The following is a 144,179-nucleotide window of genomic DNA, read 5'->3' on the forward strand; positions in this document are numbered from 1 at the left end:
GAGAACCAGCACTGCCCCTCGACACAACCCTCCCTGTTCACGCAGCACCAACCAGTGAATATGCACTTGACGCCATCGCCCGCTGTGCCCACGCAAGGGAAATTGCCCGTGACCGCCTTCTGAAATCCCAAGAGAGTCAAAGGCGTTTGTACGACCGGTGACACCGAGACGTGCACTTCCCGTTTGGTTCTTTGGTGGCTCTATGTTCTCCGAGGCGTCAGGTCGGCCTATCAGAAAAACTGCTGTCTCGTTACACAGGCCCATACCGAGTGATTCGTGCCGTGACTCCCGTCACCTAGGAGATCGCCCCAGTCTTCGCAGTCCAGTGATATCGTGCACGTTACACGACTGAAGCATTATCACCCTCCCAGTGATAACATTTAGACGCTCCGGGACGTCGCTTCTGCCGCCGGGGGATTGTGCTACATGCGTGTGGTATTTGATTGTTTAAAAGAGGCGCCTGGCCGCCATCACTCGACAAAAGAGGAGGAAGAATGAACTGGGCTCGCGCTGTGAATCTAACCGGTCAGCGCTGCAACCGCTGTTGCAAATATAACCTGTAAATAGTTGCTCGTCTTAGTGACTCGTCCTTCGCGTAACAATATATTTACGAATGACTTGAGCTCAATAACTTCTAAGTGTTTAATATTTTAGTACGTGGACGACACTGTCTTGCTCACAAGACATATGAACTACGAGACAGAAGTTAATGTGTTGCAGGAAAACAAATGTAATGAAATGGTTCGCTGAGAGCGGAGTTTCAGTGAACACACAGAAAACCAAAATAATGTTTCAGAAATACTTTAGACCGCCCTTATAGACACACAAGTATTTTTACATGATCGTGATTCACTCTCCGGTCGTTGCTAACCCGTTGAATACGTAAGTTCATTCAAATATCTCGGTGTTCTTTTCGATAGCACTTTATCATGGCATGCCCACTTGGCTTACGTTCATGCCAGGCTACGGAAGGTTTTATGGTTACTCTTTAACAATATCAGCTCTTCGGCTCCAATGTCCGTGAAGAAAACTGCAATTTGTGCACTTGCGTAAAGTGTTAGATATGGAATCACCTTATTTACGTCATGTCCTTCTCGTTGCCATTGCAGAATTGATAGCATCTTTAAAAACAACACGTTAAAGAGCATTACGTATAATTGTCGCATGCCATCCGGGGCGGATATTTTCCGGTTCTTACGTCTTCCCTCATTCCATTTTCTGTTCATACAAACTGTTTTTCATCGCCGCCTTTGGAATTCACTTTTTAGTTAAATATAATGCTAATCGGAAGTTGCGAGAAACCTTTCGATGTTATGTACCGCGGAGCTTAACAAGGTACGGAAAGTCAAGACGGTGTGCTTATGTGCCTGTCATTTTTAATGGGTTACCAGAAGAACTTTTTGCTGTAACCTAAAGATGCAGTTGAGAATATTGTGTTAATTGTTGCATTCTTTTATAGTTGTGTTTAAAAGTATGAGATTACATATTTTGACTTGTGTTTCCTTAGAGTTAGCATTGATGTACTTGGTCCTGGTTTTGTAATTGCTTTGTTTTTGTACTTCTTCGGCTGCAGCTATTGTTCATTGCAGTCAGCGTTCTGTTTGTTGTTGCCATTTTGTTACCGCTGCCGTAACTGCCGGGCCCAGTCCCTCAAGCCTCCTGTTGGCTTTGACGGGCCTGAACCTCTCTATATACTCTACAAAGTAGCAATAAATCTGATTGTCATTATTATTGCAGGACACAGATAACGAATACATCTTTTGACTGTGGAGTGATTTATTCTTATTCTTTTATGAAGTAGTGACGTGTGCAAGCACTGCCGCATGGCAGACGGGGATTCCGCAATATTTACAGCTTCACTGTGAACTACGTAATTGTGAAGAATAGATGAAACTCGGCGTAATGTTAGTCATTTCAGCGGCTAATAGTCGTATAACTTCTTTCGGGATAGTTTCCATAAAACAAGAGTTAGAACCGTTTCCTGTAACCATACTCCCTCCGTAGACGGCCATGTATTGACAGCAGACAGGAATTCGGTAACATTTACAACTTCACTGTGAACTAATTATGACAAGTAAATGAAACTATGCGTAATGATAGAGTCGTCTTAGCGGCCAATTTCAGTACAATTTTTTTCCAAGATATTTATGCGTTAGAATGAGAGCTGCAGAGTATTCCCGAGAAACTGGATACGCAATTTTTTTCGTGTCGTCGCGACGCTCAGACGGACGGGCATCGACCACAGCCGGAGGGCAGCTACATGTACACAGCTTCGATGTTAAATTATTACGTTGTCTGTTCTTGTAAGACCGCTTCCTGGCGAGTCCACCAGCAATCTACAAAATGCGGCTTCGAGGCCTTTCATGTTAAAATTGGAACACCAAGCACTTTTGATATGTTCCCACATAAAAAAGCGCACATTGCAGAGATGTCTGTATAACCGAATTATTCCTCTTTTTAACGGTCTGTTGGGCGTGCATGTCAGTGGCGTGCTTGTTTTCATGCAGTCATGGCACTTGTCAAATAATCCGTGCACGAATTCAAAGGTGCAGTTCTCCGTAGCCCGCACCGCTTTTCCTATTATGGATCGGTGGCGTCGGCTGGGACAGCATAACCACTTCGGCATACTAATGGCAAAAGAGAGTGAAAATGCAAATTCAACGAGCAAATAAGAAGGCAAAATAAATTTCTTATCGCCCTAACAACGTAACGGTGTATGAATCAATTTAATAAAATAAGTAATATTATTTTCATGGTCGAGATTCGGTACCGTGCACAGAATCTATTAATCTTTGGAGAGCAGGAAAAGTTTGGACAGTATATATAAAAGCGACTCATCTCAGTTTTGCTGACCCCCCCCCCCCCCCCGCCCACCCCCGAACTTTCTTTCCATATTGACTTTTATAAGCACACATAATTTCCAAATAAAGGCCCCATATGCTTGATGGATCACTTTCTGGGATATGACTTTCATTGTGCTTTGCATGGCTAAGCATCAAAAGTAAAGAAGATTGGCGCATCTACCTTGAACGTTATTTTGAGGTCGCATAGTTGGGGAGTGTATTGAGGTATAGTGCCCGTCGCTCGAGTCATGCTGAATATGACGTCATTCAAAAGTGAAAGTATCGCCCAAAGTGATCGATCTAGAATGCGGCCCCAGTCAACTTAACGTTCCCGGTGTTCAAATAGTGGGGCTTCTGGCCACCGGAATACATTACTAAGCTTGGCAAATATATATTACAAACACAGTTGACATAATAAAGCTCCTTAGCTTGCCCTAATATAAAGATTTTATGTAAAAAAAGACACCTTTGCATGAGAAGTGTGCAGGAATGTTCTTGCGCACCCGAAACTACCACATCCTCCTTACTACGGACATGAATTTCAGTTACGGACGCTTGTGAGTGGCCCGAAAATATTCCGTGTAAAGTATCCCAAAAGGGGCGGAAATTACGTTTGAAAGTCCCGCAATTTGGACTACATATAATATGTGCTTGTTGAACCACTTAGCGAAACAGTAGGCTTAGATTAACAAATCCGCGTCTATATAAACGTTGTGTTATAATTTATATTCGCAGAAAGTGGCCTTGCAAGGAATAGTGAATTTTAAACATGAAGTGGCCTTGAAATAGCTATCATTTTTCGGTAGTTGTTTGAATGAAATTAATGGCTATTATCAATTGCTTGGCTGAACGAAGAAACAGAAGTACAATAAAATACTTACTGGATAGCTGGAACCACAGTGGTGTACTTCAGTGAAGTATAGTTAGTTGGGACCGAGCTAAATGCTTGCTATATCGGGAGCTTTACAGCACAGTCAGTTCAATACTTCACTTGACCCTACCGGTCTGTTGCCCTTACTGTAAGAGAACATTAGTCCATTAGTCCATCAACAAACGGCATTTTATGTAAAAAAAAAAAAATACGATGGCGCTTCAGAGGAGGCGGGTTATATGTTTGCCTACGATCTTTATGTATTTCCTCGGGATGTTTTCTAGGCATGTTACGGTACTACATTGTTATTGACTATCATCCAACGAGTTTAATAGTCTACTACTCGTATACAAAAATTTAGTTATTGATGTGGGAGGCGGCGCGGACAGGTAGCCGCTGTGGCCAGGGTTTATTTAGGCCAGCCAGCCATGGTGCATTGTGCCACAGGATCCCGGCAGCTACCGCAGCCGCTCAGGTCAAGCGCGCTAGCGCGTTCTGTTCTCGCGCTACCTCAACGTGAGCCGTCTTCTTCTTCACCGGCTCTGGAGGCGATAGTCGCACCGCTACAATTTACTTATTACCCACATCGCCGGTGGGCAAATTTCCGGCTATAGAAAGGACGTTTCAAGCACCACTGTGTTCTTTTTCTTTCAGAATGTGCCGCTTCCTCACACATTTCCACAGAACACCTATACATTTCCTGTTCGGTCAGCTCCTCCAAAGAAGTGGCGGCTTCGTCCTGGCTTTATCAACTCATCAAAACACGGTGTCTTTGCTAGACCGTTGCTGCCTCCTGCTACGCACCGAGAGAGCTGCGCCACCGACGCTTGCTAATGCACTCGGCACTTCCACTGGGTAAGGTAGCATGAAAATCCGAAATGCTAATAAACAGCCATAGCTACTGAAATTAAAACATTTCGAAAGGACCACCGCGGCGCTTTTCGATTAGTCGGCCTTTCAGGCTTAGATATCAACTTGGAAGAAGCCTCGTGCAGCTGTGTGCCAGCCACGTGCTCGCATCACCGAGGTCAATGGTGTTTAATATGGTAAGTATATTAGGAACGTACGTTGCATACGTCGTTCCTTCGAGATTACTTTCTTTTTTTTTTTTCATAAGAAACCCAGATAATTTACCTTTGCTTATCCGAGGCTACTGTCTCGAGGTTCTGCTGAAACATCTATCCAGCGCCGCTAAGCAACAAGCGCGCCGTGAGATATATTTGATTAGCTCCGGAAGGAAATAGTGCATTTACCACCACCAGAGGCATATGTAAACTACGTCATCCGTCTTAAAATGCAGCGCAAATGGAGCTACAGTCTAACCTCGACGTAACGAAGTTGTAATTGCAGCGAAAACCTTCGTGAATCGCAAATTTCATTAATTCGAGGTTTTGAAGTTTCAACATTAGAAACAACTTCACAACTTCCCAGAGCATTCCTTGTGGACAGTGTCTTGTTAGTAAGCAGTTATAAACAAACTGGAATAATGTCCGGCCATAACAGCACGGTTATGAGCGTCAGCCCGTGCGACGCTGATCGCGCCGAGAGCAATACATCGACGTGGCTCGCGGCGCCCGAGATTTGTATGTTGCATCGCGCGGCGCCGTGAATTCCGGACGCCATAGCTAACAGCGCTTAGTGCCCCGCAGCCGGCAACCCCAAATGAAAACGGTGTAAAAACATAGGGATATTTGTGTTGAGAAAAAAAATAAGGAACCTCAGGCAAGTCACAGTTCTGCCAGAAAGGCAGAGCATCATGGCGATAGCGAAGAGATAACCGCACGAAGTATGGTTCGTAGTTTTACTGGTGCCACGTGCACTCAGGCAAATATTAACAGACCTCACTGGATGACCACGAACTCGCAGTCACAACGCGAGTGAGCGTTCCGCACCGTGTCTTGGAAACTTGAGATTACGCGTCCGTCAACACCAGACGCGCGGGAACAGCACAATCCACAGGAAGGCACCAACAATTTCGGCTAGGGCTTTGCACTTGCCCCGGAGAGATTACCTCCAAAATACGGCGCGTGTCCAGGGCACAGACGCGCGCGAGGAGGAGAAGGCAGATAGGCGCGTGTTTGAGGACTCGACTCCCTCTCATCCCCCCCCCCTCCCGTAATCGCGTGCTTGATCACGTTATTGCGCGCTCACTCCCTTGCCATGTCTTTGCGCAAAAGGAGTCGTCAGCTCGTGTGTTTCTCCGAGCGCTGCGAGCTGCGGCGCGCCCCGCGGCCTCCGCAAGTTGTTCACCAACGGGACAAATGGCGCAGCGGGGTCCCCTTCCTACCACATCCCAGCGCGCGCGCTTAGACGGCGGTTTTGCTGCTCAAACTTTGCGCTTGAAGTAACCGTTGCCTCGGTGGCAATTTCTAGTTTTCTTTTTCTAGATTTTAATAGCCATACAGGCTCCAAGTACATGCGTCAATTAGCCTAAAGCTTTGTTAAATCAGAACCGTGTCACGCAATTGCTTCGTTAAATCTCGAAAAGAAATAGATGGTCTTGAATGCAACTGAGATCGGGAAATCAATATAGTTTGTGACATCGCCAATTTTATTAAATCGAGGTTCGTTATATCCAGTGGCGTAGCTAGGTCGTCTGACACCCGGGGCCCATAGGTCTTCTGTCACCCCCCCCCCCCGGGTGTAGCCGGCGGAAAGGGTGTCTTCAGACGTATATGACACCCCCCCCCCCCCTCCACAGGCCCCTTGCACCCGGGGCCCACGGCCCCCCGGCCCCCCCTGTTGCTACGCCACTGGTTATATCGAGGTTTGACTATTGCGAAAGCAGAGAATTCTATACAAACTTTCCTTTTATTTTTTTGGTAGCTTTCTTTACGATCACAGAAGTTTGACTTGGCGGATCACATTTACGTGACTTGTGCTCATGAGGGCTATATCGAAGGTCACGATAACCTTCTAAGCAACATTCCACTGCTTCAACCATGCAAATTATTGAGAAAAACGTACTCACCCAGGCATTTGCGCCCGTATAAACTGAAGCTATGTTTTTGCAGTTGCCTGCAAAATCTCATATACTTCGCGGTTAATTCTGGAATATGTTATAATATTGCGTCAATAATGTCTACGGATTTTCATCTCTTAACATTTGCTCAAATTGCTATTATTGTTTTTATTTGTTTGTAGTTCGTCGAAATTCATGAACAACGTTATTTCTTATTTTAGGATTAAGAAACTTTTACAGCACCTATATTTGTGAGAATAGAAACAGTTGAGCAAAATAGAGCTTGCCAAAAAATGAAAATGGTATTGTTGACAAATATACGCTAATAGCAGCGAGCAAAATGTCCTGTCTTTCGTGCGCACAGCGTGTCTATCGCACATGGCCTACATCATAGGCGTCGAAAAAGCTGCATCGTTTTGCTTCAGCTTTTAAATGAAATTAGTAATGCCACCTCGTAACCCAAGAAATTAATTACATGCCGCGCCCTATGCTTCGTCCAAGCAGGCTCATAGACCGTGGACATCGGCCATCGCCAGCCGCCCTCGTTTCCGACGTCTCGAGCAGTAGAAACCCATAGAGTGTGCCTCCTGCACAGAGCACTTGGCGTCTTCCTTGCTTGTCCATGCGAGAGGGTGCCACCGGACCTGAAACGCCGAGCCCCTGGAATGCCGGCGGCTGCATGCCGTGGAGTGCGTGTGGCGCTTGTAGACCAGCTTGTGCGCCGAGCGCCACCGAGCCCCGCGTCGCAGCGCTGCGCGCAGTCACACACGAAGGCCACTGGGGTTGGGGGTTTACTCCCGTTTGTCCGTTTATTAGAATTCGCAGCTAGGAACATATTCTGGATGAGTAATTTAAGATTGTTTCTTCGCTCCAGAGCCCGTTAGCAAATAATATCAGCTGATGTGGTTAAGCATGAAATACTTGGCAATGATTTCTACGTTCGCCTCTGAGTCGCGAGTTGGCAGTCCGAACGGCTGGTGCGGAAGCCGAGCGCTTCCCGCTGGGTCCCAACGGGTGCTCGCCAGGGCGGGATCTCGCCGTGCAGGAACGCTTCTCGCCGGCCCTGTGGGACCCGCCACCGCGCCACGCGGCATCGGCCCGGGAGGCTGCCCTCGGGCCGGAAGACCTGCAACACCAAGAGACCGAGAACGTCTGCATGGGGCACTCGCCGCACGGGGCGTACGCAGTGCGCATGCGATCGTTCTATGCCTAAGCGTTCACGCTGTGCTCATTTTTCCAACATTGCTTCGACAAATTGCAAGCTATTGGGTGCGGCTGGCGTGAAATGTTTACGGGCCGCGGAATCTGAGAAAAACTTTAATTCTTCCACAGCCTGGGCACGCAGCCTGGCATTCGGATTTCTGCCTTGTGCTAGTATATTCCGATAACATAGGCTTGCGTAGTTTTACAAGGTTTGGGCATAAACAGCTGGAAAAGTCACCTTTTTTCCGACTGTACATTTCAACGTCCATCAAGGACGCATAACGATGCCCTCTCAGCCGTCTACAGTCGGCAGAACAATGATCAATAAGCTTGCCCAGCCGAAAGCGTTCTTGCGCGCCGGGCGCACCGAGGAAGCTGCACCGTCGCCGCGTGCCCGCATGCGACGAGGTTCGGCGGGAGCAGTCGAGCGAGAAACGGCACCTGCCATGGCTATCGCTGGTCACACATCGCCGCGCAGCACACGTCGGCAGAAGGAAAGCGCCGTAAAAACGAACAGAATTTATTTCCTACGCAAAAAATTTCATTTCTTCGAGGATGCATGACTTCAAGTTCACTTCTTTTCCTCGGCCCTATATATATATATATATATATATATATATATATATATATATATATATATATATATATATATATATATATATATATATATATATATATATATATATTGTGGATTCACATGACTCGCGTGTGGCATAGGCAATTTGATTGATCGCTCAACTACAACACGTATACAGTTAGATGAAATACAGTCGAACGCCTCTACAACGAAGACCACGGGCTATATAACGCAAAACTATTCCAATGTGTTTTTATTCTAATCTCCTGACGTCAAACTTACGTAACCGCCGACGCAAGCATCGGGTGGTGACCCGCAGCGTTGTCTGAACAGCCCAATCAAACGCTCTCCTCGTTTATAGGAGGTCACTTCTGTGTGCTTTCGAAACGAATAACATTGCCTACATTGAACGGTTTTTCTCATCTAATTGACTGCTTATTGCAACGCATCAGCGCATGTGACGGCTGACAAATACGTTGCTGATAAGGACTACTTGATGATGTAGTCTCAACTGACGACCGGTGGCGTTTTCAAAGCTATTTAAGGAGGAAAAGACGCAAATTTCAATGAAGGCAACCGTGATCAAGATTCTGTAAACGAACAAGTATTTTGACGGCAAGGGAGGCGACTGAGGCTTTCGACGATCTGCAGCTTAACTCCCGCAGCATAGCTCCCGCGTTTCGCTACATGCTGCAAACCTCCGTGCAATAAGGCTGCCTACAGTCGCACATCCTTCCACAGTGTGGATGCAAATAAATTAGCAAATTATTTCACTAAGTTTCTTTTGAATTCATGTTAAATAAAGGCCTTCTTTTGCTGGACGTGCTTAGCCTCTCTATTGTGAGCGATACGGTCCGTGACCTTTACAACCAAGTCGCCTGTATAACGAAGGATTTCGGAGGTCCCTCGCGCTGCGTTGTAAGGGCGTTTTACTATAGTTGCTACCACTTGTATTAATTTCATGTTTCACAAGTTTGGCAGTAGTAAGAGCAGAAACTTAAAGTTGTGTGGTAATGTGAACTGTTCGAAGCGGTATCATTTTGTGATTTCATAGCCACGCTTTCGTTAGTATGTTGTTGCCTTGAGGTACTGCAAAGGCAGTATTCAAACGTTTTTCGCGACTCGATGCTCTTGCGAAGTAAGTAGCCAAACGCTCCAACCGCTAAACCAGCGTGGCTGACGTCTACGGTTCTTGCGTGAAGCAAAGCGTGCACGACGCAGCTCGAAATACCAGGCACCTGCACTGAAGGCAACAGCTATCAACAAGCATATACGTTGACAGTTGGCGTTTGCAGCATATTGTCGGACTTGAAACAGAAGTACATTATTGGAACAAATGCTGCCTGCCGAGACCTCGGTCAAGCCAGGAGCAAAAAAAAAAAAAAGGAAGAAGAAAAAAAGAAGCCGAGTATAGCGGCCACGTAACTCTCGTCGATATCAACCTTAAATGAAAATAATTTGAGTCGCGTGACCAGCAATAACCATGTGTGCGTGCGCGCGTGCATGCGCACGGGTGTGTGTGTGTGCGCGCAGCTGATAAAGTGGTAAGAATAGCGTAGCCCGCCCCCCCCCAAAAAAAAAAACAGAAGACAATAACACGCATAAAACACCGTTACTTATATTAGTAACATATAAGACATATAGGCGTCGTTTAGATGTATAATATAGTAAACTGTTTGTTTAAAAGCTATTATTGTGGTCGTAAACACTGTGTCATGATTAAAGGTCAGCCGCAGCGAGCTGGGTAGGCCACGTAATGCGTAGCATAGATAACCGGTGGACCATTAGAGTTACAGAATGGGTGCCAAGAGAAGGGAAGTGCAGTCGAGGACGGCTGAAGACTAGGTGGAGTGATAAAATTAGGAAATTCGCAGGCGAAAGTTGGGATCAGTTGGCGCAGAGCAGGGGTAATTGGAGAGCGCAGGGAGAGGCCTTCGTCCTTCAGCGGACATAAACTATAGGCTGATGGTGATGGTGATAGTAGACTGTTTGTTTAAAGGCTATGATTGTGGTCGTAAACACTGTGCCATGATTCAAGGCCAACCGCAACGAAATTTTGAACCGCGTAGAAAGCCTAGTTTAACATAGCGTACCTATAGAGGAGCTTCCATAAAAACCTTGACATTTGAAATACGAGCGTAGGAGTCATGAAGAGCTGGCGAAAATAGGTTTTCGTAAGGAAATTGAAGAAAAGAAATCTTCACCGACGGTCACGGTACTCCTTAGTGCGAATTTTGAGCGCAGCTGTTGTTTTAAATTCGCGATATATTGTGGCGAAGAATTTGCTTCTGAACGACAGGGTGCTCTCGGCGGCGGTGCTGAGCTCGGGCAGACGAAGCATTTCCACCGTTTGCATCGCTCATTGTTCAGAAAGAACGCGTGAACACGGGAACGCGCGGCTCCCGCGGAGCACATTGTCTTGCGGCGGCGGCGCCGCAGGCGAAGTAGCGCATGCGCAGTGGGCCCGAAGCCCACGGCAGCGCTGTTCCCGCGCTCGCCGCATGCCTGGTCGCTGCCAGCTTTCCTCCTCACCATTTCGCCATATATCCTAATCCACTTTCATCCTCACGCCTCTTCCCTCTCGCCGTTCTTTTTTTGTCCTCGCTCCTCCTCCTCTCTTCTCGCGTTCGTGCCCATCTTTCGCTGTGCTCGTTCGCTCAGTTACGCCGACGCTCGCCGCAGAAACGGGCGCCAAAGAGCTGGGATCCAAAACAACCTCAAACCATGACAATCGAAGCAAGCGCGAACGAGACCGACCCAAACAAGCGAAAGTGAGAGCTGATGCGAGCAGAGGATAGTACCAAACGAGCGGTCCGGCTGAGGTCAGATCTTTCCAGCTACGTAGAATTTGGATATTTTTAAATCTTGGTGCGTGATGGTTGGGACACTCTGTAGATCCTGTGATTCGTGGCTCACCAGTGCTTTTACTGGCCAGACCTTACTGCTATATGAAAACTTCTACACGGCGCTGCCCCTGCATATATGGTTAAGAAGCCACCCTCTCCCGCAATGAAAGAGAGAAGGAAAGAAAGAAAGTAACGTTCTCGTCTGTATTCAATGATGACCAAGTGCGATGTGAATGGGTCAGTTCTGTGTCAGGTGATAAGTGCATGTTTAGAATACCCTCGTCGAATGCAAAGAAGACAAGAAAAAGTGAAAAAACGTGCTCATCGCAATGTGTTTTCCTTGATACTTTAGTGGCAGTGTGTTACATACGGTGTCGCGCAAGCGCAGGCGTTATTATGCGAAAGCGAAGATGCACTTGAGTCCGCTGTTAAAATTAGGCTCACCGAGGCACGAAATATATGAGGACCATCGCGGAGAGGTGACTGCAATGAACTCGTGTGAGTTCGAAGCGATGCGCCAGTCAACAAGCGCTGTCAGGGAGCAAGCAGTGACTCAAATGGGGGCCAATGGCGAGGTTGACCAGCCCGATGCTGAGTGCCAGCAGTGATACGCTGCTGGTGCGACAAATAAAAACAATACTAATAAAAAAAATTGTCCGAGGTATCGACATTGCAGAAGTCGCATGAGAGTGGAAAAAAATAAACGCAACGGGCAGCAGAGTCAGTTGCTTAGAGTAAGCAAAGTAGGACGCGATGAGCCTGGTTGCGTCGAACCGCACAGCCACTGGGATACAGGCATTCATCGAGAACGGTCATGAAGACGAATACGCTCTCAGAATCAGTGTGAAGCGCTCCGAGTTCCTGCCACTGCAGCAAGGAGTCAGTTCGAAAGGAGTCAGCAGTGCCGTGCAAGTTTCCGAATGGCTCATATTATTTTGCCTTGCAAAGTTCGGGTTTATTGTCGTGGTTATGTTGCTCTTAATATGGCTGGAGATTGAAAGACGGGAAAGTTGGTGCGGATTCGGTAGCTGTACTTGCGCAGCGCGTCTGAACACACACACACAGAGAGAGAGAGAGAGAGAGAGAGAGAGAGAGAGAGAGAGAGAGAGAGAGAGAGGAAGAAAAGGGAGAGACGAAGACAGTGCACATGCTGCCTATTTTCGTCGTCTAATTTTTTCCTTTCTTTTTTCTTATTCGTCTGTGCTTCGTCGCGATGCCCAGATATGACTCTGGGCAGTGTCAACCTTGCAGTGCCCCCGCCGGCATTTGCTCAGCCTGCGTTTCAATGACCAGCATGGCCCAACCCACGGCGCTAGGAAACACAGCACTGCGAAACAAAAAGGACTTGAAAACACACACTGAACTGATACTCCATAATGTACACTGCCGCGCCCATCATGAAGTGCGGTTCAATGAACTCCATGTCACAGACACAATATATGGATGGCTGTGAGTTTTTTTGACGAAACGATATGGGTCGCCACTTTCTTGTAACAGCACGTGCATTTGGGTAAACGACCAAATTACTCGTGATCTAACAAACTAATTCAAACTGAAAATATTCGTGGATGAGCCAAATATTGCCGACCAGATAAGATTGGAATATCCTTTGAGCATACGCGTGACCTAATCGGCTCATAAAATGGTTCCTCCAAAGTTTCAACGTAACCTGCGTCTTTCAAAAAGAGCGAAAGCGCTTAAGTCAGCTTCTCTCAGCCGATACAGAAAGTGCGAGTTTAGATGTAGAGCTGATCACATCACAGGCATCGCCAACTTGCGGAAGTACGCTGTGTTTAGATAAACCAATAAAAGGGATATACAGTGTACGTTTATTTGGGCCTTCTGAGGAAGTGGGAAAAGTGTAGTACACTAGCGCCACGCCAAGTGGTCGGAAAAAGGAACGACGACGAATATCGCAGTTAATAGCGCGCTTCGACTGCACGTCATTCTCTTGAATGCCATTATCGCATTTCCTACAGTGCAGGGGCGCTATAACGTAAAGCTATTCCAATTTGTTTGTATTCCATTTCCGCCATTAGTCCACTGCAATTGAGCGGAATTTTTCGGGCCACGCCTACTTCGTTTGTCCGTCACTCAACGTCAAGAAAACCGCGAGAACTCGCCTTCTCAAAATGACGTGTAGACAATGATTATGCATGATTAGGCCGAACAAAAAGAAAGTTTCTTTCCCCGTTGTACGCCTTTGTCACAATTAGCCCTCCGCTGTTGGTCGAAATTTTTAGCGCCGCAACCACGTCGCCTGTTTGTCACGCAACGCCACAAATCTACGAAAACTCCCCACGTCAAAGTAACGTATACGCAGTAAGGATTTTGCGTCCCGCGTCGTACGTCGCATCGGCAAAAAAAAAAAAAAAATCGAACCAGTTATACCCAGGCCTTCCATATGATGCAAGAAATTGACTGAATTAATTGAATTTATCAAGCTAAAATACTTATAAAAATCGTAAACAACAACTTGCACACAAACTGCAGACATGATTGCTCTCGCATTGTAATTCGACTATACGAGAAAACATAATTTTGTTACGCAAAAACTCAAAGAAACCCCTTCACACACACAAAACGGCCGTGGCGCCCGCCATTTTGCGCGCGCCGGCGCGATGGGTGTATTGGGGCGGTACCTTGCATTAACTCCAGCTGGCGCTCACCTTCGTACATAGGGCTCGCGGCAAGCGCTTCCAGGTGAAGATTATGGTTACATACGCTCCAGTTTCCGGGAAGCGTGAGAAGCAGTCAGGGATCTCTGAATGCTATCGCATTGTACTCTTAAAGGCGAAGCTTAAACGCCCTCCAAATGTTTATGGCGAGCAAAATCGCTTTTTTTCATTTAGGTAGCGGAGAGTGCTCCGCTCCGAATTGATTAAAAGATGGCTACCCGCCGATTGCTCTTGTGGTGGCTGCTCGGAGTCACCAGTGATAACATATTTCTTCGTGTGTAACATGAATAAAGTTCGAAACGGAACATCCAGCGATAATTAGAGGATATTCTGAGTGATACACCCCGAACTTATTTACCCAGTGCCAGCGCGCGACGGAGTTGCGTAAAACGGAGTCAGCTCACCTTGTCCTACTCTTTCATGGCTTCACCCGCCGTCGTTTCTTAGTGGCTATGGCGTTGGGCTGCTAAGCACTTAGATTTAGGTGCACGTTAAAAAACCCCAAGTGGTCCAAGTTTCCGCAGTGCCCCCATTACGGCGTGCCTCATATTTAGATCATGGTTTTGGCACGTAAAACCCCAAATTAATTTTCTTTAGTGTTTCCAGCTTTACTGCAGCAAATACTATACTTCTCAATTGAAAGTGCACCGTTCGGTAGCTGAGACCTCAATTGATCTGGCAGCGCTATAGGCAAAAGTAAAAGAACCCACCAGCTGTTTCCACAGCGGGTGCAATAATGTCGGCGCTGTCGCTACGGCTTTGCAAATCGAAGTACTTGCGTTTGTTTTGCTGTGTATTCGAATTGCTTTTGCATTGAAAGATTATAAAACAATTATGATTTCAGTGGCACGCAACTATTTATTAAGCGTTTCTGTCCAAAATGACTTTATGATACGGCTGCTCTAAGAAAAAGAAATCAAGCAGAAACCGTCGAAGATTATTATTCAACCAAAAAGCTTTGTCATTCCACCGCGAGGATTTCCGTTGCATTTCCGTGGATCATTGAAAAACGGACGTACAAACAGGATTCTGAAGGCATCCTGCTTGAGGACTTAATGATGGTTCATTATACATGCATTTATTTGTGGTGTAATGTTTGTACGAGTAAAGGCAAAGGGTTTGGTGGCGCAATCAATGATGTCAGTTTATGTCAGTTTATTTTTGATTAGCTTATGACAGCCGGTCGCGCATATCGCCCAGAAAGAGCCACTAAGATATGCTTCTAGAAGTAATTGTTAGCGCAGCAGTCCATAATGAATGCTGACGTTCCGCTTCCCAGCGCTGAGCGCTTAACTCCATTCGTTGCTGCCATTCTGAACCCCTCTTTCCAGGATAACGTTGTGGAGCCTTTTAGGCTCGTAGACGACGCCGCTCTGTCAATTCTTCGCCAAATATTCGTTTTGGCAGCATTTTTAGCTCACTGTTCCACGCCGCTGCGATCGTAGAGGCGCAAGATAAGCAAGGGGACGCGGACCAATCGGAGACGCCGGCACAATTTTCCTAATCCCGGCCTCTCCTACGTGACGCCGTCGCAACCCTCTTTCCGCCGTTACCTACTTCGCTTCGCTGGCTAGGCCCCACCGAAACCCTCTCCACCTCTTTGCGCTCCTCGCCTCTGTTCAGCCAGTTTGATAAGGAAAACCAGCCACTGCAGGCGATGTTATTAGCTTTAAAACCAAACAAAAGGAACTCCTGCAAAAAAAGCAGACCGTTTAAATAGACTGTTCAAACAAAGTTGCAGCTACCCGCCCACGCTTGCGTCGGTGGTTACTTAAAATTGACGTCATGAGAATCCAATAAAGTCAGGGTGGAATAGCTTTACGTTATAGCGCCACAGAATCACCTAAAAAACTTACAGTGGCCAAGTTAGTGCATGACCTGAGAAAGAGGAACGAAGAGAGAAAGGTAGCGAGGTTAACCAAGGACGTGCCCGGTTGGTTACCCTACACTTGGGGAGGGTGAATGGGGAAGAATAGATAAGAAGAAAAGAAAAATAATAAAGTGTCAGACATTCGCCGAGTCAGTCGCAGAGGAATGTCCTTTGTCACAAGCGTTCGTAAGTTTAGTAGCCTTCAAGAAGTGCAGAAGGGCATTTGTGCCCCTTTGCATGCAAGAGTGCATAGGCCATGGCCCCAGGATCATTTCCTCCGAGAGCGCTCTATTATCCAACAGGCTGTGGTTAGCTTGTAGAGTACGTTTTTGAGCGTCATAGGATAGGCAGTGACGCAGAAGGTATTCTACAGTCTCATCGCACCCTCACAAATTGCACACCGCACTAATGGCCATTCCTATTCGGAATGAATAGGCCTTTGTAAATGCGACGCCCAACCTGATGCGACATATAGTAGTTTCGCGACGGGAGAGACCAGGTGGCAGGCGAAGTCGCAAGTTAGGGTCGAGAAAGTGCAAGCGTGAGTTGGTGAAACCCAGTGAATTCCATCGTAGAAGTGTGATGTGGCGAGCAAGTGATTGAAGTTGCCGCAAAGCATCCGTTCTTGAGAGTGGTATAGGCACCCGTTGATGTTTGTAGCATTGCGCTAACGTAGCTATGAGCAATACATATAATTGCTTTATAAAAATATTTATTGAAACTCAATTACCTTGAGCACCATGTACCTGATTACCACTTTCTCTAGTGCCACAGTTGACGTTAACGAAGTGAAAGCTATGATGGGTCGTGCTATGCAACGTGACGCACGCGCCAGCACGTGGTCTCAAAGAGCCAGTTGGCGTTGACCTATCATCGTGGCCTATTAGGTAAAGCATCTCGCTGCTATGCGGGTATATAGAGCTTCGGTCCCACCATCGAACATAACTTTTTTTTTTTTATTGAGGAGGCCCGAAACGATGCGAGGCACGAACCTACCTATATACTTACCGCTAAGTGCCAGGTAGCAGGTAAGGAATGCTTTGTATATTGGGGGACTCCTCACGTTACAGTACAAATGACGTTGCATGAATGGATTTAGGCCGCTCTTTACCTTGATGATGCTATCCTTATGTCGTTCTTCCTGCCGACACTGTCAATCATGGCCGACCCACATTCAGCGTCTCTACCTGCGTCGGCTATACCGTTGCATCGCTCGGCGTCCACGACGAGCCAGACACCAAGACGAAACTCTGAGAGCTGGACAAGTAAGTCTCGTTGTCGTCTGTAGAACATGCCAGGTATTGGCCTGGTGATAATAACTTCCATATCCGGATTTCGGCGTTTTGGCTAGTAGCCTCACTCCGCATCGACGTTGAGGGACGCAAAGCCAGCCGACACCGGTAAAAATGCTGAATGTGTGCCGGCCTTTTTTTCCGCATCTTCATACCGAAGCGAGGCACTATCTTCATCTGTAGTGCTCTGTTTGCGTCAACATTTCGCCGCCTTAACTACTACCAAACGCACAGCCTGTTGCTATAACTTTACCTACCATCGCTCATTGTGCATTAAGCCGTACCTGGTTCCGTGCGCCCGCGCTGCCCAGTTTCAGCTCCGACGGAGCGCGGGTAACGTCATCCATCGCACTGTAGTGTTCAGCCGTAAGCATTACCGCAACATTTCCAAAACCCGTTGTGTCGGCGCTTTCGGGTATTGCAATGAGTTGCGTCGTTCGCCGCGGGTTTTCCCGCACAGAGCTCATTTTATTCGAAATGAATGACAAAATCTAGTAACCCATGCTTTCCCTAGGATATTTTAATACATGACATTGTCATAGAGGGCAATGCACTTAAGGACAAAGGTGGTGCGTAAAATTAAAATAGGAAGACCACGCGCGTCGCATTAATGAACTGAACGTGTGTCAGCACGTGAAAAAGTGGTTGTACCATAAGTTCACACTCCTGCATGGGTACCGTAGCTGGCTAATTCAACACATTGCGCGCGGCGCTAGATTTCACAAGAAGCGTCCGCGTCGCCGCTAAGGTTCCGTAGTAAATTTGGGAGAATTATTGCAGTGGCTGACGGGCGCGTCTATTATGGGCAGGCGTAATTATGAAAATCTGGGTTGATTGTGAGTGTCAAAAAAAGTTTTCAAAGTGAAATAACGCTGATCGGTACTTCCGCAAAATCCTTCAAAATAAAAAAGAACAGTGGGGAATTCCTTTTTTCCTTTTTGTAAGTCTAGGGCTTCTGTCTTCAGAAATTTGTTAAAAAAGTCGCAGCTTCGGCCGAAAGGCGAAGCATCGATTGCGATAGCAAATTAGCAGGCAGCCATACGAAGTAAGGATAGCACTTTTATCGGCCGTATGAACTTGTAAACATTCGCTTGCTAACTCAATTAACAAGCATGATGTCAGCGTGCACTTCAAACATGAACACATCACACTCGATGACCAAGGACACTCTCTGTTAAAATGCTGGCGTGAGGAGGGTGGCGGGGTGAGGTGACGGGGTGACGAGGTGAGGTGAGCGTGCCTCTCCTCTTCTAGCTCGGCCGTGGCTACGCATGGCTGTTCGCGCGGCTGGGCGCATCCGTGGCTCGGGCGCCGTATCTCGGAGGTAATATGCGGCGGGTGCAAACGCTAAGGGCGAACTTAGATGGCTGGCCGCTTTATGCACTCTGTCCAGCGCATCTACTGTTAAAGGTTACGTAATCTCGAGTTCCTGAGGCGCGGTGAAGCCAGAAGCAGCACGAAGCGTTTAGCCCCGCTGCCGGCGCCTTTCATCACGCCAGCATTGTGACATCAAGTGTTCGTGGTCATCGACTAAGATATGTTCAGTATATGCTTGCCTGTGCGTGCGTGACACCATGTTTGTTAATTTAATGAGCAAGCTAATTTTCACGGCGATTTATACGGGCGATAGAACCATGAACCTTACTTCGTGTAGTTGCCGCCTTTGTTATCGCTATATCAGTGCTTCACTTTTCGGGTGAAACTGCGATTTCTTAACAATTGGTGTTAGTGATGCCAAATGTAATAGGCGTCGATGTTAACAACATAAGAATTGACGGCTTCACACTGCAGCAGCGATGACATAACCCGAGAAAGCGCGTCTGTTCTACAAATTAAGATGACCACTGCCTTCGATAATTTTTTTTAATTGGCATGACTACAAAATGAGATGTTGGAACCAAGAAAGGCGGCGGCTGGGCCTTGTCACATGTGAAAAGTGGACATGCGAAATGTTTCAAAACAGAAAGTTAAAAACACCAGACAAGGCGCGGGACATCACAAGAAAAAAGAGAGAGAAAACACATCATGAAACCTCCCAAAAACAAGATGCCACAAGAAAAGAAGTGATATTGCCGAAGCGATATAAAAAAAAATAAAAAGAAAACAGCAGCATACACTATCACCCTGGCTGCATAGAACGTTACATTCATTGTGCACAGGCTATTGTCAGCACAACGCCTCTAAAATTTCTTTCATAGCAATAAGTGAGTATTTTTTAGATGCATTTGTTCACCACAGATCCAACGGCTTCTTTATGCTCGTAGGTCTCATAAAGTCTCATTAGCTATGACGCTGTCAGTGCCTTGGCTCATCGTATTTACGGCATTAGAAAAGATGCTCGACATGCTTATATGCGTTGATCAGAGAGGGTTTGCAGTAGGGGTCCAGCGCAATGTGAAAACTGTATCGTGTAAGGCAGCAGCCAGTCGCAAACAGTGAATAAATGTTTCCAGACATGTGTACAGTTCAACTAACATGTGAAAGCCAGCCTAATGAAGATGCGGAACTTATAATATTTATCAAACCGTGTTCATCTGCTTTTAGGGGCGGATCGGTATCTCCGATGACTGAACGTATTTTACATCGCCTTTCGGGACACCAGTCGTTGTGATTTTATGACGTACCTTAGCGCTGCTGCATCAGCTGCACAATTTTACTGTTTGATTCATAGGCTTTAACGGCCTAAGATAACACTGGGGCTATGAGAGACGCCGTAGTGGAAGGCTACAGATTAATTTTGACAACTTAGAATTCCTTGAAGTGCACCTGAATTTAAGTACACTGGTTTTCATGCGTTTCGCCCCATCGCAATGCGGCCGCAGCGGCCGGAAATTGAAACCGTGATCGCATCATCTGCAGCAGAATATCACAGCCACTGAGCCACCATGCACAATTTCCGGTTCATTGATTCCATATTCTGGTACCTATTGAAAGGCTACGGTATGCTGCACTTAATTGGATTTACTTTGATTTATCCTGCGTCTCACCTCTTTCGCATGGGCCAAGGTACGTTAAGCCTTAAACTCATTGTTTCGTGCCTGTGCATTGATTGTGTAAAGAAGGCGTACGTGCTAAGCAGTTCCTAGGAAGTAGGAGGTTCTATATTATGGTGTTTTGAACCTACATTCCGAAACTAAGCACACCTAAGTCATCTAAGCATACGCACATCTAAGCTTCTTTGTTTGTGTGAGTGGATGGGGGGGGGGGGGCTGTATGAGTTTGAGTGGGGCAAAAGAGCAGCTCGGCGAGGTGGCGCTACGGTTGCGGCCTTTGAAAGAGAATAGAAACGCGTTATCATGTTCGCGCGTGGCCACGTGTTGACATTAGGAACGGTAAAGCAGCGCGAACCTAACATAATTTTACATAATCGACACACACACATCAACTGCGTGTTTGTTAAGTGTTCTTTTCGCTCATGTCCTTCGCGCTAGATTGCTACTCCTAATGTCGGACCAACTGTAGCCGTAGCTTCCCTACTGCTCATCGTGTCGAAGGTACGCGTTAGCGTGCCTGAGCTTCGATCATGGCGCCTTCCTTCGTATCCACGGACTTACTGCAAGTTATACATCGCCTACTGTGCTGTTCTAAGAATACTTAAGATAATTAGGGACATTTCAAGACTGAAAGATTGCAAAATGTTGAATTGCTACTCCGCCGTAATTAAGACGTTTAGAAAGTCTTGGATGAAGCTCCTGTGCATGCGAAAATAAAATCTCTCCCATATGTCGGCAGATCGTCGGCGACGTGAATGTCGATGCAAGTGTATGAATATATGAATAAGCTTGTGTGATATGGCATAGTAAACGCATCTTCGCCGCGGAATTTCAGTTTGCCTTGTTTTGATCTTTTGAGTTGTTGAGTGATGGGCCCGAGTATTTCTGCGTTTCAACGAGGATTGATCGCTTCTACTGTGCGTGGGGTCGCGCGATTTCAGTTTGTTTGCGTGCTTAAGATTCAGGACTTGCGTTTATGATGGGTGTGCGTCGCGGCTACTCAGTTTCATGTTTGAAGGAGCAGTCGTCCAGCTCAGCGCTCCCGCTATGTAGTTTCGGAATGTAGTCGCGGCAAGTTTTTGTGATTTGTTTAGTTACTCCAAACATACTGATGTCTGCGCTGACAACAACGGAGCTATCCGGGCTGCAGTAGCTGTGTGGCTGCGCCTAAATTAGCAAGATGACACTTTGTAAACCATCACTTCGTATCGACGTGAATAACTTACTGCCACTCCGCATCAATATATGATGCCTGGAAAAAGGATATTTTCATTGGTGCGTGTTGCCCCTTCGTGCCTGTATATTATTTCACTTACCGCGAAAATAATGTAAATAAGCACTCATGAACGTGAATTAGCGCGCAAATTTCTAGTCGATTTAAAGTCGCCACGTCGCCGCGAGTCACTTGCCCATCGCACGAGGAAGCGTGCGATGATAAAGTGGATCTGCGCTGGATCGATGGAGACCTTCTTGACGACATGGCAGCTTAAGCGAGCTCGAACTTGACTATAAGGAAATGAACAGAAGCCAGAGCCGTTTATATGAATGCAGCGGTGCTCTGCGTCTCAGAACTGGAGTTTGCACAACGTTGTTTAGTATCTCGAAACGTATTCACAACACGCTTCTTACACTAAAGTTGTTCCTGAACGCAGATGCCGTGTAAGCCAATAGTGATGTTGGACATATTATTAGCAAAGGCCGCTGACCAATAGCAACGCGTAGTTTCGAACAAGAAACTTTGTGAATTCAGCCCCTGCTTCTAGTGTTATATATACCTGTCTCGCAGTGCATATAAACCAGGCACCAGTGCGCTTCGCCTTTGCAAATATGTCTAGCATAAGGATTCGTTACAATTTGCTCTTACGAATAATTCTAACTTAACAGTTTTCCTGCGAATACGGGCCCAGAATCTTTTACTCTCGCACACGCGTTTAGAGGAAGCGCACCTAACCTCGACCCCCGTCGCCATGTATAGGCACGGCCCGCAGCCCGCGTACTGGCACTGCGGGTTTGTGATGGGGCAGGCGACGGCAAACACACGACGAGCGAGCACTAGCAGCAAGCATGCGGTAAGAACATGCTGAGCGCAATCGGGCCGCTCGTTCGGCCAGTTCCCGCAGCCCTCTGCAAGTGATGTCTGCCGCCTACCAGCGCTGCTGATTCTGGGCCCGTATTCACAAAAAGTTCTTACGCTAAAATACTTCGCAAGAGAAAATTTCAGCTAATCCTCGAGCTGAACATATCTTTAGCGAACGCGACCGCCGAAATTAAAAGAACACGCGTGGACAAAGAGCTTTGTGAGTTCGGCCGCTGGTCTATACGTTGATGTTCTTTTCTTTCTCAGCCATTCGTGTTTACTAAGCGGTTGTGGCAGTTGACGGCTCCACAGTACTGTGTGTCTTATTTATTCAATGACAGAGGAATTGCAGCCATCGCGAATAAACGTCTTTGTCCGCGCGATATTAACTTGCCCTGTCAAAATTTCCTCTGCCCTTCCATCCCAGATTGTCACCACCGAGAGGGGAGGTCGTACCCGTTAATTATAAGTAAAACATATTCAACAACACTTGGAGCATGTTTGAAGTGCACGAATTGGGGAAGCAATCTCGGCAAGCAGCCAAGGCTGCCGGTCATCTCCACCAGTGCAGGGAAGCGGCGCTACGCCGCCAAACTTCGCCACCGACTTCTGCGCGCTTCCAACGTGCGTTTTGCGTAGTATGTGTTTGGTATGAGCAGCAGGATGGGTGCGTCCAGACTGTGATGCGACGGTGTACGACGATTATTGTGGTGTATGGCTTTTTTCAATTGGCCAGATCTGCGCAATTCAACAAATAAACATGATAGATCAATAACAGCTACTAGTGCCGCTTACTTCCTCTCACATCACTGTTCTTTTACGTCTTCCTAATGCCCCGAGGTTGTTGTTGTTATTGTCGTAGTCGCTGTTGTTGCGGCCCTGAGTGTTCGTGGCGCATAACCCCAGTGGGGTATTGACCATGAATAGGATGGTTTTAAGAAACGGATAAGGACGAAGGCAATTGACAGCTTGGAAGTTGAAGTATAAATACAATGAACACAAATAATTTGCTGTACTGCACTTTAACTTCAGTAAAGAAGTCGAGGCGCAAGTGGCGAGGAGCTTCGCGACACTCACAGAAAACGGGAGTGCAACAAAAACAGCTCTTCGCTGTAAAAAATACTGTTCCAAGCCCTTCAGAAGGTTTCTATTGACTCCAAGCAGTGTTTCGAAAATATTTAAATCTCGCACGCATGTTGCGTCTGTGACGCCTAAGTGACTACCCAAATCGAGAACACTGAGGAAGTTCATGTCAGTGAACGCGACCCTTTAGAGTCAGCCTGTGAGTCCAAGTTCCTAATCCGACCGGCCGCAATGGATCCATGGTGGTATTCTACTGCTTGTTAGTTTTTTTTTTATTTGCTCACACATGAAACTAAAGCTCTTATCCGTACTTGCTTAACCTGGAGCAACCTTACTGTGTCCATTTGCGAATAAGCGTTCCTTTTACGGACGCTTATTCATGTTTAGTTGGAATGACAGTACCATGTGTGACACATGTGGGCACATTGGAAACCATATAGACCATCTGTTGTTTGGCTGCCTTGCACACGATGATCACACGGCTTGTCATTCGCGCCGCTTTCAGGCAATTAGACTACAAGTGTTTCACAGCGATGCACAGGGCCACAAAGGGGCTGCTGCGCTTCTCATGACCCTCCAGTCTATGTGACCGCTTGTGACTGACTGAACGATGAACCCTTCAGCGTGTGTGCAAGTGCTATGAACTTTTTTTCTCATTTCTATGTCCCCCTTCCCTATCCGAAGGGCAGGGTAGCCAACCGAGCTCAGCTGTGTATTTACCTTATCACCTCTCTTTATCCAAGGTGGCCGCATTCCAATAGGACCGAGTGAGATGTTGCTAGTGCTCGGTGCACAACCTTAGATGGCCTAACTCCATCCCGAGCCCTCCACTACAAAGCACCTCGCAGCCCGTGCGCAAGTTTGGGACATGTGACTGTCGGCGGGTGTTACTTGTTAATTGATCTAGTTTAATGATTACAACCACAAACGGTGCAACCAGTCCTCAGACTAGAAAGCAGCTTTCTTATTTGAAGTGTTTTGCAAAATTTTAGTGAAACTTTCTGCAAGATTCCGCACCTCACTTGCACTTCTTGTCACAGCTGATTTACTTTGTAAGAGGGGATTATTTAGCGTGTCCGCCTCCCTTTAGAGAGCCCAACATCTCAATTATAAATAACTTCCTCAAGCACTTGTAGCATAGTTTTTGAATGTTCGAAAATACGCCCTACTCGTTCATTTTGCGGGACAGACAGAGCCTTGAAAAGATTTCCGTACGCCGCCGCCACCTGTAGGCAACTCGGCGCATTCGAGTGCGCCGCTCGCTGAGGTTGCGTCTTAAATAATGCCATTGGTGCTGGAATGGCGTTAACCGTGGGGCGCATGACACGCAGTATAACCTCCGCTATGACCTGGCTGACCGATGAACAATTCGTTGCCTCATGTCCATATTTTAATGCTCGAGATTGAAGGACGCAAGCGCAATTTGTATAGTCCCTGTCGTAGCCCTGCTAGCTTCAATATTTCTGGAGCTGCAAAAATACAGTATACTGCTACGACGCGTTCTAGGGCATATTTCAGTACGCATCGGACACAGTTGATCGTTGCAATGCTGTACACTGGCTCTAAGAGAGGATATATAGTAGAGCGCCGGATTTACGTCTACCACCTGGAGTTTTTAAACGTGTACCCAAAACATGGCCCACGAGCGCGTCTGCGTTACGTCCCTAGGAATGCGGCTACCGGGGCCGTGAACCAAACTCCCAACGTCGAGCTGAGCAGCATAACGCCAGAGCCACTGACGCACTGTGCCGGGCAGAAGACAAATCAATTGTTGAGCAACCGAAACAAGTTATTGCGAGTGAGTTCAAGTAGGCGATATGTGTCTCATTTTGCCGGCTTATGTAGAAGCTCGTGCGTCCCGGCTTCGAATTGGAACTTTTGGGATACTGCTACGGGCTGCTCGAATTAGAGTTATCATCGGTCGACGAGTGTGGATGGCGCAAACGGACCAATGGCGAAGAGCACTTACGAACGAAAAGCTTTGTGAATTCGGCCGGCCCGAATTCACAATGCTTTTCGCTTGTAAGTACTGTTTTGCTACTTGCAGGCCGCATTCGCTAATAATATGTCCAACATCGTGATTGGCCCGCATCTGCTCTTGCGAAAAGTTCTAGCGCAATAATTTCTTCTGTGAATACAGGCCTTGAAGTTCAGCAACCCGCAATCCTATAAGCGACCTCCGGGGGGACCTTTGACGAGTGCGTTTGAGGAACAATATGTAAAATATGGAATTTAAGTTCAGTTCTAAGTATCATATTCTGGTTAGCACGGGAGTTAGGCCGCTGCATTCTGTTCATTCACATTCGACTCATGCAGCTTGTAACGTGTTTGGATAGAAACCGCAGCAGTCAAAAGGGCGCTGTTAAGATTATCCTACTATACTTGAAAAGAAGGGGAGGAATTGAAAACTAAATGGCGGTGCGCAAGTGTTCCTATCTAGTGCTATGCCCTAAACAGGCACAAACGACCCTACTTCTGAAATTAGCATCTACACGTTGCATTATACCGTTCTGTCGCTCGTTATTTCGTTAAGACGTCCTTAGTTCAGTGCTAGGTTTTTGTGAAATATGCTCTGACCAAGCCGCAACCAAAAACATCTCTGGTACGAAAATAGAAAAGCAATGACGTCACCAGGGGACGTATTAACAAGTCTTTCGTTCGTAAGAACTCTTTGCGAACAGTTCTATAGCGTAAGAACTCTTTTGTCTATTCAGCTCCAGTTGGTATTCAGAAAAAAAAAGCTCTTAGGCTAGAATTATCCCTGAAGGAAAATTCTAGCCGATACTGATGCTGGGCATATTATTACCGAAGGCGGCCAGCCAATGGCAAAACGCATTTAAGAAAGAAAAGCATTGTGAATCATTATTGCAAAAGTGAAGCTCAACAGGACTATACCACACACCGTGCGATACATATGAGAAGAGAACGAGAAACTCGGTGTTCGACTGCAGAGTACACTATGAAATACTGCGACGGCCATCTGTGTCTTCTACAGCAAACTTATTTATTGGAGACGCCAAAAACTGAAAGTGAGGCGGGCATGCAATGACTTTGTTTACGTCGAGTTCGCACCACTGCCTTGCGACGTCAGGCCCCAGAAGCGCTGCTCTGAGAAGACGAGCTAAGTGTTTGTCTGTTTGTTTAGTGCAACGCGTCTTCTTTACTCTAACAGCAGCAGACTTCGTCTTCGGAATCGCTCGATTCACCGCCGAATTCAGCTTTTCTTCTTCCCGAAGAAGCGAACGAAGCTCGTGCCGGCGGCGGCGCTATTTTTAAAAAAAACCAGTTGGCAGAATGTTTGACTTCCTCCGCCAGAATAAACTCGCTGCTGCTTGCGCTGCCCCACCGGATTGTGTGCTGCCATTTACCAGAAGCACGGCAAAGCAGTGAGGCGAAGCCTCCTCGCCCGCGGTATTGCTAAAAAATGAAAAGTACTGTCTACGAGCATAGCTCGTCATTGGCCGTTTTTAATCAAAAACGCGTGAACGGACCCAGCTCGTCGAAGACACGGAAGGAGTACATAACTGCGATCAATACGTACTCTTTCTTCATCATATATACCACATATTCGGTGACTGGCCGCATCAGTACCAGGAATAAGAGGATAAATAGTATTTGCCGAGCGTTTACAGTTATCTTCACTTTTGGTCGACCGCCTATATTACATGTGTGCTTCCAGTCTGCATAAAGAGCGAATACCGCCCACCTGCGCAATGAAACATGCCGTCTGCCTTGCACAAGACATGATTAAACGAGGCACGAGAATTCGGGTAGCCCTAACAAACATTTTGATGCGAAAGCATCGTATCGCAAGGTTGTAAAGAGAGGATAACGATGAGAAAAGACTGAAAACTACTGGCAGAGGGAAAGAAATTTCTGCGTACAGGCAGATATATGCTAGACTTAGACTCATACAAGTGTAGAAAGACAGTGATCGTGCTTGAGACAATTTAATCAATGCCGTATATATGCTGACACGCGTGATATGCGACACTAACTACCTCTGCGCTATCACCGTATCTAGATGCGTGGCTTACGTCTATAGTTTTACACTCATGAGGGGCTAAAAGAACAGAATTGAAGACAGCAAGTTGGGCTAGTTGAAATTAAGACAAAGGCATACCATTATTTTCAAAAGATTAATACAGTTGAAGAGCAGCGTTCTACCAGTCCATTCGTACTTCTTTCTCTGAGCTCTTTTCCGTCCTTTTCCTTATGCGCTGGAAGACGTTCTTCGCTAAAAGAAGCCTCGCGAGGAGAGCTTGCCAGCGCACATAATTATCAATGTTCAATATCGATCGCGCCAACAAGGCGTGCACCCAGTGCACTTCATTTGCCAGGGAACACTTAACTGCGTGGTTTTGTTTGATATGTGTTTCTAGTTTATTTGACACATATGCCTAGAACACCACGCCAATGTGTTTGGATTTGGAAAGGTAAATCTTATGTCACCAATTTCTTCGCCCTTTATTAAGTCCGGTTCTCTGCATGCCCACCTGGAATTGTACACTGCGCAATGCAGCGCGCTGGCCACATTCACTGCTTACAGCCACAGGAAGCACGTAGGTTTAAGTCGCACTTCGTGACTTAGTACTGCATTCAACATTCATATGCAACAAATTCAACAAAACGTGACGCAGACGAAGCTAGCGCAGAGCGCACGAAATGAGGACGCTGCAAAGTGTTTCTCCATCACCGCGGTCTATATATTCGAAACTGCTGCTCCCACGTCAGGTCAGACTTGACGTGGCTACAGCGAACGTAGTACACGGACGTCAACTAACGTGAACAAGGAATACAGTGGTGCGAAGCTTCGTAAACTCGATAAAGTCAACGGTCGCGTGCAACACTGTCAACTGTCATGCGCAACGCGAGATGCAAGCAATTGTGGCACTCGGCGTCAACGACTGGTGACACGCCGTGCTTGTTCACAGCGGACATATGCTCGGCACTGCCCGGAGCCGTTGCAGCCGAGGAACCAAAGCGCAGCGTCCGCAACGGTCAGACAGGTCGCGAGCGCTGCGCAGAGAGTGTGCGGTGTTCACCTCGTGTGGTCCTGGCCGTCGTCGTCGTCCGGGTTGGAAGGCTCTGCCTGCGGCGGGGAGACAAGGCGTGGAGTGCTTGCCGCCGGCGCGGCAGACGCGAACCTCACCTGCGCGCAGGCTGCCCGGAGAGCGGCGGTCCTCGTGCGGCGGCGGCGGTCCTCGCACCGCCGGCGGGAAGCGGCCCCTGGCGAGCTACTAGTCGGGGCGGCCCCCTCGTAAGAGAGAGGCGCCCCCAGGCGGTACCAAGGGGTCTGGCTGCCATTGGGGCCAGCGGCCGCAGCAGGGCCCGGGGCGATAGAGATACACGGTGCCACGCGCGAGGCGGTGTGGAAGCCGCCTCGCCGGGCTTGCATAGCGAGGGCGGCCCTCTCTGGGATACATGTGTGTGCTCTAGGCGAGCCTAGCGGCCGCTAGGGCCGGCTACGGTAACTGGCTAGGTCCCTGCTGCGCGCTCACTTGCCCCAGTAGCCCCCGGGCCGCCTGGCACCGAACTGGTGGGCGCAGGGGGCGGCCGCGCCGCCGTGGCAGGGCGCGCCGTGGCACGGGTGCATGGCGCCGGACTGTTGGGCGGCCACCGAGGGCGGCATGGGGCCCAGCTCCACGTCGGAGCCGTCGTCCTGCGCCTTCATCTGGTTGGCGTAGAAGTCGTAAAGGCGGCCCAGGATGACGGTGGCCATGGCGCTGCCATGGTTGTTCTCGATGAGGCGCAGCACGAACACGCCGTCCCAGCCCAGGTAGTTGACGGCGATCTTGCGCGACACGCGCGACAGCTCGCCCAGGCTCACCATGCGGGTCCTCCAGAGGCAGAGCCGCACGAAGGCGAACCGGTTGCAGCGGAAGCAGCGCCACAGCCAGAGCAGCAGGCTGGCCAGGTTCAGCGGCAGCAGGAGCGCCAGGTAGAACCAGACGACGGAGAAGATCTTCTCGTTGAACACGTTGATGGGCAGTACGCAGCGACAGAGGTAGGTGCGCAGGCCGCCCTGGAGCGCGGCTCGCACCTGGCACAGCGTCTGCAGCGGGAACCGCGGCGAGTTCCACCAGTCGCCGTCGGCGGCCAGTCGTCGTGCCAGCTCGAGGCCGTGGCGCAGGAAGCCGCGGCCCAGGAAGGCCGTGAGCATCAGGAACTGGAGGCCCACGTTGAGCACGTAGAGCGACTTGACCAGCAGGTAGAGTAGGCAGAGGTAGCGCGTGGGGCCGCCCACACAGCGGCAGGCGAGCGGGAGGCCGCAGGCCGGGTCCGTGCAGCAGCCCGCGCTGCCGGCCACCAGCGTGTGGAACTGGTCCACGAACTCGGACAGGAGGGCCTCGCGCTGCTGGCAGCCCGGCGGCAGGCTGGCGATGTCCGAGGCCCGCTTGAGCAGCCGGCGCAGCTTGACGCCCGCGCTGTGCGCGCACGCGCCCCATAGCACGAAGGGCAGGTGAAAGCAGCAGCCCTGCACTAGCAGGATCAGCGGCGCCCACTGGTAGTACGAGACGTGCACGCGCCGCAGTCGCTCGACGCCGCCCGCCGGCGGGGTCTCAAAGCCCGCGTAGTCCAGCTCCTCAGGCTGCACACGCGGGTCCGGCGGCTCGCGCGGCGGAGCTTCGGCCGCCTCGTCGCCCTCGGCGTCGCTCACCAGGTAGTAGGTGGAGGCTGTCCAGCAGTAGCTGTTGACGAAGCGCGCCTGGGCGTCCGTGAAGTAGGTCGGCGTGAAGCACTCGATCGGGTCGCCGATATACTGGCGCGTAAAGATGGGCAGCGCCAGGAACAGGAACACCACCAGGGTGTACTTGCGGTTCAGCTTGTCCACGCCGTCGTCGATGGGCACATGGATGCCTCCGATCAGGTCGTGGAAGCGGAACAGGAAGGACATGCTCTTGCCTTCGCCAGCCGGCTGATGGTCGTGCGGCGCCTGCGCGTGATCCGTGGTGACGCTTCGGGGCGCTGCGCGAACGCCGCGGTGCCTGCTGGCCGCTCTGGGTCGCCCGGGCCCCCGCCGCCGGTGCCGCAACCGCCGGTGCCGCAACCGCCGCCGCCGCCGCCGCTCTCACGCTGCTGCTGCTGCTGCCGGGACCGCTGCGCTGGCGCATGGCAGCCCGGGCTAGCATGCCACCTGCAGCAGCCAGGCCGCCTGAGCGGCGCTGCGCTGCCCGGCCGCCATGGCCCCACTCACCTGCAACCGCGCGTGCGCACCGCGGCACACTGTTAGCCTGCGCCGAGCCTGACCGCGTGGGGCTCACAACCAACCGGTCAACACTGTGGTGAGACATATACTGTTCGTGAAGATTTCGCTAGTTTGGATCGCACTTTAAGTTAAACCTGGTAGCATATCAAAGGGTTACAGCAGATAAGTGATCATACTGTTCAGGTTCTGAAACATGCACAGTAATTTTTTGTTCAAGTTGTTTAGTTTCTTTTCTCGAATATTCAAGAGGAGGAGCGATCAGAAGCCTTTAAATGCCTGTCATGGCCCCATCCCCATGGCGGTGAGTGTCATCTAAAATTAGTATAAAGCTTTAGTTAACTAAAATAACAATTCATCTGTCATTATAAGTGTAGCAGCAATTTCGAACTTGACTATATGAGCAAATCGATATTCTTCACGCAGGAGACTACATGCAGTAAGCAACACTATGGGCGTTATCGAGTGTTTTCAAATCCGCATATGTATGCTTTGCAGGGAATGGTGGCTGCTACGTAAAATCGCGCGGTACTGCAGTCATACTTGTCACACGACGTAAATGCACAATTATTTTTCCCTGATCAAGTTTAGGCACCGTGACCTACACTTGATGAGTGAGAAAGTAATTGGGTATTTGTGTCGTGTGACAAGTTGGACTGCAGTGCTGCGTCATAGTCTGTCTATAGGAGTAAACGGGATGTCGAGAGTTGTTTGGACGCGAACAAAGAAAAAAAGAAAAGAAACTGCGCCTGTCCTTGCGTGCTCTCTCTTTCTGTGGTCGTTTGTTTGCGCAGTTATAAAGCTGTCTGCGTCACTGGAATTTTAAACGCACTGTACTCGCTGGTGGTGCATTTTCGGAGCACATATTAATGACCTTCAGTATATTACAACGCATAGCTGGCAATGCGGCGAGTGGCGCCCGAGTTATCCCGTTCGTCTTCACCAGATATACCATCAGCATTACAGACTCGCCCGTTGACTTATTTTTGCCGCCCCTAACCCGTCGGCTCCACAACTTGCCTTCGTCGACGTATACGTGCTGCGACTGGTCGCGGCCAGTGCGATACGAGAAAGTCGAGTTTTCTGCACTCCACTGGATGGCGGTGGCGTCAGCGCGGTCGCCAAAACGTTATGAGTCCACGACAAGTATGAGGTTAAAGGCGTGCGGAAAGGAGTCATACTTCGTTGACTTACGTTTGGAAATTCCGTGCGTGTTAAATCATAAGTGCAATTGGGACTAGATATTATATAAATGGCTGTGGAAAGACTAGCCTTTAACTGCCCGCAGGAAAACTACAAACGAAGTAGAACATGCAGGTAGAGATTAGCTAGATTAGCTAGGCGTCTTCTGAAGCGAGCGAGGCTCAGGGCCAAGTATGTTTTGAAAACCGACTGAGCAATATAAAATAGATGGATGGCGAAACGTTAATATAGATCTACGTAGATTGGAGGCTGTAGTAACTGCGGCCCTTATTTACGAAGCAGTTCGTACGCTAGAGTGGTTCGTAAAGAAAAGTGCACCAATAGTGCCAGCGAACATATAATATAAGCGAAAGTGGCCGATCCGTGACAAACGGTTCTTGGGATCATTAAAGTTCTTTTGAATATGTTCCCAGGGTGCTAACTAGTAAGCACTAGGCTAACGGGCGTAGATAACGACAGGGAAATGAGCGTTCAATGCATAAACAGAGATTCAGGAACAGCATAGTGGATGGGCGCAACGGAGAGGAAGCAGACCAAGGAAGCAATCTAACAGCAGAGAAATAACTCAAAAGAGAAAATATTTATGATAATTCATAAGGTAGTGCATTACTGTTCAAAGCCTAATGAGGGTGTAAGGAGGAGGAGGAGACAAAGGAGAGGAAAGACAGGGAGGTTAGCCAGTGTAAGTACCGGCTGGCTACCCTGTGCTGGGGAAAGGGGTAAAGGGAGTAAAAGGAGAAAGAAGAAGAGGAAAAAAATGGAAACCAGAAAATTCAGACAGTAACGCGAAACTAAGCGCTACAACATTCAAAGGCGGTCGCACAATTCGCATGTCCTTAAAAACTTAAGCAAAGCCCTTAAGGCCTTGAGTGCCGAAGCCCGTCTGGATCAGTGTCCTAGAGCTTTTTCCTCTGTAAAGGGGCGATTGTCCAGTTTTTCGAGAGCGGTCACGAGCACTTTTCTTGGCACTTTGTAACGGGGACAGTCACAAAGGAGGTGCTCAATCGTCTCCTCGCAGCCGCAGGTGTCACAAGTAGGGCTGTCGGCCATCCCAATACGGAATGAGTAGGAGTTCGTGAATGCCACGCCGAGCCGCAGGCGGCACAGAAGTGTTGCTTCCGCTCATGGCAACCCTGGTGGTAGGTGGAGTTGCAGACGTGGATCCAATCTGTGGAGACGTGCGTTCGTGAATTCACTGGTGTTCCACAGATTCTGTGTAAGCTCGCGGGCGAGCGATCGAAGACTTGTGGCTGCATCTGTTCTTGACAGCAGTATGGGTATAATCTGGGCACCATCATGAGCCGACAGCGCAGCGTCAACGGCACTGTCATTTCCTAAAATTCCGCAGTGATCCGGTATCCACTGGTAGATGATGATGATGTCCCTTGTTGATTGCGTGATGGTGGAGTAGTCGGATGTCTGCGACTAGTTGCACATTTGGTCCGTGGTCGAAAGGGGACATCAGACACTGAAGAGCTGCCTTTGAGTCACATAAGATGGACCATGAAGGTGATGATTTGTGAACAATAAACTCCACAACAGCACGGATAGCTGCGAGTTCTGCAGCCGTCGATGATGTAATGTGAGATGTCTTGAACTTGAGGGTGACACACTCTGCGGGAATCACCACTGCTCCAGCTGAACTATTAGAGGAGACAGAACCGTCCGTGTAAACGTGGATGCGTCCTCTGTGCTTGTCATGTAGCACTGAAAGCACGGTTTTTTGAGGGCGAAAGTTGACATCTCCGTTTTCTTTTTGATACCGGGAATATGAAGGAGAGCCTGGAGTGGATGGAGGCACCACGGCGGTTGAGATGGTCGTGCTGCAGGCGTGAAGTTTGACGGTAATGTTCCATGGTTGGCGGCAATAACTTTGCTAAACGCTGAAAGAGGTCGAGCGGCAGTAAGGGAGGCAAGATGATGCGATGGAAGTCGGGCGAAGTGCCTGATATGCATCCTTAAAGTGTCGACTTGAAGATACGTGTTGATGGGGTGGTCATGCGCGATGGCTATTGTTGCTGCCGTGGACGCACATATGGGAAGACCAAGGCAAATTCGCAGAGCTTGAGCTTGTATAGACTGGAGGGCACGGAGGTTGGTCTTACCGGTCCCACCCAGTACAGGTAGGCTGTAGCGCAGGAGACCGAGGAATAGTGCGTTATAGAGTTGGAGCATCGCACTCACAGACGCACCCCATGACTTTCCCGCAAGAAATATGAGCACGTGGGTTATCATGACTAATTTCCTCTTTAGGCAGGAAATATGAGGACTCCAGGAAAGGTCTCGATCTATTATCACTCCTAGAACGCGGTGCGTCTTCTCGTAGGCAATTGGCTGTCCATTAATTCTGATAACGTATGGTTTCATTGCTTTACGCGTGAAAGCGACTATAGAGCACTTCTCGCAGGACAGCTCCAGACCTCGCGCTCGAAGATAACCTGATGTTAGTGTGGCCGCTTTTTGAAGTCTGGCGCGCACCTGGGGACGCGTCGCTCCTCATGATCAAATGCATATATCTTCTGCATAGATCGACACATGGACGCATTCCGGAAGGGTATGAACCAGGTCGATGGGCACCAGGTTAAACAGAGTGGGGCTCAAGACTCCGCCTTGTGGTACGCCTCGGTAGGTGTTGCGTTGTGATGACGCACCATCCTCTGTTTGCACAAAGAATGACCTGTCCTTCAAGAAGCTGGATATCTACCGAAAAACAAGGCCGCCTAGGCCGACATCGCCCAAGACGTCCTGGATGGCTTGATGGGTTGCGTTGTCATATGCGCCTTTAACATCCAGGAACATCGCCGCTGATAGTCTCCTGAGGCTTTTTTCGTGCTGAACAGACGAGACAAGATCTATGACGTTATCTACTGAAGAGCGTCCGCGTCGAAAGCCTGCCATAGCGTCAGGGTATAACTTGTAATGTTCTAAATACCACTCTAGACGCGTCAGCACCATCCTCTCCATCACCTTTACTAGACAACTGGCCAGAGCAATCGGACGATAAGACGCCACGTCTAGGGGTGATTTACCTGGCTTGAGCAAAGGCACAAGGCGGCTGGACTTCCATGCAGCAGGAACTTCTCCTTCACGCCATGAATTATTGTACACGTCTAGAAGTGCATGCCGGGCTGTTTGACCGAGGTTTCCAAGAGCTGCGTATGTCACCCCGTCAGGCCCAGGCGATGAGGAACGTCTGCACGCTGCCAACGCCGCCTGCAACTCCTCGATGGGAAACAGATTGTCCATACGAGAATACCGCGAGATTGGAACATTACGGGGATCACGTGTAGCGAACGATGGCGGTAGACCAGCAACTTTGAAACAGAAGTCCTCCGCTACGTCGATCTCTCTGCGACCTTGGTAGAGAGCCAGGCATTTGAAGGGGTGGCGTTGTTCCGGTGATGTTCGAAGACCACGCACTGTTCTCCATATATGTGATAGGGGTTTATGCGGATCAAGGGAATCACAGAAGGTTTTCCATCTTAGAGACTGCAGGGAGTTGATCCGACGCTGGATCTTCTGTATTCGTCTCGCCTCCCTTAGGTCGTAGATGGACTTGGTGCGCTGTACCTTCTTTCCGCGCGACGGTGGATTGCTCGAAGCCTCTCCAATTCTGCTTCGAATTCAGAAAATTTAGGAATAGGCCTAAAAGATCTTGTGGCTTCTTGAGCAGCGGCGTTAATTAGCTTGTTGATGTTGCCAGGCCGACAGTCCTGGATCTCTTGGCAATTCTTCTCCATGAGCAACGTGTATTTAGGCCAGTCGATGTGATGAAGAACTGTAGTAGATTGTGACTTGCGTATGCCGTCGATTTTAACATATGTTGGAACGTGGTCACTACCATGCGTTTCGTTGTCTGTGAACCATTTCACACTGGCACTGAGGCATCTTGAAACAAAAGTTAAGTCCAGGCAGCTGCTGTATGTCAATCCCCGCAGAAAAGTGGGACTGCCATCATTTAGGCAGCAGAGCTCATGGTCCGACGCCGATGATAGTACACGTCTTCCTCGACAGTCCATCTTTAAGCTTCCCCGTAGCGGATGATGCGCATTGAAGTCGCCGGTAATAAACCATGGTCCAGGTGTCGATGTTAAAATTCCACCTAGTCTTGCGTTGTCAAATCGACTCGAAGGTGAAATGTAGGCACCTACGAGCGTGAGTGCGACGTTCTTGCATTTTATAGTCAAACATACGTACTGATTGTCGTCATCAGGTGCCACTGGGTGTAAAACATATCTGATATAAACGATGACTTTGCTGCGGTCGCTACAGGTGGCAGACATGAAAGCTTCATATCATGATAGGCGGATGGCGCTCTCAACGTTTGGTTCTCAAATGACGATTATGGGAAATTTGTTCTTAAAAACAAACGGACGAAACTCTGAAATGCGCGATTTAATGCCTCTGACATTCCATTGGAAGATAGACGCTTCCTTGACCTCTTTAAGGAACGAATTTAGAGGAGCAGCCATGGTGCTTCTCAAGACTGGACAGTACCGGATTCAGGGCATCCAGTATTTGAAGTGCGCCTCGAGCCGCTGGAGTGTGTATGGCGGTCAGTAGTACTCGTAGCGTGTTCATAAGGGCCCTTATCATGGTGACAACTTGTTTGTCGTCGTCTTGGTTGCTGCCAGAAGGTGAAGCATGATTCGGCGAGCGTGCTACATCTTGTCGCTCCGCTGGTGGATCTAGCCGTGGCAATGGCGGCCACTCCTCGCATGAGGCAATGATATTGAAGACTTTCTGCTGAGGAATCTCATTGCTGCTATTGCTAGTTGTATGCGGAAGTTTGTGGACTGTCAGTGGACGCGGTGCATCCTTAGCAATAGCAGTGGGTTTCCTAGATCTCCGGCGACGTGAACGTCGACGTCGCACCTTAGCGGCAGCCTCCCTATGCGAGGAACCATCCCTGACCATTTTCCTCAAGACTTTCGCCTCATTTTTCACATGTGGGCAATTCTTCGAAGTTGCATCGTGAGATCCCTGACAATTGGCGCACTTTTGGTTTTCTGCACGACAGGCGTCGGAGCTGTGCGACCCAGAGCACCATGAGCACACGGCAGCATTTGTGCAAACCGCACTAACGTGCCCTATCCTTTGACACTTCCTGCACTGAAGCGGCTTTGGCACAAAAGGCCGTACAATGCGTCGGAAGTGACCGACCTTGACGTGTGACGGTAGGCTGTCTCCCTTGAAAGTTAACTTGACACACTGCGAGTTTCTCAGGCGACGGGCTTGCAATATGGCAATTCCCTCTGTCGCCGGCTTGATGGGTATATGCAGGTCAGCATCGCTTATGGAATTATCTACGTCATACACAACGCCGGCCGTAGAGTCTTGTTTGGTCTTGTTTTTAGCAGCGTACGCTAATGCTATCCAGCACCTTAACGTTGCTCAGAATGTCTAGCGCGCTGCGGTTTGTGACATCTATAGCGAGGATGTTCTTACGGGCGTTGATCCTTACATCTTTGATGTGACCCGGAACGAGTGCCTCGAGCGATACAGATGTGGCTTGTCGGTTGATCCGGTTTAGATTGTCGCTAGCAGCCACAGGCACAAATAAAATTGTGAGGTCTGATGGCTTTCGCGTCGTGATCACAGTTGCCTTACTTGTGGAAGGAGATGTCCTGACGAGTCTTCTCTTTGCTTTATGCTTTGCTAAGGGCACGAAGTCGCTGTCATCCGAGGTTTCATCACTGGTCCCTGAGTAGATCACAGTGTCCTCGCTGTCGGTGTCACTCGGGCGACTAGACCGCTTTCTCGGTGCGGCTGTTGTTGACGTAGAAGGACCAGGAACCTCTCCAGGCGACTCCACGTCCATCGCCGTAGTTAAGGGAGTGGCGTCTCCCACAAAGTAGCTTCAAATTCTCAGAGACAAAAAGGCAGCGTTCCACACAGGACACTTCGTCGTAGTCCAAGGGTGTAAATATAGCACAGAAACTATTGAGTACGTTTAGTTAGCATGCCGCGGTAACCAAACAGAGACAAATGAGGACATAGTTACCGCGCCCGTATACTTGGGTGTTAAAGACAGAACAGAGAAGATGAATGCGCATGGCCGTGAAAAGTTGGACAATATGTGACGTAAAAGTTGGGAACATGTAGAACTAAAAAAAGGATAAACTTTACTTTTTATGTCGATAAAATACTTTGACACTCGATGGTTTGTTTACGCGAAATGAACCTTAGGGTGCGATAATATGAAGGCTCCAGAAAAGTAAATATAACGAGCTTGACGACACTAGGCACCAAACCATTTAAAAGGATGTCCTCATTCGTCGGAGAAATATGGCCAGCAGCTGTCAAAGCCGGTAGTTTAGTCTGCTATTGCTGCCAGAGTTCGCTGCTCTCAATAAAAAAATAAAAAAAAACATTATTACGTCCTCATGACCACGATAAAACAATACATAAAGGTTCGAACAAAAGAACGTACCGCAACCAATGACTACAAAAATTGACGCTCCCGCGAACTGCGTCAAGACAACGTCGACGAAGCACAACTAAATGCAGCAAAGGCTCGCGGGACACCCATTGTGTTTCGTTCCCGAGTGCACAAAGGCGCTAAGCGTCAACTGGGTGCTAGAACGGAAGCGACGGTGCCGTGTAGTCTCGGCGGCGGATGAAGAAGTGCAGTGAAGCGTCGGTCTGGGAAACTGCTCCTGCAGCATGTCTGGATAGTATAGGCCAGACTTTCGATGTTCTCGACTGCAAATGTCTCGATATACGAGTGTAATAACTATGCGTCGTAAGTGGGGCCTACCGCGTAACAGCTATTCGCTATCTGAGACGTGTAGCTTATGAAAGTTGCGCAGATCTCCCAGACATTTTTTTTTTACTCAAATGTTTCCTAAATTCCTGCGGTTGTATTTGCGCGAGATCGACAACCAACACAGAAGCGACTAGCTCGCGCAGTGCATGCCATTTGTCTGCACCAATGGCATATCGCTGAGTCGGCATCTACGGGTGCGCGCGTTTGAATAGAAGCTTTCTTCGCTTAATTAACTTCTGTAATTCAGATATGCCGCTCGCACATGTGTTCGCGGCTATTTTCTCGGAGTTTGAAAGGATAAGCGTATACTAAAAAGGAGGCAATGAGCATATTTGCCTCCGAGGTAATTCTCAGCAGACTTTCAGAGAACCGACTGAGGCACACATAACAGTGTTAATCTCAACGTTGGTCTTGTACGCCGTTTTCACATCCTGGTCAAGTAATTGGAGTGCCTAAATATAACTGCCTAACCTTGAAATAGTGCGCTTCTATGTAAATGTTGACCGTACGTTTATTAAAATTAATTAATGGACTGACTTCCACCACACTGAGGTGCGTTCTCCCAACAGTGCAAAACTTACGCAGCGGCCACCATTTTCTTATTGGAAATTCGTACTGGCAAGAACACCATTAGTATACCAAATCCTCGAAATACCACCGGCATGCTACACACAGCCCTTACTATAATTCAAAAACATTTAGCAAGCGTCTCTGCGCTATCGGCTTTAATATCACGGAATGTGAGACCTCGTCTGAACGAAGCACAATTCTTCAAGCCGAACATCTTCGTTGCCATGAAGTGAACGTTCCTTTCATTAAGTGGACAGCAGCTGACCACAGTCTCAGAACCTCTTCTTCAGCATAGTGGAAATATGGTACTTCAGAAGAAAAAAAAAATAGGCCAAAGGAACGCTCGTTACGGAACATACAGCATGTTTTAGCGACGACTGTCTGTGATTGTCAAGAACAGGGGATTCTAGGTAAAATAATTTTTGCTGACCAGACTTTGTAAAAATGGTGAACCTCACAATTTGCGCATAATATTTCACAGAATTTTACTAAATAACTATTTGATTAAGTACTTTATAGGACACGTTCTATAACTACTGAATTGAAGTCAGCCAGTACTCCCTGCAGGAAATTTTGCGCCTAGTAGCAACTAAAACAAAAAACGGACTCGAAATATGCCGCGAACTGTATTGCCGTATCAGTGAAAAATTGACCGTACCGCATTTTTTTCCGAGTTCGTAAGCATTAACTAGATCAGCAATGCATTTCGCTGCAGATGTTGAGTACCAATTGTTTCTTTTTTTTTTACTGTAGCAATGCAGAAAGTTTGAAAGGTAATGGTATCAGTAGTGGCTGACTGATTGTTTGATTAATCGATCGATCGATCGATTGATTGATTGATTGATTGATTGCAACGAGTCCCTAAAGTCATCAAGTAAAAAGTTAATTATTGAACTTTGATTACTTAAAAATCTTGGCGATTACCACGCTAGTTCCGATGCCCAGCGCTGTCATGAAGCCGCGCCAGTAAAGATAGTCACTTTGTCCCTAATCCCTTATTTTTTCTTAATAATCTTAGGCAGTCTTTCGCAGGAACGCGCAGTAATATAACCACTCGGGCACAGCGTTTTCCAGTGTGACAAATAAATAAAAATCACGCCCAGGAGCTGCAAAAACTGCAAATTCCCGTGACAAACATACCAAGAGGCTCGTGATAACCAGAGATGTTATATTTCGGAATAGATACGAGCTTGCGACAAAAATTAACTTACGCCTCTTTTATGGTGAATTCGATTTTGTGTCCCTGGTCACACTGCTCACCGTTACCGAGACAAAACTTCAAGACCCGGCAAGCAAACTACCACTACAGAGCCAGGAAAGTAGCATGCGAGAGAATAGAGAGGATTGAAAAATATCGTGCGAGAGAATAGAGACGAGTCAAAAAGCACCATGCGAGAGCGCGGAAACGAGCAAGTGCAACATGCCGGAGAACAGGGACATCGAAGGTTCAGGGGAAAATTGGGGAGCAAGCAGTTGGCGGAAGGGAAACCCCCGCGGCATTCTGGAAAGTGTGTGTATATATATATATATATATATATATATATATATATATATATATATATATATATATATATATATATATATATATGGACGGCTTAGTTGTCTTTTATTTGTTTTGTATCCCTAGACCTCTTTTGCATTGCCTTTACGAAAGCCAGGAATGCAAGAGTGGTGTTACCATCGGCGACACCGATCGGTGAACGGCAGTCCGCTCTTGAAACCTTCGGTTTAAAGCCGCCGGCGACAAAAAGGGAAAGCGCCCCGTCGGCGACAAATGAGACGAACGAGGCAAGTCGTTCTATAGCGCAGATTCTGGGAAGTTTATGACGCAGAAGGAAGAAGCGCGTCTTCTGCGTATATATGTACGCAGCTCGTTGGCGCTAGCTACTGACCTTACTTTATCCTTTCTTGTAGTCTAACGCTTGATAGTAACGAGGTCGGTGGGAAGAGGTCAGGGCAGAGAGGACAGGAGGGTAAAGCAAAAGGGGAAGCCCCCGCACGGCTCGTTTGCCTCTCCATGTGTTTCATATCCATACGAGGAGTCTGCGAGAAAGTCGGCTATTCCAACATTGGTCATGAAGCATTTCGTTACAACTTACTTAAATAAATAGAAAAATAACATGACTAAATCTACAGCAGAGTTAATTCATGCCCCCCCTCCCCCTCCTCAACTGGCGCTTCCCACAGCTAAAGTGGCGAATGCTTTATCCCTCTCGGAAACCAACCACGGGTGACCGAAGCCAATTTTCCAAGGAGGTTTAAGAAGGCGGATGCGCGTTGCTCTACGTTGCCTGGAAATCGTATCGTGTTCTATTCTGACGTTCCAGATATATGTACCCACATCTATTGTGACTGAAATTTGACGACAAATAGCACCGCGTGCAACATTCCAGCATACCACGTTCTCACAAAGTGCTGTCACATTAAAGGAACGTATCTCTGCGGTGGGGAAAAAAGCTGTAACAGCTGAGCAATTGACAAGACCTAAAGTATACGCAGGGATACCTCCATCCAAATTCGGCGGTGGTGGTAATAATAATAATAATAATAATAATAATAATAATAATAATAATAATAATAATAATAATAATAATAATAATAATAATAATCGCTATGAAAATCAGAATTTCCTGGAGCCTCGACCGGGATAAAGGATACTTTTCGCCCATAAGATTTCACGAAGTTATATATATATATATATATATATATATATATATATAAAAGCTGCTCTATTAATGCATATTTCGGAGCACTTAGCGCTTTCCCAATAGCTGCCAAGAATCAGGGCGCTGATATATTACATCAGGTCGTGGAGTATAGACCTTCCGTTAGTCGGCAGTGTAAACACAGTTCTCCACAGCCCGTACCAAGTATACGTTGCAATCTTTTATTCCGTTTGTACGCTGATCAATCGTGTGTATTGACATCAGATAATCGCTATAGTCTGCGTACTTCCTCACGCAAGCGTCCCTTGGCCTGCTTCATCCATATGCAGCGCAGTGAAAACACGGCGCACGTGGCGAAGTACGGGCTGTTCTCGCACCGGTCCGGCCAAATGCAGCCGCATTTCGTTGGACAAAGAGCGCGGACGCACGCCAGCGCTAATTCATGCGCACGCTTAGGAAGTACAAATGCTTCGGACTTCCGTTACGTATGTCGCTTCAAGTGTAGCCTCTTCTTATAACCTCCCTAATTGCATTCGGACGAAAAGTAGCACATATTCTATCGCCGCTAATGGGCCTCGTTCTTTCTCACCTGGATTTTCCCATAACTGATTGGTACTTGCATGCTGTCTTACACGAAGTTTATTCGGGCCTGTCACGCCTTTACGTTCCCTAAAGTCTTCGCAGTTTCCGTGCGATGATCACGCAAGGAAAAGAAGGGGGGGGGGGGGATGACCAAAACGTTTCAAGCGGTACTCCGGGCGAACGGCTCGCGGCAACGCCCTCGCAGATTTTTCATGCAGTCCTCGGGAGCGCCTCTCTCTCTCTCTCGAGAGAGAGAGCCGCTGGCAGCTCGCCGTGGTCGTATGTCAGTGTCACGGCGAGGCGTGCGTGCGCACAACTCAGAGGGACGAGCGTTGCGGCAGCCGCGCGTTCTGAGCGGCCACTTGTGAGCTCAACGGCTCCGGAGCTCTGCACCATCTGCATTATCGCCTGGCGACAGGCTGCAAGTGTGAAGCACGTTTTGTCGCTACGCGTGCTTTGGTCGCGTCCAATCTCCAGCGATTCGCTCGCCGAGTTGAATTAGCGTGATGACCACGTAGGCCCGGGCGTGCCCAACTGCTCTCGCTTCCAGTGCCGTGCCACCGAGTGAGCGCCTTCCGGTATAGGTGTTGGCGAAAAGATTCTTTCTCGATAGCGTGGCATCTGTTTACGGAACCTGAGTAAAACTGTAGTCTATGTAAATATGAGCTCAGCACTGGGTCCATGCCGATTCGTCCTTTAAGTCTGCTCTAACGTTCTACGCCTTCAGTAAAAAACGCGTGATGAACGCAAGCCCAAATTCGAGTCGAATTATTTTGCGAACGAGCACAGCCGCAATAACTACACTGCAGCCGATTGGCTTAGCCAGTTGAATAAAGAAGAAATAGCGCAACAGACGCGGTAAGGATTAGAATATGCCGTCTTGTGCGCTGTTTGTTCCTGATTCAGTGATGCACCAACCGGAACTTAGGAAGCTGTGAACGTCAAGGCGCAGGCCATGACATGCGAGCGCGTCGTGGGCCAATCCCTCCGTCTGTGCAACTCATGCATGACCCACCAAGTCCAGATTTATATGATGCGCTTGCATCAATCTTTGCCACAAGTTTTAATGAGTGCGTGTAGAGTGAATACAAAAACTTGTTTCGAAATTTTTCTTATTGTCTCTCGTTTATAGATACCACTGTAAACCGTGAGTTTAGCAGGTTAATCAGTTGACCTATACCTATTAAAGGTGCAGCGGGCCGGAAGAGTTTGGACATTTTGCTGTTTCTGCTTGTCTTTTAAACAGCACAGAGGTTCACAGGAGGATGGAGACGATGTAGTTAAGAGTGGCTGGACAAGGCAAGCCTCTGTTTGGAGTCAACGTATCGGCAAGGAGACTTGTTTTCGTCAAGGTGAAGACAAGCATCGTTTCTTCGTAACACAAGTTGCTTGCTTCTCCTTTAGTTCAATAGGGTCCTACGTGGCACACTATGGTACCGAAATTTTGGTCAAGTAAGACTCCTATATTTCAAATACAATAAACCAGTAAGGCTGGCTTTGGATTTGTGTCTCAAGAACCTGAGCTGACATGAAGCGGATGCGCATGGTGCAGATGCGTTTAGGCCACGAAAGTGCCATTCGTAATCGTCACTACCAAATATTTATATTCGCACACTTCGTTTACCACCGCGCCATCGATAGGGTAATAGTCGCTGAGTAACTATCCTCCTTTGTGCTTTCTCTTCTTAAATTGCACTCTGGCTTCTTTTCTCACCTTCATTTACATGCCAGCTTTCGCAGTACGTCGAGTGTGCTAAGCAATCTCACAATTTTAAAAGCAGGTGCGATAGACGCGGATACAAGGGAGACTAAAAGAACAACACAAGCACCGAATGCCGCGAGAGATGTCGCACTGTGGCAGAAAGAAAAAGAAAGCAAGCCCATGACTCTTTACGCGTGCCCCAGCTATAACAACGTCCATCCATCGACCATATATGCACAGATGTTCACTCTCGAAGGAACCTAACGGTGGTAGCATGACAACTCTTCGCTCAGTAAGGTGTAGCTTTGTTCGTTCTGCGTTATTACGATCAGCGCGTAACGCGAGACCAAACACAATTTCTCCTCTTGTGTGTTTCGTCTCCCGTTACGCGTGCTCTCTTCATTGCCGAGAATAGGAGGCGGACTTATTACGGACGTGACGCCGAAATTACTGACATATGACGCACTTACGCCATAACTCGTGGAAATCATTGTCAACGAAATATCTGAAATGTCCCCACTACGACAACTGAACTCTCCCAGCCGGCAGTGCGCGCAACAAGCTGTCACACGGAAGAGTAAATTTCTGTTTCTTTCACTGTATATACTTCCTGGCTGCTAGCTTTCTGCGATTGTGTGTGCACTGAGAACTATAAGGAGAATATGTGTATAGGGCCTGTGGGCGTGGCGCTCGCAGAAACACTTAGCAAACGCCATGCTGGTGCTGTAGATATGTTTGTTTGAAAACGCCACCTCACAAGTCGTTTGCAACACTTCCGATGGTATGATCGTCCTCTGAGTGAACAGACAATATTAGAGCACTGTCCCGACCGATCATCGGCTCAGACGGCAGTGAAGGCACTTTTGTGTTTTCTAAAAACTTCTGGTTTGCTCGAGCGACTTTAACTCAAATGCTGTCCGTACACGTATCTACATCTTCTCTATCCCTTCTTTCTCTTCCCCTTCTCCCATCCCACAGTGTAGGGTAGCCAACCAGACTGTTGACTGGTTAACATCCCTGCCTTCCTGTATTATTCTCTCTCTCCCTCCCCACCTCTCTCTCTCTCTCTCTCTCTCTCTCTCTCTCTCTCTCTCTCTCTCTCTCTCTCTCTCTTTCTCTTCGATGGTATACGAGGCGTATCCTTGAGCCGCGGAGTATCCTGAGCGTAATATCCTTGCGCAGCGGGATAAAGTTCAGGGCGTAACTGTCTGGTTATGGGCCGGATTAGAGAGTTTTATTTTTGCTTGGTAAATGATACCCTACATTGATACGGGACATGTTAGGACCTTTGCGCATGCACGCCGTATACGGCGAATTAGTGTAGCGGTGAGCAGACGACGCGGTGCAGATGAAGCCACCTCGAGGGTTAATCGGCCTTCCTATTGGCTGAGGAGCCCTGCAGCTTCCACAGTGCTGCGAACGACTTGTAGCCGCCGCCGAGTGCCATTGAGGTCTGCGTACGGGCCAAACTTTGCGCAGTCAGCGAGTTCGTCCACCGAAGAACGACGACCGCCTTGTCGTGTGAAGGTGGGAGCGCCCATCAACATTGGGGTATCTCTTACATACACCTGTATAAGTGTGTCAGTCAGTGCCAAACTAGGTATATGACTTGCGATGGCGGGCAGAGGTCAGTGACGATGCATGCCTCTATTTAGGACGTCCTCGTAGAAATTTTACTAGGCACAGGCCAGCGTGGATAGCAAGGCGACGCACGAGAGTCTGTCTCTGTAATTTCTCTGGTATTGACGTAATCACGCTCTCTTCTTCATCGGGCCGCCCTACGTAAAGATAAATGTACCCTCTTCATGGGCGAAAAAAAGAAAACTAAACGTACAACCAAAGTTAAATTTTTACTATGGTCAGATAAAGAATAATATTAAATCACGTTCCAGAATTGTGTTGAAAGAAAGAAAAAGACAGGAAGTAAAAACAGAATAAGGCCCACAAAAATCGAGCAGAACATGGTTTGAGCGCGCGTAATGTAAAAGCAAAATGAACACGTGTTCAATTCCATTATACCCTTTGCCGCTGCGAAAAGAAAGGGCGAGGGAATCGTAGCGTTACGGCAACTTGACATCTATCTTCGATAACGGTCGTCTGGGCACGGTTGCGCGATGCCAAGCGGATCCAATTGCGCACTACACGCCAGACGACGTTCCGCGGGGCGAAGGAACGGTGACGCAATGCGTCGAGACCGTCCTTATCACTGTTTCGCGCACTTTTCTCGGAATAGCTCTGCTTGCTATTTCACATACAGAATGCGGTGGTTTCACGCATGCTATTGATGTGCTGCCTGTGGGTTACGCCATGCCCAGCGCGAGTTTTCCTGACAGTAATACAGCTTACATAAACGCTTCTAGAAACACTTCAGCAAACAAATTGCTTATCGTTCGTAAGTGCTGTTTGCCATTGGCCGGTCACCTTACATAGCCAATAACACGTCCAGCATCCGGACTGGCTGAAATTTTCTCTTACGAAACATTCTAGCGTATTAGCCTTTTCTGTGAATACAGGCCTTGGTTCGTCGCCTTCATTACACTGTTAGCTCCTGAAGGAGAGCAAGGTTTTCATTGTGTCGTATAGGAAGACGCGCGAAATTCAGTTAATCTACAGCTGACGACAAAAGAGCTACTATCGGCGTCGCCGTGCCAGTATATACAGATGACGCAGATGAACCCCTACAAGTGCTCACAGCACTTATATCGGCACTTGTATAAAGAATTAATTTATGTGATTGTAGTTCCCAAAGCTATATACTGATGCACGCCGTGTTGGAAACTTTCGTTTCGACTAAGGCCACCTGGGGTTCTCTAAGGTGCACCGAATTCTAAATACATAGGCGGGTTCCATTCCCCCTCTTGTCCCTTTTCATTTGCCTTTAAATCTAACCCCGTTGTGGCCACCGCGGCCGAGAAATAATACGCGACCTCAAGTTGAGCAGCCGAACGCCATGCAAGCTGAGGCGGTGGATGAACTCACTTGTCTCTCCTATATAGTACAGGCGAAAGTCACAGGAGCTCTTCTTTTTTTTTTAATGCACCGTGTGCGTTTGAATGTTTGAATGTTTGACGTGGGCCTCTGCATGTGGTGCCGCCTATATAGACCGGCGGGAGACTTGGCAAAAGTACGTTTGCGGCAGCTCGAGGCGATCGTGTTCGGTCATTAGAAAGCAACGTAGTACTTGTGCGGTCATGCTTTTTTTAAACTGTACATGCACATCTTTATTGCTACGAGTCGTATTCGCAGCGCTGCTCGTTCTGTAATAAACTGCCGAAGTATACAAATGCCCTCTAATTATCTCAAAAAGGGCGGGCTGTTTGGGCACCTTTAAAGGCGATTTCTTTTAAATTTGTTTGATGGAGGATGTCCTCGCCTTTGTCGGCAATGCACGGCTTTGCCGTGTTATGAACTCTGTATTATTAATCTTGAGTAATGATGCACAAATGTTAGAAAGTTCCAATCAGATATACCTGACGTTGCTACTTCTAGGGATAACCGGCCGCCTTTCGCTAACGGCACCCCCCCCCCCCCAAAAGAAAGATTCTTTCTAGATAAATTTTATGTTACTTTATTTGTTCGTTCTTGATTTCGCTTAAAGCATTTATTCGAGAGTCAGTACCTGTGGTGTTCTGCTGTCAAGCGCGAGGATTACCAGCCGGGGCGACAACATTGTGATGAAGTCGGAACTAAAAGTTGTATCTGCTGAAGTGCTCCAAACATAAAATTTATATGTTTCGAGCTGCTCGTAATGAACTGCTCTATAAATGATTCACGTTAGAATGTGCCAGAAAAAGAAAACGAAGACGGATAAACCTCTTCAATAGCCAGACGGCGATCGATGACGGCGCACCCCTAATGAAAGCGGTGTTCGTCTAGTTCAGACTAGGCGAGCTGCCGTATAACCCGGAAAAGACGCTCGCCATATCTCCGGACGCACGAGCTCTCACCGGAAGCAGTTCGTCATTCGGTCGCGTGACTGCCATCTGAGCCCCAAAATGATGGAGGACACGAACACCGCTCGACTTGGGCAACTGCAAGTATAAGAGGAAACAACTTGATCGATGGGAGCGCCGGGGACACGCGCTGCGAAGCAAGCCGACATGCACTGAGCCCACTTCGCGATTTATCGACACGACGAAGAGCGTCAAACACCGGCACGCGCGAGCAGCAAACGTTTAACGGCAAACGCCTCCAGTGCACGCTAGTCTGAAAAGTCGCACAGCTGGCTGAAGGCTTATCGCACGAAAGGAAAGCGTGGCAAACACTTCAACCGCTTCAACTCTTCGCGTTGCAGTCAATTGTTCCTTGCAGCGGACGCACGCTCAACCGGCTCAGCCAAGACTCGATTTGCTACGGACTTGGCGATACTTCGTGCTTCCCGATTCCTCACCAGGGTACAGCAGCAGGAAGCTTCCCGGTTAGTATAAGTGGCCGGTTTGGCGACTAATTTGTCTTCACAAGAGTCTTCCCGATGCTCACTCTACTGAGGACAAGGTATATCCTTAAAGATAGCTTGTCAGCCTTCGGTCACGCCGCTTCTAATAAGCGCAGGCGCGTCAAGCAAGACTGGCCCAACGGTATCTCCATAGCCAACGAAATGGAGACTCACAGGACAGATGGGAATACGGGATACGATAAAAAGAATGGAGGCGTAATGTACATGGCCGCATTATAGCTGGCCAGCACGCGCTTTTTCAGCCACAAGCGCTGATTCAGAAAAATCCGAGGACACCTAAGCATTTCTTATCAGTTGTGAATGAATGAGTTATGAAGTTCAATTTGAACGCCGCTGAGTGATCTTTCGAGTTACGAACTCCTTGCGGGCAAGACGCATAGCACAAGGCCGGTGCACTTCGATCCGTGACGTCTAGGTATCTTGCCCGATTGCCATAGAATCTACGGGGACGCTCCCGAATAAATCGCGGTGATTTTGGTCACGGCTTTCGTCACGCCGGGCTTGGCAATAGAAACTTCGCTTCAATTAGCATGATTTCATAAAGCAGAGTGCACGGGTATGTTACCCATGGAAGACGCTGGTTTAGCCCAGTTGGTAAGTCACTAAGCTTCTGAGCGCGGGGTCGTAGGTTCGAAACTCACTACCGCCAACGTTCTTCCGTTCGAATTTATTCTGCTTTTTATACAGTAATTCTTTCATTGCGGTTACCAAGGCGAAGTTAGAACGCAGGCGAGAGCTTGGGCTGACAAGGTGCGCGCGATAACACAGGCTTGCGAGAGCGAAGCTGACGTGGCGTCGCGGCGATGCCCTCTTCCCTTACGCACCACCTGGCACACCAGCGCGGCAGTACGTGTACCCTTTCGCCCGCCCTGCTCCGTCGATGCGGGCACGTGACGTGGCGTCGCAGCCAATACGAATTTAGGTGCCGTTTCGCTGCTGCAGACGCCGGCTTTTTCGCTCAATCCCAGGTAGCACACAAAGTCTTGAAAACGTCGTATTAAGGGATTCAACGTCTGAAACGGATTTTTGACCAAAATCGACGCATCAAAGACGTTCCAAACAAGATAGCTTAAAAACGAGGGGTGAATACGTTTTGATAACAGTGGAAGCCAGACAGCTTAAAAACGAGGGGTGAATACGTTTTGCAAACGACTCAAAACGCCACCGCCACGCCACGGCACGTCAGCCTCTTTAGCGGCTTCTACAATATTCAACAACCCATCAACGCGATCCAACCTTGCGCAAGGTGGCGATACCGTCGTCAAATCATGTGACCAAGGTGGCCACGTGATTCGTGATGCCGGGCAGCCGGGCGAGCCGGGGCATAGCCGCGTCGTCATGGCGTCGTCGCGTCACCGCACTCGCATTGCGCTGTGGTGTGTTTGCGGCTGTTCTGAACGTGCTGCCGCTGCCCTTTGCTATGTAAGTGTTGCAGTGTTTTGCTGTCAAGAAAACGATATTCTGTGATCAGTTTGGGTTGTGCGATATGTTTGTGTGGTTTTAATTTGGAAATCAGTAGTGTTTTCAATTGTTATGTGATCAAGGCGGCCACGTTATTCGTGAAGCCGGGCATAGTTACGTTATCGCACTCGCATGGCACTATGGTCTGTTTGCGACTGTTCTGAATGTGCTGCCGCTGCCCTTTGTCATGTAAGTGTTGCAGTGCTTTGCTGTCAAGAAAACGACGTTCTGTGATTAGTTTGGGTTGTGCGATCTGTTTGTGTAGTTTAATTTGGAAATCAGTAGTGTTTTCAATTGGAGGGCGCGGAGTGGAGGGCACTAATCAGCTCTTCAAGTTCATTGTCATGTTATGTGAGGCGCCTTTTCACTGACGCTGTAATTAAGGCGTTAAGGGCAGTATAAGGACGAAAGTTAGAGGGACGAAATCGTGCCTGTGTGTCCCTAGCGTCGGGGTCGGCCGCTATGCGTGATCCTAACAAGAAAGCATTTTGCAGAATGCGAAGAAAGGCGGCAAAATTTCTGTCTGTTCGCACCTTGCCGATCTCCGCAATAGAGCCATCATCGTGGTATTTTAGTCTCCCGTTTAGCAAGAGTGTTGCAGACAAGGGAACTGGTTCAAACAGGCTTTTTTTTAATGATTCACTACTAGTGCGGTATCCCAGAAGGTGAGGTCAAGTGCTCGCCCTATTTTCTTCCCTCGCGCTACAGCGCACTGACAGAATTTTGCGTGCACCATACCGTGCTTTTATCGTTTGCGCTTCAGGTTCTCGATTGTGTTTTCGCCCCCTTTACCCACGTGATGGGTATTTCATGGTCTTACCGGGTACCACATGTGTCCATATATTCTGTCCAATATATGAAACGGCCAAATTCGATTTTATTTGACGCCTCAAATGGTAGTAATGTATTGAGTCCCTTGTAGCTTTGTGCTTGTTATCAATTTTACTATTTGGCGAATGGATACAGCATGTACGCTGCATAACTAGCTTGTGCATACTGCATACGTGAGTCGAGTATGCCCTTGGTATAAAATAACTTGTATGCTTTAGGTAGTACGATTGTTTGCAGTTTGGGACATGTGTCGGAATGTACGCTGTGCGCCCTTCGCGCTTTACGGCGGCCTGCCGAGTTCGTGCGGGTGCCATGTGTGCGCATGGAGTTCGCGAAGCGCTCTCGCAGTTTTTTTTTAATATATATATACATGTGTTCTGTTCGCGCGCTTCGCACAACAGGGCATGTCGCAGTTCTTTGTCCTTGTGCAACACATTTTCCTAGCGTACGTCTGTGCATTATTTGATACCGGTTTCACACGGGGCTCTTTTAGCCGCTATCCAGTCCGTTACAAATCGAATTTCTCAGTCGTGATGGCTCCTCTGCGCAAGCTACGAGAGTGAGCCAGTCGCATCGATAATTTCGATCCGGATCGGGCTTGATCGCGATCGAGAGTGGTCGTGTGACACCGGTTTTACACATGGCTCCCACATAGGGAACACCTTAAGTTCAATGCTACTGAGTGAAGAGCAAGTGCATATATATGCCAGTGGTGGTATGTGGGCAAGTCTCTCTGGTGAAGCCAATACTTGTGCATTCAAAACATTTCAATTACCAGCGTAGTGCATCAATGTGTCTACTTCGACAAAATAGAGCACCAGTGCAGATATCTGGACATACCTGTCCAGGGCAGCAAGTGTGTCTAGATTGAAACCACTACCAGCATGTGCGGCAGTTCTATTTCCAGCAGCGGGACTGCACAATAATCAGTAGGGTGCTCTCAAGCTGTTTATCTATGAAGCTCTGCCTGGACTGTGTGCCAAATATTTTTGGACGTGAAAGTGGGGGTGAATTGGTAAACATCAGTGGAACTGTGCCTGGACTTTGTGGCAAATGTTTTTGGATGTGAAAGTGTGAGTGAACTGGCAAAGAATTTGCTCTGGGCTACATGTGTTAAACGTTTTTCTCATTCAGAGTGCTTTTTTTTTTACTTTAGGAGACTGGAGATGTGCGCAAAGTGTGACATGTCAGTGTGCTAATTAATGTATTTGCTGGCTTGCAAATTATTCGTTGCAACCTTATTTTTGCCAGAGAGGTACAACTTTGCCTCTTGTAAAGGGCTTTTTAGATAAAACACTTACTATTTATTATGACCATTGCTTCCTTTGTTACACAAATGCAGCTTCCAGTGCATTCCATTTTATTTCCATGTTTATGTAAGTTTCTTATGAGGCTTGCATATTCATTTCTCACGTTCTGGAGTGGCATGATGCAGCATTACTGTCTCATCGTTCGCTGTACTACAGTAGTGTTCACTTGTTACACTGAATCCCCCGTTTAAGTATTCTGTACTAATTTCACTTTATTGCTTTTTTGTTGTATGGTTATTTTTCTCGCCATTACCTTCTTTGATATATCCTAAAGGCAATATTTCCAATTTTGCATTGTTCCCATTTTTTTTATTTCTGTCACAGGATTGTTTTATGATGGTATGCGGTGGTATTTCTTTTTGTGCTCTTTTCAAGCTTCTAGATGATTGGTAACATTGCTTGGAGGCAGTTACCATCCAATTCATAGTCTTGCATTTTTCAGTCTACTTCTTCCATTCGCTCCGATGTCACTTCTGCATAACTCTAGTCCATCTAATAGCACGCGCACTTTACTATGATAAATTAGACACTTTAGTACACTCCAGGTTTTTCTGTTCATTTTTGTATGTGTACTTGGAATTTTGTTTATGTGCTAGTGAATGTTCACTTTCGAGTTCATTACGAATCCTTTCTGCGACTTTTGTCATTGTTGATGTACTTTTATTTCTATTTGCATTTCTCACACAGTTTGTTCGAACCTTGCATAAGCATTACATTTTAATAAAGTGTTCTTGCTTTGTCACAATGTTCTCATTTCATGCGCTCTTGGCATGAAGGGCTTGGTCTGGCCACCTGCCAAGACGTGGCCATTTGTTCTTTGCAGGATGTCATTCCCATTGTGGTTGTAAGCATCGTAGCTTACTAAAGGCGGTATTAAGGATTTATTATTCCTAACAGGCTCATTTTCGTGCGACTTGGTAGACGATGCGCCGGCCATGCGTGGAACAGTGCTTGGCACTGCGCCATGGCTCTTACAGTCAACACCGACGCTTCTACTCATCTGGGGCGCGATTGGAGATCGTTGTTCGAAACGCCCGATCAGTTTCACCTCACGCGATCGGCCTAGGCCGTGCCAACGGGTGCGGCTGACGACGTCTGCGCGGCATAGGCCAGTCGCGTGAGGCGAAACTAAACGCGTGTTTTGAACAACGATGTCTGATCGCGCCCGTCACCCGCGAAAATTAGCTTCAGATGATCGTAAACCTTTCAAGACCGCTTCTAGACCGGCTTTTTGATAACGTCCTAAAGACGTTTAGAAATTGGTTACGAATAGTTTTGGCAAAGGGATTACTTGTGTCTTTCCCAATCCTATTTCTAGACCAGCTTTTCGAATATGTCTTGCAGGCCTGTTCTAGATCGTCTCAAGAAAGTAATTAAGCCGGACATTAGCAGAAATATCCGACGTTTTCCCGCCGAAGTTCTCTCATTCGTGTCTTCTTTAACCCGTTTTTATCGTCTTGGATAAACGCTACGAAAACGTTACGTATCTCTTTTGTGCTACCTGGGATAGGCCATTTGATGTTTTCGCATCGAAAATGACACATATATTTCGCTTATCGTAAGTGGACGTGAGTCATGCTTTTGCTCCCCGCAGTAGCTCAGTGTCCATGGCGTTTTGCTGCGGATCACGAGGTCGCAGTTTCGATTCCCGGTAGCGGCGGTCGCATTTCGATGGCGGCGAAATGGAAAAATCGCGTAAACAACAGGCAGTCAAAATTAATTCCAAGCCCACCACTACGGCGCACCTCGTAACCTATTGTCTCTCCGCGGGACGTCAAATCCCACAAGTTTATTTTAAGCCGTGATATTGCTTTGTCCTTGAGTGGGCCATTTGATGTTTCCACATCCAAAGCCCTATTGCGCTTCTTGAAGGCGAGTTGACTGTACGAACGCTTTTTACTGGTAGCGAGCGTACGAGTGTATTCACACTGACTTATCTACTCAAGCAGCGTCCAGACCAGCGCATCGCAATTGGAACGTTCCCGTCCCGGGTTAGCGGTCGAGGCTTGCCTCGTCGTGCTAGAGCGCAAGTGCTGAAGCTGTGGGTTGGCTGTGTGAACGTGTTTGAACGTTTATACAGACAAGGACGTGTGGCGAGTCCATCGTGTACGTCTTGCGGTCGCTGCGAGACACTTCAGCACCCGATATTAGAGTGTCCCGCTTTCAGTGTGCAGCTCATGTCGCTAGTGAGGGACTATCATCTCCTTGGCCTGCGGTGTACGACACTCGACGAATGTTTGTATCCGAGTTGTTGTGCGTCTCGACGCGTTCAGGCTCATCGCGCTCTTATTACTTTTCTAGAACAACCTAACTTAGATTCACGTTTGTAGCTCAGGCACTATTTCTTCTATTTAACATTCTGTAGTAGCGTGACCTCCAGTGACCGACCCTACTGTGTGTGATCTGTACTGTGTGTTCTAATTGACTCTTTTAGATTTGTCCTGATGCTCACTCTTTCCTCTTGCCTCTCTTCCATTTCTGTGTTTCTGTCACATTCTTTCTGAAGAATAGGCAGGCCTTGTGCCCCTTCCGGTGGCAGTTGTCAGCCTGCTTCTCGCTTTCCCTTTCGTGTCAAATGTATACATGTTTTCAAAACAAAAAATAATATTATTATTTATTACTTTTCTGAGCGTTTCATTTTCTCATCTATCTTTTCCTATTTCCCCTTCCCCGAGTGTAGGGTAGCCGATCAGGCGCGTCCTTGGTTAACCTCCAAGCATTAAAAGTAATAGCATCGGAAAAGACATTGCTAAAAAATCGCGGTCCTGGATCCTATTCCTTCTCTCACTTTTCGCGCTTTGTCAGTTGCCAGAGCGATGCTCCGCCCGCCTCATCAATTGGATCAGTCGGGCGTGAACGGTGGATGATAAGAATGGCATAGAATTAGCAGAAGGCATCGCCAGAAAATCGCCGCCCATTCTATTGATAAGGCGGGCGGAGCGTCGCTCTGACTATTGTCAAAGCGCAAAAAGGAATAGCATCGGAAAAGCCATCGCTACAAAATTGCGGCCCAAGTGAACATCGTGCACAGAAGTGTTATACTATATGAATCATTCCCTAGCGCATTTCAAACGCAACCGTATTATCGGCGCCTTCCTGCCATTTTGTCAGCTTTTGCAGCCGCTATATATAGCTGATCCGCGCAGCACACGTATCTGGCAAGTGCTACGCGGATCAGCTAGCGCACATGCAGCTAGGATGGAAACAATGTTCGGCTATGCCGAAGCGCAGTGTACTAACGCTTTCCATAGTCCCGAAGTGTTGAAACGCCGGCAGCTCTTCACGTTCAGGCGCCGCCGCCTCAGTACGCGCGGTACGCACTGAATGTGCCCAACTCGCATGGCAGGTGGCGCGATGTGTGCGATATAGCGGCAGCGCTCCCGTGCCAGCTCGCGAGGCCTGTAAGGAATGTCTATCATAATGTGTTCTGCTCGTTGGCATGTCGAGAATCACGAAAGTTCCCTCGAGCCCGAACGACCCGGCAGGCAATTTTTTCCGTGCCCCTCGGCTGTTGTGTGCAGCCAGATTTGCCGCGATGGTCGGCATCAATCAGTCAAGCGATAACTCAGCAGTGTAGTGAGAAAGGCTCGCGGTGGGTCCATCTGACAGCAGTTAGGAGCGCTGGACCGCGGATGATATGTTGCACTGAATCTTCCTTTGTTTAGTACATGCGAAGCCGAGCTAAATTAGATATAGGGAAAAGGTGCTGATTACTCATGCGCGTATGTTATATAAACGCACGTAAAAGGCGTTCGTATGTGTAAGAGCAGATATTGGCTTATACGAACACAACAGTATGCTGGGCTTCTAGAGCTTCAAGTAATCAGCAGTTCACTCTATGGTTAGGCTTCTGTTTCCGAATTCACTACAGCGAGGTGCATTCTGAAGAAATGGCTTCGCTGTGAAATAAAATTATAGCAGTAGTGTTTATTTGTTTCAGTACGAGGTTAGATATATCTGAATTGAATGATCAGTTAACAGTTCCAAAAAAAGTTATGACCAGACTGAGATTACCGAGTCATCACGTATTTTCTGTTTATGAGAAAATTAGGTGGTGTCTGTGGGGCAGTTAAATATGATATTAGCTGGTAAACACACCTGAACCTATGCAACACGAGCGCTGAAACCCAGACACGATGATTACTTTTACTTTAAAAGCTCTTTTGCTAAACTGTTTCGCGAGGTGATGGCACTTGGCTTACGTATAGCCCGATGCAACTGCAAGTGAGAGAGAAAGAGGGGGGGGGGGAGAAAAACACGGGTAGTGCAAGCGCGGGAAAGGGCGCCAATCCGCTAAATGATGGCGCTGCAATTTCATCTGTCGCCAGGACACGAACGATGCTGATCTGCTAAGTGAAATCTGATCAGGAAAAACTCGTCGAAGGTATAGGCGATGCTTTGGTAGTCAGCCGGTCTTTCCCTGCGTGAGCCAGAGGCCCGAGAACTCGTTTCAACGCGAACGCGCCAAAATTCGAGACGCGACTACTATTTCCTTGAATCAATTTTCAGCGAGAAAGCATCGGGCAACGCGGGAGCTCGTCGCTCCTAAACGTGTCAAAGGAAGCGCACGATGGCTCCCGGCGAACACTCGGTCGCTGTCTGACAGGGTGAAGTGGAGTGAAAAGTTTTGTGACAGTTGCACGCACGCGCAAGTTTTAGTACCGGAGTGTGTGAAGTTTCTAAAGGGGCCGAGTGATCTCAATTTCACGGCATGCGCAAGTTACGTAATTTGAGCGCCCTGCTACGCGACCATCTCTCGTCTTGTCATCACATTTCTTCTGGAGGGCCCTTTGTCGAACCTTTTCCGTTTACGTGCCAACGCATTCATGTTTTTCTCCGACTTACAACATCAGCGCACCCATTCACTTGCGCCGCCTCCAATGTCGGGGAAGCACCGTGCCACATGATTACATATTTATAACGAGTTTTCCCGACTTGTGCCCGTGAACAGAGGGAGAGCGAGCAAAAGCAGGCCCGTCATCGCTGCCTTGGCTAAAAGGTTGGCCCATTACTAAATCTGTTGGCGGGCATCATTTCTCCGGCGCTCGTATCCCCGCAGTCAAAACAGAGAAGTGGGGGCCTGTGCCGATGAATAGAGCAACTAGAGCGCAATCTCCGGAGGCCAGGATCAATAGAGCCCCTCTGACGTTGCTCTCTTCTCATAAACGTCCATCACGGGGCCTTTTCCTCGTTCTGCCCGCCGACGGCGTTTGCCCGCACCTTTTGACGGGCTTGCCCACCGTCCCGCCAGATCCCGTTGCGAGATGGCCTGGGCGCGTGCCTTAAATCCTTGATGGATGCAGGTAAGCGGCGCGAGTGGCTCGGCCCGAGATGAGTGGTAAATTGCGTCCCCCTGGGGCGGCCGGCCGCGTGCGCTGGGCGCTGACCCAGATGCGGCCGCCTCTGGCATTCCCGGAGAGCTATTTTTAGCCGGCGCTCCTCCCCCTCCTCTTTCCTCCGGAGAGAAACGACCGTGGCGGAGGCGGCACGTGGTGACCATGGCGGACGGGCCATCGATTGGCATCCCGGCCGACGCCAGCGCCCTCGACGACGGCGCGAGCGCTCCCTCTTCCGGGATGTCCGCGGGAGGAGGCGCGGGACACGCATCCACCCTTCCTGCTCCCGCGTTCGACTCCCGACCAGCTGGAGGAAGAAAGTCGTGGCGCGCGGGATTAACTATCAGAGCCCCCCGCTAAACCGCTGCTCGCAGAAGCGGAGAGACAGAGAGAGCGATGGAGTGACGGAGCGGCTGTCGGAAGCAATTGGAAAGCCTTTCTTCGAAATCTAACCAAAGATAAAGAACGAGATTAGATCCGTCTTCGTCGAGGAAGCGATCGACGACCAAAGAGGAAACAATGTCGTCGCAAAGGAACGTTTCATTCATCGAGAGATGGTTGCAGCGTAGATATTTTTTTTTCGGCCACTACTGCTTCCTGACAAAAAAAAAAAAGCGACTGCGAGTCAAGTGCGGCTCCGCGCCAAGCTTTAGGAGCTGAAGACGTATTACGCGCGCACGTGGTTTAGAGAAGGCCAGGCGGTCGTCAACGGTAGGGGAAGCGAAAATACTTTTCCGCCGTAGGAGTTCGAGATACGGAATCGTAAATCTCGAAGCGGGGAGGGTCGGCGTCCGCAGCTCGGAGCTGCTCCGATGCCGTTCAGCTGTGAGCGAGCGGTCGTTTCCGGCCCGCGCTGCCTTCGCGCCGCGCTCGCCAGGGCGGGGCCGCCCGAAGCGGGAGTATCGCCCTCGTCGTCGTGCGTGGCGAGCAACGATGGCCAATAACAGTAAAACGCTTTCGTAAAGCAGCAGAGAAAATTGGGCGAATATGGCGCTCCCCCGCTTGGCCCTTCCACAGAATAAACTAGGCTGTGCTTTTATCAACGGGGCATGTCAGGTCGGGGGTCGCGCTCGATCGTTCGTGCTACCTCCCTTTCCTTCTTTCTTGCCATCTCTCTCCGTCTCCCACCTCTCCCTCTCTCACTTTTCCCTTTTTCAGTGCCGCAAGGACAGGTGTAGTCAAGACACCAACGAAAACGGTCCTGCCTGCAGTTTCATCACCACTCGCGTGGGGGACCCCCCGTCGCTATTTACACCCTCGATTAACATTGACAGGTACACAATACTGGACATTTAACAGACTTATTCGTCGCTAAAGGGGTCATTAAATGGCGAACGCGTGCGCACAGGTCTCATGCTTGCTGTCACGGATATCAGTCGCATCCACGCCCCCCCCCCCCCCCCACCCCGCTTCACCCCCTGTCCTTAGAAGCTAGAGAATGAAGAAAAACAACAGCCGGCGCCACGCCTCGCACATATTCATTTTTTAGAAGCCATATACTGCGTACTGCAATTTACACCAACTTGGTCCGAGTTTATCGGTGATCTAATAAAAATCAAAGGAGCCACAAGTGGAAACGTGGGAGATCTCGCAGAAGACCAACTTTATTGCTACCTACCCGTTCCTGATGTAGACGATAGAAAAACGTGGGTAACCAAACGCATCAGTTTTGTGGCAATGGTTCACCGCGTAGGAGGCGAACCATCCACTTGAAATGTGAGATAAAAGGTTCTCTTTATATACCATGACGACCTAAATAAAAGGAGGGGAATGTTCTAATGCTAGCAGTGAAGTTCCTGGAAAGGACTCAGAGGCACTCTGCGTTCTTTTCTCTCTCTCTTTCTCTCTCCGCGGCGCCCGCACGAATTTCACCCCAGGGAGCCCTCTGTGGAAGAACACGCGGCACGCCGACCCGACGCGGTCACCGCCTATCAGCTGCCGCGGCAGTGCCAGCCGAACGAGCACTCTCCCGAGCTCGATCAGTAGTAACGCGTTCACGGCTGCACCACGCAGCTCAGACGTACTGCAAAGAAGCCAACAGGGATCGGTGGTGCCCGAGAGGGCGGACAGAAGTCACTCTTAAGCGTCGTGGTATTTTCACTGCGGAACTTGGATAATTTTACAATGTTTCATTCCATTTTTTTCTGTCTTACTTCTTTTTTTACGACGTGAGACGTTAATGTTCGAGCCCCGTTAAATGAAAAGCAACGACTTGACCAGCTTTTCTTCTTTTTTCTCTTTCTTTATTTCAGTAATAAACCCTTAAGGACCGTACTAACGATTGATGTAGTCCACGATCCTCTCTTAACTGCTGGCCCGCTCGTGTCCTATCGATTATTTTAATCAATCAAGACTTCCGTTGGTTGCCACCTTTTGCAGTTTTTCTTTTTTTTAAACATCGATTCTGGTGTGTTTTAAACTTGACTGAAAGGCCTTAAGCCGCCGCCCCGGAATAAAGCCCTAGCTTAGGCCCTAATGTCTGCGAGGGGGCTCATTATCATGCCAGGCAGAGGTTTCATGCTCCTCGTCTTCGCTCTGCAAACACCGAGCGGAATAAAATCTACCCGCGCGGACGGACAGTGTAAGCTCCCGCACATTAGTGCCCGCGCACCGCCTCTGCCGACCTTAAACGCGCCCCCTGACAGCCGGTCACGACCGTCAACCCATGGCACTGTTTTCCTTTCTTCTTTTTAACGTTAGAATGTAGCGAGAGTTTGGTTGCACGACGTGCCACATACAATAGGGACCGAAGCTCTCGGCTTAATCCACTTTAAATTGTTGCGAACTTGGCGTTGCCGTTGTTTCGCTGCGTACAGCACTAAAGGATGAGCGCGGGAATCGAGGCCGACAAATCTCCGCTTCCTGTCTTCAGCGTTCTTCTTTGCATTGAGAGTGCGTTTGTGTAATTACCTTTTGATTAAAAAATGTGGTGGAACCAGCAGAAAAGGCCAAGCGTATAAAGCACCGACTCTAATGAGCGTAACATGCGGAGATCGTTTCATCGCGCCCATAATGCATAGCAAAGGATTTGGACATAAAGTTTTAACCTCCCACACAAACTGTAGCGCGCACTGCTTCGGCGCCTCATCTGAATGTTTTATGCTTGAGCAGTGTCTGAGCGCGTTACGACAGCAGCAATGTACATTTTAAAGAATTTGGTTATTTCTGGAAACTTTCGGCGTCCATTGCTGCTCTAATATGCTCAGTAACGACCGAGAAGCCAGATATATTTTTTAGGCTCAACGTGATAACTGTAATTTAAGATGACAAAAGCAGAAGTGTGTGTGGCGGGATGAGAAAGAGAGGGGGGGGGGGAAGCGAGTAGCAGGCATGGCACTAAAATTGTCTCTGAGCTTCTTAATTTTTTATAACCTGTGTCCACAGAGGTAGCTGGAGGCAGCTTCTGTAGCCAACAGAAGCTCCTATATTTGAAGGAATCTATATAGCCAACAGCTTGCGTTCACTCTTTGTCTTCTCTGCTCCCTTATTCGTTGCAAAATTGTTACGGGACGGTATAATGTAAGCATTCCTTTCGTTATATTCCATTTATTTTTTGTCATCCGCCGCTCACGACCAGCTGATTCAGGCGATAACGGGGGTAGAGCGCCGCTCGGACCCCAGAAGAAGCGTGATAAGGAATACTGGCTGTAGGAACACAATCGTTACATTATCAAGACCATGGTTTCTGCATTCATCGATCAGGAAAGTGACTCGGCCTATCAGTAAGATGTTGACAATGCATCTTGCTGACAAGCAAGATTCGTTAAACAGAAACGACAATGCACTTCTGTCTAACGCACGAGGCTGGGTAAAAAAATTGGCTGAAGGCTTAGCTTGGTTAAGCCTGGAAGATTGCGAAAGCAATACCCTTGGCTGCGCCTTGGTTCGGCTGATGGTGTGGACATGGTTGCCCTTTGTTAAACTTATGGCTATACATCATCCGACATAGCGCAAGGCAGCGCGCCGACCACTGCGAGTAGCCGAGCTGTAGCCCCATTTGTCCTCCTAGCGTGACGTCACACCAGCGAGCGCCCTCTCTCGGTAGCGCCGCAGCAGCGGCGCGCAAGGCTTCGCCTCCACCATCGATGCCGCGATCTGGGGCCCCGTCTCTCGGTCTGGCGTGACGTCACACGGTCACGTGACGCGCAGCTGTGTAAGGAGGCGCCACGACCACCGATGGGCCGAAAGTGCGAGCAGTATTGCTTTCGCAATAAAAGCGAAAAATCTCGCGGAGCTCTTGATCCGTTTTAATATTTGGCTCGTATATTTTGCAGTGCTGCGTCCTTTTGTTGTATTTATTTATTTCTGCAAGGTTAATTTCCGATGTTTCTTGTCTTTCGTGTTTTTGTTAACTATAAACCTTAAAAAATCCATTTGGGGCTTATGTTGTCCCCAAACAAAAGTCGTTATCTGTCTTGATAGCAGTTACTTTCGTTAAAATGCTGCGTCCTACACTTACCCGTCAAGTACGCTATACTAAATGAAGAAAACTCATGCAAGATGTATTACGATTATTGTTTTGTGAAAAGATAAGCCCTACAGGGTTCAAACTTTTCTTAGAGTGTAACTCTAAAATCTTCAGACAGCTCAGTGCATCAGCCAATTAAGCGTGCTGCATTCCAGACGAGGTGCTGTCGTCCGTACTCGCTACACGGACAGGTACAACACAGGGTGCAGCGGAAAGCTTTCTTTTGGAGAATTTCTTCTGCGTTTCTGGGTGCACCTCAAAGAACTTGAGGCTGAGTTCACAAAGGTTTTCGTTCCTAAGTAATGTTTGTGGTTGACCGGCCGCCTTTACTAATAATATGCCCAGCATGACGATTCGTTGGAAATTTATCTTATGAACAATTCCAACGTAAGACCACTTTTTCTTTTTATGAATATCGGCCCTGGTCTCGTATTCCCGACAGAGTTCGCAAGCTTGACTAAATCGTAAGAACAGCCACCAGGCAGTCGTAATAGCTGGCTCGCCAATGACAAACAGTTTTTGCTAATGAAAAGTCTTGCGAATCACTCCCTAGTTCCCGGCACCACCACCACCAAAAAAAAGAAGTAAAAAGAAAGAGGCTTCTATTTTCTTGGCAAAGGGCCAGAGGGTCTGCGCTGCACCATCACAATCAGTATGCGGTATCAGCCATTGGGGCGGCGTGCCGCACTATTAGGAGCATTTCTACAGCAGGATCAGGTCGCGGCATCTCAGCAAGGGGCGGCTGTGGGCGCAGAGCGAAGCTCTTGCCTCGTTGGCCGAGTTTTCGCTTAACACAAGAAGCGTTGCTGCCAGACCCGTCAGCAGCTCACGCGCGTTGCCCGCATGCAGCCAAGCGACAGTGGACGCTCGCGGGGATCAATAGAGTTGTTCCAGCGTCCAGCAGCGCAGCCATGGCGTGCCGCCAGCCTGTTCCGTGGTGAGCACAAGCAATGGCGCTCCTCCCTCTCCTCTCCCGAGCGGCCGGCCGAGCGGCGCCCGACCGCGCCCAGGCGGCCGCGCACGTCCGACCGCTCCCCCCGATTGCGCGCTGCATTCCGCCGCGCTGCTCCATTTGCTGGTGGCGCCGTGCCAGCGGCGATTCGCCAACGATGCTCCGGATCGCACGCTGCTCAGCGAATGGCCCGCGTTCGCCGGCCTCGGCGGGCGTGCGCTGAACGATGCTCGCGCCGTTCGAGCACCTATTTACATTCCAAACTGTCGCGTTCAGACTTTCACCGTGCGTCGGGGCTCAGTGTTTATGCTACGGCTCCGTGCACGCCATGCGTCGAGCATTCGTTCCTCTCGCTCGGAGTTTTCTTCCGGTTCTTTTTTTTTTCCCTCCTTTTCCAGTAGTTGGGATGCAGCTCAAAGTTCGCTGTTTGAGCGTGCTGCTGGGAGCAAAACAGCCGTGCGCAGCGTAACCACAAACAGGCACGGAACGCGTCGCGGGGCCGCTGACAAACAGTCCAACCGTCGGAAGCGATGCCGCGAACGACGAGGGTCGAAAAGGCCGTTATTGTTGCCGGAACGGCGGCGGTGGATCGACGCTAGGGTTTATAGAGTAGCTATATAACCGCGTGATGTAGGGTGCATTTTTCTTACACGGTGCAGGCGTAGGTGCGCGCCCCGGTCTCACATCGCTTTCAGGCTCTGATCACGGTATATATACTCTCGGACGCTAAACGTCGCTCGCTTTCGTGTCTGTCGTACTGTGTGTATTGGGAATCCACGGACTCTGCCGTCTAAAAATCTCGCGGTGATCGCCTTACTCAACATGCGAATCTTTTTCTGGATTATATTATGAAATATGGTAAACGATTTAGCCTTGCTGCGCAAACGTAACGGTCGTCTGCTTTAATCAATATCTGAGAGAACACTCCCTCAAGCGTCCCATTCTGCCTCCCCCCGTTTCCTTTTCTTGCAGTGACGTGCGTGCGCGCGCCTTTCGGAAGGGCAGTTTTTTATTCACAATAGTTACGTTTTAACGCGACAGCGTTAAGGGCCCCGTGTCGCAGAAAATCCGGCGTCGGAAGTTGGCTCGGTAAAAAGATTTTCGAACCACCCATACCTAGGCCCTCCATGTGGCGCCAGGAAGCTACTGAACTAATTGAATTTCTCAAGCTAAAACACGTAGAAAAATCGTAAAGTACGACTTACACACAACTTATAGACACGATAGCGTCGGATTGTAATTTGACTGTACGAGAAAACATAATTCTTGTACGCGGAAACTCAAAGAAACCCCTTTTCCGGCGTTTCTACCATACATAGACCGGGCACGGCGTCCGCCATTTGCGCGCGCCGGCGCGTTACTATCTCGGCGGCCACAGAGCGGCGCGCCCGGTTCCTTGCAATACCTCCAGATAGCGCTCGCGGCCCACGCATTAGGCCGCGCTTCTACCAAAAAGCCCGCCTTCGCGCATAGCGTTTGCGGCCAGCGTTTCCCAGTAAACGTTACGGTTACATACGCTCCAGTTGCCGGGAAGCGTGAGAAGCAGTCAGGGACCTTTGAATGCTATCGCGTTCCACTCTTAAAGGCGAAGCTTTAGCGTCCTCCATCTTTTTTGTGCCACCAAAGAAGCGGTCGTATTCTGCTGCTCCTGTTTGATCAGTTCGGCAGCGCATGGTACCTTCTCGGAGTGCGTCCACTTATACTACCAGTTCTAAGAAGATTAAGCCATGGGAACCATTGCTTGTTTAATTAACGGACGGCATGTTTGTACTGCCCTAAAGAAAGTGTTCGCAATCTTGCATCGACTTCGCGTAGCCGTGCGCTTGTAAGAACGATTCGTTGTAGGCGAACACTCGCGCGCTGTCCAATCCCGATAACCCAATGCGCTTTTACGGGGAGAGAGAGAGAGAGTTTCATAAAAGCTCGAGGTGCCAGCTCTGCTGTACATGCATGGCTTACTCCTTCATATGAGCTTCAACAAAAACCCTGCAATGCGCTTTGGTTTACGGTGGTAAGTTACTTCATATTTTGCATATAAGACATTCTCTCCCTATCATTGCTCCTTATTTGATAACGAATGTAGCATCACGAATTTTGAGTTGTTGGCCGCGTGAAGGCACAAAAGTCATGCCAGTCTGCCTGCTCAGGTTTTAGACCATCGCCTCAGATCGAAGGAAAGGAAAAGTGAAGTCAAGCGAGGAAGGAGGCAGACGTGTCCGGCGTGCATCAACGAAGATGGTTCTCGTAGTCTTCTCGCTCGAAAATTCGGGAATTTAGCATCGGTATAGAATAACAAAGATGACAGCGTTAGCGTGCCTAGCTGTTTAGAATGCGGAGTGCTTCCGTGCAGTGGGACGCAGTGCAGGCGCCGACGATGCAGCGAGAGGAAGAGGACGCCGCGCGAGCGTCCTCGCCCGTCTTCCGTGGGCTTTCAAAGGTCCATTAGCTACCGACGCAAGAAACGCATTCGACCGCTCCAATGCAGCACACGAGATGCTGGTGCCCGCTCTTGAAGTTCCGTACCCAGAACGCACGCAGAAAACGTCACAGAGAAGAAGGGCTGCAGTTACTGCCAGCAGACTACATGAAACCGAGCAGCAGTACGTCGGCAGGTGACCTTTATTTATTTTGCCACGCTGCGGTCGCAGCTCTGTGCCTGCGCTCTTGCCAAGAGCCGAGTTCAAAAGCACACTTTTTCAATGTTCGCCACAACGATGATTTTCTATTAAACTCGCATCTCCACATTTTATCTTTTTCTTTGCTTCATAATTTTCTTTTTCTTTTTGAAATCGTTCATTATCGCTACCTCTTCCTAGGGTTTAGGGTTATGTTCGCAGTGGCAGTCTAATCCCATTGTCGAATGTCTATGACTATCAAACACAGCGAGCTATCCTGTGTGTCCTTGCATGTGTATTTTATCGTCACCGTTATAAAGTTGTCGGAAAAACTTGCCGAATGTAATGAATACTGAGAATGATTGCAAAGGCAAGACCCTCCTCCGCCATTTTAAAGTTCCAATCAATTGCGGCGTTTCAAGCGGCTGAGTCCAGATGGTAATGATCGAGCTATCCACATCCGCAGTCACATATGAGAGCCACAAACAGGCACTGCTCGGAACGGGGGTCGTTTTACAGCAAGTGCCGTCGAAATAACCCATTTATGGGGGGTGACGAAGCCAAAGCATAAAGCACTGTTCACCGCTTGTTTCTGGCGTCGCAAAAATTCTGTTGGCTTCACAGATAAATGCATGGACGGATTGCGCTTGCAGCATGCGTTGGGAGGCCCTCATTCTCAAACTTCACTTCCTCTTTCTTGCCGTACAAGTGGATACGGTCAATTCATCATCATCATCATCATCATCATCATCATCATCATCATCATCATGTTCATGTCCACTGCAGGACGAAGGCCTCTCCCTGCGGTCTCCAGTTACCCCTATCCTGCGCCAACCGATTCCAAAAAAATTAAATTATGGGGTTTTACGTGCTAAAACAACTTTCTGATTATGAGGCACGCCGTAGTGGATGACTCCGGAAATTTCGACCACCTGGGATTCTTTAACGTGCGCCTAAATCTAAGCACACCGGTGTTTTCGCATTTCGCAACCGATTCCAACTAGCACCCGCAAATTTCCTAATTTCGTCGCACCATCTAGACTTCTGCCGTCCTCTACTGCACTTCTCTTCTCATGGTACCCATTCTGTCACCCTAATGGTCCAACGGTTATCCAGTCTGCGCATTACATGACCTGCCCAGCGCCATTTGTTTCTCTTAATGTCTATTAGAATATCGTCTATACCCGTTTGCTCTCTGATCCAAACCGCTCTCTTTCTGTATCTTAAAGTTATGGCCAGCAATCTTCGTTCCATCGCTCTTTACGCAGTCCTTAACTTGTTCTCAAGCTTCTTTGTCAGCCTCCAAGTCTCAGCGCCTTATGTCAGCACCGGTAAAATGCATTGATTGTATACTTTCCTTTTTAATTATAACGGTAAGCACCCACTCAGGAGCTCACGATGTCTGCCGTATGCGATCCAACCCATTTTTATTCTTTTGTGAATTTCCTTCTCATGGTCAGGGCTCCTTGTGATTAGTTGACCTAGGTCACCACTACCACTACCACTACCGACAAAAGTTCAAAATAATGACTGCTAGAACTTTAGGAAGTAAACTTATGCTTCTAAGGAATATTATGGCTAAAGAAGGTTTTCATGGGATGTCTGAGCATACGTGGTTCTAGCACTGAAGAGAAAACTCCATGTCACGAACGAAAGCAATGTCGACTTACGCTGCGAGGTTTTAAACACCAAAGTCCAGCATCGGGCTTTTTAAATTCGCACAAGGCTGAATTCACCTCCTGCCAAAGATCTGGTAGCATCAGAAACCGTGCTTTCGTTTAATTCCCTTGAATAAAAGCCGCAGGATTCGCACGAAGGACTGATCAGCAAGCAACGCTTATTCGCGGACCGCGAGTCAAGTGATCGTGAATTTTGCAGCTGGTCAACGGGTGGCACGGCTACGCCGGTGTCACTCACTGTTTACGTGAAGGAATTTATGAGTTAGAAGTATGTGGTACTGTGATCAGCACAGGAAATTAGAGATACGGCGTAACAGGCTCGAATCGCTTTGTCATACGATGATTAGCGCATTGCAGGTGACGGAGTACGCAGTCGGCACAACGCCCGAGTTCCTTGACTTCAGATTTTTGGCACACAGGACCGCTCGGAAAGGATTATTTGAATTTAGATATTACACAACGACAGGATATCCAGAATGATTTATAAACAACGTAGGCGACCGCGTTCAGCTAAAAATTTCAGAATGTTGCGTGGACATTAGCGTAACTATCTTCCCTCCCTGGTGACATCAGTGAAGCCATACGGTAAACGCCGTGTGCCAGGCGTTCTCAACAGCGTTAGTAGCGCCCGCGGAGCTCATCGCCAATAAATTGATAATTAGGTGAAGTTTCTCAGTCCTCCAACAATATTGGCGCGCGGCAGGCAGTGTTGCCAACCCTTGATGCCGAGTAGTTTTAAAACGACAAATAAGACTGTTAGTTTCGAAAGCTTGCTACATATTATTGCTATGATAGTAACATATTAGATAAACATTAGAGTACAGTGCGAGAAGATTTGTGCACCGCGTGAGGACACTTGTTCCTCAAAGTGACTAGAAGTGTTCAACAACGTTGCATATTTATGTAACTGATTGCTTCAACGATTGAATATACTCAAAAACAGACTAGACAAAATTAAAAAAAAGTAACGATGAGCCTAGAAATGCTACCGCAATGCTCCATTTCTTAATGTATGGCAATCAATCAATATTTCCTCTCTTCCCGACCAACCCTGCCCTGGTTTTCTTTTTTTTTTTTTCAGAACTACAAAACATATGCATCTACAACTCAACGAACTTGTATTGTACAGAATGGAGAAAGAAGGCCTAAAGATCTCCCGCATTTTCTGAAACAAAAAATATAAAGGGAATGGAAGGCCCTAGATTCAGGGATAGATCCCTATGGGTAGAATCACCGCCGCCAGTGCCGATTCAATCAGTTTCTCGCGCTCGATGATAACGCCGGTGGCGCCAACCATTGGCTGCGGAGCACACTAATCGGTCTGCACCCAAGGGCTCTTTCCCTTGCATCCTGCGCCTCTCGGATGTGAGGGATGCAGTGGCGCTCGGACATCAAAGCCAAAAAACCTTGCAATTGCCCGTTCGCGAGCCGCGTTTTCTTCTCTTTCTTTTTTCTTTGCTAACTGCGCAAGCATTAACGAAAGCCGCATAGCCAGCTCTTGCGATGGACTACGCTGCTGAGGACAGACAAGAGAAGCTGACGCACCTTTCGTGCTTGCTAGCTCAGGCGACGGGCGATTTTAGGAGCGCACAGACTTCGTCCAATGTGCGGGGCCCACTAAGACTGCGACCAAGTCTCACTCCTAGTCACCTGCTACGATAAGTAACAGCGCACAGGACACAACAAACGAAAGTAATGGATGAGCGGTTTCGTCCTTTCCTTTCATATATGCTGTCTCATGTGCTTTTGTTGTATTCAGCTACTGCATGCAACGACCAGCTCAAGTTAGCATTCTTTGCCTCCTATGAGTCCTACTGCTTCGCCAGCTCTCCGCAGCTATGAAAGATAAAAAGCATTTTATTGCTATAGCAATTATATGGACACTCCAGGCGCGCAATAAAAACAGCGCTAAACGACAGGACGAGTGAAGGGACACAGACAACAGCGCTGACTAACGACCAAAGCGTCTTTATTCTTTCAGTCAGCATATATATGCTCCGCCGCTATCTGAAACCACAGATCTGAATCAACAGAATTGGGCATGCGCAGGGGGATTGCAATTAATGCGATAGGAAGGCAATCTCCTTCGGAAGGAGAGAAATGGAGGGAAGGCTTACACATGCTTCGCCACTAACGTGAATGTGGAAAGCTTCGGAAATGAGGCGTGCGCGGTCATCGCGGTATTTTGACGGGTAGGTCACACCTTCGAAAGGTGGCTCGCAGCCGCATTCATTGCAATGCAGTGACAACTGACTATCTTTTGCCCGTTTTTGAAATTTGTTTGAGTGCTCGCGCATGCGGTCATTGATGCACCGCCCCGTTTGGCCGATATAAAAACGCTTGCATGAAAGGGGGATCTTATACACCACACAGTCACAACAGTCACCAACAAACCTCTGTCTGTGCTGCTTTTTACAACTTTTTTGCTGTTCTTGCTTTCCCGATTGACTTGGTGGCACAGGCTACCTAACTTATTTTTGGCAGTGAACAGCAACCTGACGCCTGCCCTGATGACAACCTTTTTGAGATTGTGCGCAACCTGGTCCACATATGGTATAACCGCAACCATTTGCCGTGAGCGATTCTCAGATAGAGCAGCTGCCGACTGCTTTCCTTTAAGGTTCGTTGCGAGGCTTTCAGAGAATCGCTCACGGCAAATGGTTGCGGTTATACCATATGTGCACCAGGTTGCGCACAATCTCAAAAAGGTTGTCAGCAGGGCAGGCGTCAGGTTGCTGTTCACTGCCAAAAAAAAGTTAGGTAGCCTGTGCCACCAAGTCAATCGGGAAAGCAAGAACAACAAAAAAAGTTGTAAAAAGCAGCACAGACAGAGGTTTGTTGGTGACTGTTGTGACTGTGTGGTGTATAAGATCCCCCTTTCATGCAAGCGTTTTTATATCGGCCAAACGGGGCGGTGCATCAATGACCGCATGCGCGAGCACTCAAACAAATTTCAAAAACGGGCAAAAGATAGTCAGTTGTCACTGCATTGCAATGAATGCGGCTGCGAGCCAACTTTCGAAGGTGTGACCTACCCGTCAAAATACCGCGATGACCGCGCACGCCTCATTTCCGAAGCTTTCCACATTCACGTTAGTGGCGAAGCATGTGTAAGCCTTCCCTCCATTTCTCTCCTTCCGAAGGAGATTGCCCAGATTGCCTTCCTATCGCATTAATTGCAATCCCCCTGCGCATGCCCAATTCTGTTGATTCAGATCTGTGGTTTCAGATAGCGGCGGAGCATATATATGGTGACTGAAAGAATAAAGACGCTTTGGTTGTTAGTCAGCGCTGTTGTCTGTGTCCCTTCACTCGTCCTGTCGTTTAGCGCTGTTTTTATTGCTCGTAATCATGAACCAACCAGCCCAAATGCGTACTCCAGGCGCATTTCTGCAGTCGCCGTCGGCGTCGCCGCGATGTTCCGTGTAAAGTCCAAGGATGGTAACACCGTCGTCGCGCGCCCTGCGCTCTATGTGCGAGTGAAAGCGTTCGAGGGGAGCCGACGATCGCAGCTCAATTTCGCCCGCGCGAAAGAGAGGCGAGCGAGGAAGAAGCGCGTCGTCTTCCGTCGCCCGCGAAGCACCGAACGTTGCGAGGCACCGGAGGAAGGGGAGGGGGGGGCGGCGAAGTTCTGCTCTGGCTGCAACTGCGTATGTGGCGGCTGCGCGCGATCGCGCGGCCGGCAAAGTCTATAATTGCGTCGTACAGCCCGTATACCTTTGTGTGTGCTGTGCGTTCTCAGCGCACAGCTTACGTTGAACCAATAGACAGCACGAAGGTCACTTCGCTCGCTGCTGCTGCCGCGCTTGCCCACGGCAGTGTTTCGACAGCGAGTGTCCGCGGTCATCGAGTGGGATGTGTTCATGTTTGCTGTGCACGATGACACCATGCCTGTTAATTGAGTTAGCAAGCGAATGTTTACGAGTTGATACGGCCCGGCCAATAAGAGTACTATCCTCACTTGTATGGCTGTCTGCTAATTTGCTATCGCATTCGATGCTTCGCTTTCTGGCAAAACTGCGACTTTGTTTTCTGGATCTGATTGATTCTGGAGCCCGGCTGACGGCAACAGTGATCAAAATAAGAGTTCGTCACACTTTGAATGTGTCGTGTACCTTACAGGCGATAAGCTCCAGCAGCTTGATCTTTCTCAAACTTTCCTATTTGCGCACTAGTGTCGTTATTGAAGTGCACCGGCCTAAGTGACTGTCCTCGAAGTGTATCTTCTGTCGTGCGCGCAGTTCTCTCTCTCCTTCATTTGTCTTTTCTATTCCCCTTTCTCTTACTCTCAGTGTAGGGTAGCGAACGGGACGTCAGTCTGGTTGACATTCCTACCCTTTCCTATTCTTTTCTTCTCTCACTCTCGATCACTGACATGTTATTTAAGAAAAAGCGAATAGAATAAAGGAATCCGAGGCTTGACTTCTTTCTTTTTTTTACAATGCCATACGAAGTGACATACAATCAAGCCAGAGAAAGTCTAGAGGAAGCTGAATGTTATGTTTAACTGAAATGTAAGAATAATCTTTTAAAGGGTTATTAAAGTGGACGAAATGATCACTTGTCGCAGGTGAGGACCAAAACCACATCCTACGCATTTCGCGTGAGGTACTTTACCAATTAATTGCCAATTATTATTTCCTGAAAGTCGATTTGAGGCCTACAAAGCTGTCCTAATGTTTTCAGCTATAGGGTGTCCACTGTCGTCTGTGGTGCTCACACCCGGTCTGAAATGCGATGTGTTGTATTGTGCTGTGCCACACTCTTCTCTTTCACTTCTTTTATTGCCCCCCTTTAAGCTAATGGGCTAGGCCTCCGTTACAGCGGGCAATCGCTAGCCTGCTTTTCTTTCCATTTATGTAGTGTGTATCTTTCCACGAATGATAACAATAGCAGGCGACATCCTTTATGCGAGAAGATAGACGAGGGACAGTGCTTTCCGCGTCTCGCACAATATCAGTCGGCTGCGCAGCGTGTGCAGAGGGAAAATGTGGATTAAACGATGATGACAGAGCGCGTAGGAGCCCTGGCGCGGACAGCTATCGTGCAGTGTGGTGTTGCGCAACGCGCGCTCCTGCCGAGTGGACCAAAGTGGCCTTAGGCGAGAACGTGGAGCGATGGGGGGGGGGGGGGGGGTTGGCTGGCGGCGTTCGTCCCTTGTCGCGCAATTTGGCGGCTAAGGGAGAGTCAAGGAGGAGCAAGAGGAAGAGAGCGCTCATATTGGAGCACAAAATATGGAGACCAGCGAATGACGGCATTTGTGAAAGAAAAGCTGAAGCGGAGCTGGCTGAGGTTTGGTGGCGAAAGCGTAAGGAGGCGCTGATGCCGGTGGACCAAGAACGTCAACTGCACAACGAAACGAGGCGTAACTACACTTCCTTTAGATAACTGGGCCCACACGCGCTGTATGCCCTAACATCATACATTTTTACCATACCATACATTTCAACGGAGTACGAGGACAACGCTGAGCGCTAACATATTTCAACTTTTTTCATCTTAAAGGGCCCCTCAGCAGGCCACGTAGAAAATGTTCATAATAGGCTGGAAGTTGTTACATGCCCTCTTGGGAGCGTTCTACCACAATAATTTTTTTCAAATTGGTTCATGAATAGCAGTAACAATATTGCAGTACCGCGAACCCATAATTTCAGGAGGTGAGCGTCACCGCCAAGAAGGACACTCTCTCCACTTGCCTCGTCTGGCCTCCGCAAGCGAAACTCCTTCCCGGCGTTCTCCCATACCGGAGCTGGAGGATCGTGCGATGCATACGTCACGGGCCCCGCCTTCTTTGTTTTTCTCTCTTTCTCTCTCCCTTATTAACGCAACAGCGTTAAGGAGATGACGTCGCAGAAAAGCTGGTGTCGTCGGCGTTGGCCGTTAGCGAAAAATAACGCAAGGCAATTCATCAATGAAAACAACTTGCAGGATGGGCTGAGTGGGAATCGAACCAGGGTCTCCTGAGTGTGAGATGGAGACGCCACCACTCAGCCATGAGTGCAGTGCTTCAAAGCGGGACAAAGGCGCCTCTAGGAAATGCGGTGTTGCCTTAGAAACGTGCCGTAGAAAGTTGTAATGCAGTATATATAGGTAATTATGAGCATGTAAATTACCGAATTCGCAGTTAAACGCGTAGCGAAGCACGTTTCCGTTACATTGCTTCTGCGCTTGGCGCACACGCAGAGCTATATTGCGGCAAACACAGAAGACTCCCTCCTCGCAATGTACGGCGCTGCCCCGACAGATGGCGCGCCACTCGCCCGCTTCTCCCCTTCGTCTCGTTTGAGCGCATTGGGGCCGTGCGGGGACCTGTGCGAGGATACCCCAGTACCCTAGCGTTTAATAATTTTCCTCGCTCTCTCCCCTTCCAACTTCCAGCGTACGTCACTCGAACACTCGTGTTTAGGCGACGCGGATCCTCTTTCCGCTCACAGCGCGATTACTAGGTGCAGCGTCCGATGCGGGACGCCTCTGACGTGATCGCTGCGCCGTAGCGCGTCTGGTGGGAAAGCGTCCCCTGCGATGTGTGCCGTGCTGCTGGCGAGGAGTCATGCGTGTGCGTGGTGCTCCCAAGCGAGATAGAGGACGATCCCGTCGAGGCGTCAGCCCCATGGTCCGCCTTCATGGCGCGTCGCGGCCCGGCTGTCCGTGCCTATCACGACGTTTGGCTCGCGTAGATCGTTTCTCCCTCCGAGACACCGAGTTCTTTAGTTCGTTCCGCTTGCTCAGGCGCACGTTTCGTCTTTGTGCGACTCAAGAGCATGCCGAGCGAATGAGTGGGCGGTGCGAACGGGGTGCGATAACGCTATCGCGTTCCACTCTTGAAGGCGAAGCTTAAGCGTCCTCCAAGTTTTAACGCGATAGCGTTAAGGAGCTCGTGTCGCAGAAAAGCCGGCGTCGTCGGCGTCGGTGTCGGCGTCCGCGGCGTTGGCCGTGAGCGATAAATCACGGTAGGCACTTCATAAATAAAAAGCAACTTCCAAGATGGGCTGGGTGGGAATCGAACCAGGGTCTCCGGAGTGTGAGACGGAGACGTTACCACTGAGCCACGAGTTCGATGCTTCAAAGCGGTACAGAAGCGCCTCTAGTGAACGCGGTGTTGCCTTAGAAACGAGCTGTTTCTAAGGCTCAGGCGTGCGTCGCTTGCTCAGGCGCACATTTCGTTGTCGTGCCGAACGCTGCGTTGCTCGACGCTCACCGCGTCCGATGCGGGGCGCGTAGTCGCTGAGCCGTAGCCTATTGTCTTACACGCCTTGGCGGGTCGACGGGAACGCTGTCGCGTTCCACTCTTGAAGGCGAAGCTTAAGCGTCCTCCAATTTTTTTTTTTGCTGCGCGGCGCACTTACGCTGACTGTCGCGCGCGCGAGCTATTACATTTGTCTCGTTTCGCGCAGCGGACGATTTTGCACGCTGTGTACGAGCACACCTGACTAGCTGTGTAAGTCACTGCTACACGAATACTGAGGCAGACACAAGCAGATCACAGAGCATGATCACGCGGTGGAACACAGTAGAAAATGACAAAATTTCGCTGTCAGGGCGCAAACAAGCAGACGAGACGAAAGTACGTGCCTCTTGCTGCGGTGTGAAAACAAAAACACGCAGACATTCGGTTTGTGTGTTTTATAATGTCTCTAAACTTTAATTCGTCTACTGAAGCAACAGATTACACAACAGATGTTGCCTTGAGTTATTATCGAAGTGCCACGGGTCACTATGAGCCACGTCACAGCATATACATGTACGTAGGCGCACTTGCTGATGTGGTACGCCATAAACCCGTCTTGTAGCGCGGCGCCCGCGAGGAGAAGGGCAAGCAGCGTTTAGTTTGAAATTTCAGCTCTTTCCGAAGGCGCGTAGCGATGTAATTCTTAGCAGACACGCTCGTCAGCGCGCATTGTATGCACAACGCTTGTCAGCTCAAAATGGCCAGACCTGACGAGTTTCTTGCCTTCGCGCGCGACCCCACGCCTCAAATCGAGCAAGTCTTCTGTTATCTAGGATGCATTGGACGGAATTGTAAGGTTCGTGCTCAGTCTGTCGCTCGCATTTCAGTCGAACGGCAATGCGAAGGAGAATAATAGTTTTCTATAATGCCTGTCGAACTGGAAAATATTACATTGACGGCAAGGATACAACATCGGCTAAACGGGCTAATATTGATTACACGGGTTGCAAGGAACTTCATATTTTCCGGCGATGCGGAATGAATCCCAGCGCAGAAAAATGATGATATGCCTAGAAAGAAATGAGCTATGAACGGAAGAGAAATAACCAAGAATATAATAAATTATACTCTCTGGATGACATCAGAATGCGAGAAAATGTGCTAACTGGAGACCCGGACGCTCGTTACTTAAGTTGAGGAAATACGCCGGACAAGAAATTTTCTGGGATTAATCCACAAATTTCAAGTTCGGTACATAAAGCACTTAGCATTCTTGAACGGGTATATCAGATATGCAAATGAAATCTACAAAGTTCAGAAACGCTATCATAAATATAAACTGTTTTCAACATAGGACTCAATTCAGAGGCCAAGTCCAGGCACCTATTGCTCGGTAGCATTAAACAGGTTGAACATTCTCGTTTTGCTTTACCTAAAATGATGCCCAGTATATTGTATATTACCGCAGTATCAGTTTCCGTACGCCGTACTAACACACTTTCTGTCTCGCTTGATGCTGTGCTTGCCACGGCTTGCAGTGTAGTCAGTCTGCGATTTATAAGTCGTGCAACAAAACTGAAACACTGAGTCGATAATTTTTTTTTTCTTTTTCATTTGCGCACTCTGAAAAGAGCGTCTCGCATAAGCCTCAGTGTTCATTACCTACGATACGCCGCTCAAGTTCGTTCGTGCTTGCCATATTTTCTCAAGCTGCAGTTCTTCAAGATGCGGTGACTTCGCACTCACACCCGCCGCGGTAGCTCAGTGGTTATGGCGTTGCGCTGCTAAGCACGAGGTCGCGGGTTCGATCCAAGCCGCGAGTGGCCGCATTCCGATGGGGGCGAAATGCGGACGTGCTCGTGCGCCGTCCACTGGGTGCACGTTAAGAGCCCCAGGTGGTCGAAATTAATCCGGAATCGTCCACTACGGCGTGCCTCATATTCAGATCATAGTTTGAGTACTTAAAATCGCAGAATTTGATAACCTTCGCACTCTCGTTTTATACATTGTCTATCCGAAATTAGTGATAACCTTTGCTCCCGTCACTTCATTCGCCTCTGCTGAACACCACGAGGCTGTTCTCTTCGGTGCTCCAGGGCTCTGTTACCAAATGTTACTGCTTGTTACCTTTGTCAAAATTTGCGCGATCAGTTAGTCAGCTAAAGAAAGGGAATAGAAAGCGAGCAATTGAGCGAATTTTTCTACATAGGCTGGGCGACCTCTACACATGCATTCTAAAAAAGCAGCATAAGATTTGGCGTGTCTGCATAAATCTGCTTAGCGGAAGCCAAAAGTTGTTCATCAGAGTCACACACGTTATGGATTTTCTTTTACTTCTTATTCATGGGAACAGTAAACTTTAAAAACTTCAAAAAAGTTAAAAAGTTCACGAAAATAACCAATATGAAACGGAACTGCATTGTTTCGCATCCTGTTTACCCTTTCGCGTTAAACATTGCGCCCGTGACACGTTCCCACATATAGGGGGCGCGCTGAAACATCCGGCCACGGCATCGCGGTTTCGATTTCCTGCGTTGAAATTAGTTTCGCTCCAAACGCGCGAAAGTAGAACAGGCATTGGTGGACACTTTTTCATTTCATACACGCTTTTTACTCGTGCACGCGCGACAGGAAACGGCAGCCTGCGCTTGTTGTGTATTCGGTGGGTTGACGCTTAGTTCATACACTAGCTGCCGTTTCGCCAAAGGCGGCAAGGATCAATGAATGATCAGTAAAAAGAAGTCAAGAAAGACACAAGAGAAACTGCAGAAGAGCAGAGGGAAGACAGAGAAGGAAATGCTATGGAAGCCTGAGACAGGAGCTGCAGTTATGATACACTGTTTTAGCACATAGGCACGAGGCAGCGGCAGAAGAAAGTTACACGCCCGCCAAATTGCAGACACCGCACGCTCCAACAACGTCCATTTCTTACCTCTCCGTTGGAAACAGCGTTTGTGCCGCATATCAACTCGATAGTGACAGGGCCGACGCACGGCAATATTTTTTATTTTATTTTTTTCGTAACAGCACGCACGAGCTCCAATTGGTGTCGAGGCCGACACTCTATAGCGTAAATCGCTGGAATGGCATCTCTGATGCACCGAGCATCACCCCAAGGAAATGCAATGTGGGAGTTTGCGTTGAATCCACTATGGGATGCACCAACTGCCGTTCGCAAGCTTGGGCACTGTTATAAGATACATAATACTAATCTGCGTACTACACGGAAATTAAAACTAAGGGACTTGCACTCACGCCTGCGTATAAGCCTCTGTACAAAAATTGAAGCAAAAAATAATTTACTCGCCTCACGCCTCAGTTTACTCGCCTCAGTTTCACAATCAAGGACGTCCAACCTCTTTCCATATGTTAATGCACGCCATGTCGCCTTCTGCGTGACGCTTCCATTTCTTATACGGCGCCATTTTCCCACGCATATTCTTTAGCTTTAGTCAGCGCGAGCCAAGGCAAGATTTTCTCTTTCCATCACGAAGCGACGAAGCGGAGTGCATAAATATCAAGCGCAGAAGTGCTAGGGTAATTTTAGGAGAGCCATCAAATTAGGACGTCAAAAACGAGAGGCAGAGCGAAGAAGGTAGAGCGATTTCCTCGTTCACACACCGCGAACTTTGCTGGAAAGCAAATGTTCGACCACACATACGGCTGGTATCGCTTTCCAAAATCGGACGTCGAGCTTTCTCACTCGTTTCTTCCTTGTGTAAAGCTGAGTTGAGAAATACGTCATAAGGTCAGTACACAGCAACAGCTTAACGCTCCCTCTAACGCCAATGGAGCAGCAAGAAGGTACCGTGACGTCCGTACTTCAGTTTGTGAGTCATGACACAAACAATCAAACATACAAAACAAGCAGGGGATGTCATGAGAACACGTATATATTGTTGCCCTATGCACTATAACATAATTTCACTCTATGACCGTCTACGGAGCACACGATTCTAAAGCACTGTACTTGGCTTGTAGCGCAAAAAGAATTTGTCTTTGTGCGTTATTGCAATGTGATAATTTGTATGGTTCAAACTATCGTTGTGGCTGGCCTGATATATGATGTCCATCGCGCTTTAACCATGCGTCTTATGTTTTAAAGGGCACTAAAGCAAAACACTCAGACAGTTTAGCCTGATAAAGTGTTCTTTCAAAACTTTATCTTCGCCTATTTCACAGTGAGAAATTGAACATTATAAGAGAAAACGAAAATGAAAGTTTTATTTTTTTTTAATTTCGCGCCGTAACCGTTGCGTTGATACGTCAGTGTGATGTCACTGATTTCAAAATATATTTTCGTATTTTGGTCGGGCTCAGTAAATGATCTTGAAACTTGCAGAATGCAGTGTTTGGCTCTTTTAGAATACAATGCAGTCCACAAATGCCGATAACAATTTAACTAGGCCCGAGCAGTCGCCGTCGAAGTCGATGACGTCACGGCGAGCTGAGGCGGGAACTTCAAAGAGGTGTCGCCACCCGTCTTTCATTTTCGCGTCTTTTCTGGCTCACTAGGCCTCTTCTCACGGTAAGAATGCGTTCCTCAGTATTGTAGAGTGGCAATTTGCTAACACCAGCTCAAGTTATTTTTTTCTCTTTAGTGTCCCTTTAAGTTGATTCATTCGGATTACATTATTTAGCACTAAGTTATAACGTTTGAGAAACACATATTTTAGTGTCCTTCACTGACCATAGCTAAATGTCACAGCAAACTATGTTTGTGCATAATTGTAAGGCACACAGAATGGAACTTGAAGCACACTAGGAATTGCTAGAAAACGGTTTTTCATTAAGCAAAATGGAGCATCTTGCCTACTATAGAGACACATAACCAATGTGACGGAATATGCATCAACTATGGATTCGTGCACTTGTGATATAGCTTCAGCGGCTAGACTTAGCCTTACCGGGTTATGTGCGCTTATTTCTGTAGGACAATGATACGAAAACTGTATTATTCTTGTTTGTGTGCCTGCAGTACATGGACACTGCTAGGCAACGACAACCATTAGCAAAATTAGAAATGCAGCCACATGTACAAAGCCATTCCCACGGAACACATTTCATGATTAGCCAACCAGCATCTGCAGTTCAGTCACGGTAGCAATGATGAACAGAGGACAGCAAGAGATACCGGCCGATCGTAAGACGCGGGTGCGCAAACGGCTTTTGCGAGTTGAGACCCTGATTAGTTAATAGTATAATGAGAAGAGATGGGCCCCAACAGAGACGCTGCCGCTAAGCACTTGTAATAAAGATAACAACCCAAACATTTGCGCTGTCGCTTGCCTCGAGACCACAGCTCGCGCGTGGCTGGGACTGCCCTACGCTTAACGTTGCCAGGTTCACTACACTTAGCAAATAAGCCTCATTACAAGCGCAATTTGCTTGTCGCAAGTATCATTCAGCGTACTCACTACCAAAGCCACATGGGCATTCCATTTTTCTCGACGAAGTTGCGAAAGTAATGTTTCAATAAAGCAGTCTTATCACTATATCACTATGGTGTGCGTGCAAGTCCACATTTTTTTCCCCTTCATTCTTGGGCAGGCATCGAGCGAAGTTCTCCACCATGCCGTTCCAACACGGTTCGTGGTGGAACAGTGGCCCACGCCGAGCCCCCCCCCCCCTCCCCCCCTCCCTCCCGAGGGCGGAAACGTGCGCGGAAGACACGCTCTGCCCCCTGTCGAACAACCCCGGCCCGCGCGTTCCATTCCCAGGCAGCCCGCTGGCGAAGCTGGGCCATCGATGACGTCAAAGGCGCTCCTCGAGATCCCGCGTGGCGCGCGCGCCCGGCAGCTGCCGACCTCTCCCCAGCCCTCCCCGGTTTGCGCGCGTGCGGCTGACCGCGTGCGCTTGCGGGACGGGCGCATCAGCCGAAGCTGCATCAGCGCGCGAAAAGGATCGACCTCGCGACGCCTGCTCTGGGTTAGGCCGGATGCGCTCCCCAGCATCTCTGCATCGCAATTCGCTGCTCTTCTAATAAAGCTGATGCTCAATCGCAACGAAAGCGAATACGAAGTGGGATGGAGAATTGAGGTCACCTCACGCTATTTCTTTAATCGCGACTGCTAAGCGCCCCTTATGTGTTGCTGCTTTTTCCCGTGCATTGCACCGCCTTGTTCACAAGCGCTCGCGGTTCTTTCTGCTACATTCCTTAACGACGGAGATGAACGCACATAGCAGGCGAAGCCCGTGCCCTTGCGAGAAATGTTGGGGCGAAGTATTCCCCCGAAGGCAAGGCGGTTTGCGGACTGGAGCGCACCTTAGGGGCCGCCGCTAAGGGGCACGGTATTACGGTCGTAGGACACCCTACACAGCGTAGGCTGTCCTACGGCAGCGTCCGTTCAGCGTGGTCCGTCTGTCGCTAGGGATGGGACCGAGCCCAGCTGCTGGCGGAGCGCGCTCATGGCGGGCCCCGGGGTCGGGTGCTCCGGCGGCACAGGGACCGAGCAGCATCCTCCACGCGGGGGGCCGGAGTGCCGACGGGGGTCCGTCGGCCAGCGCTTGCTCCCAGGATAGCCGGCGGTGCGGCGGGGGGCCATCGTGTATAGATGGGCATCTATAGACGATGGTTGGGGCGGGGTCGGCCCGGACGTGGGGCCGTGCGAGGGCGCATCGATCGCGGATGGGGCGGGGGTGCGGCCATTAGGGAACGATGACTGATCCCCGGCCATCGATTCCCCAAGAGGGGGGGTCAGGAGGGACCAGGAGGGCCACTTACCGGCAGACACAGACACAGACAAGGCGTCCTCTCCTAGGGGGCCGCATTTACCTGAGTGCAGTCCCGACGGGGCCCGGGGAGGCGCATCACTGGCGCGCACAGTCCCTCGCCAAGCAGCAGCGCACCGGGCAAGCTCCTCGCCGCACTGGCAGCCTTGGCGTTCTGCTGCGCCCGCGCGCAGCGGCGTCTCGCGGAGCAGCGCACCGCCAGGGGGCTGCAGTCGCCCCCATCAGGCGCCTCCGGGATGCGCGTTTTCCCCTTTCCCCTCGCGCCCCGGCCAGCCTCCCGCGCTTCGCAGAGGCCGATGGCGACACGCCGCGCATGGCCGGCCACAGGTCCCCCCACCTCTCCCGAAACAAAAGAAATTAGGACGACTTTATGATACTTCCCCACCCCTCGCGCCCGCACAGTTTGCCACGCGGGCTGCTGCTACTTGCCACGCTTCGCGTGAAGACGCTGAAAGTGCTTCTTGTTGCGACCGTTGCGTACGGAGAGACGATTGGCCGCCGCAGACAGCGCGTTATGGTGTATCCCGCAGGCTCCGGCGACTTTTTCATCACTCAATTCTTTGCCGATGTGTCCCAATCGTGTTATTAATGGACGGTGCCGCTCTGCGAGCGAACGCGCCTTGCCACTCGCCTCCAGCATGCGAAGCGCCGCCGTACTCCAGCTTCGACAGCTTTCAATCATTTCGACACTGCGTGCACGGCTGGCGAGCTCTTAAGCTGTTCCGAGTAAACCAGTGAACCGTTGCGCAAAGGTGGTCGATGTTTCAACTCGAGATATATCTCTTGTCCGCTGTCTTCGATACACGTCGGTTTTAGAGCGGACGGCGCAAGAGCAGTGTTTGGTGGCGTCACGGGTATTAAAAAAATAAAATTGAAACAGAGTGGCGCTCACACACCTTTCAGTCCAAGACGAGCGGGACGCGCTGTTCTGATGCAACGGGAAAAGAGGTGAACAGCCAGCTGCTCAGGCCGCGTTTTTGCGTACTTTGGTAAGCGCCTCGGAGAAGAAATCGGGAAGGCCCTTAAGGAGTCAACCAATGGGCCTAAAGGCGCAGCGGTTGACGCCACAGAGTTTGGAGAAGTGCACTTTTAGGGTGACAGACTCTTACAACGACACGCGCAGTGCTCTGCAGGGACACGACGCGCAGCAGTGACTGCAACTCGCGGAGTTCTCTTTTCCTTTTTTTTTTATTGATGGAACCAGTATACGTGACATTCATGGGATGATCGTGGTGTGAGTCGGTACGTACAAGGAATTGCGCTGACTCCAGGGTTGTCCCACGCGGCATAATTCCACCGAATCCGGGACATGGCCTCTGCACCTTTCAATATAGTTGTTTGTTGTTGTTGCTTTGCTGTTGCTTCTTTTCGTTTATATATAATGCGGAGGACTAAACAAAAATGAAAGTAAGGGACAAAAATAACGTCAATGCTCGGTTCTGCTCGCGCTCAAAGAAAAACGAATTCATCGGTAAGGCGCGTGAGGCTAAGCTGTCTCTTGGCGATCTTGGCATCACAGCTTCAATCAACACCCCAGTCTACGTGAATGACCACTTGACGCCTCAAAACAAGTCATTATTCACCAAGGCTCTGACTCTAAAGAAAGCCAACAATTGGAAGTTCCTCTGGACTGAACATTGTCTAATCAAGGCCAGGAAAACTGCCGATAGCCAAGTCTACCGCATTGCCAGTGAATCCGACCTCTCTTTTATCATCTAGACACCTTTTTTTTCTTCGTTTATTACTGATTTTGAGCCAGTATGTCATCGTACCTTACAACAACTGATTTAGAACAATTTCCTTCTAACAGCTCTTGCTCGCTTATTCATTTCAATGCGCGTAGTAATGGAAAGCATTATGACGATATTCAGAATCTTCTTTCTACGTTCAACAAATCATTTTCCGTCATTTGTGTCACAGAAACTTGGCTCTGTGACGATGACAAAGATCTGTACTGCTTCCCCGATTACACGTCAGAATACACACATAGACAATCAAGTAGCCATGGCGGAGCAGCCATCTATGTTTCTGCAAACTTTAAGAATTCAAACGACGACTTGATCTCGCACTAAATTTAACTAGCTGTGAAACTGTTTGGATTGAATTCGATCATTCGTTCCTTAACATTTATAGCAAGAATTTTGTTTTGGGTTGCATTTATCGTTCACCGTCCATTCCCATCAGCGATTTCTGTAGTGTCTTAGATAATCGTTGTCATAATCATAATCATGTATGAGAATCATTATCATCTAAAAACAAGAACGTGATAATTATGGGTGACAGGAACATAAATTTGATTGACAGAACGTCCGTTAACTACACGACATATTCTAGTTGCTATCATAGTTTCGGGTATGAATGCCTAATTACTGAATCAACACGTTGCTCTCACGATGGCGGAAGCTCATTGATTGATCGCGCATTATCTAACCATTTAGTCCCACATGAAGCAGGCATTCTTATTAGTGACATCACAGACCATTATCCCATATTTTTTCAAGATCAATTCTATTCCTTCTTCCCGTATCGTATTCTACTACAAACTTGTTCTCGATAAAGAAAAAAATTTCGAAGCCGTAACATGACTCATCTATACCCGAAATTATATGTGAGTGATGTGTGCCGCATGTGCCAGCGGGAGAGGACCACCCTGACGCACATCCTATGGGATTGCACCAAGTTCCCCGACGAAGCTTCGACAAATACGATTCCGCCGCGACTCGTGGCTGCGGCGGAATGCTACGACCACGAAAGCCAAAGCTGGGCCGTCCAGCAGGTCTCGGCGGCTCTTGAAAGACAAAGGCCGAGCGAAACCGACGGAACGCTGCCCCTCAGGGCGACCGACCGCGGGAGTAACACGCGCTGGAGTTGAGTAGAGACCAGCCGCTGAGAAGACGTCAGGGCCCGCGTCACGGCGCCATTTAGTCATGGTGTCGTTCTGCAGGCGACTACATGAAGTTGTTTCTCTCTCTCTCTCGAAGCCGTAACAAAGGTAGACTGGTTCACAGTAAAAGAAACTAACGACGCTCACCAAGCTTTCTTGCGCTTTTTGTCTATACTTTTACACAAATTCCATTTCCATTCCCACAAGAAAATATGCAAGAAGGTACTAGCGTCGCCGCAAAACCCGTGGCTTACTGATAGGTTACTGAAAGCAATGCAAAGGCGAGAGAATCTATATAAACAAACAAAAAAATTACCGACGATTACGTTACTTCCTAATGCGAAATTTGAGCGCAGCAAATAAGCTGTTTCACCTTTTCGATAGATTGAGGCAAAGAAATCGAGCAACACATGTATGCGCTATCACAGAATTTTTTTTTTATATTTCCCGTACTCCTGGATCATCTCGACGGCGGCGACGGTAAGCTTCTGCTTCGGCGGCACGCACCTCTGGATTCTGACGGCGACGGCGCTGGGCCTCTGCTCTGGCAGCTCGTTTAGCAGCAGCAGCAGCAGCAGCAGACGGAGGACTTCCATCGGTCGTCTCGCTCATGGCTCAGAAAGAACTGGCAGATAATTTCGCAGTGGCGAACGGCAGCGGCAATTTCGGCTCGGGCGGTGCACATATACAGATCCGCCGCCACCGATCTGGCTCTCTGATTGCCACCGCACAGGGCGAACGGCAGCGGCAATTTCGGCTCGGGCGGTGCACATATACAGATCCGCCGCCACCGATCTGGCTCTCTGATTGCCACCGCACAGGGGTTGCATTGGAGGAGGAGCGAAGAAAGGAATTAAGTTCGAGCCGGCGCTTTGACAACCGGAGACTCGCAGGAAGAGGGGGGAGGGGGGCGGCGTGTACACCCAGCGGCAAACGATGGGGGCAGAAGCGCGCGCAGCAAGCGGACAACACGATAAAGGGAGGAGGGAAGAGATAGCAGCGACTGACTGATGCCGCTGACGCCGATAGTGAGTCAACCCCAGCTGCGGAGTTGGTTTCAGGGACAACGCCGCCGATGCCGACACAAGCAATATGATACCCTCGCTTCCGCAGCGCTAAGAACCAGGTCTAGCCGTGGGAAGGTGGTCACGTATTCGTCGACGTGCCGGGGCCTACGTGAAATAACCGGCGCGTCGGCAACTGAAGAGCACCCTATCCGCCACACAAGAACAGGGGGGGGGGACCCTTTCCTCCTCTTTCTGCATGGCGGCGACGGTGTTCTATGCAGTCACGTTATCTTGACTCTCTAGCGGCGTCAGCGGCATCCAGCGGTATCAGTCGGTCGCTGCTAGCGCTGGGGGGATGAAAGGGGGGCGGAGCTGGTTACGAGGCCGACGACAACGCCGACGACGACGCGAAACCCAGGAACGGACGCCAAAGAGCTGCGCTCTAAAATCAGGCCTTTATTGTTAGACTGATAGCCCGGTACAACAAATACTGTAACCATAACTGCGCCCAGCTGAAAAGAGCAAAAAGAAGCTAATTTGAACAGAAAATATTGGAGTGTGGGAACAACTCTGATAAAAAATGGAAAATAGTAAATTATTTGCTAAATAGAAACAGCAACCTGGTAACCGTAACTAGAATAAACCACTGTGGCAATGAATAGTCAAACCCTCGTGACATAGCAGATGTCTTCAGTGACTTCTTTTTCTCGAACAACTTGGCTTCGGACAAGCTTTTTGATTATCAATTGACACGCCTCTCACAATCTTTTTACATGTTTCCTACTACTCCTGATGAAGTCATCTCTGTAATTAAAAATCTTAAAGTCACAAGTTCCGGTCTTGACGATATTAGGCCATGTCATATAAAATTAATTGCGTGTCCAATATCTAATATTCTTGCTGATGTTATTAATTTAACATTTAAAACAGGGTCGTTTCCCCGTGAACTAAAGCGTGCCAAAGTTACCCCAGTATTTAAAAAGGGAGATCGTTAATTATTAACGAACTGCCGACCCATCTGTGTGCTGCCATTCTTCAGTAAAATAATCGAGAAACTAACTGAGAAACGCCTAACAAATTATCTCAACAAATTTAATATTCTTACGCGTTATCAGTTCGGTCTTCGATCAGGATATTCTACAGATCTCGCTCTAATATTTTTCACAGATTATCTAAAGAAAGCTATTGGTGATGGTAGCTATGCCGGCTCTATTTTTTTGACCTAACTAAAGCCTTTGACGCTATAAATCACCAGATACTCTTTCTAAAATTAAAAGCAATGGGAATATCTGGTCCTGCCTTGCTAATAATCCGTAGTTTCCTCCATAATAGAAACCAGGTGGTCAGTGTTTCCGGGACTTAACAGAAGCAAATAATGACTAATATAGCGGTACCACAAGGGTCCATTTTGGGACCACATTTGTTTTTAATTTATGTTAACGATCTACCTGTAATTGTAATTGTTTGCTGTATGCTGACGATACTACAATATTTAACTCGGATAAAAGCAAGAACTGCCTATAGTAGACAAACTTAATGCGGACCTTTTCAACATATTACACTGGCGTAAATTAAACAGATTACAATTTAATTCAGCTAAAACTAAGTTCATTGTCTTTACTTCACATCAACGGTCATTAGTTCTTGTTCCTTCCATTTGCATGCCACAGTACTCGATCCAGGCTAGTGAAGACTGCATGTATTTGGGCGTCAGACTAGATGGAAACTTAAAATTTCATCACCACATTTCAAACGTAAAAAAAAGGATGTCCTATGGTATACGCATCCTCATTCGAGCTCGTCCCTTTTTTTCGCATTCTATTGTGTTATCATTGTATTATGCATTCATTCATTCACATATTAACTACTGTATAATTACACGGGGTAATACATGCAGTACTCATCTTGCGCCACTACAAATCGTCCAGAATGGAGCAATCAAAATAATAACTTTTAGCTCATACTACATCAACGCCAAACAATTATTACAAGCCAATAATATCCTTAAAGTATCCGACATAGTTAAATATAATCTAGGTATCTGGTTATATAAACATGTCAACAATCGATTCCCCTTTTCTTTCATTCCGTCTTCTTTTCTAGACAACACTAACAGCACTAGATTTGCTCTTAAGAAAAATCTCATCTTACCTAAAGTTCGAACCAACTACGACAAGCAATCTGTTCATTTAAGCGCTTCTTTATTATGGAACTCGCTACCATTTTGTTTTAATATTAATGACACTACATTCATTTATTACAGAATTCAAAAAATTCCTTTTGAACCAAGCCTTACATAACATGTTTTTGTGTATGCCGCATAATGCATGCGTTTGCATTTTCATTGGTTATTACTGAAGTTTATATCATGCTTATTAATCACGTATAAAACTGTTTAAATAAGCCCATTTTCTGTTCAATTTGTTCATGTTTCCACATTTCGCTTAGTTTATTTAATTCCTGTTGTACTGTTCTTTTAATTGCTGCCTTTCTAATTTGTTCTTATAGTTCTATTTATTACTGTTGCTGTGTTAACTAAGTTTACTTTTCCTTTCGTATATATCATGTGAAAGAGGTCCCAATTCAGTCTCCGACTCCGGGACCTCCTCCTGTATATTACATGTAGTAATAACTTCGTATGTAGTAATAAAATTTGATTCTGATTCTGACGTGGGCTGCAGAGCAAAGCTTGCCACTTCGCCCAAAAGACAATAATGCCAACACGGCACACGCTGCTATCTCACGGATAAAAGGGAAGCGTGCCTGCTTTCTGTGGGCTGATTCGTGAAATATTTCACAAAAGCGGCACACGATAGCGCTACAGTAGTGGATCTTAATATGCCAGTAATGACCACGAGTCGTCCAGTGTCGAGGCAAAGCATTTCTAAATCTGCAACCGGTCAACTCCGGTTGAAGTGTCTTGAACTGAATTGAATTCTGAGGTTTTCCGTGGCACGCCGTAGTGGGGGACTCCGAATTAATTTGGACCGCACAGAGATCTTTAACGTGCCCCCAATGCACAGGACACGGGCGTTTTTTGCATTTCACCCCCATCGAAATGCGGCCGCCGTGGACGGGATTCGATCCCGCCACCTCGTGCTCAGCAGCGCAACCCCATAGCTGCTAAGCCACCGCGGCGGGTTGAATCTTAAAAAGTACAAAATACCACCAAAAGGTATTCATGATACTGTACTAAATACTACTTTACAAACGTATTTGTGATATACCAAGATACCCACAAAAGTATAAAATACAGTATCTTGAGCAGAGTATTTCAGACACCTACAAATGTGCGTTCAGCGGGCGATAGGTGTCTGGTGCCGCGTTTTGCTTTCGCGCCGAGAGGCAGCGGAAGAGAAAAAAAGTCGTGCGCTTCCTCCCATCTCTCATCGTGAATTATGGCGTTCCGTGTGGGTCTTCCCGTATCACTGATTATGTATCGTTTTATGTAAAATTATTGGAAAAAAAAAGAAAAGGCGAAAGATGAAGGCCTACAATGTTTCCTCGAATTACGACACTGCAAATGAATTATATGCTCAGGCGGTCAACATTTGCAAGAAAAACCAAATCCATTCAATCATTAATTAAACCAATTACATTAATTAACTTCATAATTACGAACATTCTGGTACATGATTACAATGGAAAGTGAATCGTCATAAAACTGTGGTTCCGCATTTCTACATGTTAAATATGGCCATGTAGACCGAAATAGCTGTAATCAAACTATTCATTCAATTTACGAGATCACGCACGCAGCACAGCGGCTCGATCTGCAACTCACATGAGACGTAGAAAGGCGGCGTAAAATGAGTCTTACCGCGCAATAAACCAGTCTGTCTCGTCCATGCTGCTGAAGTGACAATTGGGGAGCGGCGCAAAGCGCCAATCGCCATTAGCTCGTGGGAAGAAGGAAGTACGACGGCAGCTCCGTTTTGCGCCACACTTTTACGTCACAAAGTGGTTGAACAAAGAGCCGCGCTTTACGGTGCCGCGTACGTAATCAGGTAAATTGAACGAATAATCTGACGCCAGTTATTTCGGCCTACGTGGTGATACTATCTCGACCGGTGAGGTGGGCCTTCACCGCAAGAATCGGGAGACGACGACGAAGTCGGGCATCGTGATGACGAAAAAAGGTAGAAAAGATTGCATTCACTTCATTAGTACATGGTAGTGACTTTTATCCGAGTCTCGAGCGGTTCTGATTAACGCGGGAGCCAGGACGGCCTTAAATAACCCCTTGCGGTCTTGTGGTCGTGGCTCTCTTCTTGGGAAGCCTGTGGAAGCATCAGTGCTTTCGTCAGGTTCTGCCGTCAACGACTTCCTGACCTTTGGATTTTCTTCTCTTCGTCCTTCCCTTTGTGTCAGCTTGGGGAAAGAAAGGGGTGACGCTATTTCGGAGAAGAGGGCAAATATGTCGACATGGGGACGCCCGCTTGAACGCTTCTCACACTTGACAGGTCGACGTCCAGGCTTATCGTAACAGCCTTTTCTGGGACGAGGCAAATCATCTTGTCATGGGAACGCACGCCTGAATGTCTCTCACACTTGACAGGTCGATCATAACAATGACCCTTATGGAATTTAAAAACCTGTAACTAGACTTTTGTAACGGTTCCCTTCTACTTTCTATTATAAATATGTGCCATGAAGTTTGTAACTAAGTTAATTAATGTAGCTAATTTAATTAGTGTGTTAATTGTTTTGGCCCTTAAAAATAATGCTCGCCTGAGTATATAATTCATTTGTAGGGGCGTAATTCGAGGGAATTTCGCAGGCCTTTTTTTCTGCAGGCAATCTTTTTTTTTTTTACTTTGATTCATGCCATTGCCATTTTGTAAGGTGCATGAAATGTAGCATAATAGATGTAATGTGAAGCATTTGGTTGAAGTGCTTATTTTGCCCTTACTTCCACACAAGAATGAAGGTCGCAATTAACAACTGATGCGACGAATAAAACAGGTTAGCACAATTTTATTCAACCTTCCCTTTACTAGCTTTACGTATGCCTTTGAGGAAAATGTACCCTCTGGCTCTCACTGCCCAATAAAACTCATGCAATGGCAAGCCGTGTCACATGCAGAAATGTGTTCTGAGGGCCTGACACGGTGCTGATCACACGCAGCGCATGGGTGACAGCGATGACACACTACGCTTAGACGTCCACGGTGAAAACGACATCGCTCTCCCTCAAGCGCTATTTTGCTTCAGAGCATCATTTGTCCGCATAATATCCGCGTGTTTTCCTGCTGCCGAGAAATATGCGAATTTACTAAAGCTTACGTCCTGAACGTGCGCTTACCGCCTTCGACAGTCGGCAACCAAACAAGTTACGTATGTAAGCCGAGATGAGGCCGCAGTTGGACATAGCGTCTACTGTTCTCGCATGATCGTACGGACGTCAATGGCCCTTTGCCCTGCTGCGTCACTCCGAGGAGGTGCGTCCCGTTCGCTTGTTTTGGAAATCCAGTGGGTGAACCATCAGGCCAAATAGCCAGGTACATTTCACAGGATCGACTTTTGGGTTCACCGTGAATTCCGAAGCTGATTAAGCATGCAGTTTTCGTTGTTTCGTGGTCTTGGCGATGCTCAGTTTCTATTAAGGCGCCGCCAGCGGAGTATCTAGCACCTTAGTCTGCTTTAAATTCCGTTTTTATCGCCGACTGCAGCAGAACAGCATATGGCGTTGATTTTTGGCAGCGCATATGGTGAGGTACAACCTGCTCGCTGGAATTGCTTGAGTGCCATGCTGTTAGCGTATTATTCGCGCACACTCGACATGAAAATCGGCTGCTAGAAAAAAAAAACAGCAATGTGCCGAAGTTTGACGGCCTTTTGGTCTAAAAAGCAAGTATAATTTTTGCACATTAACATATCCAAAGGAACAAATGAGGCAGCGACGGAGAGTACTGCCGCATTTAACTAGAAGCAGGTTTTTATTTCTTTGGACTCTCCACAAAACCCTCTCTTTGGTTCCTCTTGCACCACACTCCACTATAACCTTACTCTTAGTTTGGTACCTGTGTACTAAATGCGACGTCACCCATCTCGCTCTTCTTCGGTAGCTGCTCACTCTTTATTCCTCACAAGGAGTAAGCTGAGATCAGCAACTACAGCTCAGCACTCGTTCGACCTGGCCACTTCGTCGGTAGTAGTGGTATTGACGACGCCAACAGGACGCCATCAAAAAGCGTGGGCAGCAGCTCGAGCGACAAGGCGACCGGGGCGAATAAGTTTCCCTTACACAATTCATATAAGCGCTGCTTCCATTGGTAGCAGCTTATAGCGTCACTGAGCGAGTGGGATGCAAAAGCGGATACGGAAAAGTTGTTCGATGTTTGCGTTAATGAAGAAATCTCATCAAAGCCTTTTCGCCAGCAGTTCCTTTGAGTGCACAGGGTTGATGTGGATTCTTGTGGAGCGTTCGAAAATGGTTGCGGATTGCTTCCTCTGCTGCAGGTTCTTCCGGGCGAGGACGGACGCTCCCAGGGAACTTTGTCTGCTTTTCGCACAAAGTCACAAGCTTCCTGGAGTTCTCCGAGTGCTTCCAATAACCGGCTGCTAATATTCGCTGCGGTTACAAGGGCCACCTAACTTCTCCCGCTGCCAAGCAACATTGCCGTATCGCTTATGGCTGGGCGTGGCGTTTACGAACGCTTATTCTTACTGTATAAGAATGGCTGATACAGTCCGACGTACGACTCCTGTAGGTGCGAGGAAACCATCAGACACATGTTATGTACCTGTCCTCGGTACGATGTCCAGCGCTTCTATCAGACAACTTTAAACGGGTTGGACTCCACGCCATTTTCTGAGTCTAAAATACTGGGACCGTGGCGACATTCGTCGCTCCATTGCGTAAAATGCTGTTCGCGAGCTACTGCAGTTATTGAAGACCACCGGTCTGACCGTTTGTTAACGCTTTGCGTCTTTTTCTGTGATCGGCAGTGCTCACTTTGCTCTTTTCCTCTTTATATTCCCCTTTACCCACAGTGCAGGGTAGCAAACCGGACGCTCGCCTGGTTGTCTCCCTGCCCCTTTCCCTATTCTTGCTGTATCTTTCTTTCTGTCTCTCTTTCTTCGGGGCTCTCAATTTCAGGGCACATGACAGCGCTTCGCGCGCAAGAGCGTCAGCTATATCATTGCCTTCAATTACAACGTGAGACAGGACCAACTGAAATTTCACCTTGACTTCCCTGCTTCTGAGGTCTTTAAGTAGTGCCAGAGATTGCCTAATAAACTTATTACTAGACAGGTCATAACGCTGACACTGAATCCATGAGTATAACGACATCTTGTGCAGGAAAGGTACTCAGATTTCGCAGAGCAGCGGTAGATGCACCAGTTTCAATTGTAGACGAACCTAAGGGATTACATGACAGGACATGACACATCATGGAAATATGTGCAAACACAGATGCGCAGCTGTCTGTATATTTACGCACGCCGACCGTCTGTGTAGACTAGCGTGTGGTTTCGATACGCTGTATTCAAGTGGACTAGCACACGAAACTTTACTTTTGGCTCTTGCAATGGTGCGTTTTGCCTGTATTTAGGGTACACTGGCGCTACAGGTAACATCCATTCCTAGACCATGACATAGACCATCATGGTCTTTTCCTTTGCAGCTCTTCTTAATTTCGGAGTTCAACAACTTTCGTTTTCATGCGCCAACTTTCGTAACTTTTTCTTTCTTTTTTTGCATTGAACTCGGCATTGCAAAAATAATTATTTGAAGTGAATTTATTTACAGTCAAAGTAACCTGGTCAGGATTCTTTTATAAGATATAGCGTAGATAACAAATCGGAGAAGTGAATAAGCTTTCTGGAGTGAAATGGTGAAGCTAGAGCAGTGGTCCGGCTGTGTTGTCTTCATGTTACAGAACGTGCACAATGTCCCCCATGGCGAACCGGAACACGTAGTCTTTTCAACGGATAAACAATAAGGTAGGAATAAGTAGGTTGACGTTAAACAATAAATAACTTGTGTCAACTGTCACCACCAGCTTTGTAACCCTGCCAATAAATACTTTGATGTGATGCATAGCTACTCACCTAATTGTTCATCAAACTATTCGTTCCTTTAACGTTCGCACTTTGGGTGACCCGGCTGCAACTACAGCTTCCGCGCAGCTGGCTTAGCTTAAATATGCTTATTACTTTAACGATCAGACAAGAACAGGAAAATGCGTCAATTTGAGAAATACGGACTCAAGATCTGGATCCAAATGCCTTGCTGTTCCATTTAACAGTTTTTCGTGCCGACTTCTTCCAAAGTACGGAATCGTAGTAACAGGAACACCAATGCATTTCGCTGAAAGATTTTTACTGTCTCTGCGTCAGAGCCATGGCGAACAAATTGAGACCGTTAAGGACGCGCCTCGTTTAAAATCCGAGTGTGACATCATGCGACAGGCTTTCGTGACGCCGTGACAAAAGCGCCCCCACAGGCCGTCATGACGTAATATTTTCTCCGCGTCCCTATCTTCATCCTCGACTCCGAGCCGCGCTCCTTCACCACTTCGAGCTTGAAAATGGTCTACTCGCGCGAAAATGGTCTACTCGAACCTCTATAATATATTTCCTAATTGCCTCAGGAAATCTTCAAAACCCCCATGAGGATCTAGAGGGGCTACTTTATCATTGTGCGCAATTTCAGGCGCTATCTAACACTGAGTGTTCACGATTTTGCAAGCCCTTCGGGGCTCTCTGAACGACCACCTTTGCAATTGCTGAGCGTTTAGCTACTTCTTGTGGCTTCCCAATTTTAACCAGACATCTTTTATGATCCCTGCCAGTAGTTATACGGACTTTCCTTAAACTCCGATCATTTTCATTTCGATATCTTGCCTTCTGTAGTAACCGTTTAAACGCTGCACATCCCGCTAAACCCGAAATGTGTCGCACCACGCGCCGGGCGGAAAAAACACCGTGGAAAACAGCCTTGGTAGTTATAGCTGTAAAACGGATGACAGGTAAAAGTTACCAGATATAATGAAAGCGAACAAGGACATATAACTAAAGCACATTCACGCGGACGATATGCTAAGTGCATATTGCAATGACGAGAAAACAGGGCTTATATATATACACACAAAAAAATAATAATAACAGGCCTTATACGTTTGAACTGCTCGGCAGAACAGGTGCCAGTCCAGTCGTGATGGCGGACATATATTATTAGGAAAGGCGGCTGGCCAACGGCAAGCAGCACTTGTGAAAGAAAAGTTGCATGAATTCGGCCCCAAAGCAGTTTCAGTGCCCATGTTGAGCAGATAACATTACACCCGAGTGTGTTCATATGACATCCTAAAACATGCCCTAGTTTAGATATGGAAGCTGCTCTAGTTGCTCAGAGTCTGCGCATTGGCTTGGCCACTCGGGAATCACTCCGTTTCCTACGAACCAGGCAATGCCGTGGAAACTACACAAATAGCGCCTCAATTAAAACTCATCACACCGTGCCTCTCGGGGCGAGGTTGTTCAGATATTCGCAGTGCGCTACGTAATATGTTTTCTTAAATCAGAACTCAAACGCATTTATAGTTCATGTTACCTCAAATTGTGTGATGTGTTTAAGTGACGTTCGTGAATTGATTTTTTTTTTTTAAGTGGCGCACTTTCTATTGGTGACGAATGTCGGGAACATGCAGGTGATAACGTGGTGAAGCCACGCTTGAAGAGTAGCAGTTTTGGAAGCACATTGTGCAACAAACCTCATTTTCAGAAGAAAAAAGGAGCAGTCGTGTTGATGGCGATGGTAGCGTTCTGTTTCGCAAATGCGAAATTACTGCCTGCAAAATATTTGTAGTAGAACTTGCAATAATCATATTTCAGATTAAATAAGACAGCATTAAAGAAGCCTCAATATTCTGCGCTGCGCTTATTTTGCACGTACGCAATATCGCTCTGCTTCAACCTCTTCGGAACTTAGTATTTTGAATATTCCTGAGGCTAAACCAAGCGATAAGCAAAAAGTCACCAGAATGTACATAAAATATTTCAGAACTCCTCACGAACAATTTACATACCAATTCTAGAGAAATCGTTAAAAAATGAATATCCTTCATTAACTTCGCATCACAAGATCGATGTCCGAAATGCTCATGAAGCGCATCAAGTGTTCATTAAAAAAGTTAATTAGGAATTATATAAAGAATCATCAGGAGGAAATGAAATTGTGCAACATAAACAGAAAATCCGCATGTATTTTTAAACGAAGATGTAATCATTTCATTCGCATCGCATCTAACCTGCGCTCCTCGATTCCAATATCATTCACAGGTGGTCTCACAGCCATCGACCGACAACATGCGTGAGTCTTACCAACTCGAAAAAGTAGCTCTGAATGAAGTGAAGACTGAACACCCGCGAACCAAAGAAGCAGGGGTCAGCGTCATGGTCAATTTCTGGACACCGTCGGGGCTGCACGTGGGAAAGTGATAGCTAGCCAAGAGCTTTACGACCACATTAAGTGCTAGTTGGGGATCGACGTTTACACTAGACGCATAAAAGACGGGTCCGAGAGCCTTGCATGAAGTCAGCCATGAAGAATTACTCATAAGTACTTTTACCTTGAAGTGCTGCAATAATACGAGAAGGGTGTGAAAGCTATGAATAAGTGTTTGCAAGCTAACACACACACACACACACACACACACACACACACACACACACACACACACACACACACACACACACACACACACACACACACACACACACACACACACACACACACACACACACACGCGCGCGCGCGCGCGCGCGCGTTGCGCCAAAAGATGTAGTTTCGACGAAAGAAATAATCACAGTAACGGCTAGGAGCATTTAGGCGAGAATAATAGACGCCTGTCGCCACAAGAGGCAACAATGTAAATTGTGGCAGTGAGGCAAACGTCCGCTGTGTCCTTCGAGCTGACTGGATAAAGCAGCGTCGCGAGTAGCGCCGAGGAAGGAGTGGGAACCCTGCGATAGGCGACCGCTGAAGGCAGACGCTTTCGCCGCGGCCCCCAAGCGCAGCCTGCGAGACCGCGGCGATGGCACCCGCTGATCAGCCGTGTCTTAAAACGAACACTTCTTTCGCCTCGCTTTGGTCGATGGCTGTGCCGACAGTGCTGCGCGCAGCAGCCCGGTCACGGACGGTGCCCCGCCGAGCGCAGTTCTTGAAAGACAGCTGTTCACGAAATGGTGCCCCCGGTGTAGAAACTCCTTGGCGCGGAACCGCGCGGCGATGCGTTCATTGCAGTTCGCTCAGCCCGGAGGCCTGTTGAGGCAAGCCACCGTTGCACTGGCGTCCACACGTATACGACCTTTGCGCGTTTTCGGTTTGCGTTACTCTGTTTGCTTCTTCCCCGCTCAACCCGCGCGAGAAAGTCCACTCGTGAATGGGATAGATTTATAACGGCTGCGCGAAGCCAATGCAGGCCGTGCAACGCTCTTCGCGACAACTCTTTCAAAAAACGTCGAAAGTTGCTCTTTCTCTCGATATTTTTTTTTCTCGGACAGGGAAACTCTCACTTCGAGTTATTGATTTTCTTCCACACACACGAAGAGAAACGTTTCTTCGCCTGATAAATCGCTTTTGAAACGCAGTTTCCTTTATCTTTCTCGCAGTTAATGGCTTAGACCTGAAGATCGCTTTGTATTTTTTTTCTCCCGAGGGATTCCATGTTTGCCTCTTTCTCGGGGAAAGTGTGATCGTTTGCAGGCTCACGCTGCGAATCCAAGAAGCTCGAGCACGCTCCCTCACGTCCACGCTCCGTGGATCGGGGCTGACGAATTCTTTGCGGAAAGCGGGGAGGGGTGCTGGAAAGCGGCGCGGTGAAAGTGTAGCCGGGATAGTCGGCCATCTTTCTTTTTCTGCTCCAACCCGACCCTCCAATTCTCAGTACGTGGAATAATAACGTGTTTTACTTGCTTTTCAGAAGCAAGAGGTTTCTTAATGGACCCTTTGAATAATAAAAATGCCTTTGAAAACGAATTACCGAAAGAGAAATGGAACTGTCCAGCGAAATTTACAGCTTAGCGACCAAGTTCATACGATCTAGTCAAGTGCTTCAGTAAATAAGCGACGAAAGTAAACAAGAGCAACTGTCACATTCTGGCAAGCGCCTGCATAAGTGCGCCAATATAGAAAACAAGAAGACCCTTAAAAAGAAGGCAGTGCTCAACACTTCCTGCATCAGTTTCCTTTTTCTTCTTGTCCTCGTAGCTGTTCTTTATTTTTATTTTCTTCATTTTAAGTGGACCAGCAGGGCGCTACGGAGAACGTAGTTTTGACAAGTTTCCGGACGTCACCTGAAGGGGCGACGGCGCCCCTTCAGGAGCGTTGCATTGAAATATGCGGCATTCGTAAAAAGAAAACCAACCAACAAACCAAATATGCTCTCTGGCCGCGCTGATATTAACGCAGTGGAAAGGTATAAGCGAGTGGTGGTTGCAGCGCTTGTGTTTCTTGATGCTGTCATTATTTTAAAGGAATCTTACAATAACATATTAAACCATTTAAATATTAAAGATATTAAACGTATTTAAAGGAATAGCCTGAAGGAAGGCGACCACACTAAATTAGAAGAAAAGTAACACGAACTGTAATCTTTGTAAACTTAACAGAAAGCCATCTTATCGGTCATGACCAGTGTGACCGGCGTTTTCTTTCTTTTTTTTTTTTGTTTGAGCTGCTAGTAGAAAGCCATTTTATTAGGATTTTTTCGAATGCAATTGCATATGGAACTTACGAAATTAAATGATCGCACAGTCATTAGCATTTGAGAAAGGCTACATTGATATCCAAAACTTTGGCTACAATCTGGTACATAATTACAGAACTATTAAACGCTCTGTTACGAAACAACTGATTAAAATTAAGCTAAAAGACTGCCCCCCCTCCCCCCTTCAACGCCCACAATTTCGCATTAACAAATACAGTAGCTTTCAAACCTACAACGCGTAAACCAAGGTGCTTTAGACTATAGCGCATATACAGCGGTGCAATGAGCCGATACGGCATGCTTTTTTTTCTGTATGTTTCTCTGCACTTTTCCACCGGTGCGCCAAAGCGTCGCTCCGTCGACTCATTCGCGCGCTTTCTTTCATTTCCCGCCTGCTTGTCCCAAAACTCTCTCGTCCTCCGTGCCCCGTGTTTCAATCTCTCGCAATCTTTTGTCGGGGTTGTGCCACGATACCTTCTGTTGCGTCTCTGAAGACGACAGCCCGAACGGCGGAATAAAGCCCGCCGAGCGCCGGAAGAAGAGAGGGCACAGCATAGTTACGCATGACTGGCCGAGCGTCGCGGGCACTGCAGCGAGCTCGTCCCGCATCCAGGGAATTCACGCCGGCGAAGGGAAGGCGAGAACCGCAGAGACAAAGGATCAGCAGCTTCGGCAAAAGGGTTCCTCAGGTCCCCTTTCAGGATAACACGGGCTCTATTCGCTACGCTTTCCTTCTTCGCAAAATCCACGGCCTGCGACTCCCCTTCGCTCTTCCCTTTAGCTACGCTTCTGCCCCGCCGACATTCTCCCGTGCACGCGCTGCGCCTGCGAACCACGGGACAGGTCCTCGCCGGGAGAGAACGGATATCAGGGAAGTCCTCCGCCGTGGATTTAGCGAATGAAGGAAAGCGTAGCGGCAATCTCCATGGACCCAATGCTCCCGCTCGTTGCAACACATGTCATGCTCGCGTGGACCGTCGTTTTCGCGCGAACTTTGGCGCTTTCCGCTACGTAGTTTATGAAAGTTTATGGGAAGTAGCCTTGGAATTGTGCAGTAACTTGATTTGACGCCAGTAAAAGTCGAGCTTCAACTACGAACAAGTAATGTGGATAACAGTATTCTGTCTTTTTTTCTCGGTTGAATGTCACGTATGCCGCTTTTTTTATGAAATCGGCTTCACAAAACATTCAACATGAACGTGCGTAGAAACCATGCGATAACCATATAAGGGTACTTTCGTTAAAATTAATTTATGGCGATAAAGCCTCCTGTGAAAACTTTATTTACGTTTAAGCTATTAGATATAATTTATATCCCAGCTAACTTCCGCCACTTTAAAACAATGCCGGCGTCGGGAGGACGCGACTGAAAGCGTGCTGTTGACTGTTCTATGCTGCATACAGCACCCGGAGGCTACCAAGCGTCGGAGGTTTTTCCGACGCAAACGTGAGCGCGCATGCAGTGAAACTGCGCCCTTTGGCTGCATCGCGCGCAGGCCCATAAGGCTGTTTCACATGGCGCGATTTTCAGTCAGCGACACAGCGAATTCCGTCGCTCAGCGACCGCCGCGACGTCGTGGGTTCTCCGCGACTGGATTCCAACAAGTTGGAATCCAACAAGCGATCGGCGCGATGTGGGAGGGGGCAATGTGTGTTTTACCGCGCGTTGGTAGCGCTGTGGAGCAATGTCGCGCGTCAGTTCTAGCTATGTTTAGGGCGTACCCACCAGCGTTTGCGGCTTAGGAGCTTCATGAACATTTTTCTTTTCTTCCGCTTACACAATTTGTTTGAAAGGAGAAGCTGCACGCTACCCAGGTCGGGAGAAGGACGCCGCTTCAACATAAGGCACGTACACACTTGATCGCCACCGTCGTCAACCTCTTCATCGCTACAAATTGCGCCAGCTGCTTATATACATGCACACTCAACAGTAGTTTGTTGTTCTGCAAAAGCAAATACTCATCCAGGAAAAAAACTTGCGGCTTCCATAGCAACAACGAAACTATAGAGTGTACTAAACGGAACCGCCCGACTGACGCCGCTTGCCATGCCGCACGCTCATACTTGTGGTGTTGTGCAGCGCCTCACTTACCGTATCTGCAAGCTGTCGTAAAGTCCCAACGCTTTTAAACGTTAAAAATGGTGTACATTTTCTAATATCGAATAAAAATACGAAAATTCGAATATTTGAGTAGTTTCCATGTTGTTTTTATTTAACGATGCTGGCATGGATACTTCATGAGCAGGAGGCAACCTTGCGCATCGCTGCGACGGATATCGCGCTGCTGCAAACGCATGTGAAAGCTGTCAGCGAAAATCGGCAGAACGATTTCTTTCGCCCCAATCGCGCCATGTGAAACAGCCTATACACGTTTTCAAAGGTGAGCAGACGCGTCAAAAAGGAGTGAGCAGCTGCGGCGCCACCGAGCGGTGACGGCTGTCAGGAGTCACCATAGGAACGCGCCGGTAACGCCACACCCCGTAGATGCCAACTGAGTAACCGCAAGACATATCCAAGCACTACCAGCTTTACTACGCTTACAGGTGTACAGGCTGTCAGCCAGGTTTTTTGGGGAATTACTTAATGGTAAAACAAATGATACGCAAATACCCTTACTGCAACAAATATACGTCATCAAGATCACAATTACTTTATTAAAGCAACCCTTTCTAAAATCCGTGTGTCTACTTTCCTAACCGTTAGGAAGGCACGAAATGGCAAAGTATCGCCATCTTGCGAATTGGCATGATGATGATTGCATGACGAACGTACATGGGACATATTTTCGGTGGAGCCCGGGCAACAACATGTGATTACCCGCGTGCGCGCCACGATTGCGGTGCTTTCTAACATCCGCGCATGAGCTAACGGCGCGTTTGGCTATAGTCGCCGAGCCTGGTATAGTAAAGATTCTTTCCACACGATGCTATCCCATTCCATTCGTTTATCATCCACCGTTCACGGTGGATAACGAGAGCGGAGCGCAACTCGGACCATTGAAAAAAAAAATTATGGGGTTTTACGTGTCAAAACCACGATCCGCATTTCGGGGTGGGCGAAATGCCAAAAGAACCCCGTGTACTTAGATTTAGGTGCACGTTAAATAACCCCAGATGGTCAAAATTAATCCGGAGTCCCCCACTATGGATCACTGACGAAGAGCGTAAAGAAAAAGCGTAGAAATAGAATCGTTATGTAATCCTGTAATTGTTCTTATTTCCTTTTCTTTCCTTTTTTGTAGTATTTCGCGGACTGTTTTTATGATGCGGAAAAGTAATTGCTAAATAAAGAGGTGGGTATTTAAAACGTGCTGAATAAAATTTCCCCTAGATCCACAAAGTTTTTCAATATTCTATATAAGACTTGCCAAGTTCATTAATTAATCATGTATCACTATGCAATTAATTAGAATGCAAGAGATAATGACTCGCTCATTATGACTTACAACATGCTTCTAGTCACATGCTGCCATATTGTAGCAACAGGCATATTTTTTAAACCTTGGCTGAAGTTAGCTGTGACACCATGCGGAACAATGCGCCACAGCTTCAAAGCTTAGCATCTCTACAATGCGACTCACTTCAAATGTGCCAATTGCTCCGGTCCCCATGAAGCATCGTCGAAAGACTGCCCGAGACACAAGACAGAGCGGAAAGTCCTCAAACAAATGGTGAGAGACAACTCAACTCACAGAGCGGCCGCCGGCAAAGTACGACGGCGTAGTGTCCGCCGTCACCGTAGACGATCCTCGTCTACAAGAGATGCTGATACCGTCGCGAGACAGCCGATACTTCCTGAGGCTGGTGCTCCCAAGGCGCTCACCCACACTAACAACACGGTGTCTGATGACGCAGTGCATACCTCTACTGCAAACGACTGGCCTGCACTTCCGACATTAAGTCCTCCAGCCCAACAAAGGTCGACGGTGGACTACCGACGAACCAATGAGGGCACAGACCATGTGCGAGGTCAGGACAAGCAAGTAATCGCCATAATAAGATCTCTAATGAATGTCATTCGCGTGTTGTTAAACGACATGCAGACGCCATCTGCTCGAGGTGCACTACAAGTGCTGGACGGCCTGGATCCGGTTCTTGCGAGCCTCGAGTAGCAAGCACAATGGCTCTACCGCGTCAGCCGTTCTTCCGACAAGTCAAGGAAGCATCTATTATGCAATGGAATGCCCGTGGCCTGAAATCCCGCAGTGATTTTCGCCATTACGTTTTCACCAATCGATTCCCCATTGTTGTCGTCTGTGAACCGAAGCTACAGACACCCGTCCGGATCTCAGGCTATGAACCTCATGTGTCATCGACTTGTACTGACATTAGCAAAGTGACCATCTACATACGGTGTGAATTGACTTATGTTGTTCATCCAGTGCGGCCACATGACATTAATCAGTATGTGTGTTTGACCGTGAAACAACAAAACCTTGCGTTTACTTTAGTGGGCGCTTACCTTTCTCCATCAAGTCGTTTTGATAGGCAGAGACTGAGTGACATTATAGATGCGACACCTGGTCCATGGATTGTTGTTGGGGACTTCAACGCGCATCATTCACTTTGGGGAAGCAACAAGATAAATTCGAAAGGAAGAAACCTCGTGTCCTTTGCTTGCGACCATGAACTTTGTTGTCTAAATGATGGCAGTCCCACGTTTCTGCGCGGCCGGACATACAGTAGTTGTTTAGACTTAGCATTTGTTTCGCGATGCCTCACTCGCCGCGTCCATCGGTTCGCAGATATAGAAACCCACGGAAGCGACCACATTCCTACCTACCTGAAGATAAAAGGCCTCACCAAATCCGTTCCATCAAATTTTACACAAACAATAGATTGGCCCGTGTTTAAATCCCTTATGGAAGACGCATGCCACGAAGGCATTTCGTCCACACTAGAATTGGAGATCGCCAAGGCTATGCAGGATTCTATGCGCTCATTTCGCCCATTAGAGAAATACACCGATTTTGATTCGGAAATACAGAGCCTCCGTGCAATCCGCCGGCGAGCGGAGCGACGGTACCGACGGATTAAATCACTCTACGACCTTAGAGAGGCCAGACGCATTCAAAAGAAAATTCAGCGTCGCCTTGCTGTACTCCACAATCAACGCTGGAAGTCGTTTTGTGAGTCTCTCGACCCACGTAAACCTCTGTCGGTTGTCTGGAGAACAATCCGTGGTCTTCGAACAGCTCCTCAACAGCGTCGTCCATTTAAGTCTCTAGCCCTACATCAAGGACGCCGAGAAGTCGAGGTAGCCGAAGATTACTGCGCAAGGATTGCGGGTCCGGCGCTCACGTATTCACCTTGCGCACCTATTCCCATTGTGCCCCCTTGCTCCCGGGATCCTCGTATGGACACTGCTTTCTCCATCGAAGAACTGGAGGCCGCACTTGCTGGTTGCAGGCGATCTTCGTCACCAGGACACGATGGCATCACATACTCTGCGCTTGTAAACCTTGGTCCAGAGGCCAGAGATTCCCTTCTTGGCCTATACAACGCATCATGGCGTGACGGCTTGGTCCCTACAACGTGGAAATCCAGCCGGCTTGTTCCACTCCTCAAGGCTGGCAAATCCCCGTTGGAATTATCATCTTACCGTCCAATAGCACTGGCCAGCTGTGTCGGCAAGGTAATGGAAAGAATGATACTTGCACGGCTAGAATGGTACTTGGAATTCTACAACGTCTATCCAGAGGTAATGGCTGGTTTTCGACGTGGCCGCTCGTCAATAGATAGCGTTATCGACCTGGTAACATACGTACAACACCAGAAACATCTGAAACGAATCACTGCGGCCCTATTCCTTGATGTTAAAGGTGCGTACGACAATGTAGATCATCAGGCAATTCTGGACGCCTTAGAAGCTGTAGGGATTGGTGGACGCACCTTTCGCTGGATATGCAACTATTTGCATAGAAGATCTTTCTTTATTTTGACTGAAGACGGACCAACGCCATCTAGCTATACCAGTCGTGGTGTACCGCAAGGCGGAGTACTCAGCCCTACCCTCTTCAACCTGGTGCTCGTTGGTCTCGCTGATTCGTTACCGCAAACCGTACAGCTCTCCGTATATGCAGACGACATTTGCATATGGGCTTCAGGCGTGACACGTGTACAAGTCCGCGCACGACTTCACAAAGCCTCAACGGCTGTGTCAAGATACCTAAGAAGACAAGGCCTGGAGCTTTCTGCTGAGAAATGTGCAGTCGTTGCTTTTACTCGTAAATCGATGTCCCCGTATGCTTTGTGGATTAATGACCAAATCATACGATATAGACGAACGCACCGATTTCTTGGCGTCATCATTGATAGAGACTTGTCTTGGAGCCCTCACATCTCGTACATGACGAAGCGTTTGGCCGCCATTGTGGACCTTCTTGCGTTTCTCGGCGGGAAGTCCTGGGGCGCAACAGTACCGTCAATGTTGCAACTATATCGAGCACTGTTTTTGGGCTTCCTGCGGTACAGCTTACCTGTAATAGGTAATACTTGTACTACGAATATTCGCAAACTCCAGAGCGTGCAAGCCCAAGCACTCAGGACTTGTCTCGGTCTTCCCAAAACAACGTCATCGATTGCGACAGAGGCCATAGCCAGAGACGCGCCTTTGACAGTCTACATTGATACAGATGTCCTGAGAGCGCACATCCGACACCTGACTCGGATTCCCTCACACCATCTTGCTTGCTTGCCAGCAAAAAGGCCACTTTCAACTTTTGCTAAAACTATTGTAAGACATCAGTCGTACTTGCCATCAGAATTTACGCCCGCTTCACGATTGTCAGATCCATTGTGGTGTCTGCACCGGCCGCAAGTGCAACTGACAATTCCAGGAGTCAGAAAGAAAGCTGGAGCGCCATTGCAATCTTTGAAGCAAGCAACTTTGGAGCACATTCACAACGTGCACAGATTCCGGAAACATGTATACACAGATGGCTCAGTAAAACTCAACAGCGCTGCTGCTGCAGTCATCATCCCGGCACAATCTGAGGAAATCAAGTTAAGAACTTCATGTGTGACCACATCAACGGGTGCAGAACTCGCGGCGCTCCGTGCTGCACTTGATTTCATTAAGCAGAAACCACCGCAACAATGGACAGTCTTCAGTGACTCCAAGGCAGCCCTTCAGTGCATACGAAGCCCAATGCGCCACGGACCCAATGAACAACTGGCCTCAGAAATTCGGCACATATATCATCAAAGCTATGATAAGGGACACAACATAATCTTTCAGTGGCTTCCAGGACATTGTAACATCAGCGGGAATGACCAAGCCGACGAAGCCGCCCGATCGGCACATGAAAGTGGTCAACGAGTCTTCATTCCGCTTTCGCGAACAGACGCTGCGGCTGGGCTGCGATTGATGTCCCGTGAGTGTACTTTGCCCCTGTGGGACTCAAATGTTTTCACCATGTGTCGGTTGCGTTCGTTGTCTCCGGACATACGGATGCACCTCCCGCCTGGATTACCACGACGTGAACAGACCATGCTTTACCGTCTGTGGCTAGGCGTTGCGTTTACAAACGCCTATGCTTTCCTCATAGGAATGGCCGACAGCCCCACGTGCGACACATGTAACATCGACGAGACGCTCGCACACATTATCTGTGTCTGCCCGCGATACAGTGCTGAGAGACAAGTGATGTGCAGGGTACTGGACAAGCTGGACAATCGTCCACTTTCAGAACTAAAAGCTTTAGGCCAATGCTCCGAAAGAACACCCGCGTTGAAGGCCTTATTCGCGCTATTAACGTTCTTGCGGTCTACGGGGCTTCACGACAGACTCTAAGAATGCCGCCCCCTACCGTTCTGTAGTGTACGCGCTTTGTTCGTGCTTGTCTCCCTTTCTTTCTATCTCCCCCTTCCACTCTGTTTCTCTTTTTATCCCTCTTAACCCTTCCCCCTGCGCAGGGTAGCCAACCGGAACTACCTCTGGTTAACCTCCCTGCCTTTCTCTGCATTATTTTCTCTCTCTATCTCTCTACAATAAGCAGTAATAGCATTTAAGATTGGTCAGAACTTTGGCAAAAGGTAGGTTAGTTAAACCTGCAATACTGTTTATTTTGAAATTAAGGCGTTTTATGCAGGTAATTAATAATAACGTTTTCTTTTACCGGGTAATGCTGAAAATGTTCTAATTTGTGCTAGATTCGAAGTGCTTGCATCTTGTACGACAATCGACAAGTTTCTGTGCATTCTTTTACAAAGCCGTCTGTCCTAGACTCCCCAAGTAAAGCCGTTAATAGAGCAAGTTGATTTTTTCTTAATATCGTTCGCCGCTTTGTATGCATTTAGATGCGTGGGACAGTAGTGCATTCTCTCTGATAGGCATTCTGTGTGGACTGGACAAAGAGGCATGTTGTCGCATGGCTCTGAAGCCCTCCAACAACCACTCGCAAAAAGCCGTCTATACTTCCGCACGTATCTTGTCCAGACGTATCTACCGTTTCGGACACGAGACGCGTCGCCACTATTTGGTTGGTTGGTTGGTTGGTTTGCCTCTCTTTATAGTCGCCACTGTCCGCCAACTCAGTATGCCAATCGTCTTCTTTAATCTACTCTTCAAGGACGAAATGAAGCGTTTGAGCAGTGTATCGGCGAGTAGAAATGCAGCTTCGAACCAGCGCATTCTCGCCGTTCTCCTCCTCGCACTGGTATGTGCGGATGGCCGTTTTTCTCAGCGGCAGCTTGGAACTGTAGCGGTGTCATTGCAAATTAGTGCGATTCTAACGTGTTCCCTCTGTGATTGCTGCGGTGTCAGATGACTCAAGGTCAACGGGCTTGCGCTGTGCTCTATTCGGCTGCAAAAATAACTTTCGGAAACGAATGTGAAGTGCATCTTCAGCCGCGGCGACTCCGTGGACTCCACCGCTGCGGTTGCTGATGAGCGTCGGCGTTGGATTGCCAGCATAAACAGAAAGCACTTGACGGCATCAGCTTCGTCGCGTGTATCTTTCAGATTTTGTTTCCAGTAAGCGCACGGTGGCGAACTCGGCACCTACCATCAAACTGGGATATGAACGAAAGGTGCGTATTCGGAGACGGTGAACTACTGCCAACGTACAAAATCAGCTATTTCTTCATGCACGCGCATTAAAATTATTCTGTTCGAATGCGTTCGAAGATCATGCTTGCCAACCAACGTCCCGGTGTACGTTGACCGGGAACGGAACATGAAAACAGTACGTGCCGACGAAGAAAGTGAAGGTTCATTCTTTTTCGTTCTGTAACCAGAGCCATGCCTACCATGCGCCGGCCGCCTATAATTAACATGGCTTCTGCCGTGCTTATATATCGTCGGCAAGCTGTCTGGCCGACGCCGCGCATCGAGCGCTGTATTAATTCAGAAAATAAAGTTCCTGTTGCAGGAGAGCAGTTCGTCTTTAAGCTCTCTCGAGTCGGCGAGGTGCCCTTGCACAGGCACCACTCGAGACCGAAAGTGTGCATGCTCTTTCAACGCGTCGCGTGCGTCTGGTTGATTACGGCATATTCGCAGGGAAGGTGAGGGGGGCGGGAGCGCTGTCATTAGGTCGTTTTATCGAGTACTCCATGTCAACAGCCCTTTCGCTTGATTTATTTTACAGCCCTTTATTTTGTAAAGGTTAATGCCAGGCTGCCAGATAAACAATGCTTAGAAAATCGTACCACGAAGATTTAGGAGCATGAAACCTAACAATAAGTGTTTCCTCGGAGCTTCGCTAGTTACCTTGATTGGGATGTACGCTGATGCGGCGCACCGCGTGGTACACGGAGACACTTCTCATTGTTGCCACCTGAGTGATTCCCTAATAGAGCTGAAGGCTAGACCTACAATAATAACACATTGCACGTAAGTTGCGCCTCGACAATGTTCAGACTTGACTCGGTTCCTAGTTCGATCGCCGGCAGAGCAGTGGCAGGGCCTATAGATCCATCGCTGTTGGATATTTCGGCTATATCGAAGATCAAAGCTTAGTAGCGACATACTAAGAAGTTCCCCAATCGCAAAAGATTGCTGAGACCTCAGAAGAAACGCCAGAACTTACCACTCGTCGTCAACAGCGCGTTCGCTGTGCACTCTCCAGCGGGCTCCCACGTATACCAGCATGGCGCCGGGCGATAAACGGCGCTGTGATCGCAGAATGGCAGCAACCTCGATTAAAAAAAAAAAAAACCCTACTTCGCAGCCTACTTCTCATGGTTCATGAAGACCTTCCTCGAAGATGGAACATATGCACCGACTCCAAGGCAGCCCTGCATTGTCTGCTATCCGCTCTGCGTCGTGGACCACAAGGCCAACTTGTGCTAGAAATAGGGCAGCTATACTACCAGCTAGCAGAGAAGGGACATGAAATCACTTTTCAGTGGCTCCTAGGCCACTGCGGCGTCAAGGACGAGGAAAACTCCCGTGAAGCTGCTAGGAGGGCTCACGAGGATGCCGGGAAGGAACGTATCCCGCTATCAAGAACTGACACAGCAGCAAAGCTTCGCATACTAGCGCGTGTTGCCACACGATCCATGTGGAAAACGCCAGCTTTCCGACATACTCGACTGCACCGCCTGGACCCATCCCTGCTACTACGCATTCTATCTGGAATATCCCGAATCGAGACAACTGTTCTCTGCTGACTATGGCTAGGAGTGTATTTCACGAATGCATTTGCTTGCATTGCTGCATAACTTAAAGCGCTTCACCTCGGGAAAAGCTAACACTACATCAGCGCGTGGGGTACAAAAGGCTTACGCCATAGCACACGTTTTCATCCTGACATTGTATTATAACACTAAGTTGAACCCACCGCGATGCGTTACAGTTGATGCCATGGAGAACAAAGCTCCTCAACATGGTGAGGCCATCGCTGATGGCCCTGTTACCAAGTGATGCGGGTTCTCTCTCTCTGTCTCTCTTAAAGCAAAACGCCTGAATACATCTTCACAGAAGTTTGCGTTGTTAATGACGCGGAAAAACAAAATCAGGTAGGTCCTAGCACATCGATTACGAATTCATACGTTTTACACGACGTGCTTCTTGTAGGTAAAGCTGAGAATGCAGTTTGTTCTTGTTCGGGATCTGATTTGATGAAGACGTAGATAATATGGTTTTACACTGCAAAAATATGATGCATGCCGTAAACTCGCTGCAAAACTGCGGGGCCCTGTAAGTCTCTGTTCCAGTTATAGACAGTGGTTGCGTGATCAACAGAATTCTCGCAGAGCTAAGCGGTATGCGCACTTAGTTCCCCTTCAAAAATTTGTGGACTCAGAGAAATATCTTTGGAATTAGCGCAAAGCGTATTGGTCGTAATGCTGGAACGTTGTACGTGCGAATAAGATTCTGACGATTGTGCCCAGAAAATAACACATATCCTGTACTTACGTAGATATGTTTTCCACCTGCTTTCGGTGATATATATGGAACAACCTAGTCATAATGATGCGTTCGCTTTAGTAAGTATGCATCGATGTTACCATGCGTTTCGTGTTTCTGTGTAGACCTGCATTTCTGGCTGCACCCATAAGGCAAATCGTTTCAGAATTTTGTGTGAAAATTGGTTCTGACCACCCCAAATTTGAGAACCTAAAGTGTGACCCTGGGCGCTATAACACAGAGCTATTCCAAACTTTTCTATTCCAATTCTGCAATCAGCGCCCCGCGATTGGTCAAAAACTTTTTTGGACCACCCCCACTTCACCTGTCTGTCATGCGACGTCACGAAAGCAGCGACAGCTACCAATCTGACATGACGTGTACACACTGATTATGCATGATTCGACCGAACGAAAGAAAAATAATTATATCTGATTCGACGCCTTTTCGCCGTTAACTCTCTGCTATTGGTCAAAAGGTTTCAGGCTGCACCCACTTCACTTATCTGTCACTCGACGTCACGAAACCACGATAACTCATTGCGGCAGAGTGACGTGTAAGCGTTAAAGATGCATTAATATTCCGAACAAAACCGCATTTTTTTCTGAATGGCCGGAGACTGGCCCTTTCCGAAAGGAACAGAAGATGGCTACCACCGATCGCTCGGGCACCGGCTACTCGCACCAGCCGGAGAGCATGGGTTTATTTGCGTATAACAAAACTTGTCGCGTGGCCGCATAACGTTATTGAGCCCTTTCGGCACGTATACTACATCGCTCTGCCAACTCTTCTTTGCCGAGGATCCGTTTTAGCGGCATTTTTAACTGTACGAATTTACGTAACCGCCGACACTAGCACTGGGAGTTGACCTGCAGCGTTGCATGAACAGCCCACTCAAACGATCTCCTCGTTTACAGGAGGTCGCCCTTGTTTGCTTTCAAAACGAATTACATTGCGTACATTGAGCGGGTTTTCTTATCTAATTGGCTCACAAGTGGCGAGGAGCACGCTCAAGTATAGAGGGTTTCGATGGGGCTGAGCCAGAGCACTTAAAATAGATGGGAGGTGCTGGCGTCTGCAATTGGTCCGCTTCCCTTATTTAGCTTGCGGTGGCTCGTTTAAAATCGCGGCGGAGTGCAACGTACAGCTAAAAATGCCGCTAAAACGGATCCTCGGCAAAGAAGAGTTGGCAGATCGATGTCGTATACGTGCCGAAAGGGCTCAATAACGTTATACGGCCACGCGAAAAGTTTTGTTATACGCAAATAAATACATGTTCTCCGGCAGGTGCGAGTAGCCTGTGCCTGAGTGATCGGCGGCAGCCATCTTCTATTCCTTTCGGAACGGGGCAGTCCCCGGCTATTCAGAAAAAAATCCAGTTTTGTTCGGCATATTAATGCGTCTTTAACGCGTACACGCCACTCTGCCGCAATGAGTTTTTGTGGTTTTGTGACGTCGAGTGACAGACAAGTGAAGTGGGTGCAGCCTGAAACCTTTTGACCAATAGCAGAGGGTTAAAATACTTAATTATTTAAAGAAATAATTATTTTTCTTTCGTTAGGTGGAATTATTCATAATCATCGTGTACACGGCATGTCAGATTGGGAGCTATCGCGGTTTTCGTGACGTCGCATGACAGACAGGCGATGTGGGGGTGGCCCAAAAAAAGTTTTTCAGCAACCGCGGAGAGCTGATTGCAGAAGTGGAATAGAAAAGTTTGGAATAGCTTTTCGTTATAGCGTCCCAATTCTGCAATCAGCCCTCCAGGAGTGGTAAAAAAAATTTCGGGTCACCACCCACTGTGCTTGTCTGTCACGCTGTGTCACGAAAACCTCGTAAACGCCCCATCTGATATGATATGTGCGCACTGATTATGCATGGTTAGACCGAACGAAAGAAAAATAATTTCTGTGTCGACGCCTTTTTCGTCATTAGCGAAAAAGGCGTCGTTTGACTAATTGCTATTGGTCAAACGTTTTCGGGCTACGCCCACTGCACCTGTCTGTCACGCGACGTCACAAAATCACGAAAACTTACCGCGGCAAAGCGAAGTGCACGCGTCAAAGAGGCATTAATATGCTGAACAAAGCTGTAAATTTTTGTGAATAGCCGGACACTGCCCCGTTCCAAAAGGAATAGAAGATGGCTGCCCGCCAATTGATGTGGCACTGGCTGCTCGGAGCTGCCGGGGAGCATGGATTTATTTGCGTATAAGATTTTGTGGGGCAGTACAGCGTTATCGAGACCTTTTGACGCGCATGCGACATAGCTCTGTGAACTCTACGTTGTTGAGGATCCGTTTCAACGGCACTTTTAACCTCCGTTGCACGCTGCCGTGATTTTCTACCAGCCACCGTAAGCTAAGTAACGGGAAGCGGGTAAATCGCAGACGCCGGCACCACCCTCCTCATCCGGTTATCTACTTTCACTGCGCTGGTTCGGCCCTATAGAAACTCTCTCCGTTTGAGCGTGCTCCTCGTCTCTTCTCAGTCAGTTAGATACGAAAAACTGCTCAATGTAGGCAATGCTATTCGCTTTGAAAGCAAAAGAAAGTGACATCCTATAAATGAGAAGCGCGTTTTATTGGGCTTTTCGAACAACGCGGTGGGGGTTACCGCCCGATGCTCACGTCGGTGCTTACGTAAATTTGGCGTCAGTAGATTGGAATAAAGACAGATTGGAATAGTTTTACTTATGGGGCCCTTTTTACACCTGTTCTCTTTCCTTCATAATTGCAACATTTTCTGCAGCCTTTCATTTCTGTTTTTTTTTCTTCTAGATTTCAAGAAAGAGGAGCAGCTAGCGTCTGCTGCAGGCATTCAGCATTCCCTGAATAATCTAATAATAAAGCAATAAACAATGGTGATGGAACAACGTCATTAACTACACGTACAATTAGTCCGGTGACAATTAATGCTGTGATAATGGGCGTATCCGACCTTCCTCAAATGTCCCGCCGTGGAAGCCTAGCCGCTATAGGCGTTGCGCTGTTCAGTTCGAGATTGCAGCTTCAATACCGGCCACGACGGCCGCATTTCGACAGGGGCGAAATGCAAAACCGCTCGTGTACTTAGGTTTAAGTGAACGTTAAAAAGCTCCAGGTGATCAAAATAAAACGGAGTCCCCCGCTACCGCCTGTTTCGTGATGAAATCGCGGTTTTTTGCACGGAGAACCCCAGCATTTAATTAATTAATTTTAATTAACAGATTAACAGCCTTCGAACGAATACTGTATCTCTGAAACTTGCCATCAACCGCAACGCGTATTATATATATATATATATATATATATATATATATATATATATATATATATATATATATATATATATATATATATATATATATATATATATATATATTCATGTTCGGGGGTCAATCTCTCACAGCGCGCGCGGATTACCAACGCACCCAGCCAATACGCTGCAGATGGGACTGGCACGCGCTGGCGGAGATCGATCACCAGGAGACACGGAGTGTGGTCCCGTAATGAAGTAGAGCTAATGGCCTTATGGCCAACGTGGCAAGCACTAGCCGCCCGCCACGCACCGCCGCTCACCTCGGCCGCTCGCAACGCGACCCGCCTTTAAAGGACGATTGCCCCGGTCGGCGTGCGGGTAAAATATAGGAAGGGGCTGCAGTGCCGGAGCGCCGAGACCAGTGCTCGCGATGATGGGAAACGACACGAGCGCCAGTGACTGAACTGAGAGCTGCGTCACTGCCGTGCGAAGTCTGTCGGAGAACACAGACTGGAGCAGCGGTGCGGAGTGAAACAACGGGGGGCCGCTTAGTAACGCATAACCTAATCCTTTTGAGCTGCGGCGTCCCAAACGTAGGCCGACGACCTGTGCATTCGAAGTGGGGCGCCGGCAAGGAAGTATAGGGACACATGGCGCGTTCACGGTGTTAGTCTTTAGTTTTTTCCCAGCGTATAATGGGGAGCCTCAGCGTATAAATGTATGACATCGCGGGCAACATGCCCAGTCTCTTTTGTCTATAGGAGGTGTCAAATATTGGATATTTCGAGTCCAGACGCGGCTCAGTAATTTGAAACACGATATTTTGACGAGCTAAGAGAGGCGACACGGTAGCGATACTTGAAGCGCACACTTTCTGCGCGTCGCAGGAAGCTGCTTTAGGCACAATCCGTAAATCATGCACTAGCGTATACTCGTTTGTCGAGCTTCAAATCCCATCCGTTTGCAGTGGCCACTCGTTTCTCGCGCGCACTTCTTTCGATTCTTTTCCTCTGAATCTTTCTGGATGCCATCAGACAGATTTCTCCGTTGGAAATGATCCAGAGAAAGAGCTCAATCTATGTGCATTCTGTATAATGATTGTTATAGGATCTACTGACAGGATATTGCATCTTGTCAGGGAAGAAAGAACAGTCTCCATGGAAATTTCAGCAGGAATCAGTTTAAGTGAGATCGAAGACTCACCGGCTTAGTGAAGGCATCGCTGGGCGGTTGTCTGATGTCATTTCATAAATATCGTTAGATTTTGCATAATCGTGCATTGCTTGAGCAAGTCGACCTCTTCTTCCGTTGGAGCCTCTTCGCTCCGTTTCCTTTACAAGATACACGGGAAAGTACTGCGCTTCCACAAAAGCGGGCATGTCTACCTTATACAAAGTTAACCTTTAATTTATCTGGGAGCACTATTTCATTATGGGACCGCACTCTGTGTCAGTCTGGCAGTTTCATTTCAACACGTGATACTACGTCAATCTTTTTATTTTCTTTGTTACCCCCTTTGAAAATTTTCAGACGCTTAATTCGCCCACTTATAGTATAGTTTTTTTGGAATGCAAAATGACCGTGTTGCGCAACTTGAGGAAGTTAACTATTCAAGGGAAAAGTAATCTCGCGCGCTTTTCAACTTGACGGACAGTCCCTCTTTTCTGCTGTTCTTTCTTTTTCTCACAAATATGTTTCAAGCACATTCTGTTTCTGACGCTCTCCATCGGACGCGATCGTAGTCCACTGTCCCTTTCAGCAACGAAATGTGCCATTAGTGTGCTAATCTACAACACTTAAAAATATGTAAGGCCAGTCGTATTCTTGTTTTCAAAATACTCATTTCCTGGCGTTTCCAGCAATAAAACGGCGTCTAACGACGCACTCCACAGCAGTATGAGTGCAACAATGCTATCTGAAATGCGAATGCGGCGTAATATACTCCCTGGCTCAGAATATACAAGGGTGAGCTTCTTTTTACGGCCTAATGCTGGTATAACGGTCCGACCGCATGAGCACTTCCGATCGCCGAGAAGTGCTTCTTTGTTGTTTTTTTCGGAACACATACTGCCCTTTCGGATAAAACGCTCTGTGCGCCTTTTATCTTTCACGGTTGCTTGAATCATTGGCCGTAAAATGAAGGCAGCCGGAATAACGCTATAATAAATATTCAAGTCGCGTATACGTGTGCGAGACACGGAGCGGCAGGAAAATAAACACGTGGCAGTAGTTTTCGCGGATTTTGGAGCTCTTGCTCCCTGTTCGTTGAGGCATGTCTCCTTATGGAACTAAATATGTGGATCCTACCGCAATGACATATGCCCAAACTGCGAAATAAACGATTATAACGCGTAATTTCGAGCACGCGTTTTCGTACACCGACGTTACCACTGAGGTCACGGTACGTTTACTTTGATACACGAACTATTTGGTGACATTTATGTAAAATATGCCACTATTACAAATTTTGAATGACGTATTTTTGTGGCCGAGAGGGTGCGCTATCAGCTCGCCTTTTCCAGCTCACCGTCGTTATCTTATTCAGCGGCCCACTCTATTCCCTAGCTTCTGAGTATGTTCGCGCGCACGTCTGTGCAGCACGCAGGCTCCCAGACACCAGCGCCATCATTCATAGTGGGCCTCTTCACAAGTTTAAAACGAAAAAGAAAAAGGAAACATGCAAATGCAATGACGGACAGGGAGAAAACAGAAAGCTAACTTTCAGCAAATAGCTTATTGGAAACCAGGCCACACACACCACAGCTATCCTATATATATATATATATATATATATATATATATATATATATATATATATATATATATATATATATATATATATATATATATATATATATACTTATCTATTCTTCTCGAGTACCTCTCGAGTCTCGACCTGCGTTCCGGCTACTGTCAGATACGTATGCATGAGGACGATAAAGAGAAAACAGCGTTTTCAACACTAGATGTGCTCTACGAGTTCAATGTCATGCCATTTGGCCTCTGCAGTGCGCACGCAACGTTCGAGCGCATGATTGACACCATTCTTCGTGGCCTGAAGTGGAAGACTTGCTTGTGCTATCTGGACGATATTGTTGTTTTCTCGTCAACCTTCTCTCAGCACTTTAAACGTCTGGACGAAGTTCTCACGTGCCTTGCCATCACTGGACTTCAGCTAAACACCAAGAAATGCCATTTTGCGATCAAGACAATCAAGGTGTTAGGTCACATTGTGAGAAAAGACGGCATTCGTCCTGATTCTGACAAGATTTCGGCAGTTCGGCACCTCCCTCGTACCGAAAAGACCAAATATTTGCGTAGTTTCCTAGGCCTCGCTTCCTATTTTCGCCGGTTCATACGAGACTTCGCCTCAATAGCGCCACCTCTGCACAAATTACTGGGTTCTGGTGTTCCCTTTGAGTGGTCTCCCAAATGTGAATCAGCGTTCGCCAATGTGAAGCGCGCTCTCTCCTTTGAACCAGTACTTCGCCATTTTGCTGAAGCTGCTCCTACCCTTCTGTATACGGATGCTAGGGGTCACGACATTGGTGGCATTCTCCTGCAGCGAGACGACTGTCTAGGTGAGAGGGTCGTCGCGTACGCAAGTCGTGTTCTGACAAACGCCGAGAAGAATTACACCATCACGGAGCAGGAATGCCTAGCTATCGTATGGTCCGTGCAGAAGTTTCGACCTTATATTCACGGCCGCCATTTTACCATCGTTACAGACTATCATGCATTATGCTGGCTTTCGACACTGAAGAACTTGTCTGGACGACTTGGTCGGTGGATTCTTCGTCTCCAAGAATACGACTTTACTATTACTTACAAGTGCGGAAAAAACACAAAGATGCAGACCCGTATTCTCGCTGTCCGCTTTCTATGACACCATACAATGGACCTCCAACTACCATCCGTGACAAACTTTCGCACGCAACCTCTTCACATGCTTTCCTGTTGGCCCCTCTCGACGAGATGCCTCCACACGACAACAGATTCTTTCAATCTCATCAACTTGCCGACTCTTACTGTCGGCGCATCATGGACCACCTTCAAGGAGCTTCGCGCCCGCCTAACGCCCGCCTTCGTCGACAGCTGACGCAATTCAAAAATGACAACCGCGTTCTGCACCACCATGTCTTTCACCCTGAGGGTCACCGCTGGGTTCCTGTCCTGCCACGCTCTCTACGTGCTCATGTCCTGCAGACTTCTCACGACGACATGACTGCTGGTCACCTCAGTTTCCAGAAAAACTATGACCACATCAAAGGTCGCTTCTACTAGCCTGGCTTGTCCACCAGTGTAGCCAGGTATTCGGTTCCTGCGCCCTATGTCAGCGTCGAAAGCTCCCTGCATCATCTCCAAGCGGGCAACTGCAATCGGTTCCATGTCTGTCGCATCCATTTGAAGTCGTTGGCATTGACATGTATGGTCCTCTTCCTGTGACTCTCACCGGTAAACGATGAATTGTGACAGCCGTTGACCACTTGACATGCTACGCCGAAACAGCTTGTGTGGGTTCTGCCACAGCCTCTGAAGTTGCTGCATTCATACTTCAAGCCTTAATACTGCGTCACGGTGCTCCTCGCGTCACCCTGAGCGACCATGGAAAAGCATTCCTCTCGCAACTACTAGACGAAGTACTCAGAGCCTCCGGAACCACCCACAAGACTACCTCCAGTTACCATCCTCAAACCAACGGCCTAACAGAGCGATTTCATCGCTCGCTGTCAGACATGATAGCCATGTACATCGAAGCAGATCACAGAAACTGGGACGCAATTTTGCCATTCGTGACTTTTGCGGAAATATTACCGCCGTTCAACGCACGACCGGTTACTCACCATTCCACCTTGTCTATGGTCGTTCGCCCTCTTCCTGTCTTGACGTCTCTTTCTTCGCGCCAACTGTCAATCGAAGTCCATCCTCCTGTGAAGAATCTTGTGTAGAATCGTTTATTACGCATCTCCGACGCGTAATAAACGTCGTGATAACTGCTGCGTCACAAGATATATATATATATATATATATATCCAACCCTGACGTTTGTTGGCAAATTTTCCGACTGAAACAGTAGTTTCGCGAAGTCAGTGTCTATAATCTCAATGCCCACGTCGTAGGTGACGCCTGTTGTCGCTTCCTTGTCGTACAAGCAGAATATGTGACAGCGATACTTCCCAACTTAGTGATTGCTTTCAGTGTTTCTAGTATGGTCTGTGTGTTGACCTCCACTGAAAGGATGCTCTTTCGAGCGTTTATGCGTATTTCTTCAACTTGAACAGGGGCAGTTCATTCGAAATATTCCAACATGCTCTGCCTATTCAGTGAATTGAGGTTGTCTGATGTCGTTTTTGGTACGTATGCGATAGTGTATGACTGCTTGCTACTCGCCTTTTTCTACGCCGGACGACTGGTCGGTGATGTCCTTCTTATTTTTATTTTGAGACGCTGTCCGCTGTACTAGCCCATATCTTCTGTGGAGCAGCCATCAGATGTCAATCGGGACCACACTGGGGTCGAAGCGGTCACTCACGTTGGAAGCATAGCGAAGTGGTCATTCAGGACCCGATTGCTGGGCGGGGTTTGAGTCCCTCATTGCAGAGGACGGCAGTGTTCTTGTCACTGATTGCGGAAGTCACGGATAATAGAATAGAAAACACAGACAGCTCGAAGATGAGGCTGCTGTCTAAGATCATTTCTTAGACCAGCCATCTTTTGTGGCCTCGCCTTGCGTGGCATTCACCCACTGCATTGATTGCACCCACTTAAAGGGTGGGGTCATCTTGAAATCCGCGAAACGCCGACAGTTCCAGGACAGCCGGCTGCAGTAAGCCGCAGCGCGTGATCGCCAGGCTGCCTTCCCAGCTGCCCGAGGAGCCATGGCGCGCAGACGGTGCGGTCGTCGTGATACTCACGGCCGTGGGATCTACCACCACGGGAACGTCGACGGAGAGGCAGGAGGGGTCCAAGAGCGAGGGGCCCAAGCTCAGTGTGAGGTACAAGCGCGGCGCAACTGCTGATGGTTGCGAAGGCGCTCGTTATACGCTGGATCGTAAGCTGAGATGTCCCTCGGCTTCGGTATGGGAAAAGGCAGGAAAGCAACAGCGCATGGGAACGGTACTAGAAGCAGAAGCAGAAAGTGGTAGTGACACTCGCCCTTTAGCGGCATGGTAAAAGGAAGTTAATTTCAGTAATGAACCGATTTGAAATATTCTTCGGTAAAGCGGCCCTTAGCGTTTTACAGCTTCCATTGTATACGCAAAATTTGCAATATATGGCCAACAACGGGTGGCGTTTTTAAAACCGCATAAATTACTTTCGCCTCCTGTGGCATTATCCTCCAATGCTACCATTACTCAGTTGGTGTTAAAACCAGTAAATGAAAAGTTATTCAACCAATCTTGGTTGATTAGCGAGCGGACTGCGACGGCTCTCGACCATCTAGTGTCTGCTGTGCTGAAAGAACGAATAGTTAAGGAAAGCGTCGTCGCACCCACCATATTAAATAAATCTGTTCCCATTAATATATCACCCGGTATATATGCAGAGTTCAGATTTAACTATACATTCATTCGCTCCAGAAAACACACGTCAACCGTACACTTAAAAACAACCGTTCCGCTTAACCGTGCCAGTCAAAAATGATAACTCTTTTGCCAATGTGGAGAGGAACAAAGTGCTTACGAACTCAGAGCACAATCTTGAAATTCTTGCTGATTCAATTATTAATCTCGTTAGCTCATCATTTTCTCTCGGCAAAACAAAGGACCTTTCAAAAAGCGGCTCACATCCACGAATGCTGCAAGTAGTACCAACCACCAATGGCGTACTTGTCATCATTGCAATACTCCATTAATTAGTCGCTCTGCACTGTACAAAACTGCTTTTCGCTTGAAAGAAGCATCTGATAAGCCACAGGCTTCCTTGCAATTCACATACGGCGTATAATGCGTCGTTTCTTGCAATGCTACTTCAGGCATTGCAGTGAGAGCTGCTCACTATTAAGACCCTTGCCAACTTGGACGGAGCCGAAACAACACTTCTGCACAGGCGCGCTCTGGCCATGCTTTTCAAGTTATGCTCGATTCTGTGGGAGTAAGGTAGAATGCACTTACGCTTTCCGTCATCTGCCGCGTCTGGAACGCTAGCGTGTTTACCAGGGTCCATACTTCGCAACAATTATTTTTCCGTCTATTCTATTATCGTCTGTCGCGCCGAGTAGCCGGTCCTGGCAGAGACGGCGGCGCGAGTGAACGACGGTGAGACAAATGAATGAATAAAATAAAATAACCCTAGACTCACCGTCTGATCGACCCACAGTCTGTTAATAGCAAGACGCCAGCGCTACGCCTGTGACACATGCTTAAAACTCGATCATAGTGGACACAATTAGGCTGCCTTTTTCCAAGCAGCGCGGCCACTGCGCTCCCTCGTACTTGTCATCCTTTCTTCGCACAGGCGTATAACAAAACTATAATGCCTATTAATGACGACAGCCGTTCTGCGGATCCCAAACAAGTATTCCGCGGATTCTGTCAGTCCGGCTGTCAAAAAAAAAGAAAAAAAGAAAGGGTTGGTTTTGGCGAATATATGCTCTTCGAAGTTAGAATTCGTGACTGTTCGGCTGCGAGCCAAGTGATCTTCTAACCGTTGCATAGCGGCAGTTTCTTTCTTTGTCATTGCCTTGCATGCTATTGATTAGAGTGAATAAATTTATATGTATGCGTTCATACCTTGCACTAAAGGAGTGACAAGGTTAAGCACTTCACAAAGATGGGCTACCAGTCCAATTCTGTTACTTACGCCATATACGGTTCATCTTTTAGGTGGGCAGCCATTTAAGTGAAATGCATTCTTGAAGAAACAATCAGTTGAGCGTTATACGGCCCAACATACACGTTTCCTACACGCTGTACATTCCCATTAAAAATAAAAAAAAACACATCGAACAGTATATCATTATGACGAGGTGTTAGCAGGTATCTCATAGTGTGAAGATTCTAGTGAAGTCTTTAGAGTTCTATAAAGGGCATCCCTGAACAAACAGAAAATTACAAACAGATAGGTGTCTTTGCAGCTAACAAAACCATGTCGCAATACTCCCGGCGCTTCAAAAAGACGGTATTTAACAGAAGTAACGAATGTACCTTTTCTTTGTAACCGCGTTTCTACAGCAAGTTATCGCGTTTCTGAAATGATGTTTCGGAGAAAGGAGAGATATACATTTAACGTACTCGCTTTAGTATGCATCGCAAGAGGTGCAGTCAGCCGTAAAACGGGGGCGGAAAGAGCATGGTTAAGAAACGCTTAAGTGTTTTGCGCGACAGTGAGTACGAATACTCGTTAGAAAACCAAACTGTCATAAAATGAACCGCGAAGCAAACTTCATGCATACGCCCCCACAAACATGAAGGTGCAAAAGAAACAGAAGAAACAACTGAGTTAGGCAAAGTTCCGTTCTAGTGACAAAACGATAGTAGCATGCAGCGGAGCTCGAAGCACGTGTAGCCAGACAGCGAGATGGGCCACTTTGCTTGTGTTTCGTAGAGGACAATACCCTGGCCCTGCAAGCATTGGAACGCTTGAAAAGAAAGATCTATTTGTCCGTGCAGCCAGATTTCTCGTGTGATGAATAACAAACCTGAAACACTTCTCGGAGGGAAATTTCAGTGAACCGAAGATCTTCACACATCGTGATATGGTGTCAGCACATTGTAAATTACATAAACGCATTGTGAAGTGCCTGTGAATGCGCATTTATTAGAGTGCCCGTGGGCTCCTTGGTCATCGAAAATACATCAGGATGGCTTGTTGGCGCTATATAACAAACAGTCTTGTAGTTTTTTTTTTCTTATTTGCTCCCCTTCACTTGGTCAAACCTGATAGCTGTTCCATCGCGTGGTCGACTCTCTTAATTTTTTGTTCATTCTCTCCAGCCTGGCAAGTAGCCAGCATGTAGTCTTTTCAGCAGCATCTGTACTCTGACATATGACCCGTGTGCGTATACTATAGCAGAAAGACAAGACTTCGATCAACAGCCTCGATGCAACAGTAGCAGCGTACGCGCATTTTCCGAATATAGGAACACCAGAAAAAGGAACATGTACTGCCTAAGCTTCCATCTCCCATGAATTAGTCAAACGTTTGCCTGACATTTAGCGAAGACATTATTATTATTATTATTATTATTATTATTATTATTATTATTATTATTATTATTATTATTATTATTATTATTATTATTATTATTATTATTATATATGAAAACACACATACACACACAGAGGGAAATAAATTGACAGTCAGTTTAGTAAACGCCAAAGAGGGTGATGGCGAAAGCCTGCGCGCTCAAGAGACATTCATTAAATTACTTGACATTCTTATTCGAATGCCTTTTTACTTCTTATTACCTTCTTTCTCCCAGATAAGCTCGAGGGTTCGACTCCCACCGAAGGCCGTGGGTTCGAGTGCCTGAATTAACTTTATCTTAATTAATTATGCCTTTTTTGGCATGATGAGCGGCATTGGAGCCAGCTGTGGAAGACGACGACGAACGCGCGAGCAGTGGCACGAGCGCGTGCCTGCGCGAGGCGAGCTCACGTGACCTTCTGTACCGCACGGCGCGTTTTCCAGACCATCGGGGTAGGAGCCACTTAACGCTTAACGCCACTTAGCGGAGCAGGCTGCGGCAACTGTCACCGAGAGGGGCACAAAACCTGCCTACTCTTTAGGAAGGAGGGGACAGAAAAGGGCTTTGAAGATTAGGAGAAAAGGAACTGAAGAACAGAGAATCAGCAAGATGACAGGCCCCAAAGACTAAAGTAAGGCAAGAGCATTCACACAGGAACAGAAAAAGAAAAAAAAAACACGCAGGTCGCACTAATCTCAGAAGTATCTACAAAGACAAAGTTAGAAAATATATTTCGTCCCTTGCCAACTCTCTTACAAACGGGAAGCGCCAAGCCACTGTAGAAAAGTAAGCACCGTGCGATGAACCTGGTCGCGTCGAGAAGACCAGCCATTCGGATGCAGGCAATGAGAATGGGTCATACACTGCAGGCCAAGTAGGCTGTAGGCGGCTTAGTAGCGACGCCCGCTGCGAAAGGAAAGCAGGACACTCTAATATAATGCGCACAATGGTCTCGCAGGAACCGCAAGAAGCGCACAACGGACTGTCTACACATATTTGCAGGTATAAACGTTCAGACACCAGGGCCCCACAACGTAACAATATTCCAATATGTCTTTATTCCAATCTCCTGACATAAAATTTGCGCAACCACCGACGCAAGCATCGGGCGGTCACCCGCAGGTTTGTCTGAACAGACCAATCAAACGCTGTCCTCGTTCATAGGAGGTCGCCTTAGTTTGCTTGAAAAACGAATAACATTGCCTACACTGAACGGTTTGTCTTATCTAATTGACTGACTAGAGGCGAGAAGCACGCTCAAGTGGAGAGGGATTCGATGGGGCCGAGCCACTGCACCAAAATTCGATAACTGGATGAAGAGGGTGGTGCCGGCGTCTGCTATTGGTCCGCTTTCCCTTATACTTGGCTTGAGGTGGCTGGTCCAAAATCGCGGCTGCATACAACGGAAGGTTAAGATTGCAACTAAGACGGATCCTCATCAAAGAAGAGTTGGCAGAGCAAGGTCGTAAACGTGCCGAAAGTGCTCGAGAACGTTACACGGCCACGCAAGAGGTTTTATTGTACGCGAATAAACCCATGCTCTCCAGCAGGTGTGAGTAGCCAGTACCTGAGCAATCGGCGGCAGCCATCTTTTATTCCTTTCGGAACGGGGCAGCCTGAGGCTATTCAGAAGAAAATGCAGTTTTGTTCGGCATATCAACGCATCTTTAACGGGTACACGTCACTTTGACGCAGTGAATTCTTGCGGTTTTGTGACGTCGCGTGACATGGGTGCAGCCCGGTAGCTTTTGACCAATAGCCGAGGGCTAGTGGCGAATAGGCGTCGAATCAGAAATAACTGTTTTTCTTTTATTCGGTCAAATCGTGCATAATCAGTGCGTTCACGTCATATCTGATGGGGAGCTATCGCGATTTTTATGACGTCTCGTGACAGACAGGTAAAGTGGGGGTGGTCCAAAAATGTTTGACCAATCGCGGAGGGATGATTGCAGAATTGAAATAGAAAAGTTTGGAATAGTTTTACGTTATAGCGCCCCAGGAAACAACCAGCCCTTAGCTTCAGCAGTAGAGCTAGAATGCAACATAGATTGATGCAATCAAAGGAATCGTTCTCCTCACACTTGCTGAATATTGTATACTACGTGTTTCTGTGACGATTGTCTGATATTATTGCGATGGTAATTATACACACACTCCAAGCAAATTTTAGCCGTCGTCGTTGTCATTGGCATCGGCGTCGGCGTGGTAGTCCGTATGGGTGCTCCGCAATGCTAGGATAGATGCTATATTATTCAAATGCCAAGGTTACTCTGACCAGGTCTTAGGGTCTTGACTGAATTCTTCCTCAGAACTTTGATATATGCACCGGCAAAGAACAGTCAGGAAACATTCAAAGCGTATGCCTTTTATCTTAAAGCTTCGGAGGCAAAATTTCCAGAACAATACTAGAGCTTAAATTCTGAAAGTGACGTAACTTCACTGGGATCAGCGCTATAGTTCCCTTTACGGGCAGCGCAGAGAAGCTTGCGTGATGCCGTTACATGCTTACACGGCGTGCTAAAGCTCTCGAGGGTGCCACAAATTTGGCGCTTCAACTCTTTATGGCGACAGAAATTGACCCAGTAAATTCCATTGAATAAACCGGACGTCGTTACCCAAGTGAACTTGATAGCCACAATAGAGTCGCTGGAAGCGCGTTCACATCGTCGTTGCCACCGCTAGCGTTGTAGTGCTGTCCGGTTGACGTAGCATGCGCATGCGCAGATTGCACGTGGATGATTGCAACGTCTTCTGACACGCCTAGTGCGTTTCACTGCAGAAATGACGAAGCGATGAGGACGCACCATCAACGCTGTACTCAATCGCCTCTATGGCGGAGAAAGTGCTGCGTTCTGCCTTCTGCTGCAGGTATGAGAGCAAGCACAATACAAGCACACTGTCGCTCCTGCTAAGCTGATGTACGTATGCTCTGGTCTGAGCAGAAAATGCAACGATAGTGTTATGCAATATTTCCAATATTCCACCGGGCGCTGACTAATGCCGACGTTGGTTTCATCTCGTTCAACGTCGCGGTGCGACACCTTCGACGCCCCCGGCAGCGCTCATGACACCAGCGTTCTGAGACACCTGGTCGCCAAGGCGCTGTTCCTTCTGGCCAGCAGGCGTTGTCTTGCGTTGTGCGTCATGCCAACATGTCGCACCCGCGTAAGGTTAGAACCCTGGCTAGAACACCGTCCGAGGAGTCCAAGTGCCACGCTAAACTTTGCTCTCGCTGTCTGTGCTTCGCCCTTCGGCGAAACTGCCAAATTTTATTAACAATAAAAGATTCAGGACGAAATTATATATATATATATATATATATATATATATATATATATATATATATATATATATATATATATATATATATATATATATATATATATATATATATTATTCACCATGCTTCGCAGCAGCAGTCGACACCAAAATTTGCACGTCTGTTTGCCAATAAATTATTAACTTGATCTAACTAATTTTCATATAAACAATGACTTTACGGGGAACTTTGCAACTACAGCATTGAAAGCATGTTGTAGTCAAAGCACAACTCTCGCTAGAAATCATGCGCCTGTAGCACCAGTTTTAGAAATAACTACGAAAAATCTGCAGCGACATGCATTGCTCTTCTAGTTAATATTGTTACGGACCGATACGAATGAGGAAGAATAAGTCAGTCATGCACAAACAATTCCAGCAGAACCTACTTCACGATGACTGTCGACGTTAGTGCGATTAGCATTCAGGCAATGTAGCGCCGAACCGCATTGATGTACACACATTTTTTTTTTCACAATCTGGAGTGTAGGAACTAGGCTAAGAATGTTAATCCCATCAATACGCTATCCACCAGAGCCTACAGACGAGAGCGTCAGCACCTTCAGACGCTACAAAGAAAGCTCCACTCAACGCGGTCTCCCAACCACAGCGAGTTCTGTCCCGCTGGTACTGTGGAATTATGGGTCAGCATGTTTGACTTCAACTGAATTACGGCACGATTGCTCAGGCGTATTTTTCAGGCGCAAAACTTTCATTCAGTATCAGCTAGAAAAGCGGGCGTTCTCACTTTTATCAGTCGGGCATGCACCTGTGCAGTGTGCTCGCAGCAAGAGCCCTCCGAAGAGGCTGACGTTGGACGTCAAAGCGAGTGCAGTGACACAGGAGGTGCTCGATGTTCTCATCACACTTACAGTGGTAGTCAGTCATTCCAACAAGAATGAACTATAAAATGAATTGAGCGCAAGTAATCGTTACGTTATACGAGCCCAGCATGCCGTGAAGAAGGTGTTGTCGGACTGCGTGCAGACGTCCACTGAGCCACATGTCACGTATCTCCAAGATGTCTTGGGTCTCTTCCGCCGACCTGGCGCGCACATGACTGAGCCAGACAAGTTTGTCTATATATCTAAGCAATTGCTGATGACGCATTCAACCTGCTCACTTGTCTTTAACAGTGTATCGACTGTCGCAGTTACTATGGAATTCGCCGCCTAAAACTCGCAAAAAAAGCCGACGTTGGGCATAACAGTTTGGCCGTTTACTTAACAACATGGCGGTCTTCCTGTGCGGACGTCCTTCGTCCTAACATCTGCGAAAGCGTTATGCGAACAGTCGGACGTGAGCTCGAGGCCGCATATCCTGATACGTTGGAATCTAGCTCCTCCAGCCAACGTGCAGTCATGATCTCCCTCATTCAATCAATTCCGCCAGGAGTTCGCCAGCATAGGTCTTCACTCCGACTGTTCGGCCCACTGCCCTGACGTCCACCCGCATTCGGCGCTTTCTCCCTGTACCTTATCGTATTTCGAAGCATGTTTCTGCAAACTATCTGAGTGGCACACTGCTGACGAGAAGCCCATTTGTTTCCACCACCATCGAATCGGGTACATATCTCGCCACTGCTGCAGCTGCTCGAGTACCCCGACCAAAGTCACCCTTCCCGCTTACTATCGCACAAACGGCCCTTCTCATACCAATGGAACACACCTCGATGATGGTGCCCCTGAACTTCCTTGACGCCTTCGCCCCAACACCGACGCTCTCCCTAGCCCCAGCCTCCACCGCCCATCCTCTCCAATCTTTCATGGATTCGAACCCTAAATCTAGACGGCACAGGGCCCTATAGAGGTGACGCTGCATTGCGCGCTATGCCGCAAAATCCTGTATTAATGTTTCCCATTGAAATGAATATTCTTGACGAGCATGTCAACGGCGTTTCTGTGTCTGTTCTGATTAACACTGGCCCACAGTTATCTGCTATGAGCGCTAACCTTCGCCAGAAAATTGTAAGACTCGTAACGACGCGCGTAGCCCGTGTAGCTAATGGCGGAACAGCGTCCGTAATTGGTATGTGTGCCGCCAGTGTCTGTATCGCCGACCGCTCCACTGTTCGATTTACCGTCCTCGCCCACTGTCCCCACGACGTAATTCACTGGCTAGACGTCCTGTCTGCGCAGTCTGCCCTCATACTGTTCAGCCTGAATACTAGCTCTCCGCCTTGACCAGCCTGTTCCGGGTTCTGTTGGATTCCACCGTGTTGAATGCTTGCTTGACGAGTGACGACACAAGTGTTGCCACGAGAGATGTCACTGGCCTACCTTAGCTCGTTTGAGGAATACTAAGCAGCGTCTGCTGCAGGCCACGGCGGTTCAAACGACCCTAACTGACCTTCGCAGTCAGCAACTGTAGTGCCGTCGTCCCCTTAAAGAAAATTATTACCCCAGACCCGTCGCCTGAGCACGCTGGAGAGCTCTACCAGGCTCTCTTCTTATATCGCGATATTTCTAGTGTTAGCGAAAGAAGATATGTCGGGGCGCGATCTGTTGTCTTGGAAGAAATAAAGATGGCTCATGGAGATTCTACGTAGCTAGAGTTACAAAAATAGAGTTAACAGAGCTACAAAAAAAGGGCCTGTATCCTTTGCTTCCCATTGATGATGCCCTTGACTGCCTCCATGGTGCTCGCTCTTTCTCGTCTATATACTTCTTCAACTACCGGCAAATTGCCGTGGACGACTTAGACAGTAACAAAACTATTTTTGTAACGCTTATCGGCCTTCATAAATTCAAGGTAATGCCAGTAGTTATATACAACGCACCCGCTACACTTGAACGCATGATGGACTCTTGCATTTAGAGTTTCAAATAGTCCACATGCCTGTGCTACTTTAATGATGTAATAGTCATCGCACCTTCCTTGGGAACTGAACTTCAGCCCCTCTTGGCGGTCTTCGACGTTATTCGCCGAGCCGTAGGGCGTCCACCAATCGGGAAAACCGGGGAAACCGGAAAAACCGGGAATTCTTAGGGATTTCAAATAGTCTGGAAATACTCAGGGAAAACTCAGGGAATTTGTGCTTCTATCAGGGAAAATTAGTTGCAATTTTATTGAAAGGGAACAAAAGTAGTGCAAATGTTGGCTTGAGTAACAGAGAGGAATCATTAACGAATCGTCTTTGACGCCGTGTCGTCGGCTGGAGGAGTAGTCAGGGTACAGTGAACGACCGATTTACCGGACGCCCGATTTTTGGGACGTGCCAGATAATTCGGACGGCTTCGAGGCACCACCACGTGCACCATTGAGTCCATGCATAAGAAAGTATTCAATTTCGGACGAAAGAACCCTTCGTCGTCCGACATTCCTGACCTTTTCCCGTGACCGCAGATCCGAAACGGCAATAGTCAAAGCCATCACCGCCGCCATTTTGATTATGTCGCCGCATCGAACCGGCGCCCTCGCACGCAGATCTGCTGGCAGCCGTAGCGACCACCGCAGCAACGCTAGGCCTAGCTGGTTCGACGTTCTTTACCATTAGCAATTCGCCGCTGGTAGCAATGACGCTGACTCGGGCTTTGTAATTCTCGCCAATGGCTTCGAAGCTCGGAAAGCACAAAACGTTAAATTATGCCGGTTTCCGAAAGTAAGCTTCGCCTCAATACAGCATTGTTAGACGGTGAAACATACGCAAATCATTGCGGTGAAGCTTAACAAGTGTGGGAAGGAGCAATTGTCATGGGACCCAGTATGCATTTATTTATTTATTTATTTATTTATTTATTTATTTATTTATTTATTTATTTATTTAAAATGCCTTACAGGGCCCGGAAAGGCATTGAGTAAGGGGGATAAAAATAGCATAAATAGTATAGGAAACAAGTATCAAATAACGACGAAAGATGCAAAACAAGAAGCAAAAGGCAAAAATTGCTCAGAGCAAATGCTAACAAAGAAATATACATAGGCGCAAGGAACATCGTATTCTATATACCATGAGTAACATTCATGCGTCATATGTGGCCAATATATATGGTAATAAAGAACATTGGTCATACAAGGAATGTCATTGATATAAGACGCACAGGATAACAAGGCATACCGCAATAGCTACGAGAATGGAAATGCAAACCAACTGAAGAGACCCAAGTCACGACGTCACTCCTTAGAAAAAATTACCGACGATTACGTTACTTCCTAATGCGAAATTTGAGCGCAGCAAATAAGCTGTTTCACCTTTTCGATAGATTGAGGCAAAGAAATCGAGCAACACATGTATGCGCTAACACAGAATTTTTTTTTTATTTTTCACACGTATTCCTTTAACAAAGACTCCACTAGGTAAGCTTCTGCTTCGGCGGCACACACCTCTGGATTCTGACGGCGACGGCGCTGGGCCTCTGCTCTGGCAGCTCGTTTAGCAGCAGCAGCAGCAGCAGCAGACGGAGGACTTCCATCGGTCGTCTCGCTCATGGCTCAGAAAGAACTGGCAGATAATTTCGCAGTGGCGAACGGCAGCGGCAATTTCGGCTCGGGCGGTGCACATATACAGATCCGCCGCCACCGATCTGGCTCTCTGATTGCCACCGCACAGGGCGAACGGCAGCGGCAATTTCGGCTCGGGCGGTGCACATATACAGATCCGCCGCCACCGATCTGGCTCTCTGATTGCCACCGCACAGGGGTTGCATTGGAGGAGGAGCGAAGAAAGGAATTAAGTTCGAGCCGGCGCTTTGACAACCGGAGACTCGCAGGAAGAGGGGGGAGGGGGGCGGCGTGTACACCCAGCGGCAAACGATGGGGACAGAAGCGCGCGCAGCAAGCGGACAACACGATAAAGGGAGGAGGGAAGAGATAGCAGCGACTGACTGATGCCGCTGACGCCGATAGTGAGTCAACCCCAGCTGCGGAGTTGGTTTCAGGGACAACGCCGCCGATGCCGACACAAACAATATGATACCCTCGCTTCCGCAGCGCTAAGAACCAGGTCTAGCCGTGGGAAGGTGGTCACGTATTCGTCGACGTGCCGGGGCCTACGTGAAATAACCGACGCGTCGGCAACTGAAGAGCACCCTATCCGCCACACAAGAACAGGGGGGGGGGACCCTTTCCTCCTCTTTCTGCATGGCGGCGACGGTGTTCTATGCAGTCACGTTATCTTGACTCTCTAGCGGCATCAGCGGCATCCAGCGGTATCAGTCGGTCGCTGCTAGCGCTGGGGGGATGAAAGGGGGGCGGAGCTGGTTACGAGGCCGACGACAACGCCGACGACGACGCGAAACCCAGGAACGGACGCCAAAGAGCTGCGCTCTAAAATGTTTCTGCAGGTGATCATGGAATGATTGCTGGTCACAGATGGATGCGATAGAGTCAGGAAGATCATTCCAACGAGCAATGGCCCGCAGAAGTGCCAATGAATTCAAGGCTTGGGTCCTTCCGTGCATGCGCTTTACGCTAAATTGATTATGTAGTGGACTCTAAATACGTGAAGGTGCTTCCAGAGGTAATGGAGACGGCCTGGTGCTGTAATAATATTTATGAAATAAGCATAAAAGAGCAATGGAATGACGAAACTCTAATGGTTCGAGAGAGATATGAAGTTTGATCTGCGTTATGCTCGGATCGGGAGTGAAGTTCGGTGTAATGAAACGAGCGGCTCTATTTTGTACAGATTCTAGCATTCTGGTTAGGTAGTTTTGATATGGGGACCAGATAGTTGATGCAAATTCTAGTAACCGTCACACAATTGTTAGGTGCGCCAATTTTCTTACATTGTTGGGGGAGTTTCGCAAGTTCCGGCGCAGGTACCCAAGTGATCTGGAAGCCTTGGCAGAAATGTTCTGAATGCTCGTGGCCCATGAAAGATTGGTGAACACCTAAATACTCGTATGTTGGTGCCCGAGATACTATTGCGCTATCAATGAGGTACGAGCAGTTAGAATTTGTATGCTTGCGATTGAAAAAGATTAATTTGCATTTAATCGAGTTAAGCCTCATTTGCCATTTAGTACACCAGTTTGAAATATAGTTAAGGTCACTATGGAGAGCGAGGTGATCATCTATAGAATTATTTGAGTGGTAAATGATGCAGTCATCAGCAAAGAGTGGTAAGGAGGAAGATATATCAGCGGGCAAGTCGTTAATGTATATCAAAAACAATAAAGGGCCAAGAACACTGCCTTGAGGTACGCCATATTATACGTCGCAGAGTGAAGAGGTGAAATTGCTAACCACAGTGAACTGCTAGTGGAAAGAAAGAAAATTACGAAGCCATGACAGGGTTAGAGAATCAAGGCAAAGAGCAGATAATTTTGAGAACAAACGGGAATGTGTAACGCGTCGAAAGCTTTAGCGAAATCTAAAAAGATAGTCAATTGTAGGTTAGCGTCCATGTTGAAATGCAAGTCAGTTGTAAATTCTAGCAGTTCGGAAGTTGTGCTGTTTAGGAAAAAAGAAAGAATCCTTAATTACACGCGCGCACCCGCCATCTCTTGTCCCAGTATGAGGATCGATATGCCTAATAAGTGTACTGGCAGGCATTCAGAGCTTTTTTTCGGATGTGCCTGTAGCGATTTGAGCCCTCAAAGGCGGTAAAAAAATGCATTCATTTTTTCGAACTGCCCGATTTTCAGGATGTTTTCGCCGCCCGTAGGGAGTCAAATCGGACGTTGACTGCACTGCTGACCAAGGGGGTGCTTCAAATGGTCAGTGGGGCGAACGCGCAGTGGAAGGAGGACGAGAACACAAAGGACCTACGCATTGAGGAATGAAGGGCAAAGGGAGCGTGCCGCCGCTTCTTTGAATGAGCTTGAGCTCAGAAAAACAAAGCGTTGGCTGACGCCGAGATGCAGGTGTCCCTCATCCAAACCAATATAAACTCTTTAATGCAGTGAAAGGCAACACTGAGGCGTTATACACGGGCTGAGAGTATGTCAGGATAGTTGAGATTGACTTTCCAGTTGCTGAGAGGGAACCTCACTTGTGACAAATGCCGGGCCTCATATCATACCAATGAGCTTGCTATCAGTTGATAGAAATAGCTCATATTCGAAAATATTTTGCTTCTGTATGCATCTCTTTTTATTCGTATTTGAAGATTTTCGACTCGATTTGCAATGGGCTTTACCATTTTTTCCAAAGCTATTTGATTCGCTGTGCATTTTACTAACCCCTCCATTCTGTTTCCTTCTTGAATAAAATAAACACTACTCCTTACTATTCAAACTGGATTGTCTTTTTTTATTTTTAATATGCTTACTAGAGAGTGACAGCATCGAGCGACATTGTGTCAGTCCGTCTTGACATAAAACAAATTTCTGTGTCACTCAGGGAATTTTGCAAAGGCCCTCAAGGAAAACTTGGAAAACTCAGGTAATTTGGAAATGTCAACTTGGTAGACACCTTGAGCCGGTCTGCAACTCAGCTCATCAAAGCGTCACTTTAGCCGTCACCATATTACCGTCCTTGGCCATCTCGCTTGTTCAAACAAGTGCCAGTCGAACCCAGTAGAAATGCGCGCTGTCATCCACATTTCTGTCCAAGTGTGTCAAAGTTGTAGTACGCTGCTTCACCACGCTTTGCTCGTATTTCACCGCTTTGTGAAAATTTTCCATCAGTCAATCTTTATTATTACGTTTCAGGAAGACAAAATGTGTACATAAATATATACAGACGAGGGACACATAGTCAATTACTACACTGGGACTATGAGCCAAAGTACGGTCACTTACTGAGCTTTTGAAGATATACGTCCTTTTTTTTCGTGGGACGTGCAAAAGGCTTCTGCGTTCTCTCACCTAATCAGAATTGTCACATCGCCAGCCATACATACCAGCCTATTTTAACTCTTCTACACCTTGTTGCACTTCAGGGGCGATCCCACCGCTAGCAACCTGTTTCTTGCGTACTCCAGGGTAGCGTACCGTACTGCTGCCGAGAAGTAGCGGCGCCTGCCTATCGAAGCTCGACCGACAATACTTATTGGGGTAGCGTGGCGTTGTCGGCAGGCTGCAGGCACCCGGTAGACCATGGCGACCGAGCAAGGGCGAGACGATTTGCTAGTGCGAAACTTGTACTAGCAAATCCTCCAAACGCAACAACCTACCAAAGTCCGTATGCCGATGCCAGCGGCCACGGATTCGATGCAGTACTAGCACAACGCCAGCGCGGCAACGAACGTGCTATAGCTTACGCCAGCCGCCTACTCGCAACTACTCCATCGCTGAGCGCGAGAGTATGGGTATAGTTTCGGCGGTTTTTCATTTGATTTTCATTTTATTGCTACTCTTGCCACACAAATTATCAAAACACTCGCTGAACCCATGGCCAGTGTTGGGTTCAGAAACAAAATACACGATGGCAATGACACAGCATTTGTGTAAAATGAAAAGCCCAAAATCACGGCGAAAGACCAAAGTACAGCATACAATGAGGAGAAAATAAAATAATGTGCACTTTACAACAGAATGAATAAAGATCTGTCATGAACAACTAGGTACAGCAAACACAAACCGAAAATGACTGTCACATAGATCAAATAAGGCTCATAAAGTATGTTCTTAATGTTTTATTTGTTTCGTGGGACTGTTTTATTTCTGGGGGTAAAGCATTCCAAACCTTGGCTCCTGAAAACTGCACCAATCCTTCACTGTAGATGTTATTATTCGGTGTCAGATTAAAATTACTATGTGTGAGGTTTCTTGTGAGTCGAGAAGGAGAGCGAAACAGGGAGGCATTGAAAGGTTGATTATATTTTACTATATTGTTTACACACACCGCTATCTTTAAAGACCGCAAAAGGTCAAAAGGAAGGATATTTAATAACTGTAATATTGGTTTACTTGGTTCAGCATATTTACTTTGTGGTATAATTCGGATATCCCGTTTTTGTAATCGCCGGATGGGATCGAGGTAAGTGTTGTATGTCAAACCCCATGATGCTACACAGTATGTTGAATGACTGTTAATAAGGGCGAAATAAAGGGTACGCAGTGTATGTGTGAAACTCCGCCGGTAAATTTACGGCCGTTTTCAATCATACCGACCATCACGCGCCCTCTGTTTGTTTTCCTCACTGTAATATTCTACAGGCCGACTTGGACGCTGAGCACTGCGCTTACAGGAATATTCCTATTCGGTTGTCTACAAGTAGGACCGCCTGCACAAGGACGCTCATTGCGTGTGTCGTTACCCTGTCCACAAACCTGATGACGCCTACCGTGGCACAGCCAGCTGCACTTTCTCTGTGACTGCCTTCACTCACATCGGCGACGAGCAGCACCGCGACCTTTCGTTCCTCATCGACCGTCTGCAATGTTCACCTACTGACGCCTCGGTTGTCCGGTTTGCCCTCCAGGATGGCATCCTATACCGTCGTAACTTCCACTCTGACGGCCCTGACCTTCTTCGTCAACCGCTGACACCTACGTACACGACTGTTTTCTGAGAGCTTCATGGTGTACCCAATGCAGGATACCTTCGTGTAGCTCGCACGTACATTACAACCACGTCCGCTGTCGCTTACTGGCACAGTCTCGCTCGCTCCGTCCAGCACTACGCTGACACTTGCGCATCATGTCAGCGTCTGAAAACACTTCAGGCGCTACCTGCTTGTCATCTCCAGCCGATCACCGTCTCCGCCAAACTTCTCTTTTTTTCGTTATACTTAACCTTCTCGGCCCCTTTGCCACATCCTCCTCTGTGAATAAATGGGTAGCCATCGCAACCGATTATGCCACTCACTACGCCGTTACACGGGCTCGTCCAAGCAGTTGCGCCACTGATGTCGCGGACATTCTCTTGCATGACAAATTTTAATTGACCGGTTTAGTAACCTTTTTTTCAATGTTACCGCACACACCCTGTGACACAAGTTGACCATTTCTTATATTATATACCATCCTCAAAGCAACGGTCTGACAGAGATTTTGAAACGCACACTCACAGATAGGTTGTCTATGTTGGCTTCGAAAGGCCACCATGACTGGGACATTGCCCTGCCTAACACCGCATTCGCCTATCTCGTCACGCCACTGCCGCCGTCGCCCTAGTCGACCAAGCACGCCAGCTTGCCCATTCTCAGCTGACAGCATAGTAGAGTAGCAAACCACACAACGGCGTCTCTAAGATGCCCAATACCGCGACGAACAGTTCTCGTCTGGTGCGCTTGTACTCTTCTGGTCACCCTCCAGTTGTGTGAAGCTTTTAGAAAATCTCCTTTCCCGCTACAGAGACCCCTATTGCGTGGGCCGCGAGGTGACGCCAGTGGCACACGATATTGCTCCTGTTAGTTCAACCTTGCCCCCCCCCCCCCCGCCCTGGTGTCCAACGGCGTCATTCACGTAAACAAGCTTAATTCCTAGCAAGCTGCTTCCAACCTCTGCCTTTGCCTTCAGCACGGCGTTTCTGCTGCCGGTGACATAGTATTATGGGCCAGTATACCACTGAGGACGAAGATGCCAGTGGCGTCTCAGAAGGCGATGACCATCTTTGAGCTAGAGTTACTGTTGCCTTCTGGCAAGTGCTGCGTATGTGCTTGTGAAGTACTTGTATCTAACCTCTACTCTGCGTCTTTCCACGAAAAACTTGTTTCCGCACATTGGAAACGTGCGTTACGGAAAAATTCAGTTTCGATACTGAGTTCCGGGTCAGCCCTTGTGTGTTACCTTTGCCTTGTGTCTCGTTTGCTGTGCGCGCTGCAGTTTCATAATGAATAGGTACCAACTCGCCCAACTTTCAGTACTATTACAACTGTTAAGTGGATTAGCATATGCATTTCGCTGCAGATTTTGAGTCCGTACTTTACGAACCTGGTGCAATTGAGGCACGGAGTTTCTAGCAAAAGGCATGAATCTTATTTAGACATCGTTTGAACGTAACACACCTTGGTCGGAATAGTTTCGATTTCATGTAGTACTGCTAGTAATAGTACTTTCTTTCCCACTTGGCCTTTCAATATAGCTCGCTGAATTTCTTCCGGCATAACCTGTTAGATCCACCATTCCTCATCTTCTACGATGTTCATCCCAATTAAGTCTTCCCCATATCGCTGGACATTTACTCCATTTTACTTACGCTGCTCCTCAAGTCTGTAAGTATTTCCTTCGGCACTCGAACTTTTCGCAGTGCATTGAGAAGTGCAAACTGTCCGCATCATTTCATTTTTCACCCTATCCGTCTGTAACATGCTAGGCATGCCACCAGGCAAATATCCATCAAATCTCTCTCTCTCTCTGTCAGTATAAAGACGTAGGCTACATTTCTGCCTGGCACAATCCAAAGATGAAACTGACAGTATTATACCGCACGCTTGCCGTACGTACACCATGTATACCAGAGAAAACATGGATGTATGTTCAACGTATAATTAGTGTTCAATATAGTGTCTTCAATTCCTCCTTCATAGCTCAGCACCAACAATATTATCGCAACCAAACGTCTTGTCTGGTGGAGGGAAATTAATGGAAAAGCTCTCACTGAGCTTGCCGTCGAACACGAAGACGCTTATTTTTGTTTTCGTATAATATTTGCGCGACAAATACCACCCTGAAGCACATTCCAGAAAAGCGGGGTGTGAAAATGTATATGACGCACTTCAAACAAAGATAACCAAAACAGCCACACGGAAAAATCAATCCAAACCTCCCGTGTACACTCACACATGTGTCACGACAGACTAATGTCGCTTATGCGCAAGAATTTCAGCCGCGCCCAAGATGCACTAAGATTCGCTGAGAGGGCGATATAAGACTCCAGATATCCTTCTGCAAAAAGCTTCATTATTGTCGTTATGAGCCTGTATTGGTCGGTTAGCTGACAGCATGATCATGTTGTCTGCATTGATACGCCCTCCCCCCCTCCCCCCCCCCCGCCTCCCTCTTCCACCACTCTCACACTTCCTGTAGAATACAAAAAGAAATCCTTGCAGAGCAATAAAATCTGACTAACTTGTTTACCACGTTGAAGTACACACCAAAAACATCGGAATTCATCCTTTATTATTTGTTTAACCAAGCGATCATGACACATTTGGCAGAGTGATCGCGCGTGCAAGCTCAGCAGCTTGAATAACTTTGACACGTCGTCTCCATCTGTTCAGGCGTGGACGATGCCTCGAAGGTAAACACATCTAGTGAAACTCCCATAACAGGGCTTAAAAGCAGCCACCGAAAAAGGCTCAGCCCTGCAAAGCAAGGCAGCTCTATTAGCTAATCTATTTTATTTCAGTGTATTCTAAACAAGCTCTTCTGAATATCAGCAATCGACTGCTGCAATACTACGCACTCAGCATGCAACGAGCGCCTTACAAAAGCTTTCCCGCTAGCACTAAGCATCACGTTACGGTGGATTAACAATTTCCAGCTCGTATTTTTGCAATTAAGGGCGAGAAAGTAATAAGAAGAAGGAAGTGACAATATCTCATTCTCGATTCGATAAAGGTCCTGCAAAGATCTGCAAAACGACGTCATCGTTAAAAGGGCTGCAAGTAAAGGACCCTATACGGCTAACAACTATAGCTACGAAGCTAGGTTCACCTTTATCTGCACGAAGAAGGTTAAGAGGGCCGTTAAGAAGGGTTATCTGCACGAAGGGTTAAGAGGGAAGGTCAAGAGGTTAAGAATGTCGACACAGGACCTCATCATAATTTTCTTTAACCGTAGAATAATCAGGCCAGAACTTTAAGACCGGCTTCAGGGCCTACTATCTTAGTTATGCATGTCTGGAGACGGAGAATAGCGCAAATCGCATCAAATCACAAGGTAAACAAACCACAGTGAGCAGTCATAAATGTTTTCGAACTGAACACCTGAGTCCTTCAGAGAAATCCGCGTACCTATTACTAACTGCACTAAATATTTTTTTTCGTTCTTCCATTATTCCTTCTACATTTCCGATTCTCTAAGTTTCATTGCAGATAATTCTATAATGAAGCAGCAGCGGGACAAAACGTCTTTGTTGAGAGCTCATCGGAGGCTACGGTTCGCGTTGCTGAATGCAAACTCAAAGGCAACCATTCCTGAAAGCCACACATAAAACTCAGCTCGCTACCGATCGGCGCGCGCGCCGCAGCAGTTGCGCTAAGAAAGCGAACGAGAGTGGCGTGCCGCCAGAGTTGGTTGCAAAGTGACCAGACCCCATTTGGCAAGCAGCCAGCCCTATCAATGGTATCGCACTTTTCGCTAGTTTGAGCTTAGCCAGATACTTTTTTCTTCTTTAACAAGGGGGAGGGAGAAAGAAAGGAGAGAGCGCGAGACAACGCACGCATTGTGGTATATTGTAGGCAGTAGACCTTCGCCATGGTTAGCGCAGAAAACGTCACATTCATGCAGAAAATGACGCGTAGAAATGAAACTACATTCTGAAAAGTAATTCATACGGAAAGAAGTCTGATTTCGCTAGCATGCATCGGGCGGGAAACTTCACTTTTCGTGCATTCTTGATGGCTGCGCGGTCTACACTTCTATCCGTTTATATGTAGCGTAAGAAAAATTGCGGTTCACCTCAGAATTTCAAGCCACGTGATCATACTGCGACGTCATTTCACAAAAGCATTTCTTCTTTTCGGTAGACAAATTAAAAAGAAAGGAGACAGGGACACACCGCAGTGATGACAGCTGTTCTCCGTCACTTGAAAATGTCAAGAAGTTCGAGAGAGAGAGAGAGAGAGAAAGAAGCTTTAATTATACGCTGGAGATGTTAGCCTAACTGTTCGCCTGACATGCTACACCAGGTGCTGGGTGCTGATTATGATATGTGCAGTGATAAACTCTTAACAGCACATACACTCCCCCCACACACGCACATATAGACTATAGAGATATTTACAAAGTTTCGTTAAGGACGTCAGCAGCGCTTTCGTGGCGGGTAACGCGCAGGTGGTGCTTTGCCATGGACCGAGAATGTGCCGCAGTTCCAAGCTCGAGTCCCGTTGCAGGTGTAGTGCCGCTTTCAAAGACCCTCTCTGAGACGTAGCGTAGTCGCACAGAACATGTTGCAGCTCTTCAGGGGCGTTACATTCAGAGCGCATTGGCGAGTCCGTCAGGTGAATCTTTTACTTGATGTAGCTCGTGTGGACCACGTTGAGTCTGATGCGTTGTAGGCATGTTTGGTCTCGTCTCTTGAGGCCTCGCGGCATGTAAAAGTCACACAATGGATCGATATTTTATAGAGGTCCATACTGATGGTTTGCATCTGTCCAGAGGGATCGCTGGAAACGCCAAGCGTGTGCATATACCACTGTCCCCACGTGTTTTCTCGAGAAAGGTACCTGGATCGTTTCTCTAGAAGCGTCGTGTCCAGCTTTGGCAGTATGGTCAGCCAGGGCGTTGCCTTGTATTCCACAGTGGGCACAACGCTGTGATGCAGTTCACGGGCTTTATTGCGTAGGCATCTGATGTCCATGACGAGTTGTTCCTGCGTGCGTGGCGACTTCAGGGACTGCAGGGCCGCTCTTGAGTCGGTCGAGTTGAACCAAGATTCAGCTCTCAGGTCTATGATGTAAACAAAAGCTGCCCGCAGTGCAGGTAGTTCAGTGGTTGTAGCTGAAGTGCGGTGACAGAGTGGCAAAGATGGTAACACTCGCACACGGAATCCACATACCAATGGCAGATGACGCAGGCGTAACGGAGCCATCATGGTAAATATGACGGCGAGCACTGTAGCTGGTGTTAATACTCTGCAAAATATGTCAGCGCTGCACCGGGACTATTTCTCTTACTCTTGAGCCCAGGCACGAAAGTGACAAATGACCACGAAGAAAATTTCCACGAAAAAGTTTGAACAACAATGATGGAGAGTCACAAACATAGCGAGCGCGTAGTTCCAGTGAGGTATACATAAGGCAGAAACGGTGTTGCAACGCACCGAAGGCGCTCAGAGAAGACAACGGAAGCACACGCGCAAAGGCTGAAATACATCTCGCAAACTGCAAGTGAATCGCATAGGAAATGACACTCAGATATAAAGAAGGAGAATAAGAAGGGAGGTCACAATAGGTTGCACTACGCAGATAGTGTTACACGCTATGCGGCAGTATGCTTTTGCCAACAGTTCAACAACGTGCCACACGTACAGACACCGCTGTAGTGTGCATGCGCCAAGTGCATCACTGTCTTCTGTGAATTGCTGTTTTACGCTGCTTCGCTCTTGATGGCCATGGGCCCCGCCTCTTGACAACTGCTGACATACGTCGAAAAACGTTAAGTTCTTGGGGTGATGAAATCGGCGTTCAGAAATGTGACTGGCGCTGCCCAAACGTGTGTTGTGTTGATTATTCAGGATGATTCTATATTACTGAAAGGAGAGCACGCGCACATAGTCGAGCAGTGAGTGAAAGGGGTCAACGTGTTTACATATTTGTAGACTGCGGGCGTAGGAGTAACAGCGGACTTGTGTCTTTCTTCGCTATAGGCATAGGTGGTTTTATGACGCTCCCGGTACTTCCAGGCGCATTCGTATACAGGGTGTACGTCCAACGTAACTTGAGCCAAGATTTTAAAAATGAAAGGCGCGTTGGAAGCGAATTGAACGGAACGCATACTATTCGCACTGGCCTGCAGTAACTCAGGTCATTTTTTCCCGCTAACTCACAAATTAATTAGGTTTAATTACCCAACTTTTTAAATATTTGCTGAGGACCCCAAGTATGATACGCAGATTTGTAGAGTACCTTCAGAAACCACCGATCGAGTTATTTCCCTGTACGATACGTCTCACGTAGTCCTTTTTTCCGGGTTGCAAAAAAAAGCCGGCGAAATATGAAAAAAAGCCACGTGACAGAGCGGTTGCGCAGTAGTATCGTGCTGCTCTCAAGCGTGCGTTCGGTGAACAAGGTCGGCTCTCGTCGGGTGACGGTGCCAATGCATGCTGCTGGCCGAGAGCTGCCGAGGAGGTAAAGAACGCCCTGCCGCTTCCCCGTCGCCAGTCACGATGCAGCCGACCTGGTTCACCGAACGCACGCTTGAGAGCGGCAGGATACCACGGCGCCCCCAACTGCTCCGTGGCTGACCCGGCAAAAAAGGACTACGTGAGATGTATCGTACAGCAAATAACTTGATCGCTGGTTTCTGAAGGTGCTCTACAAATATGCTCATGACACTTGGGGTCCTCAGCCAATAATTAAAAAGTTGGGTAACTGAACTTAATTAGCAAGTTACGGGGAAAACAAAAAATTGCCTCAGTTACTATAGACCAGTGCGAATAGTATGCGTTCGGTTCAATTCGCTTCCGACGCGCCTTTCATTTTAAAATCTTGGCTCAAGTTACATGGGACACCCTGCATATAACGCGGAGACGTTTAACGTCTACGGTCTGTTACACAGCACACAACACTATTATTGCGATAGCAATTATATTGACACTCCAGGTGCATTTATGCCGTCGTCGTCGGCGTCGCCGTGATATTTCGTATAAAGTTCAAGTGCGATAACATTGTGGCCGTGCGCCGTATGCAGTAAATGCGAGTGGAAGCGTTCAATGGTGAGCCTAGAAGTACATGGCTCGATCTTGCGCGCAAGGGAGGAAAGCGGGGAGGAGGCGCTTAGTCTTCCACCGCCCTGAAGGCCTCAGGGGGGAAGGGGAAGGGGCTTATGGCAGTTTACACAGTTACGGAGCGATCAGCCCAAACTTGTGAAGTCTTCCCTGTTAAAGAATATTTCTCTCTCTCAGTTCGAGACAATCTTAACTGGAACGCCAACGCATCTTTTAACAGATTTTGGGGGTGGATATTTCAAGCGGGATGCTATTCGCAGACCTCTGCTAAGCAGACATAACTTCGCTATTCTCGGCTTCACTTTCAGTGTGGCGTGTTACCCTTAAGCAAATAATTTAGAAGCTTGATTGGCAAATCATTCTAATCAGTTACCTGAAGATTGTGACTTATCGAGGAGGTAATTTCCACCTCTTCATTCATCTGAAAAAGCGGGAAATTGATATCTTTCAAATTAGATTTCTTGAAATTCTGTGCAACCTAAAAAAAACAATGGCAAAAAAGCAGAAAACAAAACATGTGGTTGAAAGAAAGAGAGAGAGAGATACCGAATGAAGGGGATAGGCAGGGAGGTTAACCAGATGGGAAGCTCTGGTTTGCTACCCTACGCTGGAGAGAGAGTGGAGGGGGAGATAAAGTGATAGCAAAGTAGAGATAAAGAAAGAAAGGAGCATAGACATACCATCACAGTCGGTCATTGTCACCGCATACCGTCACTGTAGCACTTGCAGCACTATAAACATCTGTTCAGGCTACAGCCGCTTGTCCAATTGTGTAGCTCTTAAAAATTTAAGCCGGTAATATTTTTTTTATTTAGAGCGATATAAATCACTATGACGTTATATTTATCACTACACTGTCCAGAGTGGTAGCCTAGAGATAATTATTTGCGAATTTGTATGTGTAATTAACAATTTGCATTGATTAACTGCTTAATTATTCACCTTAGGTGATGCATTCGTGCAGTTTGAAGCCTGTCCTCAACATTATCTGACAGAACGATGAAATTTTCAGTGTACAAGTTCTCCTGAAAGCTCGAATTGAATTCTGGGGTATTACGTCCCAAAAGCACGATTTGATTATGAGGCGCCTCGTAGTGGGAGACTCCGGATTCATTTTGAGCACCAGGAGATCTTTAACGCGCCTCCAATGCACGGGACACGGGCGTTTTTGCATTTCGCCCCCACCGAAGTGCGGCCGCCGCGGCTACGATTGCATCCCACGACCTCGTGCTTAGCAGCCCAACACCGTAGCCACTAAGCCACCACAGCTGGTCTCGTGAAAGCTACACAAACAAATATTTCAATATTTTACCTTCAGAGGCTAACTGAAAGCGAAACTGATCGAAAAAAAATGGCATTTGACGTCGATCTCGCCACCCCCGCATTTCGTCATGTTCGCATCGTTACCACTGGCAGGACTCCTCGAGAGTGTGCCTTCCGCCTGCGGCCCGCTTTCGTTTTATTACTATAACAGTTATATGAACACTCCAGGCGAACTTTCGGCGCCGGCACCGCCGTGAGGTTCCGTAAAAGTCCGTAAAAGTGCGATGAGATCGCCGCCGTTTGCTGTGAGTCAGACGGAAAGCATGCCAGACTGAGCCGAGAAGTATGGTGGATTGATGCGCGGCATACTCCCGCGTGCTCGATGTTGGAAGTCACGTGATCAAACGCGATCGAGCAAGGAGGGGAAGGGGGAGTTGAGCCCGCGGCAACGTGATCAAGCGCGGGCTAGGGGGGCAGCTGAGCATGCGTCTCCTTTTCTATCCCAGCCTTGGCTGTGCCTCGCTGTCCTCGCAACTGACAGCATACGCGGGCCACACGCCGTATCTTCGAGGTAATCTGCGGTGGGCGCAAAACTTGGGTGAGCCTAGATGACTGGTCGCTTCGCGTACGCTGGCTTCCCGCGCGCCTATGGTTGGAGGTCGTGACATCTCAAGTGTCGGACACGTGTTCACGCGAGAGGCATCCCGAAGCAATCTCTCCCCTCTGACTGCGCTCTTTATAACGCCAGCGTTGTGACAGCGACTGTTCGCGGTGATCGACCGAGATGTGTTCATGTTTGCCTGTGCATGCGTAAGACCTTGCTTGTTTCTTTTAATTATTAGGTTAATGGTTACCGCAATTCATATGGCCGATAAAACTACAAACCTTACTTCGTCTGGTAGTCTAATACCTTGCTATCGCTATCAATGCTTCGCCTTTAGGGCCAAACTGCGGCTTTTCCTTTAGTTGTTTATTTTTTTCGACGAAAAGCAGCATACAGCTTCAATGCCCGTAGCGGTGAACGCTGACAGCCTAAAACTTACCGCGGCGGAGTAAGGATGCACAACAGAATGATGGCATGGCCGCTATTTTGTAACAATGCCTTTTCCAGTGCCATTCCTTTTCGCGATTTTCGCGCTTCGTCAGTGGTCAAATCGACGCTCAGACCGCATTATAAACGGGATCAGCCGACCGTGAAGAGTGGGTGACAAGAGTGGCATAGAACTGATCGGAGGGAGTAGCTACATTATACGAGCCCATATTTAGCGCGCTACCGGCGCAAAGATGTAATGAAAAAAATATGTGTTCAGCTCCCACCTGCGGTAAGTAGTTTTTTCGTCCATTTTAACTTGCATTTACCTTATCATTTCTACGTTTAAAATTTCCCCTATGTCTTCCTTGTTTTAATGTAGTTATAACCAACAAACAAACGAGTCCCCCGAGATTCCGCTCATTGTTATTGCTCATACGACTTGGTGTGACATTAACCTGGCGCTATGCGCACCTCACTGCCCATGAGAGCAGCTCAGATTACGACCACTGCCATGTACCAGAGCTGCTAACCCACATATTTTGCATCTGGCCATTTGGCGTACACGCAGGAACGGCGGATTCTGCCTCTTCTCTGGCAAAGATCAATGCCCGGCGTACCATTCTTGGAGGACTTCATTTTTGGTCCTGGGCATCAGTCGAGATGCGTTGGAATAACAGTACGGGTCATGCTACAGTTTTTGTACGACACAAGACTGTACTAAGCAAGAAATG

At 47.9% G+C, this 144,179-nt stretch overlaps 1 protein-coding gene across 4 annotated transcripts; it reads right to left on the reverse strand.

The window, feature by feature from the left end:
* Nucleotides 1-7,466: 7,466 nt before the first annotated feature.
* LOC142588510 (innexin unc-9-like) lies at nt 7,467-81,144 on the reverse strand. 4 transcript variants are annotated; one of them, XM_075700344.1, is made up of 5 exons: nt 81,046-81,144; nt 47,942-48,025; nt 28,448-30,493; nt 28,341-28,387; nt 7,467-7,802 (listed from the first exon to the last, which is right to left on the reverse strand). In XM_075700344.1, exon 3 carries the CDS (start codon nt 30,191-30,193, stop codon nt 28,793-28,795), a length of 1,401 nt encoding a protein of 466 aa, XP_075556459.1. In that variant the 5' UTR covers nt 30,194-30,493; nt 47,942-48,025; nt 81,046-81,144; the 3' UTR covers nt 7,467-7,802; nt 28,341-28,387; nt 28,448-28,792. The 4 variants fall into 4 exon arrangements, with proteins under 4 accessions (XP_075556459.1, XP_075556467.1, XP_075556440.1 ...); XM_075700352.1 differs by lacking the exon at nt 47,942-48,025 and having other exon boundaries at nt 28,448-30,433; XM_075700325.1 differs by lacking the exon at nt 47,942-48,025.
* Nucleotides 81,145-144,179: the final 63,035 nt, after the last annotated feature.

Source organism: Dermacentor variabilis, chromosome 1, assembly GCF_050947875.1.
Source record: "Dermacentor variabilis isolate Ectoservices chromosome 1, ASM5094787v1, whole genome shotgun sequence".
Lineage (NCBI taxonomy): Eukaryota > Metazoa > Arthropoda > Arachnida > Ixodida > Ixodidae > Dermacentor > Dermacentor variabilis.

What these genes read in the sequence shown, in the direction of transcription:
- LOC142588510 (XM_075700352.1), bottom strand. Translation starts at nt 30,193, where the DNA reads ATGTCCTTCCTGTTCCGCTTCCACGACCTGATCGGAGGCATCCATGTG.